The sequence below is a fragment of the Podarcis erhardii genome (genome assembly GCF_964252035.2).
Source record: "Podarcis erhardii genome assembly, chromosome: 9".
Classification (NCBI taxonomy): domain Eukaryota; kingdom Metazoa; phylum Chordata; class Lepidosauria; order Squamata; family Lacertidae; genus Podarcis; species Podarcis erhardii.
The window spans coordinates 3,750,520-3,892,665 of NC_138512.1; the positions used below are offsets into that span (position 1 = coordinate 3,750,520).

Here is a 142,146-nt window from a genome sequence, read left to right on the forward strand (position 1 = left end):
CGGACGCTTGTGGCGACGGCACATAGACCAGCTTAGGTGCAGGGTTGGGGACTTGGACACTACCGAGGTGCCCCCAACTGCGCCTGCGGCTCCAGAAGAGACACGTACAGATGGCGAGGCCCCACCTACACCTCCCTTGCAAACTGCCAGCGTGGAGCCGAACCGAGCCGCTTCAGAGGGTCTGCCAGACTTACCACAGACTCAGACCACTCCACTTGCGGAGGCTCCACCCACAGCAGCGGATCCAGGGGAGTTGGTTCCAACGCCATCTAGGGTCGCACCACAGCCTCAGCAAGAACTGTGTGGCCCTCCGGACTTGGCTACCAGTCCCCGGCGGTCTGGCAGAGTTTCCAAGCGCCCAACTTATTTAAAGGACTATGTTGTTGGACAGGTATCACTGTTGGTCTAAGTATGGGAAATGTAACCGATATGCTTTTGTGCCTAATTGAACCATTACGCGTAGTGCTGTATATAAGGAAACCATTACGATTGTAACTAACGCCTTATCTCGGTGGGGAGGGGTGTTATGTAGTGAAGTTTCACCCTGGGCCAGCAGGGGGATACTGTATATAGTTTTCACTCAGGTCTGTCGTTTTCACTCAGGTCCGCATCAGTTATTATAGGCGGGAACTCTGGGCTGTTGTTGCTACAATGTTGACAGCCGGCTGCCTATAAAAGCAGGCCGGCTGAGCTGTTTGCAGTCAGTTCTATTCCAGCTTACGAAATAAAGAGCTACTTGGAGAAATCGCTGTGTCGTCTGCTATGTCAACCCACAACTTAACACTAAGAATAACCAATTATTATACTAATAAACCCACATAACCCAGGAAGCCTCCCAGAGACCTCGTCCTTTTCCTCCTTCCCTTGGAGGCACCTAGAAGGGCTTCCCCCTTTTCCCGACGTCCCGTGGCTCCGGCGCCCTGGACAACAGAGGCCAAAATGGCCTTGGCCACCCGCCAGTTGTTTGACCTGCAATTTAGAGCTCCCAAAATGCTTTAAATGCATGTTGTGGCTGTGATTTGGATAGTGCTTTTAATATTCTGTTGGGAGCCGCCCAGAGTGGCCAGGGAAAGCAATATTATTATTATTATTATTATTATTATTATTATTATTATTATTATTATCTCATCGCCTTGATTGCAATGAAACCTAAAGCAGACCCATTGAAATGCAATTATTAACTTGGTTTCGGGTTTACACCAACCATTCTTCTTTTCGCAGTTGAGATGTTATTTCTGACCATTCACTTTGTTCTGATTGGTACCTGATTGATAAACTCATTCTTTAACGTCATCTGAATCTCTTGCTATTGGTTTATAGATACAAATTCTGTTCTTAACCTGAAATTGTTCTTAACCTGAGGTACCATTTTAGCTAATGGGGCCTCCTGCTGCCGCCTCGCCGCTGCCACGTGATTTCTGTTCTCATCCTGAAGCAAAGTTCTTAACCCGAGGTACTATTTCTGGGTTAGGGGAGTCTGTAACCTGAAGCGTCTGTAACCCGAGGTACCACTGTATGTATATAAAGTCAGAACATTATTGTAAAGTTACAAGAAAGGAGATTCCAAACCAACATCAGGAAAAACTTTCCGATAACAATGACTCGCGAATCCAGCATAGAAGATGCAGAGAGAAGCCCCGAACAAGAGGGGCTCCTCCTTTGAACAAGTTTCTCCAGGTTACCCCCCACACCTTGTGGGAAGCATCACACACATGTCGTGAACATGTCATAGAACAGGTGTGGTACTGGGGTGAAAACGGATGCCGTGTCCATCCCAAATGTAAGGCATCTCTGACCCTCCAGACCTTTCTCTTTCCAATACACGGAGACCGGGAGGACATGGTTTCCGGGATGGGTTGGTGTCCGGCTGGAGGGCTTGACCCTTATGCCATAGGGCAGGTTCAGAGATGAGGGCAATGCCAGGCTCAGCCCCAAGCCCCTCCTCGGATGGCCACCTTCCCCCTGAAGAAGCAGCCTTGGCAGGATGCCAACCCGTCCCAGGAAGGATTTCTGCTGATTTCTTTCTCCAGATTCCTCCTCAATGGAGGGTCGCTCCAATGCAGCCCGTGGGTGTCCATGGCTTCTTCGCCCTTCCCTGCTTGGGCAGCTGCAGTACCAGCGCAGTCGTCGCTAGAGGGCGATGTTTCGCAACCTCTCCTGATCCCGCGCTTCGGATTGGCAAAGGAAAGAGGGCTCTGTCAGGAAGGGCGCTTGGGGATTGGTCAAGCACTTGATGAATGGGGGCAAGGAGGAAACGAAGGGGATCGCTGTACGCTGCGCTGCACGGGGTTGAGCTACAGACGTGCAGGTCTGCAACAGGTGCAAAGAGTCGGCGAAAGAATCCGAGACCAGGGAGAAGAGTCGGGGGAAGAAGATTGGAAGAAATTTAAAGACTACTTACATAAATACTGCCAAATTAATGAATGTTAGAATGATGTCGGAATGAAGTTAAGTGCTTTTAGCAGTAATGTTATAAAGGAATATGTAAAAATGGATTGTTACTAGGTGAGAATACAAAGCTATAATACATTAAGGTAAAGGATGAAGATAAAAATAAGGAAGGAAAGGATTTGCTGGATTAACTAACTGAATTGGAATACAAAAAAGGGAGGTGTGAGGAGGTCAAGGAAACAAGCAAATGAAAGACAAGACATGAAAAGATTGATTTGTTTTTAATTGTTTGTACTTTGTATTTTTTCTCTTTTTTCTCTTTTTTCCTTATTTTGTAACCTTTTTGAAACTTCAATAAATATCTTTAGAAAACAACAACAAAGAGTCGGCGAACAAAACACAGGATCAAAATTCAGGGCGCCACCGGCGAAGTCAGTCCTCTGTTCTTTTCTCCGGTTACAATCTCCCTGATTTCAGAATGGGGGGAGAGTCACATTTATAAGCCCCCCCCCCATGGATCAGCAAGGGCATCAGCCCCAATTTCAACCCAGAGGGGAGGGGAGGCCAGGAAGCAAGCCGCCCCCTCCCCTCAGCTGGAAGGGGCCGTTAAAATGGGGAGGGCTCAGAGCCACAGACTTTAAGTCCCCTAAGCTATTGGTCTGAAGCTCAACATCCAAAAAACGAAGATCCTGGCCACTGGTCCCCTCACCTCCTGGCAAATAGAAGGGGAAGAAATGGAGGCAGGGAGAGATTTCACTTGCTTGGGCTCCATGATCACTGCAGATGGTGACAGCAGCCACGAAATTTAGAGACGCCTGCTTCTTGGGAGAAAAGCAATGACAAACCTGGACAGCATCTTTAAAAGCAGAGACATCACCTTGCCAACAAGGGTCCATATAGTTAAAGCCGTGGTTTTCCCAGTTGAGATGGATGGAAGTGAGAGCTGGACCATCCAGAAGAATGGATGCTTTTGAATTCTGGTGCTGGAGGGGTTCTGTTTGTCTTTAAAAGGGGGGTCCAACTCTGTTACTCCCCCCCCCATTTCCCCCATGCGCCTCCCGCTGCCGACCACGCTGAGGACTCAGCCCCCCCCTTCAGCTGCCTCCTTCCTCCAGCTGCTTCTGGCGCCCTCGCTCCGCCTCCCTCTGCCAGGCCACGCCCCTTACAGGCCCCCCGTCTTGGCCAATCAGCGCGGGGCAAGGGCGAAGGGCGGGGCGGGCGAGGCAAGCGGGAAGGGAGGGGAGGGGAGGCTCCTGTGCTCGCGAGAGTGGCAGGCCGCCTACGCCAATCCGGGCGAGCCATTGTGAAAGGAGGCGGGGAGAGTGGAGCTGGGGAAGGCAAGAGGTGGGCGGGGCTTAGTGGGGAGTGGTCACGCCCACTGGGAGGGTCCAGGCAAAGCTGGGAGGAGCCTCTGGCCGGACTTATTTCATTATTATTACTAATATTAATGAGTAATGAAGTATGAATTTGGGGGGAGAGGAATACATTACATTAGTGTGCGATCACTGCATTACTAGGATATTTCATTTCAATCAATCAGATCTTTATTACCTTAGTAGACCAGCATCAGTAGGGTGAGGTACAATCATTTACAGTCTGTAAAACGTTTTGGACAGCTAAAAAGTATTAAACACAAAGTATATATAAAAGTCTAAAAGAAGCTAACAGAATCTAAAAGAAGGGTTTAGGAGCATTAAATGGATGTGGAAGAACATAAAATGTTAGTATATAAAGACTATGGCTATCAATTTACAATGTACTCTGATATGAGTGTTCATTAAATCTAGAATAATAATAATAATAATAATAATAATAATAATAATAATAGGTGTTGCAATGGAGGAGTGCAGGGAAAAGAAAACTCCTGGCACTCATTCTTTCTTGCTACAGAATTAAAAGATTTCTCTCCTTTTCTCCTTCTTTTTCTCTTGGGTGGTGTGTTCAGCGGTCACCCTCAGGGGAAGCAGGTCCCCCCCCCTTGGAGGAAATGGACTGATCGGAACCTGGCTGTGACATCGGCTCAGAATCCCAACCTCACTTGGCAGTTGAAGCCAACCCCTGCCTTGATCAGCAGCCTTTGGGTGCCTTATCTGCAACTGCAAAGTGAGAAGATTGACGCCTGGGAAAATGGTGAGGGGACCAGCAGGAAACTGCTAAGGGAGCTTGGAGTCCTTTTATTCTGTTGCAGTTGCAGAGAAAGGAGGGTGGGGGGTTGGGGGCCACCCCAGGTGTCATCACTGAGGGGGGTGGCAAAAGGACAAAAAGCCGAGTTTAAAATAAAAATAAAAATTGGGCTCACCAAACCTTTTAGTTGAGTCAAAAAATGCGGCTGGCACTGGGCGCCACACCGTGGGGGCTGGCACTTACCGGGGGGGGGGCTGTAGAGTGCCTGATCCTAGCGTCTCTCCTGGGAGTGACATGGTGGCGTGGGCCCCTGCAGGCTGGGCGCTGCCTGAAACACCAGCGTGGGGCTTGCGTCTGCCCTCTGCCTCTCCCTCAGCCGCCCTACAGCTGAGGGGGAGGCAGCAGATAGGCTCCAGGTAGCGCCCCCCACCTGCAGGACCCCCGCGTTGAACTGGGCACCCGAGCGGCTGGCTATGCCGCTGTTCTGTTGTTTCAATTATGGGTGCCTTGAGAGTTAATGTGCTGTGCTTGCTGCCCCACTCGTCCTGATGGACCAGCCCCCCATGGCACCAGGGCTGTAGGTCTTCCCTGGCTAGCTACTCAATGTGGGCAGGAGAGTTTGCCTTCTGGGTTCCTGTCTCATTTTGGGCTGCTCTCGGACTTCCGTGTTGGCGCCTCCGGCAATGGCTGAATTCCTCTGATCGGGAGGCATTTGCCTCATGGAAATCTGGGTCTGGCCGCCATGGCGAAGGCGGAGACCCACTAAAAATCACCGGCGGGTGAAGCCTGTGAACCTGGGATTCGGCTGGCACCTTTTGCGCCTCCCCCACTCGTGGGGAAACCCGGTTTCGGGGTTCCGGAGCAACGTGGGGTGAGTGTCACGGTGCTTCGAATTGACTTCTTCTTCCACGGAGCAAAGCCGCATAGCTGTTGCCGGAGAGCGCTGACGTTTTCCTGTGGACAATTTGATGTTAAAGCAACTACCCGTGAGTAGAGCGGAGAATTGGATTTTTAAACGTCTTAATTTGACACCGAAACGGGGAGGTTCCAAACAGGAAGTCCGCCTTCCCCTTTTGTAAATAGATCACAGCAAAGAGACTGTAAGCTAAAGTCTTGGAAAGCCTATTGTACAGGACTAAATTTCCATCGGTAGAAAACATCAAACCCCCCTTGGAAGCAGGAGAAGAGGGGGGAAGTTTTGGATTGTGTGTGCCTGCAGGAGAGAGTGAAGAAAGTCAAAATACCACCGCTCCGAACCTGGAAACGGGCTGCTAGTAAGACTGACGTTTTTGGATTGGTTGTTGACAGTGAATAGAACATTCGCTGACAGCTAGCTAAATAAGAGAGATACATTGTTTCTATTCTCTCCGTCTGCTCTTAAAAAGGAGTAAAAGTAACTGAAAATTGAAACTAACTTTATTGTTTGAACTGTGCTTAAAAGGATTGATACAAATAGAAACTGTTTCGCTCTAGAGGAAGCCTTTGAAACTATGACAAGAGCTGAGCTGGGGGAATTTCCAGCTGCAAGATAAGGCTGTGAGACTTTGGGAATGACCTTGAATCGGTTAAGAATGTCGACAGAAGAGGCCTTAGTGGCTGTATTATGTAAGATAAATGATTCATTGGAACAGCTTCACAAGAAGGTGGATTTTTTGGGACAAAAGGTGAATACCAATACAGAAACTATCCAGAAATTGACACAGGAATCTACTTTGACTTGGCAAACTGCGGAGAAGGCTAGGGAGAAAGCTGTTGCCGTTGAACCTAAAGTAACACAATTGGAGAGAGAAAGAGTCCCAGCCTCATACATGCAATTTGATGATCATAAGTTGATGCCTGTTATGATTGAATCTAAAGGAAAACAGACTTTGAGGATCAGAGCCCTGCCTGAACTGGAGAGGGAAGTTTTGATGGACTTTCTTACACAGGAATCTGCTGATTTTTGGGACCTGGAATTGGGCCAAGAAGAGACTAAAATTGTGAGGGTTTTCAGACTTTACCAGAAGAACTTAGAAGAACAACAGTCAAGAGTGGAAATTTTGAAAGACGTCCTGAAATACCTTTTGGATCTTAGGTTTAACTATGGAGATTTGGTTACCCTGTCGAGATGGAATAAAATTATCTTTAGGTGGGAGTTTCCCCAAGACCTACTCTTCAGCCTCAAAGGAAGGAAAACAAAAATAAGATCAGTAGAAGACAAAGTAAAGTTCTTGTATAAGTACGAAGAAGACCCGCAGAAGGGACTTGGAAAAGAGTTAAGAGCATCGGACAGAAGATCACCAGGTTGGTGGACTATATGGAATTGGCGGAATGGACTGGCAGAATCCGAGACCAGGGAGAAGAGACGGTGGAAGAAGATTGGAAAAAGTTTAAGGACTATTTATAGAAATAATGTAAAATTAATGAGTGTTTGAAAAATGTTGGAATGAAGTTATACGGCTTTAGTAGAAATGTTATAAGGAATTAAGTATAGATAGATTATTAGAGTATTAAAGGGAAAATAAGGTTAAAATATGTTAAGACAATTATATGACAGAAATAGAGGAAGATGGAAAGGATTTGCTGAAATAATTAACAGAAGTGGAATACAAAAAGGGAGGTGTGAGGAGGTCGATGAAACAAGGGAATGAAAGTTAAGATATTGGTATGGTAAGAAGTGTGTTTTAAAATGTTTTTGTTTGCTTATGTTTAGTTTATTGTGTTAGTGTTGTGTTGTGTATTGTTTATATATTGTATTGTATTGGGTTTTTTTTTCTTCTCTTCTTTTTCTTCTTCTTTGTAATGTTTAAAAGCAATAAACATTTTGGGCTGCTCTCTTTCTCCTTTCTGCCTGCCACCACCACTGGGTCTCTGCCAGCAGTCAGCCATCGAGGAGGACATTTTCCATGAAAAGGAGGATGAAGGAAAAGGCGAGGAGGAGTCCGCAAGACGGCTGGATCTCCTCAGTCCTGACTGGGTAGGTGGCCGTGGCCTAAGCGGTGATAGGCAGAAGGGGAGGGGGGCATATCAACCGCAGGATGAAACTGTTGTTTCAGTTAGGGGTGCCTTGAGTTTTAATGTTTGGTTTGGTTTTTTAATTGCTCGTTTTTTGCATCTTTCCTTGCAGGTTCCAAGTATGTCACCCTTTTCCAGTGTTTCCTCCCTGTCCTCCCTGGATTCCCTTTGGGACTCCCTCAATGAGGTACGTAGCAGACAGAGCAGGAGGGAAGCCCTGCTGAGCTGGGCAACCCTGAGGCTGGGGAGGAGGAGGAGGAGGAAGCCGGCCAGCCGGCCGGTCAGGCCACCTTCTGGACTGGTCAGGAGCAAGGGGGCAGGCAGGCAGGGGGCTGCTAAGGGTATGCTTGCTGCCCCACTTGTCCTGATGGACCAGCCCCCCATGGCGCCAGGGCTGTAGGGCTTCCCTGGCTAGCGACTTAGTGTGGGTTCCTGTCTCATTTTGGGCTGCTCTCTTTCTCCTTTCTCCCTGCCACCACCACTGGGTCTCTGCCAGCAGTCAGCCATCGAGGAGGACATTTCCCATGAAAAGGAGGATGAAGGAAACGGCGAGGAGGAGACCGCAAGACGGCTGGATCTCCTCAGTCCTGACTGGGTAAGTGGCCGTGGCCTAAGTGGCCGCAGGATGAAACTGTTGTTTCAGTTAGGGGTGCTTTGAGTTTTAATGTTTGGTTTGGTTTTTTAATTGCTCGTTTTTTGCATCTTTCCTTGCAGGTTCCAAGTATGTCACCCTTTTCGAGTGTTTCCTCCCTGTCCTCCCTGGATTCCCTTTGGGACTCCCTCAATGAGGTACGTAGCAGACAGAGCAGGAGGGAAGCCCTGCTGAGCTGGGCAACCCTGAGGCCGGGGAGGAGGAGGAGGAGGAAGCCGGCCGGCCGGTCAGGCCACCTTCTGGACTGGTCAGAAGCAAGGGGGCAGGCAGGCAGGCAGGGGGCTGCTAAGGGTATGCTTGCTGCCCCACTTGTCCTGATGGACCAGCCCCCCATGGTGCCAGGGCTGTAGGGCTTCCCTGGCTAGCGACTCAATGTGGGTTCCTCTCTCATTTTGGGCTGCTCTCTTTCTCCCCTCTCCCCACCACCACCTCTGGGGTCCTGTCTCTAGCAGCAGTCAGCCTCTGAAGTGGCTATCAAGGAGGAAGAGCCACAAGAAGAATCAGGGAGCCCCCCAGAGGAGGACGGGGAGGACAAAGAGGACAGGGAGGACCTTGATTTGGCGTGCCCCCCACCTGGAGAACACCTGGAGGCAAGCGTAATTGAGGTCAGACGAAACATTCATTCATGACATATGAAAAGCTTCCCTGAACAGGGCTGTCTTCAGATGTCTTCTAAAAGTCAGATAGTTGTTTATTTCTTTGACATCTGGCGGGAGAGCATTCCACTGGGCGGGTGTAACTTGGCTTATCGCAGTGGGGAACCGCCAGAAGGCCCTCAGCGCTGGATCTCAGTGTCCGGGCAGAACGATGGGGGTGGAGATAATTCTCCTGGGTTGCTTTTCGTTTGGTATTTGTTTTGTAAGATAACTCTTTTGAATGCGTTTCCAGGTGGCTCCTGCCAAATGAAGTTAGTAATTGCAAAGTGGGTTTGGCGATAATAAAACCATGTTGGCACTTTGCAAAGCCGGTTCTCTCTGGGGTTTTCCTGCCTCCTATACCTTCCCCCCATCCGCTTCTTCTTGGTTTTGTGTCTCGTTCAGATCTCTCCAAGGCCGGCCACATGAGAACTTGGGAGAGGAGTGTTCCCTCCTGACTACAACCCTTTCATATAACGCCTCGCCCCCAAACAGAAAAGGAGGGATTATGACAGCCTGCCACCACACAGGCCCTTCTTCGTGTGGCACCTTCACAAACGGTCTGGAGGGCAGCAACACAAGAAGGGGCTTTTTCTGTGGTGGCTCCCACTTGGGGAATGCTCTCTCCAGGGAGGCTCATCTGGCACCTTCATTATGTATCTTTAGGTACCAAGCAAAGACGTTTCTCTAGAACAGAGCTTTCCAAACTGTGTGTCGCAGAACCTTTGTGCTCCTCCCAGGGCTGGAAAAGGGCTAGTTGAACTGAATCCCTATGTTGCGAAATGAGGCATGTCTCCAAAGTGTGTCACCAACATGGAAAGTTCTGCTCTAGAACCAGCCTTTGGCTAATTGAACAATGCATGGCCTTTTCAACATGCTTGTGGATTGGGAGGTTGGCTTATGACTTCGTTTTTGTTTTTAATACATATGTTGTGTTTTTATTTTGTATTTTTATCCTGTAAGCCGCCCTGAGAGCTTCAGGGTTTAATTAATCAACCAATTGATTGATTGATTTATTAAAGATTGTGGCATTTTCCCAGAATCTGGAGGTGAATTGTTTACTTTTCTCACAGGACTGCGAGGAAGAGAGGCCCCCGAAGACCCCCAGTTGCCTGGCTTCCATCATCTCCCGGATTCACAAGATCTTCAGAAGAGCGCCGCCGCCAGCACCACCAGTGCCACCGGGGCAACCCAGTACAGGAGCCAGCAGCGGGGCGCAGGCAGAACGGAGGCCACTCTGCACGCGGCTCAGGCGCTGGATGCGGCAGCATCGCAGCTGTGTCCACCCCGAACCAAGGTGAGGAGGAGTTGGGAGACTTGCACCGATCCGCCCGGGGGGATTTTGTCAGCCCCCCCCAAGGGATGACACTCGGGGCAATACCCCCCCCGCACCCCACCTTCCTCCGCCAGTGGTGGCTGGGGAAGTAGCACCTGGAGGCGCGTGAGTCCCTAAGGGACATTTCCTTTTTGTTGTCCTTGCACAGGTCTTAATCCTTGTGGGCTGAACTGGAGAGGAAAGATCAGAACGCGGAGGAAAGCGGGGCGAGAAACCCAAACTCTCGTGGCCCTACGCCCGGGGGGATTTTGTCAGCCCTCCCCCCAAGGGATGACACTCGGGGCAATACCCCCCCCCGCACCCCACCTTCCTCCGCCAGTGGTGGCTGGGGAAGTAGCACCTGGAGGCGCGCGAGTCCCTAAGGGACATTTCCTTTTTGTTGTCCTTGCACAGGTCTTAATCTTACGCCGGCGTCCCACACGGCCAGCCCCAGTCCTAGAGCCTGTCACCTTTTGAGATTATGGAGCAGAACAGAGAAGACAGCGGGCAAAGGGTGGATGGCGAAGGAGAAGTGCGAGAGAACGACAGCGCCACGCTGCCCACGCCCAAAGGAGGAGGAAGGAAAGGAGGAAAGCAAGCGAGCAAGAAGGGACAGCTAAAGAAAGAACTGAGAAAAGAGACAGCGAGACCTTCTGGGGGTCAAAGAAACTACAATGAGAAGGAAACTGAGTTTCCTCCCCCCCCCCCCCAGCTTGCTGATGGTCCTGCAATGTTCTATTTACTTTTTATGTATAATTCTGTATTATATTGTTGAACTGTTTTCTTAGGTGATAAGCCTATAAAGGAGGGATTTAAGGGAGGGGGGAAGGTATTAAGGGAAGACTTTGAAAGGAAAGGCAGAAAATAAAAAGGGGTGGGAAGAAATAAGTGAGAGGGAACGTGTAAAGGGAAGATACAAAGCATTATATAATTTTTGATTATTGTTTAAAATAAAGAAATAAGTTGGGTTTTAAGCGATTCCAGTCTTTTAATAATTTCTTTTTGTTCCACCACTGGTAAATCTGCAAAGGAGGCAATGAGTTCGATCTCTTCTGGTGGTGTCAGGCCACTTTCCGGATGGTCATTGTCCTTTGCTAGGGGAGAGGAGGCTACATAGCTCTTCTCCTGGAGTAGAACACCCCCTCCGGTGACCACTGGTGGATCGGGTTTAGCAGATTTTGAGCCCTCTTTGGTTATTGCCTCCAACAGTAGGGGTTTAGGCGTAGAGTCTATAAAAGCTCTCGTTGGTACTATCCCACAGCGAAACAAAAATGCTTTCTTGCGTAGTATGATAGTGGGAATTTTTGTGGATTGGAACGCAAGCAGGACTCTCTGAGATTTATGATGATGGACAAGGGGGAGGACTGCACAGAGGTCAATTTGTGTTGCCTCCATATTTAAAAGCACCTTTAAGAGATCCTTGGCACCCCCCAGAGTTCTCCATCTTGGGTCCCCATTTTGTATAGTTAGGCTCACTTTCCTTGGTGTTAAGATCAAGGATTGATGACCTAATTGAAGGTTAAGGTTGTATTTAAATTTGTCAGTACGCTTGTTATTTAAGGACAAACTCCTCGTCCCCTTCCTCTCTTCAAGGGACTTAACACCGGCTGACGCTGGGGAAGTAGTAACTAGCTTTTGTTGGAGGCTGTGCAGCTGGGACGAAAGATCATCTAGTCTTTTGAATATACAGTGCAAGGTTTTGATTATTAAATGGGACTGTTCAAATGTCATATGATTGGCCGTGCCAAGGACCAGTTCCTCCTTCTGAGGAGAGACTACACTCTTACTGTTGGCCGCATCGCTTGTTGTTTGTGGAATTATTCGCTCTTCGTCTTTAAGTGCTGACGCGCAGTCAATCAGTGGGTTGAAACGGTTCTGCGTTTCTACCATGTAGGAACAATCCAGTAGATTACTCCCTTCTTTAAAGTGACATGGTTCGACCCTTATTTGCTTTGATCTCGGAAAGGGAGCGGGGACCATCTCCTCGGGATCTCTAAGACGTTTCCCATATCCCATGGTTCAGATATCGAGAAGAGGGGGGATAGTATTTCAACGTCAACTCAGGTGATAAATATTTCCTTCTAGCCAGCCAGCACTTGCAATGGGGGTATATTTCGCTGCCTGTTCATATGAAAGTCGGCGTCTTCACCCTCACCCTCACAGGCCGGCAATTTAGGTCTATTTAGATCTACAAGGAGACTACCAGTAAGCAACACAGACCATTCCTTTGAAGTCCTACTCCCACCAGGACTAAGACTAATATAAGATTCTTCTTCCAAGCTTCTCGCAGGGCCCACCGCAGTTCGGTCTCAGATGAAAGGGAAACTCTCAGATGAAAGGGAAACTCACAAAGGCCTCACCTTGAACAGGGGAGTTTCTCGTCATGCAGCTTCGAGCTTGGTCTGGATTCCGAACTCGGCTGCAGTAGAAGTTCACAGCAGGTTTCCTTCAGCTGTTAATCTTCCTTATCACTTAAAACAATTAGAGTAGAGAGCGGCGACACACGAACGGGAGTTCCCATAGGGCTTTCCGAGCAGTTTTTCTTAATATGTCTTTGGCTTAACTCAGCCTGCCTGTCACTGAAGTGTTTCCCAGCTGCTGCAGAGATCCTTTTTTTGTAAAAATAATAAAAATGCTGATGAAGGTAATAAAAAAGCTGATAAAACTAGTAAAAACTAATATAAACTAATAAAAACCGCACAACTAACACGGAGCTCAAATCAATGCTTCTTCTAACGACGCCATCTTGGGAGACTCGTATTAAATTTATCTTAATTAGTGGTTGAGAGATTATCAGAATCCTGAAATTTGGGAAATCGCATTTCAGACTCCATTGCCATTTTCTTTGAAGATTTATTAAGCAGGGAAGCAGGTAAACGGAGAAGAGGAAACAGAGTTCTGTGGTGCAAACCTCAGTTGTCCTGAACGAATTACGAAGAAAAAGATATTCTGGTCACCCCAATGGTCAGTGGGGGGTAGAAACTGTTACGATATGGATGCAATGCAGCTGCAAAGTGCTAGCTTGAAAAGTAAACATGATGGGAATGTTGGGACTGTCCGTGGGAAACAGAGGGACAGTCAACTCACAGTGCGAAGCACCGGAATTAGCTCAGAGTGTAATATGAGCTCTTCCGTTTATTCCTGTCCTGGAAGTACAGGAAGTGTTTTGTCTCTACACAGCTATAGTTTGAAGACAGCAGTCATGTTTTTTGTAACGCTGCAAAGACAGAAATAAAGGCATGTAAATACGTTTCTGTCTATCTCTTTCCCCTGCCAGGGGGCAGGAAAGAGGGGGGGGTGTTCTTCTCACGTTTGAGAAGAATCGCCGATCGAGACCTTGCCTGCGCCTGCTGGGGAATGCAGCCAGGGAGGTCAACAGGGAATCATGCCGGGTGCCTTGGAGAGTTGCCAGTTTCTCCTGATATGGGCTTGATTTCCCAACAGAAAGGACCCTGAAGAGGGATTCAAAGGCTGCATTCCAGAGATCCGTTTGAATTCATTCCATGAGTGCATCACATACCCACAAATACTCCTAACTGTTCCTCTTTGTTGCACCTTCCTCTTTGTTGCATCCTCCTCGTCTCCCTCCTGCTTTCCTTTTGGTCCTCCTTCCTCTTATCGGGCGCCCAAGGAAAGAGACCTGCCTTCTCCGACAAACGGCCTTCAGCATCATCTTCTCAGTTGCTGTTTCTTCTGTCTTGGCAAAGACCATCACGGTGGTGCTGGCCTTCCTGGCCACAAAGCCCGGGAACAGGCTGAGGAGATGGCTGGGCCAGAGTCTGGCCAACTCCATTGTCATCTCCTGTTCTGGGGGGCAAGTTCTCATCTGCACCATCTGGCTGGGCTCTTCTCCCCCATTCCCAGAGCCCGACATGCGCTCCCAGGTGGAAGAGATCATCCTGCAATGCAACGAAGGGTCTGTGGCCATGTTCTACGTTGCCCTCGGCTACCTGGGCTTCTTGGCTGCCACCTGCTTCACGGTGGCTTTCCTAGCCAGGAAGCTGCCTGGCTCCTTCAACGAAGCCAAGCTGATCACCTTCAGCATGCTGGTCTTCTGCAGTGTTTGGGTGTCTTTTGTGCCCACCTACCTGAGCACCAAGGGCAAGTACATGGTGGCCGTGCAGATCTTCTCTATGTTGGCCTCCAGCGCTGGGCTTCTGGGCTGCATCTTCCTTCCCAAGTGCTACATTATTGTGCTGAGGCCTGATCTGAACACAAAGGAGCACCTGACAACAAGGAATTAAGGGGACATCTGATTCCTAAAATAGTCCATGTTCATGATGTCCAGAAGTGCATAAAGGAAACTATCATTCATAAGCTCACTTCTCATCATTTCGTTCTCCTAAGCTTTGTATATCAATACACTGAGAAATTCATTTAAGACATCTTCCGTAGTCTGTTGGTTTAATTTCTGTATCGTGTAAGCTCTGCTCCCTGTTCCAAAGAGTAGCAACTGACCTTAGCCAAGCCGTGACTGGGATCCAGTGAATTTTATTGCACTGGCCAGGGTTAGGGATCGGGTTAGGGGCGGGCGAGGCAGGCGAGGCAGGCGCCAATCTGGGTGAGTCATTGTGAAAGGAGGCGGGGAGGGCGTTCCACAGGGCAGGCGCCAGCACCGAGAAGCCCCTCTGCCTGCTTCCCAGTTTGTGGCACAGGTCATCATCCCATGAATTTAGAGCTTCATTTATTTCTGTGTTTATATTTAAAGAAATTATGCATTTTAAAAGTATTGCACATTGATGGTAATATTAAGAATGCACTTAAAATTACTACGCACAACAATGAACAAGTGATTGCAATGCACACACAGTTAAGCAGCATAAATATTTGTTAACGAAGTCTATTCTTGTTGTGATTATTATTACTTTTATTGCTACTAATCCCAGTGGCTTACAAGACTGAGCTCTGTTCTGCCTTGGTCAGTCCCCACCTGGAATACTGTGTCCAGTTCTGGGCACCACTATTTAAGAAGGATGCTGACCAATGGGAAGAAACCCCTCACCCCCCAGAGAGATGCCGGCTCAAAGAGCCCCCTGAGCTTAGACTACGAAGCCTCTGAGGGCGTGCCGAGTGCAGATCCCCCCAGTGGCCCCTCTCTCTCTCTCCCGGGCTCACCTGGGGGCCCCGTCCCTGCCAACCTCTCCGGCCTCTGAGGGCGTGCAGAGTGCCGATCCCCCCAGGGGCCCCTCTCTCTCCCGGGCTCACCTGGGGGCCCCGTCCCTGCCAACCTCTCCGGCCTCTGAGGGCGTGCAGAGTGCAGATCCCCCAGGGGCTCCCTCTCTCTCTCCTGGGCTCACCTGGGGGCCCCGTCCCTGCCAGCCTCTCTGGCCTCTGAGGGTGTGCAGAGTGCAGATACCCCCAGGGGCCCCTCTCTCTCTCTCCTGGGCTCACGGGCTCACCTGGGGGCCCCGTCCCTGCCAGACTCTCCGGCCTCTGAGGGTGTGCAGAGTGCAGATCCCCCAGGGGCTCCCTCTCTCTCTCCTGGGCTCACCTGGGGGCCCCGTCCCTGCCAGCCTCTCTGGCCTCTGAGGGTGTGCAGAGTGCAGATACCCCCAGGGGCCCCTCTCTCTCTCTCCCGGGCTCACCTGGGGGCCCCGTCCCTGCCAGCCTCTCCGGCCTCTGAGGGCGTGCAGAGTGCCGATCCCCCCAGGGGCCCCTCTCTCTCCCGGGCTCACCTGGGGCCCCGTCCCTGCCAGCCTCTCCGGCCTCTGAGGGCGTGCAGAGTGCAGATCCCCCCAGGGGCTCCCTCTCTCTCTCTCCCGGGCTCACCTGGGGCCCCGTCCCTGCCAGCCTCTCTCGGCTCTGAGGGCGTGCAGAGTGCAGATCCCCCAGGGGCTCCTCTCTCTCTCTCCCGGGCTCACCTGGGGCCCCGTCCCTGCCAGCCTCTCCGGCCTCTGAGGGTGTGCAGAGTGCAGGATCCACCCCCCAGAGGCCCCTCTCTCTCCCGGGCTCACCTGGGGGCCCCGTCCCTGCCAGCCTCTCCGGCCTCTGAGGGCGTGCAGAGTGCAGATCCCCCAGGGGCTCCCTCTCTCTCTCCTGGGCTCACCTGGGGGCCCCGTCCCTGCCAGCCTCTCTGGCCTCTGAGGGTGTGCAGAGTGCAGATACCCCCAGGGGCCCCTCTCTCTCTCTCCCGGGCTCACCTGGGGGCCCCGTCCCTGCCAGCCTCTCCGGCCTCTGAGGGCGTGCAGAGTGCAGATCCCCCCAGGGGCCCCTCTCTCTCTCTCCCGGGCTCACCTGGGGGCCCCGTCCCTGCCAGCCTCTCCGGCCTCTGAGGGCGTGCAGAGTGCAGATCCCCCAGGGGCCCCTCTCTCTCTCTCCTGGGCTTACCTGGGGGCCCCGTCCCTGCCAGCCTCTCCGGCCTCCGAGGGTGTGCAGAGTGCAGATCCCCCCAGGGGCCCCTCTCTCTCCCGGGCTCACCTGGGGGCCCCGTCCCTGCCAGCCTCTCCGGCCTCTGAGGGCGTGCAGAGTGCAGATCCCCCCAGGGGCCCCTCTCTCTCTCTCCCGGGCTCACCTGGGGGCCCCGTCCCTACCAGCCTCGCTGGCCTCTGAGGGCGTGCAGAGTGCAGATCCCCCCAGGAGCCCCTCTCTCTTCTGGGCTCACCTGGGGGCCCCGTCCCTGCCAGCCTCTCCGGCCTCTGAGGTCGTGCAGAGTGCAGATCCCCCCAGGAGCCCCTCTCTCTTCTGGGCTCACCTGGGGGCCCCGTCCCTGCCAGCCTCTCCGGCCTCTGAGGACGTGCAGAGTGCAGGATCCACCCCCCAGGGGCCCCTCTCTCTCCCAGGCTCACCTGGCGCCCCGTCCCCGCCAGCCTCTCCGGCCTCTATGGGTGTGCAGAATGCAGATCCCCCAGGGGCCCCTCTCTCTCTCCTGGGCTCACCTGGGGGCCCCGTCCCTGCCAGCCTCTCTGGCCTCTGAGGGTGTGCAGAGTGCAGATACCCCCAGGGGCCCCTCTCTCTCTCTCCCGGGCTCACCTGGGGGCCCCGTCCCTGCCAGCCTCTCCGGCCTCTGAGGGCGTGCAGAGTGCAGATCCCCCCAGGAGCCCCTCTCTCTTCTGGGCTCACCTGGGGGCCCCGTCCCTGCCAGCCTCTCCGGCCTCTGAGGGCGTGCAGAGTGCAGATCCCCCCAGGAGCCCCTCTCTCTTCTGGGCTCACCTGGGGGCCCCGTCCCTGCCAGCCTCTCCGGCCTCTGAGGACGTGCAGAGTGCAGGATCCACCCCCCAGGGGCCCCTCTCTCTCCCAGGCTCACCTGGCGCCCCGTCCCCGCCAGCCTCTCCGGCCTCTATGGGTGTGCAGAATGCAGATCCCCCAGGGGCTCCCTCTCTCTCTCCTGGGCTCACCTGGGGGCCCCGTCCCTGCCAGCCTCTCTGGCCTCTGAGGGTGTGCAGAGTGCAGATACCCCCAGGGGCCCCTCTCTCTCTCTCCCGGGCTCACCTGGGGGCCCCGTCCCTGCCAGCCTCTCCGGCCTCTGAGGGCGTGCAGAGTGCAGATCCCCCCAGGGGCCCCTCTCTCTCTCTCCCGGGCTCACCTGGGGGCCCCGTCCCTGCCAGCCTCTCCGGCCTCTGAGGGCGTGCAGAGTGCAGATCCCCCAGGGGCCCCTCTCTCTCTCTCCTGGGCTTACCTGGGGGCCCCGTCCCTGCCAGCCTCTCCGGCCTCCGAGGGTGTGCAGAGTGCAGATCCCCCCAGGGGCCCCTCTCTCTCCCGGGCTCACCTGGGGGCCCCGTCCCTGCCAGCCTCTCCGGCCTCTGAGGGCGTGCAGAGTGCAGATCCCCCCAGGGGCCCCTCTCTCTCTCTCCCGGGCTCACCTGGGGGCCCCGTCCCTACCAGCCTCGCTGGCCTCTGAGGGCGTGCAGAGTGCAGATCCCCCCAGGAGCCCCTCTCTCTTCTGGGCTCACCTGGGGGCCCCGTCCCTGCCAGCCTCTCCGGCCTCTGAGGTCGTGCAGAGTGCAGATCCCCCCAGGAGCCCCTCTCTCTTCTGGGCTCACCTGGGGGCCCCGTCCCTGCCAGCCTCTCCGGCCTCTGAGGACGTGCAGAGTGCAGGATCCACCCCCCAGGGGCCCCTCTCTCTCCCAGGCTCACCTGGCGCCCCGTCCCCGCCAGCCTCTCCGGCCTCTATGGGTGTGCAGAATGCAGATCCCCCAGGGGCCCCTCTCTCTCCCGGGCTCACCTGGGGGCCCCGTCCCTGCCAGCCTCTCCGGCCTCTGAGGGTGTGCAGAGTGCAGATCCCCCCAGGGGCCCCTCTCTCTCCCGGGCTCACCTGGGGGCCCCGTCCCTGCCAGCCTCTCCGGCCTCTGAGGGCATGCAGAGTGCAGATCCCCCAGGGGCCCCTCTCTCTCCCGGGCTCACCTGGGGGCCGCGTCCCTGCCAGCCTCTCTGGCCTCTGAGGGCGTGCAGAGTGCAGATCCCCCAGGGGCCCCTCTCTCTCTCTCCTGGGCTCACCTGGGGCCCCGTCCCTGCCAGCCTCTCCGGCCTCTGAGGGTGTGCAGAGTGCAGGATCCACCCCCCAGAGGCCCCTCTCTCTCCCGGGCTCACCTGGGGGCCCCGTCCCTGCCAGCCTCTCTGGCCCTTGGGTGACTCTGGCCAGCTGGACGGGCTGCAGGCGCTGGTGTCCCTGGCGGACGAGGAGGGTCATGTGGCCCTCGGAGGGGAAGGGGCCACCTTCCAAAGGCCCTGCAACTCCCGCCAGCCTCCGCCGGCAGACTTCCCAGCATGCACTGCCAGCTCCATTAGGCCAATGGTTGAATCCCAGCATGAAGAAATTTGAAATTTATTCGTTTTTCCAGTGTATAAGCAAATAATTCAATCACAAGGAGTCTTATGTTTGGCTTCGCTTATTAGCTTCATGGATAAATTAACCTCTATTAGGTTTCATTTCATTTCCCTCAGGTCCTTCTTCCCAGCATGCTTTGCTGCCCCATCTTCTCACAAACAAGGATCCTGTGTCCTATAATTGAAATTTACCCATTTTCCAATGTATAACGGAATAAGTACATCTGAAAGTGTCTTTCGTTAGGTTTCACTTAATAGCTTTATTGATAAATTACCCTTTATTAGGTTTCATTTCCCTCACGTCCTTCTTCCCAGCATGCTTTGCTACCCCTTCTTCTCACAAACATGGATCCAGCTTCCTATACTTGAAATTTACCCATTTTCCAACATATAACTGAATAAATAAATCCCAAGGTGTCTTTTGTTAGGTTTCACTTATTAGCTTTATTGGTAAATTATCCTTTGTTAGGTTTGATTTCATTTCCCTCAGGTCCTTCTTCCCAGCATGCTTTGCTGCCCCTTCTTCTCCAAACAAGGATCCTGTTTCCTATCATTTTCTTTTTCTCTAGGCGTATTTGGATTCTTCCATTTAAACTTGATGGAGGGGCAGAGCGATGGAAAAAGAGAGGCGGCTTTTCCTCCCAGCCTTTCCCTCGCCCTTCCCAGGCTGCCCTGCGCAACCTTCCTCCTGGCCTGCTCATCAACTCAGAAGAACCAATTCTTCGACTACTCAACCCACCTAACCCAGGAAGCCTCCCAGAGACCTCGTCCTTTTCCTCCTTCCCTTGGAGGCACCTAGAAGGGCTTCCCCCTTTTCCCGACGTCCCGCGGCTCCGGCGCCCTGGACAACAGAGGCCAAAATGGCCTGGGCCACCCGCCAGGTGTTTGACCTGCAATTTAGAGCTCCCCAAATGCTTGAAATGCATGTTGTGGCTGTCATTTGGAGAGTGCTTTGAATATTCTGTTGGGAGCCGCCCAGAGTGGCCAGGGAAAGCAATATTATTATGATTATTATTATTATTATTATTATTATCATCATCTCATCGCCTTGATTGCAATGAAACCTAAAGCAGACCCATTGAAATGCAATTATTAACTTGGTTTCGGGTTTACACCAACCATTCTTCTTTTCCCAATAACCCTGAGATGTTTTTAATTGTTTTTAAACCGGGATCTTTCATGAGGAAGGGTGGCATATAAATCAAATAAAGGAGAAGAAATTTAGAGTATTGAGTAAATTTAGTTATAAAAATATTAATTTAGTACCGTATTGGCCCGAATATAAGCCGCACCTTTAAAATTCAAGGGGGAGGAAAGAAGACTATACCCAAATATAAGATGCTCCCTTCAAATTCGGCAGGCACTCACACCTGTTCCATTTTACCGTATGTCTGTTCCGGCAGCGATATTGTAAAAGCGAGCTTTTGTAAGGTCGTGAATTTAAAGTTTATCTTCAGAAACAATGTAAAATTAAGGAATGTTAGAAAGATGTTGGGGGAAAAAATTATGTGATTCTAGCAGAAAAGATATAAAGGATTAAGTAAAAATGAATTGCTGAAAGAAGAGATTGCAAAAATTATACTATATTAAGATAAATTATTAAGTTAAAAACAAAGTTGGAAAGGATTTGCTGAAATATTTAATTGAATTAGAATACAAAAATGGGAGGTGTGAGGAGGTCAAGGAAGTAAGTGAATGTAAATAAGTGATGTAAAGGTTTGACTTGTCTCTTTTTTTTATGATGTTTGCTTTTTTATGTATTGTTATCTATATTTTTCTCTTTTTGTTTTCTGTAACCTTTAAAATCTTAATAAAAATATATTTAAAAAAATACGGTAATGTACTATGACAAAGACTATGGCTTTCAGTTTACAAAGCACTCTGATATGAGTGTTCATTAAATCTAGTTTAATGATGATGATGATGATGATGATGATGAAGAAAAGGTGTTGCAATGGAGGAGTGCAGGGAGAAGAAAACTCCTGGCACGCATTCTTTCTTGCTACAGAATTAAAAGATTTCTCTCCTTTTCTCCTTCTTTTTCTCTTGGGTGGGGTGTTCAGCGGTCGCCCTCAGGGGAAACAGGGTCCCCCCCCCCCCGGAGGAAATGGACGGATCAGAACCTGGCTGGGACATCGGCTCAGAATCCCAACCTCACTTTGCAGTTGAGGCCATGGGTGCCTTATCTTGTATTAGACACCGAAAAGGCTGAAAAAGCAAAGTCTGAAGACTGATGTCTAGGGAAATGGTGAGGGGACCAGCAGGAAACTGCTAAGGGAGTTTGGATTCTGTTGCAGTTGCAGAGAAAGGAGGGTGGGGGATTGGGGGCCGCCCCAGGTGTCGTCACTGAGGGGGGTGGCAAAAGGACAAAAAGCCGAGTTTAAAATAAAAATAAAAATTGGGCTCACCAAACCTTTTAGTTGAGTCAAAAAACGCGGCTGGCACTGGGCGCCACACCGTGGGGCTGGCACTTACCGGGGGGGGGGGGCTGCAGAGTGCCTGATCCACGCATCTCTCCTGGGGGTGATATAGTGGCGTGGGCCCCTGCAGGCTGGGCGCTGCCTGAAACGGCAGCGTGGGTCTTGCGTCTGCCCCCTGCCTCTCCCTCAGCCGCCCTACAGCTGAGGGGGAGAGGGCAGAGAGGCTCCAGGTAGCGCCCCCCGCCTGCAGGACCCCCGCGTTGAACTGGGCACCCGAGCGGCTGGCTATGCCGCTGTTCTGTTGTTTCAATTATGGGTTCCTTGAGAGTTAATGTGCTGTGCTTGCTGCCCCACTCATCCTGATGGGCCAGCTCCCCATGGCGCCAGGGCTGTAGGGCTTCCCTGGCTAGCGACTTAGTGTGGGTTCCTGTCTCATTTTGGGCTGCTCTCTTTCTCCTTTCTCCCTGCCACCACCACTGGGTCTCTGCCAGCAGTCAGCCATCGAGGAGGACATTTTCCATGAAAAGGACAATGAAGGAAAAGGCGAGGAGGAGACCGCAAGACGGCTGGATCTCCTCAGTCCTGACTGGGTAAGTGGCCGTGGCCTAAGTGGCCGCAGGATGAAACTGTTGTTTCAGTTAGGGGTGCTTTGAGTTTTAATGTTTGGTTTGGTTTTTTAATTGCTCGTTTTTTGCATCTTTCCTTGCAGGTTCCAAGTATGTCACCATTTTCCAGTGTTTCCTCCCTGTCCTCCCTGGATTCCCTTTGGGACTCCCTCAATGAGGTACGTAGCAGACAGAGCAGGAGGGAAGCCCTGCTGAGCTGGGCAACCCTGAGGCCGGGGAGGAGGAGGAGGAGGAAGCCGGCCGGCCGGCTGGTCAGGCCACCTTCTGGACTGGTCAGGAGCAAGGGGGCAGGCAGGCAGGCAGGCAGGGGGCTGCTAAGGGTATGCTTGCTGCCCCACTTGTCCTGATGGACCAGCCCCCCCCCATGGCGCCAGGGCTGTAGGGCTTCCCTGGCTAGCGACTCAATGTGGGTTCCTCTCTCATTTTGGGCTGCTCTCTTTCTCCCCTCTCCCCACCACCACCTCTGGGGTCCTGTCTCTACCAGCAGTCAGCCTCTGAAGTGGCTATCAAGGAGGAAGAGCCACAAGAAGAATCAGGGAGCCCCCCAGAGGAGGACGGGGAGGACAAAGAGGACAGGGAGGACCTTGATTTGGCGTGCCCCCCACCTGGAGAACACCTGGAGGCAAGCGTAATTGAGGTCAGATGAAACATTCATTCATGACATATGAAAAGCTTCCCTGAACAGGGCTGTCTTCAGATGTCTTCTAAAAGTCAGATAGTTGTTTATTTCTTTGACATCTGGCGGGAGGGCATTCCACTGGGCGGGTGCCACTACCGAGAAGGCCCTCTGCCTGGTTCTCTGTAACTTCGCTTATCGCAGTGGGGAACCGCCAGAAGGCCCTCTTGGGTTGCTTTTGGTTTGGAATTGGTTTTGTTAAGATATCTCTTTTGAATGGGATTCCAGGTGGCTCCTGCCAAATGAAGTTATTAATTGCAAAGTGGGTTTGGCGATAATAAAACCATGTTGGCACTTTGCAAAGCCGGTTCTCTCTGGGGTTTTCCTGCCTCCTATACCTTCCCCCCATCCGCTTGTTCTTGGTTTTGTGTCTCGTTCAGATCTCTCCAAGGCCGGCCACATGAGAACTTGGGAGAGGAGTGTTCCCTCCTGACTACAACCCTTTCGTATAACGCCTCGCCTCCAAACAGAAAAGGAGGGATTCTGACAGCCTGCCACCACACAGGCCTTTCTTCGTGTGGCACCTTCACAAACGGTCTGGAGGGCAGCAACACAAGAAGGGGCTTTTTCTGTGGTGGCTCCCACTTGCGGAATGCTCATCTGGCGCTTTCATTATGTATCTTTAGGTACCAAGCAAAGACGTTTCTCTAGAACAGAGCTTTCCAAACTGTGTGCTCCTCCCAGGGCTGGAAAAGGGCTAGTTGAACTGAATCCCTGTCTTGCGAAATGAGGCATGTCTCCAAAGTGTGTCACCAACATGGAAAGTTCTGCGCTAGAACCAGCCTTTGGCTAACGGAACAATGCATGGCCTTTTCAACATGCTTGTGTATTGGGAGGTTGGCTTATGACTTCGTTTTTGTTTTTAATACATATGTTGTTTTTTTATTTTGTATTTTTATGCTGTAAGCAACCCTGAGAGCTTCAGATGAAGGACGGCATACGGATTTAATCAATCAACTGTTTGTTTGTTTGTTTGTTTGTTTGATTAATGATTGTGGCATTTTCCCAGAATCTGGAGGTGAATTGTTTACTTTTCTCACAGGACTGCGAGGAAGAGAGGCCCCCGAAGACCCCCAATTGCCTGGCTTCCATCATCTCCCGGATTCACAAGATCTTCAGAAGAGCGCCGCCGCCAGCACCACCAGTGCCACCGGGGCAACCCAGTACAGGAGCCAGCAGCGGGGCGCAGGCAGAACGGAGGCCACTCTGCACGCGGCTCAGGCGCTGGATGCGGCAGCATCGCAGCTGTGTCCACCCCGAACCATGGTGAGGAGGAGTTGGGAGACTTGCACCGATCCGCCCGGGGGGATTTTGCCACCCCCCTGGGATGACACTTGGGGCAATACCCCCCCCCACACACACCCCACCTTCCTCCGCCAGTGGTGGCAGGGGAAGTAGCACCTGGAGGAGCCCGAGTGCCTAAGGGACATTTTCTTTTTGTTGTCCTTGCACAGGTCTTAATCCTTGTAGTCCAAATTGGAGCCAGCCCCAATCCTAGAGCCTGTCACCTTTTGTGATGGTGGAGCAGAACAGAGAAGATAGCGGGCAAATAGTGGACGGGGAAGGAGAAGTGCGAGAGAACGACAGCGTCTGCGGTGGCGGAGGAGAAGGAGAAGGCAGGACTGAGAGGGGAACGATCCTGGAAAGTGGCTTGAAAAGAAAGGGCAATATGGTGTAGAAAAACTGCTAGCTCATGCTGCCCACGCCCAAGGGAGGAGGAGGAAGGAAAGGAGGAAAGAAAGCGAGCAAGAAGGGACAGCTAAAGAAAGAACTGAGAAAAGAGACAGTGAGACCTTCTGGGGGTCAAAGAAATTACAATAAGAAGGAAACTGAGAGTTTTTAGGTTGCGCTCCGCGGCAACCTGGAAGTAACAAAACGCATGACTTCCGGGTTTTGCCATTCGCGCACGCGCAAACGTTCAAAATGACGTCACACGCATGCGTGGAAGCAGTGAATCACGACCAGCACACGTGCAGACGTGGATTGCGTTCGCTTCAGGATGCGAACGGGGCTCTGGAACGGATCCTGTTCGCATCCAGAGGTACCACTGTATACTAATGGGAGACTTAAATGGAGTTACATCATTAGAGGTGGGAGTTATTTGCCCAGTCAAGTGGGGCATGGACTTTATGAAACAGATCAAACAAACAAATAAATAAATATTGATTAAAAAATAAATAAAACTGCTAGAATGCTAGCCTGGCTTGTGCGCAGACAATTTGCTTATGAGTAGAGAAGTTTCTGCTCAAAGACGGGGAGCAAGTTGGTTCCATGTACAACAGAAGCTCACCTTCCCCAAAACATGTCGAAGGGCAAAAGGTTTAAGGCTCAGAGCAACATTTCTCCCCTCCGCCAACCCCAGAGAGCTTCCCTCTGTTGGAGAAGCCTTTCAAAGATGGGGTGGAAATTCACTTGAAGTGGCTTCAAAGCCACCAATGCGCTACTTCCCTTCAGGGGGAGAACCAGAAGAGAGCGGCAGGAATCAAGCAGCCCAGACCCACCCAATGTGGCCTGAGGGTGGGCTTGAGAAAACCCTCCCCATCGCAGGCTCCACCAGTCTCTGTCTCTAGCAGCCTCCAGGAAACAAGATCTCACCATCATGTATCCCGTTCACAGTACTGTGGATGGTATTTCTCAACGTTCTCCATTTTTTTATTTTTTAAAATTTACTTTTGGCTCTATATAAAGCCCTATGCCTGGAGGTCTCAGGGCGGTTCAGAGAGCAAAATCAAAATATAAAACCACAATATATAGAATCAAAATAAAAACAACAACCCAATAACAGCCTCAGCCCTCCCCAAAAAACCCCACATTTTAAAAGGGCTTAGGATGCCTGGGATACAAGGCTGGGACTCCTTCATCTGGCTGTTGTCCATCCCTGACTTTCCCACCTCTTCTTAAAAACCTCCAATGAATCATAGAATGGGAGACTTGGAAAGGGACCCCAAGGTCCTCTGGTCCAACCCTCTGCAATGCAGGAATCTCAGCTGAAGAATCCCAACAGATGGCCACCCAACCTCTGCTTAAAAACCTCCAAGGAAGGAGCGTCCATGGTCGGATCCAGCTGCTTCTTTCGTGGTCTTGAACAAAGTTCAGGCCAAACTTCCAACTCCCAAACACACCCCTTGACTTCTGTTCAACATGTTTTTCTCCAGTTCTGCACCTGCCACTTGAGCCATTCAAGACTTCAGAAAGTTATTGTGGTGAAACTTATTCCACTTGGAATATTCAAAATTATAGTCATCTCATCTTCTGAAAGCTCAGGAGATATTTCTGGAGATTACATCAGCCTCAGAAAGTAGCATGACAATATTAATTGCGCTGTGTCTGGGAAAGAAAAAGTGCAGATAATATTTCCTGTGATGGAGACAGACTGAGTCAAGATGCAGAGCTGGCGAAAGAGGGGTGTGCCTGCCTTGGGCTTCCTAGCTCCGAAGGTATAGTTGAAAACCACCAAGCCTGGCAAAGCCCACCCAGTCTGGTCTTGCAAGAGTCTTTGGGTTCTTCTGCTTCGCCTCCTTGGCATGTAAGAGGAGGAGGAGGAGGCAGAGCCAGAATGAGATCCCTGCTCCTTCTGTTGCTGCTTCTGCTGCTCATGATGCCCTTTGGAGTCTGCAGGAACCACAAGGCGAAATGCCCCTTGAATCTGGTCAGGGATGAAACGGATGCTCGCAATTACTACCGGCCTGGACACTTTCTCATCAGTGGGATCATATCTCCCAAAAACTTTTATAAGGAAACTCCATACGTCTTTTCTCAGACACCCTTCGCCAGGATTGAAAAGTATGTACACAGTTTCATGGTCCTCCAGTCCTTCTAGTGGTTCCTATTTATCAAGGAAATAGCTTCTTTCTCAAGGCTGGGGAGCTAAGGGCTGATATTGGAGGACTACCCTGCCCTGCCCATTGGTCTTGCTGGTTGGGGGTGATGGGAGCTGGGGGGTCTAGTATAAGATTCCACACAAACCTCTCCTGTTTCCATGTTCTCTGGGTCTTCCTTAGTGAAACACTCTCCTACCTTTGATTCTGTGTTGCTTTTAGTAGAATGCAAGGATGCCAATGAATCTGGTCAGGGGTCAAAAGGATGCACTGAATTTCCCCACCTGCAGGATGCCATGAAACTCAGGCAATTTCCCAGGCTCAAAGGTTTCATTCAATATTATTCCATTTTGACAATTCATAAACTGTCATTAAGGAATGTTACAGTTTTACAAATGGAATTTTAAGATCCTCTAGGTGACCTTTGGTGGCTGAAGAGCAGGAAAGATGTACTTTTCCTGAAAATATGAATAAAATAATATGAATCAGGAGACTTCCTTGTTTGTGGAGTAAGGTTTCTAAAATGTGAAAAGGAATTATTCCTTTTTTCACATACACAAATGGCCTTATTTCTAAGTAGTGAGATGTTTCCTAACCCAGCGGGTGGCATGAAACTCAAGCAATTTCCAAGCTGCTAAGATTATTTTATATTTATTCTAACAGATCATTTGTGAACAACCTTAGCACTTTATACAATACCACAGGAGACCTACAGCCCACCATGGGGAAATCTGTCTCAGCTACATTAAAGGTTTCCTCCTCCAATCCCAGCACTTTCCCCTTTCTGTCATTTTTAAAAAAATGTTAGAAGCGTTTTAAGAAACCCTTACCCAACATCACCCTGGGCTACAGCATCTATGATACCTATAGTCTAGCCCCTTGGTAAAAGCAGTAAAATCAGCCTTTGCAGCAACTTCCCAGTATATCACAAATTTTGAGGGCTGCATTCATTTCTTACGCATAGAACACAGTAGAATAGAATCATAGAGTTGCAGACTTGGGAGGGACCTGGAGGAATCTCACCTGAAGCATCCATGACACACGGTCACCTTCGGAGGGAGTCTGTTCCACTGCTCAACAGCTCTGTGTGCTGTTTGCATCAAAGGTCCGGTCATGGAGCAGAGATTTCCAAATTTTTGTTCTATGCTAGACAGGAAAAGGTTTGATATTAATGCAATAGGATAAATAAATACTAATCTTTGTGGATAATATAACATCCCCACCCACATTCATATGAATATCAGTTTCACTCTTTTTAAAGGATTCATTTATTGCAGGGAGGGAACTAGGATCTACTGGTACATGTTGTCTTTCCTGTTCACCATCCAAGAGATCAACCAGGATCTCAGTCTCTTGCCCAACATCACCCTGGGCTACAATATCTATGAGAACTATTTCAATGCAAGGATGACTTCGGACGCCATGCTAGAGCTGCTTGCAGGCAGTGGATGCCATATTCCCAATTATCACTGTGGAGAACAGAATCACCTGCTGGCTGTTCTTGAAAGAGGCAATACTGTCATCTCAAGAGTGATTTCAGCCTTGTCAGGCATCTACAAAATCCCACAGGTAAGTAGTGGGAGAGCATGGAGGGAAAGAGAATTTCAGCTGCATAAGTTTCTATTTTCCCTTTGGAGGGGTCAAGTGGGGATATTTTTAAAAATGGGAAAATCCTGAGCTATGGATCCTACATCCCTTTTTCAAAACTGAGCCTTCACCAACTTGACACCTCCAGATGTTTCAGACTAAAACTCCCATCAGCCTCAGCCAGCAGAGATTTAGATATCAGTCATTTCAGATAATTAAATATCTGTTATGCCGAAATAACATAAAATTGCTGATCTTTTGCTTTCCTTCCTAGATCAATTATGGCTTCACTGCCCAGGTTCTCGAAGCTAAAACCCTGTTCCCTTTTGTCTACCGGATGACTCCCAAAGAGGAAAGTCAGTACCAGGGGATTGTTGAATTGCTCCTGCATTTTGGATGGACGTGGATTGGCCTCTGCACTCCAGACAATGACAGCGGAGAAAGATTTGTGAGTGCTGTGAAACCTCTGATGCTCAGCAAAGGGATCTGCATTGCTTTATCAAAAAGAATACCAGAAACCTTTAATCAAGAATTTATTACGTATGTGAAACCTTTTTTCCTATGGAGAGAAGTTGGGGTATTTGTTTGCTATATAACCAGTGGAGCGGGTATCATACCACTCATAGTAATACACACATTATATGTGAAGGAAATAGGGGCGAAAGTCTGGATCACAACAGCTTCGCTAGAAATCAGAATTGGCTTTTCCCTCCCTCCAAATCACTTCCAGCACTTCCATGGTTCTCTGTCCTTTGCAATTCAGACTGGAATAAGGAGCAGCAAAGGTGACAACTACAAATCACAGACCAATCCTCTTCCAGATTTTTTGGAAAAAGCTTTTCAGTGTTCATATTCAAAGCATCTGTTGTCCGTGAAAGGCAGGATAAGATGCAGAGAGGAGGAGAAACTGCAGCCATTGCCGCAAGAGAAGCGTGAGAGAGGCCTGTCTTATGACAGCTATGGCACTTACATCCATGTTCAAGCTGTGGCTCAGGCCTTGCATGCTTCGCTTTCATCGAGATCCCAGAGGAGGCTGATGGTGGAGGAAGGAGAGCAATGGGGACCCCAAAGGCTACAGCCGTGGCAGGTATTTCCTTCCCCTTTTTGCGACCTGCAGTCCACACAGATGTTGATCTTGACTGGGGATAGATCTGTAAAATACCATAGTTACTACAGTATCTTAATTCGTTCTGGATGTCCGTTCTTAACCTGAAACTGTTCTTAACCTGAAGCACCACTTTAGCTAATGGGGCCTCCTGCTGCCGGCGCGCTGCCAGAGCACAATTTCTGTTCTCATCCTGAAGCAAAGTTCTTAACCTGAAGCACTATTTCGGGGTTAACAGAGTCTGTAACCTGAAGCGTATGTAACCTGAGGTACCACTGTATTAGTATTAGTAATAGTAGCATACCGGCCAACATTTCTTTGATGAAAATAGAGACGGCCCATTCCATAACGATGATTTTACTGTTTATAGCCAGGGCTTTTTTTGAAGGGGCAACTCGCTGGAACTCAGTTTTGGCACCTCTCAGGTGGGTGCCATTGCCATTCTCAGAGGGAGGTGTTCATGGTGAGTTCTGGCACCTTCTTTTCTAGAAAAATAGCACTGTTTATACAACACACATCTTTTTGGATTCCCTCAGCACTCTGGGCAGCTCCCAACATAAAGAATCAGGGACATGCCTGGAAATTGGGGCCCTTGTAGGGTCTGTAGTAATAGAAATGGCTGAATAGGAATTCGTCTACATGAGATACATGCAGGCCCCAAATCAGAAGAGGTTGAAGTGAGTAGGACTGAAATATCCATCTTGGCTTCCAAGTTTCTCAGTGCTGGTGCTTTCCCTTGTCATTCCAGCTTCACCCTTTCTTAAGAGAAATCCGGTGTCTGAATACTTCCAGAGGCAGGCTGTGCTTGGATGAGAACTGGAAGCTGCCAGCGGACTTCGATATTTTGAACTGGGTAATGTCTCCCAATAAGTCTTGTGACCTTGTGAAAATAGGGAATATAAGGAGAGAGACGTCTGCTGGCATAAAGTTCACCATTAACCCAGAAGCCATTGAGTGGAACAAGGAATTCAATAAGGTAGGAGGAATCACAGAGGGAGAAGGCTAGGAGATGCTTATTATGTTTTTTCTTAAACATCCTCTGAAAAATGACCATATCAGGTTGACCAAAGGTGTCTTGACCATCAATAACAGCTGCAACCACCACTCCTTCTTTCCACAGCAGCTGAGATAGGAGGGGAATTTGGGGTGCTCAAAGAAAGGCTAGAGCCCAGAGGTCCTCAGAGAAGACATCTATTTCCGAGCCAGACTGAGAATTTAAGAATTCTGGACAGAATCTTTGAAAGAAAGGATTACGTAGATGAGAAGAAAAGGAAAAGCCCCAGTAAATTGAACCACTGGAAAGCAATTTATTTTATAAATTATTATTACTGATATACTGTGGATTTTTTTAATTTGTAAAGTAAGCTCACTTCTAGCTGTTGCAAATGTTAAACTATTGTATCTGCAGGAATTGAGAAGTGCACAGCTGTTGTTGAAGGAAGAGAAGTTAAAAAAAACCAAACCCTATTGTAAAGTAAGGTTAATGTTAAGGAATGGCATATGAACTAGAAATAACTAGGGAAATAGATCAGCGACCAGAGGAAACCTTGCATGCCTCAAGAACAGAGTGAGGGAAACCACTATTTGGAAAAGTCATATTAAATGTGTCTTAATTAGTGGTTGAGAGATTATTCGAATCCTGAACTTTGGGGAAATCACATTTCAGACTCCATTGCCATTTTCTGTGAAGATTTATTAAGCAGGTAAACAGAGAAGAGGAAACAGAGTTCTGTGGTGCAAACCTCAGTTGTCCTGAACTAATTATAAAGAACAAGATATTCTGGTCACCCCAATGGTCAGTGGGGGGTTGAAAGGACCCTGATGAGGGGGTCAAAGGCTGCATTCCAGAGATCCGTTTGAATTCACTCCATGAGTGAATTACATACAAACAAATACTCCTTTTTTTTAAAATAATTTTTATTAATTTTCATAAAACAAAAAACACACAAATAAACAACACATGACTTCCCCATGCCTCCCCTTCACTGCACCCCTGTTTCAAAAGTTTTTAGCAATCCTTCATTCCTTTTCAATATTCAATTTCCCTCAAAATTTTCTTAACTTAAATATTTACAGCTATAGTTCTTTATTTCTTAACCCTTAACATTTTATCAGTCCGAAATTTTGCAACAGTTCTTAAGATATAGTTTAAATTTTTTCCAGTCCTCTTCCACTGTCTCTCTCCTCTGATCACGGACTCCGCCGGTCATCTCTGCCAGTCCCATAAATTCAGTCACCCTCGTCTGCCATTCTTCCAGAGTAGGTAATTCTTGCATCTTCCAATACTTCGCCAGGAGAACTCTCGCTGCTGTGGTTGCGTACATAAAAAAGGTCCTATCTTTCCTTGGTACCAATTGGCCGACCATGCCCAAGAGAAAAGCCTCCGGTTTCTTTACAAATGTCCACTTAAGGACTTTCTTAATTTCATTATAGATCATTTCCAAAACAAATACTCCTAACTGTTCCTCTTTGTTGCACCTTCTTGTCTTTCTGGTTAGGCCGTACCTCGTTCCAGGTGTACAGAAAGATGTCGACCTGGATATGCCAAGGTGGTTCTAGAAGGAAAGCCCATTTGCTGCTATGCTTGTGCTCGGTGTGCGGAAGGGACCTTCTCCGCCCAGGAAGGTGGGTGACTCCAAGGGGGAAGGTATTTCTGGAGAGAGTAAACACAGGGCAGAAATTCAGTCTCGTACACTTTTTGTGAGAATTCTGCAGACATTGTGGAATGTGGCTCCTTCCTCAACTCCTTTAGGATTAATCACCTTCATTACATCCTGGAAGAGAGTTGAAAAGAATGATCATAAGGAAGAAATCTCTGGGATTGAAAGTGGGCAGCTATGAGAGAAATTCCCACAAACATTCCTTTTTGATTTTTTATATGAAGTCACACCAATAATAATAATAATAATAATAATAATAATAATAATAATAATAATAAAAAATTATTTATACCCTGCCCATTTAGCTGAGTTTCCCCAACCACTCTGGGTGGCTTCCAATCGAGTGTTAAAAACAATACAGCATTAAATATTAAAAACTTCCCTAAAAAGGGCTGCCTTCAGATGTCTTTTAAAAATAGGATAGCTGCTTAATTCCTTGACATTTGATGGAAGGGCGTTCCACAGGGCAAGCGCCACTACCAAGAAGGCCCTCTGCCTGGTTCCCTGTAACCTCATTTCTCGCAATGAGGGAACCGCCAGAAGGCCCTCGGCGCTGGATCTCAGTGTCCTGGCTGAACAATAGGGGTGTAGATGCTCCTTCAGGTATACTGGGCCGAGGCCATTTAGGGCTTTAAAGGTCAGCACCAACACTTCGAATTGTGCTTGGAAACGTACTGGGAGCCAATGCAGATCTCTCAGGACCGGTGTTATATGGTCCCAGTGGCCACTCCAAGTCACCAGTCTAGCTGCCACATTCTGGATCACCTCTAAAGGTAGCCCCATGTAGAGCTCATTGCAGTAGTCCAAGCGGGCAATAACTAGAGCATGCACCACTCTGGCGAGACAGTCCGCAGGCAGGTAGGGTCTCAGCCAGCATACCAGATGGAGTTGGTAGACAGCCACCCTGGACACAGAATTGACCTGTGCCTCCATGGACAGCTGTGAGTCCAAAATGACTCCCAGGCTGCGCACCTGGTCCTTCAGGGGCACAGTTACCCCATTCAGGACCAGGGAGTCCCCCTACCCCCGCCCACCCCCTGTCCCCCCAAAACAGTACTTCAATCTGTTAGCCGCCATCCATCCTCCAACCGCCTCCAGGCACTCACACAGGACCTTCACTGCCTTCACTGGTTCTGATTTAAAAGAGAGGCAGAGCTGGGTGTCATCTGCATACTGATGAACACCCAACGCGAACCCCCTGATCATTTCTCCCAGCGGCTTCATATACATATTAAAAAGCATGGGGGAGAGGACAGAACCCTGAGGCACCCCACAAGTGAGAGCCCAGGGGTCTGAACACTCATCCCCCAACACTACTTTCTGGACACGGCCTGGGAGAAAGGAGCGGAACCACTGTATAACAGTGCCCCCAGCTCCCAGCCCCTCCAGAAGGATGTTATGGTCAATGGTGTCAAAGCCTGCTGAGAGATCCAGCAGAACTAGGAAGCAGCTCTCACCTTTGTCCCTAGCCCACTGGAGATCATTGACCAGGTCGACCAAGGCAGTTTCAGTCCCATGGTGAGGCATTTCTCATAAATAATGGACAGATGTTGTAAAGTAGCAAATTTTTCACATTGCATGGAAGCAACAGAAAAGTGTTTGCATTTAAAAGGTTCAGACAAAGAGGTGTTTCTTCAGGATTAGGCAGGATCCAAACAATGCAGTTAACAGAAATGGAGTGGTCACTGCCTCTCAGTTTATCCTAGATCACAATGTTAATAGAGCACAGATCATGAGGGATGTAACTGATGCTGCAGCCACTCTTTTCCTCTTCCCCAGATGCAGAACATTGCACCAAATGCTCAGAAGATCACCATTCAAACAAGGACAGAGATCAATGTGTCCCCAAGATTACCACCTTCCTGACTTATGGAGAATATTTGGGAATGGTTTTAGCTTCCATTGCCCTCTTCTTGTCCTTAACAGCAGACACTGTGTTGGGAATCTTCATTAAATACAAGGAAACTCCCATTGTCAAAGCCAACAACCGGGACCTGTCCTACATCCTGCTCGTCTCCCTCCTGCTTTCCTTTTGGTCCTCCTTCCTCTTCATCGGGCGCCCAAGGAAAGAGACCTGCCTTCTCCGACAAACGGCCTTCAGCATCATCTTCTCAGTTGCTGTTTCTTCTGTCTTGGCAAAGACCATCACGGTGGTGCTGGCCTTCCTGGCCACAAAGCCCGGGAACAGGCTGAGGAGATGGCTGGGCCAGAGTCTGGCCAACTCCATTGTCATCTCCTGTTCTGGGGGGCAAGTTCTCATCTGCACCATCTGGCTGGGCTCTTCTCCCCCATTCCCAGAGCCCGACATGCGCTCCCAGGTGGAAGAGATCATCCTGCAATGCAACGAAGGGTCTGTGGCCATGTTTTACGTTGCCCTCGGCTACCTGGGCTTCTTGGCTGCCACCTGCTTCACAGTGGCTTTCCTAGCCAGGAAGCTGCCTGGCTCCTTCAACGAAGCCAAGCTGATCACCTTCAGCATGCTGGTCTTCTGCAGTGTTTGGGTGTCTTTTGTGCCCACCTACCTGAGCACCAAGGGCAAGTACATGGTGGCCGTGCAGATCTTCTCTATGTTGGCCTCCAGCGCTGGGCTTCTGGGCTGCATCTTCCTTCCCAAGTGCTACATTATTGTGCTGAGGCCTGATCTGAACACAAAGGAGCACCTGACAACAAGGAATTAAGGGGACATCTGATTCCTAAAATAGTCCATGTTCATGATGTCCAGAAGTGCATAAAGGAAACACAGCTACTCATCTATGTTGCTTATTCTCCATCTCTGAAAGAGATTGTGTTCATTCTTAGCCTGGGTTTTAGGAAGTCCTGTTCACATGAACAGTAAGATGGGTGGAAATCCTTTGTGTGCTGTATCATTTATAAGTGCACTTCACATCATTTCATTCTCCCAAGCTTAGTATATCAATAAACTGAGAAATTGATTTAAATTATCCTCCTTAGTCTGTTGATTTAATTTCTGTATCGTGTAAGCTCTGCTCCCTGTTCCAAAGAGTAGCCGCTGACCTTAAGCATAGCCTTGACTGGAGTAAAATGAATTCTCTTGATTTGGCCTGGATCTGACACGTTGTGCACTGATGTTGAGTGGATCACCAGAGTGAGTGAGCCAGCAACAAGTTCAGCATTGGAGGGAAGCAATGAGGCGATGCCAAATAGTTGTATTCCCTGCCTGCCAAACCTTATGCTCAGTCAAGAAGGAAGAGCGAGAGGCCTCCTCCTCCAACTCAGGTTCGTCCCATTCAGGCCCCCATTTATAGAGGAAAGCCAAGATCAGATGGGCAACTAAAAATAATTCACAGAACAGCCACTGATAAAGCATTTATATTAATTAGCCAAGATCGCATCCTGCTTCAACTTTCATGACTCAAAACTAGTGGAAAGCTTACCAAACTCTCAGTCTTATAGCAATTCAACCAGTAGCATTCCAATGAAGGGTGCTTTATAAATTTAATAAATAAAGGTCCTGAGAGAGCTGACTGTTTGTTTGTTGAATCTGGAGGTCTAAAGACCTAAAATATATTGGTCTATATCCCTATATCTATATACCTGGAGGTCTAAAACAACAACCCAATAACAAACCCCTGAAACCCCACATTTTAAAAGGGCATAAGATGTCCTTCCAATCAACCAAAGGCCTGGTTAAAAAGCAACATTTTTGCTTGGTGCCTAACTGTGCATAATGAAGGTGCCAGGTGAACTTCCCTGGGGAGAGCATTCCACAGACGGGGAGCCACTGCAGAGAAGTCAACAGACACTCAAGGAATAGTTTCGGAGAAAAAGCTTTATTTCTACCATCCATGAACTGGTAGAAGGAGCAAGTGTGATAGTTCACAAACAAGCACGGGTTCACAGTCATTTGCACAGAGCATATATTCCCCTTCCAGTTCCCTCCCCTTTCTCCTCCCCTTCAGAGTCCTGCCTCGAGTTCCCCTGAGCATGAACAGAAAGCTCCTGTCTTGGGACTCTTGGACTCTTGGCACCCTTCCCAGGAAAGGGAGTGAGAAGCCTTGCGTTCAGCATGTCCAAGATGTTGCAACTGAATGAGATAAAAGTCACTTCTCAGGCCTGAGTATTCTTGGCAATGACAGAGCCTATTCATTAGCCTTTTTTGAAGCTCTCTTGTACTGATAAAAGTCACGGTTTGCCTATGAGAAAACAGAGGAAAACTTTAGCTGTGGCTTTTTTAGGAGACAAAAAAGGAATTTTGGACAGTTTTGAGGCCTGGGGTGATTATTGGGGGGGGGTGACTTCAGCCTAGGCGGGGTCACCTGTCCTCACCTCCTTCATTCCCTCCTCTTAATTTTTGGACAGCTGCCAGGCTCGTCCCAAGCTAGGCCGTATAGGGCTTTAAAGGTTAAAACCAGCACCTTGAACCTGATCCTACATATTACTATTATTCAACTACCAGACTTTTAGAAGACATCTGAAGGCAGCCCTGTTTAGGGAAGCTTTTAATGTTTGGTGTATTACAGTATTTTAATGTTTTTTTGGAAGCCACCCAGGGTGGCTGGGGAAGCCCAGCCAGGTGGGCGGGATATAAATAATAAATCATTATTATTATTATCCTGTACTCCACTGGGAGCCAGTGCCCTGTGGATAGGATTGAGCCCTGTGGAACCCCACATTCAAGGCTCCCGGGAATGAAAAACATTCCCCAACTAACACCGTCTGGAAACGACGTCAGACCTAATCTGACGCGTAAATTAATAATGCAGAGTTTTCAATTGAAAGAATAAGAGCTTTACTGAGTTAAAATAAACTTCTTCCTAAACACCATGTTTCCAAACAGTTTGACTGAGATTGCACACTGCTCACAACTGAGGCAGACTGACTCTGACTGAAACCTAAGAGAGAAGACAGAGGGAAAATGGTTGCCAAGTCCCATGCCAGAGCGACTCAGCAGTGAGCAGTCCGGTCTGGAGAACTTGACTAGGCAGCCCCAATGACTGGCCAGTCCCAGCACTTCCCAGCCTGCTTGGCCTAAAGCCCACTTGAAAGGGATCCAGAAAACCAGTTTCTTTCAAAAGCGCCTGGATCTGGTCCAGAACCTTGCTCAGGAAAGGGAGATGAGAAACTGGCACCGGTGGTTAGTTAGGTTTTCTGAATGCAACCACAACAGCAGCTAGGACTTTATACACACGGAAGTGGAAAGAAGAATTCCCCACCAACGAGGAATGGCTTATGAAGCTGGTGGAAGAGGCTGAAATGGAGAAATTCCCTGCGAAACTAAGAGGACATAAGGAAGAATTGTTCAAGGAAGAATGGAGACCATTGTTATATTATCTGCCATACTAACATCCATACCTGAAGTCAAAGGCAGGATTTGAAATATAAGCAGAGGATTACTGATATACGACTTCGGGGCTTAGATAACTTAAACATGTTTTTAAAAACAGGTGATAAAAAGTAGTAATAAAACAAACATCAAAAAAGGAGGGGTGCGAAGTCAAGAAGCAATTATGTATTTAGTTGTTTTAAAAAACAACTCTAGTGTTTAGACAAGTGTTTTGGAATATCTTTGGAGAATTAATAAAAAATATTTTTTTTAAAATAAATTTAATAATATAGCATCCACCCAGATTCTTAGGAAGCTGATACAATTTTGTTATTTTACCTTTTTTTAATGTTCTGAAGTAAGTTTGTAAACTTTTTTCTGAATGTCCTGCCTTATCTTAAAATAAAGTGCTTTAGGGGTTATTGGCCTAATCAAGTGCTGCATGGATTTTATGAATCAGATTAAATAAATAAGAATAAATAAATTGATAAAGAATAATAAAGCTGCTAAAATGCTAGCCTGGCTTCTGCGCAGACAATTTGTTTATGAGTAGAGAAGTTTCTGCTCAAAGACGAGGAGCAAGTTGGCTCCATGTGCAACAGAAGCTCTCCTTCCCCAGAACATGTCGAAGGGGAAGGGAGAGCCTAAGGCTCAGAGCAACCTTTCTCCCCTCCACCAACCCCAGAGAGCTTCCCTCTGTTGGAGAAGCCTTTCAAAGATGGGGTGGAAATTCACTTGAAGTGGCTTCAAAGCCACCAAGGAGCTACTTCCCTTCCGGGGGAGAACCAGAAGGGATAGGCAGGAATCAAGCAGCCCAGACCCAGCCAAAGGGGCCAGAGGGTGGGCTTGAGAAAACCCTCCCCATCGCAGGCTCCACCAGTCTCTGTCTCTAGCAGCCTCCAGGAAACAAGATCTCACCATCATGTATCCCGTTCACAGTAGTGAGGATGGCATTTTTCAGCATTCTCCATTGATTGATTTTTATTTATTCATATTTATTCCTTTATTTATTGATGTACTGAATCTATATATCGCCCTATCCCTGGAGGTCTCAAGGCTGTTCACAGAACAAAATCAAAATATAAAACCACAACATATATAATCAAAATAAAAACAACAAGCCAATAATACCCCCAAAACCCCCACATTTTAAAAGGGCTTAGGATGCCTGGGATACAAGGCTAGGACTCCTACATCTGGCTGTTGTCCATCCCTGACTTTCCCACCTCTTCTTAAAAACCTCCAATGAATCATAGAATGGGAGACTTGAAAAGGGACCCCAAGGTCCTCTAGTCCAACCCTCTGCAATGCAGGAATCTCAGCTGAAGAATCCCAACAGATGGCCATCCAAACTCTGCATTAAAATCTCCAAGGAAGGAGAGTCCATGGTCGGAACCAGCTTCAGGGCTCTTCTTTGGTCCTTGGGAGCAAGGTTCAGGCCAAACTTCCACCTCCCAAACACACCCCTTGACTTCTGTTCAACATGTTTTTCTCCAGCTCTGCACCTGCCGCTTGAGCCATTCAAGACTCCAGAAAGTTATTGTGGTGAAACTTATTCCACTTAGAATAATCAAAATTATAGTCATCTCATCTTCTGAAAGCTCAGGAGATATTTCTGGGGGTAGCACAAGACTCGGAAAGCAACAACAGCATGGCAATGTTAATTGCACTGTGACTGGGAAAGAAAAAGTTGGTGCAGAGAATCTTTCCTGTGTTGGAGACAGACTGTGTCAAGATGCAGAGCTGGTGAAAGAGGGGTGTCCCTGCCTTGGGCTTCCGAGCTCTGAAGGTAGAGTTGAAAACCACCCAGATTGGGAAAGCCCACTCAGTCTGGCCTTGAAAGAGTCTTTGGGTTCTTCTGCTTTGCCTCCTTGGTAGGTAAGAGGAGGAGGAGGCAGAGCCAGAATGAGATCCCTGCTTCTGCTGCTCATGATGCCCTTTGGAGTCTGCGGGAACCACAAGGCGAAATGCCCCTTGAATCTGGTCAGGGATGAAACGGATGCTCGCAATTACTACCGGCCTGGACACTTTCTCATCAGTGGGATCATCTCTCCAAAACGCCTTATTGAGACAACTCCATACAACTTTACTCAGACACCCTTCGCCAGGAATGAAGTGTATGTAAGATCATATGCGGCTGGGTTTCATGGTCCTCCAGTCCTTGCAATGGTTGAAATAGGAAATAGCCCCTTTCTCAGGGCTGGGGAGCCAAGGGCTGATGTTGCAGGACTGCCCTGCCCTGACCATTGGTCTTGCTGGCTGGGGCTGATGGGAGCTGGGTCGTCCAGGAGAAGATTCCACACAAACCTCTCCAATTTCCTTGTTCCCTCTGTCTTCCTAAGTAAAACAATCCTGTACCTATTCCTCTGTGTTGCTTTTAGAAGAATGCAAGAAATCTGGTAAGGGTTCAAAAGGATGCACTGAATTTCCCCACCTGCGGGATGCCATGAAACTCAGACAATTTCCAAGGCTTAAAGGTTTTATGCAATATTATTCCATTTGGACCATTCATAAACTGTCATTAAGGAATGCTACAGTTTTGCACATGGAATTTTAAGAGCCTCTTGGGGACCTTTCATAGCTGAAGAGCAGGAAAGATGTGCTTTAATTGAAAGGATAAATAAAATAATATGTCAGGGGAGTTCCTTGTAAGTGGACTTAGATCTCTAAAATGTGAAAAGGAATTATTCCTTTTTTGACCACACACAACTGGCCTCATTTCAAAGTAGTGAGGTGTTTGAGGTTTCTTCCTAAGCCAGAGGGTGGCATGAAACTCAAGCAATTTCCAAGCTGCTATGATTATTTTATGTTTATTCTATTTGGGTCATTTGTGAACAACCTTAGCACAAATCTCTTTACACAATGCAACGGGAGACCTACAGCCCATCATGGGGAAATCTGTCTCAGCTACATTAAAGGTTTCCTCCTCCAATCCCAGCACTTTCCCCTTTCTGTCATTTTTTAAAAAAAATTAGAAGCGTTTTAAGAAACTCCTGAAAATGGCTGGATTTTTATGGGCGAAGAACAGGAATGATATGCTTCAAATAAAATGATTATGTAAAATAATACAGACCAGGGGGTGTCCTCATTGGTGGAGTCAGTGATGAAAAATATGAGCAAAATTATAAATTCTACTACACACTCAAACCTGAAAGCCACCAGGCCTCATTTCTAAGTAAAAGTGTACTGAAGTATTTGGTGCTTCCTCTCTTTCAATAAAATTGTCTCTTATCTACCTGTAGTCTAGCCCCTTGGAAGGCGCCAAAGACCACTGCAGGAAAAGCAACCTAGGGAGCAGCTTCCCAGTATATCTCAAATTTGGAGGGCCGCCTTAATTTCCTACTCATAGAAACACAGTAGAAAAGAATCATAGAGTTGTAGAGATGGAAGGGACCTGGAGGAATCTCACCTGGAGCATCCATGACACATGGTCACCTTCGGAGGGAGTCTGTTCCACTGTTGAACAGCTGTGTGCTGTTTGCATCAAAGCTCCGGTTATGGAGCAGAGATTTCCAAATTTTTATTTTATGCTAGACAGGAAAAGGTTTGATGTCGATGCAAAAGGATGGATAAACAAAGAAACAAACAAATATTAATCTTTGTGGATCATATAATGTCCCCAACCCCATTAATATGAATGCCAGTTTCACTCTTTTTAAAGAATTCATTTATTGCAGGGAGGCAGCTAGGTTCTACTGGCACATGTTGTCTTTCCTGTTCACCATCCAAGAGATCAACCAGGATCTCAGTCTCTTGCCCAACATCACCCTGGGCTACAACATCTATGAGAACTATTTCGATGCAAGGATGACTTCGGACGCCATGCTAGAGCTGCTTGCAGGCAGTGGATGCAATATTCCCAATTATCACTGTGGAGAACAGAATCACCTGCTGGCTGTTCTTGAAAGAGGCAATACTGTCATCTCAAGAGTGATTTCAGCCTTGTCAGGCATCTACAAAATCCCACAGGTAAGTAGTGGGAGAGCATGGAGGGAAAGAGAATTTCAGCTGCGTAAGATTCTACTTTCCCTTTGGAGGGGTCAAGTGGGGATATTTTTAAAAATGGGAAAATCCTGAGCTATGGATGCTACATCCCTTTTTCAAAACTGAGCCTTCACCAACTTGACACCTCCAGATGTTTCAGACTAAAACTCCCATCAGCCTCAGCCAGCAGAGATTTAGATATCAGTCATTTCATATAATTAAATTGAGGCATCTAATCATAAGCCTACATTTTTATCAAAGCTTCTATATATTTCAATCAAGGCTTGTATTTAAAAATGAGCTTAAAAAAAAAAAAGGATTTTCAAATGTTTCATGCCAGGCAAAAGACCAGCTGCCTAAAAGAACCTTGGCAAGATGTTTTTCCTCCTAAGATAAGAAGGGCCCCATTGATTTATAGTAGAAAAACAATTCTCAAAGTCATAAAAAGGGAGAATTACATATGCTGCCCCAAGGCTGAGAAAACACCATTAGGAATGGGGAAGATAATACCAATGTGCCTCCCAGTAAAATGAGCCAGATCTTCTTTCTAAGGTTAAAAGGCCAGGAGCAATGGGGAGAAACATTTAGCTGGAAAGAGAACATTTTTGGGGGAAGTCTTTTTCTAAAGCTGTTTCTTAAACTAAGAGAGTTAAAAAAAGGTTAAAATGTGTTAAATGTTGGAAAGGCAACTGGCTTGGCAGAAGAAGCAGCTTCTTCCTATTTTATTTTGAGGCTGGAGAGGAGGGGGAAAGGGGGAGGTGCAAACTGAAGAGGCTTCTTTTAAAAGCTGTGTTTTATTGAGTTCCTTCCTTTTCACTTTGAGAAGCTTTATTCTTTTAAGAGGCTACCTATGATAAATGTATGAAATATATTAGCTTAAATATATTGGCTTAAATGTAATTATGCAAAGGATTTAAGGAATGCTAGATTCTTATTTCATATGGTTGTAAGAGTTGTATTTATCCTGAAATTAAGTCAGCCACCAGCCTAGCCCCCCTGCCAGACAGAAGACGCCATCCGGGCAGTCTTGATATATAGTTGTCAGGCATTTTGTTTAGAAACATTAAATGAAGGAAATCTTTCAATGTTGATGTGAAACTCAAGATCCTTGACATCTGTTGAACATAAAAATGTAAGATTAAACATCTGTTTTAGAAGGCAATAGGGCAAGAAGGGCAAGAGGTGAGCTGGTAATTAAGATTCCATGTAAGATATATTATTACTTATTTGTCATTTATATATAGCTCTTTGTCTCCCATATAAGGGCAAGGAAATGGGTGTATCTTTTGTGGGTGTATCTTTTGTGATTGGCTCTAGCAAACAGCCAATAGGAATTTCAACCAGGCTGATTGGACAGAGGCAGCCACAGGAGGAGCAAAGGGGGCTGGATTAAGGGAATATAAGTGCTGGCCAGAATGGCAGGAGGCCAGGCCAGAGCTTGGTAACCACGTACCACTGAGCCTCTTATTTATTTGTCTGACAAATAAATTACTATTTTAATTTCTCTATTGCTGCGTTGAATATTTCATTCCAGCTAAGCGTTAACCACAAGCAGGGTGCTACATTTTATGGTGCCGCGACTCGGATAAGTGGTCTGCTGGAACGCAGCCCCTTCGCCCTACTGGGCAGGGTACAAGAGAGAGGACAACTGCTTACCCAAAGCGCGCACTGGTAATTTTTTCCAGGGGGAACGCAGAAGACTCGTCTGTCTGATACCCTGCTCACTGGCGGCGACGGACCGGGGGAAACAGGGAACCAACCAAGGGTAAGTGCACAAAGGGATTTTTGGCCCTCCAATTAATTAGGAGGAAGAGAAGTCTTGATCAAACTTCTGCGTCTCGGTAAGGGGAAACTGAGTACGCTAGGTGGTTGGGTACATCAGATGGTGATCTGGTGTAGGGAAAGGGAAGGATTGGGAGGTAGAGTGTGGTGAAGTATCCAGCGCATTGTATGTGTGAGAAAGTACAGAGCAATCTGTAGCTGACCTGAGTGTGGAGTGGGCAGTACTTCGATTCCTAGTGAGGCGACTCCATCTAGGCAAGGAAACCCACGAAGCGCGTCTGTGAGTGACTGAGTGGATACTTCACAGGGCCATACAATGGGAGTTGGGGGTTCAAAGGGGGAAAATACACCTCTTGAGTGTATGTTAAATAATTTTAAGAAAGCCTTCTCAGGGGCATATGGAGTCAAAATGACGCCAGAGCGCTTGAGAACGTTATGTGAACTAGAATGGCCAAAACAAATTACTGGATGGCCATCCCAGGGAACCTTTGATATAAATTTAGTAAGCAAACTTTGGACTGATATCGCCAAAGAAACTGGAGGGTGCCCAGAACAATTTCCATATATAGATTCCTGGCTGAGCACATTAAATAAAAATCCTCCATGGATAAGGGAATGCAAAGTCAAACGATGCAAATTATTGGCTGTAAAAGCCGAAGCTAGGAAAGGAATCTTGCCAAATAAACTCAAACCCATTTTTGAGGGGCCAGAGGAAGAGGTGCTTCCACCTCCACCCTATGCTCCACATCGAAGGGAGCTTAATCCAAACACTCCACCAGTTGTAACCCCAAGGCAAGAAACTGGAATGAATAATGGGAGTGGAGTCACAGAGCTTGATTCCTTGATAGATTATGATAAATATCTTCAGGAGGCATTGGAGTTCTATAATAAAGCCCAAGCAGAAGTGGTTATTCCACCTGTGACTCCTAATAGACCTCCATCTACAGTCTCCTTTAGTGGAACAACTGATTGCCCACCCCAAACCCCTGTACATCCAAGTCCCAGAGAAATGTTACAGAAGTTACAGGGAGACCTTGCTCGGTCAGCAAGCAATACAGCCAGGCGTATAAAGCTGCTAAAAGAACGCCTTGCGACAGATACCATCCCCTATGATTTGAGGCCCCTAGAGCAAAGTGAAGAGAAAGATCACGTAGTAGCCCCTCTTAGAAGAGTATTTGATGCACTTGAGGAGCCTGCGCTGGTTAATGGGCAACCCGGACCACGGCCACCTCGAACTTCGACCCTGCAATATATTCCATTCACAACTACAGATCTGATGAATTGGAAAACACACACCCCATCTTTTGCAGAAAAACCTCAGGCTATGATGGACTTGGTGACTTCAATAGTAAATACTCATAGCCCTACTTGGACAGATTGTCGCCAGCTCCTAAATACTCTGTTCACCACTGAGGAAAGGAGAGACATAATTGAAAAGGCACAGATATATTTGCGTGAGCAGGCCAGAGCGGGAAATATTTATAATATTGACCGTCATCTCCAAGATAACTTTCCCTTGGAAGATCCTAATTGGGATCCAAACAATGCAATTCACCTGGCCAGACTTACCACCTACCGCCAGACACTTGTGCAAGGTATCCGCAGGGCATGCCAGAAGCCCACTAATATGTCTAAAGTCTCAGAAGGGTAGATGTGTTACCCGTAACACTGTTTCGTGTTCGGTGTGCACCCACAAAAAGACTTAAGTTGTCACCTTTTGAGCTCCTGTATGGGAGACCACCCTCCTTTGTTCAGGATATTCCAGCTGACCTTAAACAAATAGGAGATCATGTGACACAGGAACAAGTGCAATCTCTCTCCCGTGTTTTTGTTTCTCTTAACAGGTGGGCCCTCGAGCGCACGCCGTGCAGCATTGCCGAGCCGATTCATCAGTTCCAGGCTGGCGATAGCGTATGGGTGAAAGAGTGGAAACGCGATCCACTTGCACCTAAGTGGCGTGGACCTTACACCGTCTTGCTCTATACTCCAACAGCGGTGAAGGTAGCTGAGGTGACCCCCTGGATTCATCACTCTCGTTTGAAGAAGTCTGAAGGCAGTTGGACGTGCAAAGGTGACCCCTCTAATCCTTTAAAACTAACTCTCTCCAAAAACCCCTGTATCTAGCCCTACCGGGAACGGGCTAGGTCACGGGCAACATTTGACGACCGGCCTGCTGCAGCCACAACCTGGAAGCTGGCTGACCTGCGCACGCCTGAAGCTTGAGGAGCGTCTGAACCAGCGACTGTGAACGGAAAGATTCTCTAATACAATTGATTGACTGCCCCCCCCCTTGTGGAACAATTATCAGAGATATTACTCATTGGGGATCCTCGGGATATATGTTTTGGTCTTGGTGGTTCCCCATTTCTGTCACTGGGGGAATTATATTGGGGCTAATAATTATTTGCTATCACAATAAGGTAATCTTTTGTGGAAGGAATGCATATACTAGACATCAACATGATTTTATTAATCCTGATCCCTTGGGAAGGGGAAGGGTCCTTGAATCTGACCAAATTGGCTAAATATGGATTCAGCCATGACCACAATATGTGGGTAGGTTTAGCTGAAATGGTAGCTAATGTTGCAAATAGGACCAATTGCCTTGTTTGCTCTCTTGGGCCAGATGATTCAGAGGGAGGTATGCCGTTATTACCGATACCATTAGATGCTATTGGTATGGTAAGCGAAATGCCACACCAAACTGAAATACAGAATTTCCCCGGATGGAACTCAACTAAACCATTACGAGTTATACCTGTACAAGGGGAATTCTGTGTACATAAATCATCAGATGCAGCTGATTCTCCCATGATAGGATCTTCTCATTGTCACTATACTTGGGATTATAAGAAGAATAGTCATACCTGGGCACACGGTACTACCTATCGAACTCGGAATGCCTTGCCCTGTGCACCTCCTTTTATTCATGCATGGAAAGTGGTGTGGAACATAACTGTGACAGAAGAAGGCAATCTAACATACTGCACTGTGAACTCTCTACCCCTTTTGGTATTTCGCCTTCTGTATTCCCCGTACCAAAAACCTCAGACCCGATGGTTGTGGTGGATATGTGGAGAATGGGCATACAAGAAACTCCCTTCCAAATGGAGTGGGACTTGTTTCTTGGGTTGGGTATTACCACCAATGTGGATTATGCCCACTAGTTCGGCCAGGCGAACACGAAGGAATGCTGATATTTCTCATATAGCAGGAGGAAGTACCCAAAGTTGGAGCGGTACTGATGATTGGCCACCAGAGCGCATTATAGCCTATTATGATCCTGCCTCCTGGAATCCTGGTGAGCTCATACAAGGGGCACGGGATCCTATTTATAATCTAAACAGAATAATTCGATTGCAAGCAGTAGTGGAACTTGTAACCAATGCAACGGCCCAGAGTTTGAGACTTATTGCACAACAGTTGGATGAAAGTAGAGCCGCCATTTTGCAGCTGAAAATGGGAATGGATTATGTACTTGCCAGGCAGGGAGGCCTATGTGGAGTCTTGAACTTGACAGGGAATGCCTGTTGCTTTAACATTTCTGATAATGGTGAGGCAATCCGTGTGTTGGCCACAAAGATGGAGAATATAGCACATGTCCCAGTACAAACATGGGAAGGATGGGATATGGGATGGCTCACCAATTGGTTACCTAATGTCACAGGACTCAAAGGGATACTATTGTCTTGCTTGTTTTTCTTGACAGTAGTAGTATTGGTTTTATGTATGATGCCATGTATCATTTCATGTTTTAGAAGTACAATTAGCAAGATGGTTTCAAATGAAACTCTACCTTATATCATGGCCCTATACAGAGCTTTACCTCAGGAATATGATGAAGGTCAAGCTATCAAGGACACTTGGGATGAAGGTCCTTGAGCTTGAAAGGGGGGAATGAGGCATCTAATCATAAGCCTACATTTTTATCAAAGCTTCTATATATTTCAATCAAGGCTTGTATTTAAAAATGAGCTTAAAAAAAAAAAAGGATTTTCAAATGTTTCATGCCAGGCAAAAGACCAGCTGCCTAAAAGAACCTTGGCAAGATGTTTTTCCTCCTAAGATAAGAAGGGCCCCATTGATTTATAGTAGAAAAACAATTCTCAAAGTCATAAAAAGGGAGAATTACATATGCTGCCCCAAGGCTGAGAAAACACCATTAGGAATGGGGAAGATAATACCAATGTGCCTCCCAGTAAAATGAGCCAGATCTTCTTTCTAAGGTTAAAAGGCCAGGAGCAATGGGGAGAAACATTTAGCTGGAAAGAGAACATTTTTGGGGGAAGTCTTTTTCTAAAGCTGTTTCTTAAACTAAGAGAGTTAAAAAAAGGTTAAAATGTGTTAAATGTTGGAAAGGCAACTGGCTTGGCAGAAGAAGCAGCTTCTTCCTATTTTATTTTGAGGCTGGAGAGGAGGGGGAAAGGGGGAGGTGCAAACTGAAGAGGCTTCTTTTAAAAGCTGTGTTTTATTGAGTTCCTTCCTTTTCACTTTGAGAAGCTTTATTCTTTTAAGAGGCTACCTATGATAAATGTATGAAATATATTAGCTTAAATATATTGGCTTAAATGTAATTATGCAAAGGATTTAAGGAATGCTAGATTCTTATTTCATATGGTTGTAAGAGTTGTATTTATCCTGAAATTAAGTCAGCCACCAGCCTAGCCCCCCTGCCAGACAGAAGACGCCATCCGGGCAGTCTTGATATATAGTTGTCAGGCATTTTGTTTAGAAACATTAAATGAAGGAAATCTTTCAATGTTGATGTGAAACTCAAGATCCTTGACATCTGTTGAACATAAAAATGTAAGATTAAACATCTGTTTTAGAAGGCAATAGGGCAAGAAGGGCAAGAGGTGAGCTGGTAATTAAGATTCCATGTAAGATATATTATTACTTATTTGTCATTTATATATAGCTCTTTGTCTCCCATATAAGGGCAAGGAAATGGGTGTATCTTTTGTGGGTGTATCTTTTGTGATTGGCTCTAGCAAACAGCCAATAGGAATTTCAACCAGGCTGATTGGACAGAGGCAGCCACAGGAGGAGCAAAGGGGGCTGGATTAAGGGAATATAAGTGCTGGCCAGAATGGCAGGAGGCCAGGCCAGAGCTTGGTAACCACGTACCACTGAGCCTCTTATTTATTTGTCTGACAAATAAATTACTATTTTAATTTCTCTATTGCTGCGTTGAATATTTCATTCCAGCTAAGCGTTAACCACAAGCAGGGTGCTACAAAATATCTGTTGTGCTGAAAGTAAAATAAATTGTTGATCTTTTGCTTTCCTTGCTAGATCAATCATGGCTTCACTGCCCAGGTTCTCGAAGGTAAAACCCTGTTCCCTTTTGTCTACCGGATGAGTCCCAAAGAGGAAAGTCAGTACCAGGGGATTGTTGAATTGTTCCTGTATTTTGGATGGACGTGGATTGGCCTCTTCACTCCAGACAATGACAGTGGAGAAAGATTTGTGAGCGCTGTGAAACCTCTGATGCTCAGCAGCGGAACCTGCATTGCTTTATCAAAAAGACTACCAGAACATAATATAGAACAATTTATCAGACCTGGGGAACCTTTTTTCCTATGGAGACAAGTTGGGGTATTTGTTTCCTATATAACCAATGCACATGTTATCATAATACTCATGGTAATACACGATATCTATGAGAAGGAAATAGGGGCGAAAGTCTGGATCACAACAGCTTCGCAAGAAATCAGATTTAGCTTTTACATCCCTACAAATTACTTCCAGCACCTCCATGGTTCTCTGTCCTTTGAAATTCAGACCGGAATAAGGAGCGACAAAGGTGAGAAATATAAATCGCAGTCCAATCTTCTTGGAGATTTTTTGGATGAAGCTTTTCAGTGTTCATATTCAAAGCATCTGTTGTCTGTGAAAGGCCGAATAAGATGCAGAGAGGAGGAGGAAATGGAGATGGTGTCCCAAGGGGTATGTGAGACAATCCTGTCTCTAGACAGCTATGGCACTTACATCCATGTTCAAGCTGTGGCTCAGGCCTTGCATGCTTCACTTTCCACTAGATCCCAGAGGAGGCTGATGGTGGAGGAAGGAGAGCAATGGGGACCCCAAAGGCTACAGCCGTGGCAGGTATTTCCTTCCCCTTTTTGCAACCTGCAGTCCACACAGATGCTGATCTGTCTAACTGTGGATAGACCTGCAAAATATCATAGTTACTTTTAGTATTACTAATAGTAGCTTACCTTCCAACATGTCTCCGATGAAAATAGGGATGTCCCATCCCATAACGATCATTTTGCTATTTATACCCAGGGCTTTCTTCAGGGGGAACTCGCTGGAACTCAGTTCCAGCACCTCTCAACTGGGTGCCATTTTGACCTTTGGAGGGTCTGTAGTAATAATATTAGTATTATTCTGTTTATATATCAACTTTCATCTGAAGATCACAGGGTGGTTTACAGAATAAAAATACAAAATGAGAATAGAAAAAGCAAATGAAAGAAACAAAACAAGCAAACCAAAAGCACATTAAAATGCCCAGAGATGGTTTTATCCACCCAAATCCTGGTTACAGAATAACTTTCTCGCCTGGCACCTAAAGATTTGTCACAAAGGCAAAGGACAGCATCCCCCAAGCGAGGAGCCACCACAGAAAAGTCCTGTTGTCGTGCTGCCACCCTCCAGATATCTCTCATTCATATATATATATATATATATATATATATATATATATAATTTAAGTTTTTCTTCATTTCTCTCCAAGCTCCTGTGTAGTTATTCTTAAAAATATTTATGTTCATAGCTGTTATCCATACTCCTAAATATTAAACTTTCTTCTCAATCATCAGTTCCGTTTTTTGTCTTTTTTATTTTGCTCTTTCACATTTTACACCAATACTTTCGTTCTACCTTTATTTAGTTTAAAACCTGCTACTTCTCCAATCTTGAGAATCTGTTCAAGACCCTTGGTTTACTAGCCATGGGGTCTTCTACAGTTACCACTTGGTCATCTGCAAATGCCTTGAGTTTATATGCTTTGTAACCTAATGTTGGGGTGCGGGTGGCGTTGTGGGTTAAACCACATAGCCTAGGACTTGCCAATCAGAAGGTCGGTGGTTCGAATCCCCGTGACGGGGTGAGCTCCCATTGCTCAGTCCCTGCTCCTGCCAACCTAGCAATTCGAAAGCATGTCAAAGTGCAAGTAGATAAATAGGTACCGCTCCGGAGGGAAGGTAAACGGCGTTTCCATGAGCTGCTCTGGTTCGCCAGAAGCGGCTTAGTCATGCTGGCCACACGACCCGGAAGATGTACGCCGGCTCCCTCTGCCAATAAAGCAAGATGAACGCCGCAACTCCAGAGTCAGTCAGGACTGGACCTAATGGTCAGGGGTCCCTTTACCTTTACCTTTAACCTACTGTTATCCCTTTTATTTCTTCATCTGATCTTCTACTTCTGACCAGGGTCTCTAAAACTAAAATAATAATGGTGACTGGGGATATCCCTGTCTTGTCCCTTTCATTATTTTGAGTTTTTCTCTTATTACATTATTTACTATCATCATAGCCTGTTAGTCAGAATAAATTGAGTCAATTCCTCTAAGTACAGTGGTACCTCAGGTTACAGACACTTCAGGTTACAGATGCTACAGGTTACAGACTCTGGCAACCCAGAAATAGTACCTCGGGTTAAGAACTTTGCTTCAGGATAAGAACAGAAATCGTGCGGCGGCAGCGGAAGACCTCATTAGCTAAAGTAGTACCTCAGGTTAAGAACAGTGTCAGGTTAAGAATGGACCTCCAGAACGAATTAAGTTCTTTACCTGAGGTACCACTGTAATGACTCTCTGAAATTCATCATCTCTATAGTCTTCTTTGTAGAAGTCCATGAAACATGGTCAAATGCCTTCTCTGCGTCTATAAAAATCAACACTGCTTGCCTATCATTTCTAACCTCCAGATCTTCTATTATATCAATTATATTCCTTATATTATCCTTCATCTGGCGGCCTGGTAAAAAACCAGCCTGGTCCTGATGAATTAAATCCATTAATAGCACTTTCATGTTGTTTGTCAATAGGTCTGCAAACAGCTTATAGTCATTATTTAATAGAGAAATCAGCCTATAATTTTTGACTGATAATAGATCTGTATCTTTTTTCAGAATCAGCGTAATGTAAGTATCTTAAATCTTTTAGTGGTTGTGCCAAATAATCTTGTAATTTCTTATAGTACTTTGCTGATAGACCACCTGGCCCCGGTGTTTTCCCCATTTTGGCTTGATTAATTGCCTGTTGTAGCTTCCCAGTTTCTTAATGCTGCTGCTTTCCCCTGGCATTCCAGCCTCACCCTTTCTTGAGAGAAATCCGGTGTCTGAATACTTCCAGGGGCAGACTGTGCTTGGATGAGAACTGGGAGCTACCAGCGGACTTCGATATTATGAACTGGGTGATGTCTCCCAATAAGTCTCGTGACCTTGTGAAAATTGGGAATATAAGGAGTGAGACGTCTGCTGGTATAAAGTTCACCATTAACCCAGAAGCCATTGAGTGGAACAAGAAATTCAATAAGGTAGAGGGAATAATTGGGGGAGGGGGGCTAGGAGATCCTGATTGTGGTGTTCCTTGAACAACCACTGCAGAATGACCATGTCAGGCTGACTGTCCAGTAACAGCTGGAACCACCACTCCTTCTTTCTCTTTTTTTTTTCATATTATTTTTTATTGTTTTGCTTCATAAAAAAGAAAAAGAAAATATATATATACACACATACAGACAGAAAAAAAAATAGAAGTACAGTACAATATAAAGAGACAAAGTAAAAGTGAAATAAATAAAAAAGAAAAAGATATATATATACATAAACTTAGTATTTACATCCACCACATAACCTGATCTTTGCTTTCTAGACTTCCTTTAGCTACTCCCAGAATCATTCGAAGTAATACTTTAAGTTACACATTTCTTAGTCTATATTGTCATTATATCTCTTCATATACATTTCTTAGTTTATATTATCCTCATAGATTATTTAGTCTCCTATTATCTTTCGGCAATAACTCTTATTTTTTCACAGTACGTCTCTGTATCCCTTTAGCGTTATTTTCCCTTGGTTAATGAATTCCAGATAATCTACATATTTTCCCCAATCCTTGGTGAACTTTTGGTTTTTTGTATATCTTACTTTACCTGTGAGTCTATCCAATTCCATGTAATCTAACAGCTTTGATCTCCACTCCTCCACCGTTGGAGTTTCCTGCTTTTTCCACATCTGGGCCAGCATTACTCTTGCCGCTGCAACTGCATAATATACTAATCGACAGTCTTCTTTTTTTATCTCATGACCTAATATACCTAATAAAAAGATTTCTGCTTTCTTTGAAAACGTATATTTTAGGATCTTCTTTAATTCCGTATAAATCTTTTCCCAGAACTGTTTCACTATTCCACACTCCCACCACATATGGTAGAAGGAGCCCACACTAACCTTACATTTCCAGCACTTGTTGTCCACCTTGTACATTTTCGATAGTTTCATAGGTGTTAAATACCACCTATAAAACATCTTCATTACGTTTTCTTTTATCGTTATACATGCCGTGAAACTAAGTCCTTCTTTCCAAAGTTTCTCCCAATCTTCAAATAGTATATTATGTCCTACATCCTTTGCCCAGCGGATCATCACACACTTCACTTCCTCATCTCCTAGATTCCAATCCAACAATATCCTATACATTTTCGATATAATTTTCTCTTCTTTATTTATAATCTCTATTTGAAACTTGGATTCTTTCTCTCCATAACCTCTTTCCTTAAAATCCTTTCTAAACATTTGGTTCACCTGGAGATGGTGTAGCCAATCATAAACATATTCTTTAACCTGATCGTATGGTCGTATCTTCCAATTCCCCTCCTCTTTAATTATTAACTGATTATATGTTGCCCAGTTACTTCTCATATTGGTAGTCTTCACACACATGACTTCCAGAGGCGAAAGCCAATGTGGTGTTTTCGGTTCCAGCAGATTTTTATATTTTTCCCATGTTTCAATTAATGGCCCTCTAAAGATGTGATTCCTAAAACCCTTATATATTTTCCATTTATCCCGCCATAAATAGGCGTGCCAGCCGAAGTTGTTATCGTGGCCCTCCAGGTCTAGTAGTTCCCTGTTCTCTAACTTTACCCAATCTTTGACCCAACATAGGCAAACCGCCTCGTAGTATAACTTTATATCCGGCAAGGCGAAACCCCCTCTTTCCTTTATATCTGTTAATAATTTAAACTGGATCCTAGGTTTCTTTCCCTGCCAGATATATCTCGAGAGCACTCGTTGCCATTCTTTGAAGATTCGGCTACCTTTAATTATAGGGATGGATTGAAACAAAAACATCACTCTTGGAAGCACATTCATCTTAATCGTGTTGATCCTTCCCCAGAATGATAAATTCAGCCTTCTCCAAATTTCCAGATCTCTTTTTATTTCCCTCCACGCCGGTTCATAATTGTTTTTAAATAAGTCTATATTCTTAGGTGTTATCCAGATACCTAGATATTTCACTTTTTTAACCACCTCTATTTGCGTTTGCTGTTGAATTGTTTCTATTGATTTCTGATCCAAGTTTTTACCTATTATTTTTGTTTTACACTTTTTTATTTTGAACCCTGCTACTTCTCCAAACTGGTCTAGTTCTTTTAGTATTTCTCCTGTCGCAATTGTTGGTTCTTCTGTCATTATTACTACGTCATCTGCGAAGGCTTTGATCTTATATTCGTTCTTTCCAATTTGTACTCCTTTTATTCTTTGGTTCTGTCTTATAGAATTTAATAAAACTTCTAGGGTCATTATAAACAGAAGCGGGGAGAGTGGACAACCCTGTCTTGTTCCTCTTTGTATCTTAATCTCTTCTGTTACTATATTATTGATAATCAACTTCGCTTTCTGATCTGTATATATGGCTTTCACTCCATTAAAGAAGTCATTTCCCACCTCCATATGTTCCATATTTTTCAGCATGAAGTCCCAAATAACATTATCAAATGCCTTCTCGGCATCTACAAACATCATTGTAACCTGTTTGTCAATCCTGGTAGATAGGTACTCTAACATGTCGATTATAATTCTTGTGCTGTCTCTCATCTGCCGACCTGGCAGGAATCCCGCTTGGTCCCTATGAATAATTTCTGATAACAACCTTTTCAACCTTTTTGCCAGGATCCCTGCGAATATTTTATAGTCTATATTCAACAGTGAGATTGGTCTATAATTTTTGACCTGGGTTAGATCTGCATCTTGCTTGGGGATGAATGTAATAAATGCCTCTTTCCAGGTCTCGGGGAGTTCTCCTTTCCTTAAAATATTATCTATAGTTTCTTTTAAGGGTCCCACCAAAATGGGTTTCATCTCTTTATAATAACCTGCAGTGAATCCATCGGGACCCGGGGCTTTTCCCCTCTTTAGGTCTTTAATTACATCTTCTATTTCATCACTTCCAATGGGAGTATTTAATCGTTGTCTATCCTCCATTGAGATTTTCTGCACTCCTTTATCCTTCAGAAATCTCTCTATTTTCCTTAAGCTAACTCTCTCTTTTTTGGAATATAAACTTCTGTAATAGTTAAGAAACTCTCTCCTAATCTCCCTAGGGTCAGTTTTCTCTTCGTCTCCCACTTTTATTTTGTTTATTGTAGTCTGTTCCTTTCTCTTTTTGATTTGCCATGCGAGCCACTTGCCGGATTTATTTGAAAACTCGAAATTTTTTTGTCTTAATCTTTTAATGTTCCACTCCACTTCTCTGTTAATTATTGTGGCAAATTGTGCTTGCAGGATTTTAATTCTTTCTTTTGCTTTTTGACAGTTAGGCTTCTGAGACAATTTTTGTTCATTTATCATTATCTGCTTCAGAATTTCCTCTCTTCCTTTCTCTCTATTCTTATTTTTAATTATGTTCTGCTCGATAAAGTAGCCTCTTATTACTGCCTTACTTGCATCCCACACTACATTGATCTTTGTTCCTTTACCACAATTTTCCATGAAATATTGCTTTAACTTTTCCTGCGCAGTTTCAACAATTTTTTGGTCTTCCAGAAGATAATCCTTTAATCTCCATCTAAAAGTTCTTGGCTCCAGGCTTTTTAATTCTAACTCTATCGGGTTATGGTCTGAAATTACACTTGGTCTTATTTCTATTAGTTTAGTTCTTGGGCATAGTTCGCTTGAGATCCATATCTGATCGATACGTGACATCGACTTATTAGGTTCGGAGTGGAAGGTGAATTGTTTATCTAGTGGGTGTTTCAAACGCCATATATCTATCAGATTACCATTTTCAACCATTGAGAAAAAAGATTTTGGTAGTTTCCCGTTCTTACTTCCTCCTTCCCTACACCTATCCGCTTCTAGTGAAACCACCCCGTTTAGATCACCCATTAGAACAATTTTTTGATCGGCGTACTCACATATTTTCTCTTCCAACTTTTTAAAAAATTCCGACTTATTGTCATTTGGGGCATATACCCCAATAACAACCAAATTTTCTCCTTGCCAATTAATACGGACCCCTATTATCCTGCCTTCTTCATCTTTAAATATTATTTTGGCTTCAATCTTATTTTTGATATATAATATCACCCCTCTTTTCTTCTCCTTATCCAAGGACTCAAATTCGTTCCCCAACCTCCTATTAATTAACACTTTCCTATGCCTTCTGGCTATATGCGTTTCTTGGAGACAAATGATATCCAAATTTTTCCTTTTCAGATATTGCTCAATTTTATTCCTTTTTTCCTTCCCATTCATCCCATTTACATTCCAGCTCCAAATTTTTAACCCCATAATATCTAATCCTTACTTTACAAATTCCCTGAGTCTTCCTCTTCTACCTCTTCCTCTATTTCTTCATCCGATCCACTCCCCCCTCCTCTTCTTCCTCTTTTGCCTCAGATTCTCCTGAAACTCTTCCTTCCGCTCCTCCCCCTCCATTCGTCTCCACCCTTAGCTCTTTATATTTCCTCAGAAATTTCCCAGTTTCCTCCTGATTTGATAACCTATGCTTCTTACCTCTGTATGTAAATGATAACCCCTCCGGGAATTCCCACCTAAATTCAACTTTATTTTTCTTCAGTGCTTGCACCAATAATTTATAAGAGTCTCTTCGTTTAAGTAACCTGATTGGAATATCTTTAAAGATGATAATATAATTCCCCTCTATATTCAACCTCTTTTCTCTGTTCCTTTGTAAAATCTTATTCCTCATTTCTTTGTCCTTAAACGTAATCAGGCAATCGCCTGTGAATTTCCTTGCTCTTATTGAGTTAACACGCATTCTAAATGCGCTCTGCACATTTTTGGCCATTTCCTCAACTGGTATTCCCATCCATTCCGCTATTTCCTTTATTAGTTTCTCCTTAATATTTTCGTTTTGTATCTCTGGTACCGCTCTCAGTCTTAAATTCACCTCCCTCTGCCTCAATTCATTCATTGCTATAATATCTTTCATCTCCTCCTGTGCCTTATTTAAATCCATCACTTCAGCTTTCACTTTTTCCTTCTCTCTTTTAATATCTTTCAATTCCAATCTGGTCCTTTTTAATCCTTCCTCATTGAGCTGTGTTCTCCTAAAAACTTCCTTTATCTGACCTTTGAGTTCATTCACCGTTTCGTCCATCTTTTTATCCATTCTTCCAATCCTATTATCTACTTGTTCTAGTTTGTATTCTACATTATTTTGACTCTGTTTGATCTCAGCAAGCGCCTTCAAAATGTCAGTCTTAAAGTCCACCTCCTGTTTCGATCCCCTTCTATCGCTAGGAGTTCCCCCGTTTGTTCCCTTCTTTCCTGTATGCGACATCTTACAAAATTTATATTCACACTCCTCCCCAACCGTACCTTTCCCTCCCTACTTCCTTCTTACTCTTTTGTTATTTGTATCCGTTCTTCGTAGCTTTCGCTATAACAGCTTTCCAACCTTCACACCCCTGGATTACCCAACCTTTATACATATATTTATATTTATATTATATTTCCTTTGCAGTCACTGTAGAAATCTGATCATGGTGTCCTGCAGGATTATCCCTCCAGTCCAAATACTCCTCAGCTGGCTGATCTTCTCGCCTCTAGTCAGACTAATCCACTTGGGCAAATAAAGGTTCAGGTGTAGTTAGTAGAAGAGGAAAAAAAAAAGTCGCATAACAGGGGAAGAGGAATGGGAGACACGCAGGAAAAACCAGGGAGATAATAGAAGGAGAGGGGGCCGTGGATCCGCCAAAGATTTAAGCAATCTCCATCCTACCACTAGGTGTCGTCAACTCCTTAAGTTGTTCCCACATATAGTTTATGAGTTCCGATTTATCACCAGTTCCTTAAATTGCTCTGACATATAGTTCATATAGTTCGTAAACTCCAATTTAATCCTCTCAGAAAAAATAGAAGTCCAAGTTTCTTTCTAAGAATGTCCCTGTATCTTAGTTCGTCAGGTTCTGGTTACTCATATAAGTCAACATACAGTAATTCCATTTCTCAAGACCTGCTCCAATAAGTAGAAAAAGGAAGTCAAATGCGTCAAAAATAGAAGAAAAGTCACCTACGGTGGAGTAGCCCCGCTACTCTGTATCGCTGTCTTTTTCTCCTCTCCCCTTTCCGCTCCTCTCCGTTGCCACGCTCAGATTTTTGTAATGGCGGCGGGGGTTTCTTTTCCGGTTTAAAGTTCTTTCGTTCTGCCCCACAGAGTAAAGAAGTGCCTCTTCTCCTCTTTTCCTCCTCCGTTCCCCAGGGACGTCTCGCTCCAAAAGTTTTCTCTGGCCCCTCTTTTCCTCCCTCTTCGTAACAAGGCACCCTCCTTTAAAATTTTCCGCTGTCCTGAGGGAGCGACTGAGGGGAAATATCTTATCTGCCAAGGCTACTTACTTTCACTTTCCTCCCGCACTGGCGTCGTGCTGCGTCTAAGTTGATTTTCGGCTTTTAGCTAAACTCCGTTCACCTCTCTTCGTTACTCCGAGACTTCCTTGTTGTTATTTTGGCTTTTTCCACCATCCAATTCAAATGTTTTCTTTTCGTTTCGGAGTTTTTGGTTTTGAGAGCGAACCGCTTTCACTGCAGGCTTAGGGCTTCGCTAATTGGAGGTAGGTAATGGCGTCCCTCGACCTGCAAGATCTCTCCGCCACTCTCTTCACCTCTTACGAGGCTACCTGGCGGCCGGGTCGATCTTTTTCTGGTCGTGCCGGGAACCAGCCCTTCTGGTCACCCTCCAGAAGTATTTTATGGGGGTCTCCGCGCCCTGGAGTTGCCCCCACCCTCCAAAATAGCTCAGGTTCTCCCTCCCGGTAAGAACCTTGCCTGCGTTGAGATCGCGGTGCACCGGAAGTCCCACTCCTTCTTTCTCTAGCTGCTGAGATAGGAGTGGAATTTGGGATGCTCAAATAAAGGATATTGACCTTTCACACATGCAGAAGGATGAAAAGTAATTTATTTTAGAAATGATAATTACTGATTTATTGTATATTTTTTTTAATTTGTGAGTAAGCTCACTTGTACTAAATTTGTCTTAATTTGTGGTTGATGTGGTGAAATTTGGAAAATCAATTAAAGCAATTTGGCAAAAAAACCCCCCAAAAACCCCAACTCTCCTTTCAGTTGGGCATTGAACAGCAAAGAGCTTTCTCTCTCTCTCTCTCTCTGACACACACAAACACAAACACGGGAATGAACCATGTGAGAGATTATTCGAATCCTGAAATTTGGGGGAATCACGTGTCAGACCCATTGTCATTTGCTTTGAAGTTTTTTTAAGAAGGGAAACAGGTAAATGGAGAAGATGAAACAAAGTTCTGTGGCTCAAACCTCAGTTGTACTGAACTAAATTTCAAGCACAAGATATTCTGGTCACCCCAATGGTCAGTGCAGGGTTGAAATTCCAGGCTGCATTCCAGAGATCATGTTCTGAAGCTAAAGAGAACTGACCGCATTAAGGGAATGGGGAGATGGCAGGCTACTGAGGTTCTTGGCTGCTGGAAACGGCAACTGGGATCTCTCAGGATTCCCTGCCAGACAGACCCCTCCCCAACCTTCTATGTGATGTGATGTAGAGCTGTGATGATTTCCTGAATGATTCATTGGGGGCCACAACTGCAAATCTTTGGGTAGATCAGGCTTTCCCAAACTTGGGTCCCCAGTCTTTGGACTACAGCTCCCATCATCCTGAGCCGGGAAGACCGGTTGTCAGGGATCACCACCATGCTATAGAGATCGCGTTACTCCTAACTGTTCCTCTTTGTTGCACCTTCTTGTCTTTCTGGTTAGACTGTACCTCGTTCCAGGTGTACAGAAAGATGTCGACCTGGATATGCCAAAGTGATTCTAGAAGGAAAGCCTGTTTGCTGCTACGCTTGTGCTCGGTGTGCGGAAGGGACCTTCTCCGCTTAGGAAGGTGGGTGACTCCATGGGGAAAGGAATTCCTGGAGAGAGTAAACACAGGGCAGAAATTCAGTCTCACACACTTTTTGTGAGAATTCTGCAGACATAGGGGAATAGGAATCCTTCCTCGACTTCCTTAGTATTAATCACCTTTATTACATCCAGGAAGTGAGTTGATAGGAATGACCATAAGGAAGAAATCTCTGGGGTGCAAACTGGGCAGCTCTGATAGGAATGCCCGCAAAGCATTCCTTTTTTATTTTTTAAAACAAGCCACACAAAAAGGAAATAATGTTGACACTTATCAAAAATAATGGATAGACGATGAAAAGCAGCAAATTACTAACAGCAAAAGCACACTAAAAAATAAACAATACTTTATTTGAAAATTATTACAATTATAATCTATGGACCGTTTTGATCTCACTGCTATGAACTTTGCATGTCTGCATTTTAAAGGTTCAGAGGAATAGTCAGGATCCAGTTAACAGAAGTGGAGTGGTCACTGCCTCTCAGTTTATCCTAGATCACAATGTTAATAGAGCACAGATCATTAGGGGTGTAAGTGATGCTGCAGCCATTTTTTTCCCTGCCCCAGATGCAGAACATTGCACCAAATGCTCAGAAGATCACCATTCAAACAAGGACAGAGATTAATGTGTCCCCAAGATTATCATCTTCCTGGCTTATGAAGAATATTTGGGAATAGTTTTAGCTTCCATTGCCCTCTTCTTGTCCTTAACAGCAGGCATTGTGATGGTAATCTTCATTAAATACAAGGAAACTCCCATTGTCAAAGCCAACAACCGGGACCTCTCCTACATCCTCCTCGTCTCCCTCCTGCTTTCCTTTCTGTCCTCCTTCCTCTTCATCGGGCGCCCAAGGAAAGAAACCTGCCTTCTCCGACAAACGGCCTTCAGCATCATCTTCTCAGTTGCTGTTTCTTCTGTCTTGGCAAAGACCATCACGGTGGTGCTGGCCTTCCTGGCCACAAAGCCCGGGAACAGGCTGAGGAGATGGCTGGGCAAGAGTCTGGCCAACTCCATTGTCATCTCCTGTTCTGGGGGGCAAGTTCTCATCTGCACCATCTGGCTGGGCTCTTCTCCCCCATTCCCAGAGCCCGACATGCGCTCCCAGGTGGAAGAGATCATCCTGCAATGCAACGAAGGGTCTGTGGCCATGTTCTACGTTGCCCTCGGCTACCTGGGCTTCTTGGCTGCCACCTGCTTCACGGTGGCTTTCCTAGCCAGGAAGCTGCCTGGCTCCTTCAACGAAGCCAAGCTGATCACCTTCAGCATGCTGGTCTTCTGCAGTGTTTGGGTGTCTTTTGTGCCCACCTACCTGAGCACCAAGGGCAAGTACATGGTGGCCATGCAGATCTTCTCTATGTTGGCCTCCAGTGCTGGGCTTCTGGGCTGCATCTTCCTTCCCAAGTGCTACATTTTTGTCCTGAGGCCTGAGCTGAACACAAAGGAGCACCTGACAACCAGAAATGAAGGGGACATATGATTCTTAAAATAGTCCATGTTCCCAGTGTCCAGAAGTGCCTAAAGAAAACACAGCTACTCATCTATTGGAGGGAAGCAATGAGACGAAGCCAGATAGTTGTATTCCCTGCCTGCCAAACCTTTTAAGAGGAGGCATCTTATGCTCAGTCCGGAAGGAAGAGCGAGAGGTCTCCTCCTCCTCCAACTCAGGTTCCTCCCATTCAGGTCCCCATTTATAGAGCAAAACCAAGATCAGATGGGAAGTGAAAATAATTGGCAGAACAGCCACTGATGAAGCATTTAGAATAGGTTAATAAGCCAAGATTGCATCCTACTTAAACTTTCAACACTTCAAATTGGTGGTAAGCTCACTAAGCTCTCAGTCTTTTAGCAATTCAACCTGTAGAATTCCAATGAAGGGTGCAATATAAAATTAATAAATAAAGGTCCAGAGAAAGCTGACTAGTTTATGTATGTCTACAACCACAGCAGCTTGAACTTTATATGCACAGAAATGGAAAGACTTCCCCACCAAAGAGGAATAATAATAATAATAATAATAATAATAATAAATTTTATTTATATCTCGCCCTCCCCAGCCGAAGCCGGGCTCAGGGCGGCTAACAACAATCAAACAATCAAACAATCAGATAATCACACATTCTAAAAATATTTCATTATAAAAATCAATTAAAATCAAATTAATGGCAACTGATTAAGCAAGATTCTGTGCAGGTTGCCAGAGGAGGGAGTCAGGCTGCGCCCTGACCAAAGGCCTGGTGGAACAACTCTGTCTTGCAGGCCCTGCGGAAGGATGTCAGGTCCCGCAGGGCCCTAGTCTCTTGTGACAGAGCATTCCACCAGATTGGAGCCGCAGCCGAGAAGGCCCTGGCTCTAGTTGAGGCCAGCCTAACCTCTCTGAGGACTGGGACCTTGAGGATGTTATTATTTGCAGACCGTAGGTTTCTCTGTGGGGCATACCAGGAGAGGCGGTCCCGTAGGTACGAGGGTCCTAGGCCGTATAGGGCTTTAAAGGTTAAAACCAGCACCTTAAACCTGATCCTGTACTTCACCGGGAGCCAGTGCAGCTGGTATAGTACCGGATGAATGTGATCTCGCAGCGAAGACCCCATAAGGAGTCTCGCCGCGGCATTCTGCACCCGCTGGAGTTTCTGGGTCAGTCTCAAGGGCAGCCCCACGTAGAGCGAGTTACAATAATTCAGTCTGGAGGTGACCGTCGCATGGATCACAGTGGCTAGGTCAGGGCGAGAGAGATAAGGGGCCAACTGCTTAGCTTGGCGGAGATGAAAAAATGCCGCCTTTGTTATAGCTGTAATCTGCGCCTCCATAGAGAGGGAGGTATCGAAGATTACACCCAGACTCTTAACGGACGGTGCTGGCACTAATTGCACCCCCGCAAGAGATGGGAGTTGCCCCCTCAATGGCTTATGAAACTGGGGGAATATGCTGAAATGGTGAAATTACCTGCTAAAATTACCATCCAAAATGACCATCCAAAATGATGGATTGTTTAAGGAAGAATGGAGACCCTGGATATATTATCTGTCAAACCATCATCCATACATGAAGTCAAAGGCAGAGGATTATTGAAATATGACATCAGGGCTTACATAATAAAAGCATATATATTTTAAAACATCTGATAAAAAGGAGTAATAAAAACAAACATCGAGAAAGGAGAGGTGAGGAGTCAAGAAGAAATTATGTATTTATTTTTACAAATTGTACAAGAAGAAAGGTGTTTTGGAATATCTATGGAGACTTTATTAAATTGTTATAAAAAATATATTTTCGTTAAGGATCCACCCAGATTCTTAGGAAGTTGAGGTAATTTGAGTCTGTTTTATTATTTTAACTTTTTGTATGTTCTGAAGTAAGTTTGTAAACTTTTTATGATTGTTACATAAAGTGCTTTGGGAGTTATTGGCCTAACCCTGTGGTACGTGGATTTTATGCAAGAGATGAAATGAGTAAGTAAGAAAGAAGTAAATATTAATAAATAAATTGATAAAGAATAATAAAACTGCTAGAATGCTAGCCTGGTGCAACGGGCTTGGCGCCTCAATGTGCCTGCTCTTTTTTACATATATTGCCCCCACCTCACTGAACCACCCTTAAAACCAATGCTAACTATCCCAGAGTATTCTGTAGGGGACCTGGGTGTGGGGGATAACCAGTGAGCTGGAGTCTCAAGCAGATGTTTTTAAAATAACAATAAAGATTTATTTTTAAACAAGGTAGTATAATACAAGTGGAGAAACTTAGGTTACTCCAATAATAATACGCTAGTTCAATTCATTTTCACAGGTTTCAGCTTTATAGTTTGGTTCCGTTCTAAGGCGGTACTTTCCTTCAGTTAAAGATAAAGGGAGCCCTAACAGTTAAGTCCAGTCGCGGAGCCAGCGTTTGTCCGCAGGTCATGTGGCCAGCATGTCTGGGTCATGTGGCCAGCATGACTAAGCCGCTTCTGGAGAACCAGAGCAGTGCACGGAAACATCGTTTACCTTCCCACTGGAGAAGTACCTATTTATCTACTTGTACTCTGATGTTCTTTCAAACTGCTAGGTTGGCAGGAGCATGGACCGAGCAACGGGAGCTCACCCCGTCGTGGGGATTTGAACCGCCGACCTAGGCAAGCCCTAGGCTCTGTGGTTTAGACCACAGCACCACCCGCATCCCTCTTTTCCTTCAGTTACCCACCCCTTTAACAAACTGAGGGCGGACTTTCAGTAACAGTCTTAAGGGTTCACCACACACACCCTTCCTTCACTGGGTTTTGGGAGTCTCTTCTTTCCTCAGAAGAGTCTCTCCCCTCCAGACTAGTTTGAGACCTAAGTAGACCTCAGCTCCTACTTCTGTCTCAGCCTCAGTCTCCCTGCAAGATCTGGTCCTATTACTCCCGCAGGACACTACACGCAGACACTACACTCAGTCCTTCACTGTACAGTGGAGTGGACCTTTTCTCCAGAACCATCTCTGCCTCCTCAACACTCTTTGTATTTCAACCTGACTCCTATCCTATCTCCCTATCTAACGCCCAACCTCCTTCCTCAACCAGCTCAACTCAACCAACCACACCACCCTCAACAGCCCAACTCCCTGTCTCCCTCCAACGTCTCTCTTTTTAAACTCTTCCTCCTGGAACCTCAGCCAATCAGAGGCTGTCGTTCTTTCACCATTTGCTGGCAGGAGATAAAAGTAAAAAAGAAATACTTATGGAACCAACTTTTCCATCACATCTGGCTTCTGCACACGCAATTGTTTACAAGTAGAGAAGTTTCTGCTCAAAGACCAGGAGAAAGTTGGCTCCATGTGCAACAGAAGCTCTCCTTCCCCAGAACATGTCGAAGGGGAAGGGAGAGTCGAAAGTTCAGAGCAACCTTTTTCCCCTCAACCAACCCCAGAGAGCTCCCCTCTGTTGGAGAAGCCTTTCAAAGATGGGGTGGAAATTCACTTGAAGTGGCTTTGAAGCCACCAAGGCGCTACTTCCCTTCAGGGAGAGAACCAGAAGAGAGCGGCAGGAATCAAGCAGCCCAGACCCACCCAAAGGGGCCAGAGACGGGCTTGAGAAAACCCTCCCCATCGCAGGCTCCACCAGTCTCTGTCTCTAGCAGCCTCCAGGAAGCAAGATCCCACCACCATGTATCCCGTTCACAGTACTGAGGATTCTCAGCATTCTCCATTTATTCCTTCATATTTATTTACTTGTTGAATCTATATACCGCCCTATGCCCGGAGGCCTCAGGGTGGTTCAGAGAGCAAAATCAAAATGTAAAACCACAATATATATAATCAAATAAAAACTACAACCCAATAACAGCCTCTGCCCTCCCAAAAATACTCTACATTTTAAAAGAGTTTGGATGCCTGGGATACGATGCTGGGACTTCTTCATCTGGCTGCTGTCCATCCCTGACTGTCCGAACTCTTCTTAAAAACCTCCAATGAATCATAGAATGGGAGACTTGGAAAGGGACCCCAAGGTCCTCTAGTCCAACCCTCTGCAATGCAGGAATCTCAGCTAAAGAATCCCAACAGATAGCCATCCAACCTCTGCTTCAAAACGTCCAAGGAAGGAGAGCCCATGGTCGGATCCAGCTCCTTCTTTGGTGCTTGTGAGCAAAGTTCAGGCCAAACTTCCAACTCCCAAACACACCGCTTGACTTCTGTCCAACATGTTTTTCTCCAGCTCTGCACCTGCTGCTTTAGCCATTCAAGACTCCAGAAAGTTATTGTGATGAAACTTATTCCACTTGGAATAATCAAAATTATGGTCTTCTCATCTTCTGAAAGCTCAGGAGATATTTCTGTAGATTGCATGAGGCTCGGAAAGCAACAGAAGCATGAGAATATTAATTGCACTGTGTCTAGGAGGAAAAAGTTGGTGCAGAGAATATTTCCTGTGCTGGAGACAGACTGAGTCAAGATGCAGAGCTGGCGAAAGAGGGGTGTGCCTGCCTTGGGCTTCCGAGCTCTGAAGGTAGAGTTGAAAACCACCCAGATTGGGAAAGCCCAGGCAGTCTGGCCTTGAAAGAGTCTTTGGGTTCTTCTGCTTTGCCTCCTTGGCAGGTAAGAGGAGGAGGAGGCAGAGCCAGAATGAGATCCCTGCTCCTTCTGTTGCTGCTTCTGCTGCTCATGATGCCCTTTGGAGTCTGCGGGAACCACAAGGCGAAATGCCCCTTGAATCTGGTCAGGGATGAAATGGATGCTCGCAATTACTACCGGCCTGGACACTTTCTCATCAGTGGGATCATCTCTCCAAAACGCTTTGTTGAGGAAACGCCATACAACTTTTCTCTTTTTTAAAAAAAAATAATTTTTATTGATTTTCATAAAACAAAAAACACACAAACAAACAAACAAACAAACAATACATGACTTCCCCATGCCTCCCCTTCACTGCACCCCTGTTTCAAAATTTTTTAGCAATCCTTCATTCCTTTTCAAGATTTGATTTCCCTCAAAGTTTTCTTAACTTAAATATTTACAACTATAATTCTCTATTTCTTAACCCTTGACATTTTATCAGTCCAAAACAGTTCTTAAGATATAATTTAAATTTTTTCCAGTCCTCTTCCATTGTCTCTCTCCTCTGATCACGGATTCTGCCGGTCATCTCTGCCAGTCCCATAAATTCAGTCACCTTCGTCTGCCATTCTTCCAGAGTAGGTAATTCTTGCATCTTCCAATACTTTGCTAGAAGTATTCTTGCTGCTGTAGTTGCATACATAAAAAAGATCTTATCTTTCTTTGGTACCAATTGGCCGACCATGCCCAAGAGAAAAGCCTCCGGTTTCTTTACAAATGTCCACTTAAGGACTTTCTTAATTTCATTATAGATCATTTCCCAGTAGGCTTTAACCTTTGGGCAGGTCCACCAAAGATGATAGAAAGTTCCTTCACATTCGTTACATTTCCAGCATTTGTTACTGGGCAAATGATATATCTTTGCAAGCTTGACTGGAGTCATGTACCATCTATAGATCATTTTCATTATGTTTTCTTTCAAGGCACTACATGCCGTAAATTTAAGGCCTGTGGTCCATAACTGTTCCCAGTCAGCAAACATAATATCATGACCTAAGTCTTGTGCCCATTTAATCATAGCTGATTTAACTGTTTCATCCTGTGTATTCCATTTCAGCAACAAGTTATACATTTTAGACAAATTCTTAGTATTGGTCTCTAGCAATTCTGTTTCCAATTTTGACCTCTCTTTCTGAAATCCTAGTTTCTTGTCCTGCTTAAAAGTCTCATTTATCTGATAGTAATGTAACCAGTCTCGAACTTTGGATTTTAATTTCTCAAAGCTCTGTAATTTAACTTTTTCACCATCATATTCTATAATTTCACTATATTTTGGCCAATTAGAATCCATATTAAGTTTTTTTACCGCTCTAGCTTCCATTGGTGACAACCATCTGGGTGTTTTGTTTTCCAACAAATCCTTATATCGATTCCAAACATTGTATAAAGCTTTCCTGACAATATGATTTTTAAAGCCTTTATAGATCTTTACCTTGTCATACCATAAATATGCATGCCAGCCAAAATTGTTATCATACCCTTCCAAGTCTAGAATATCTGTATCTTCAAGAAGTAGCCATTGCTTCAGCCAGCAAAATGCTGCTGCTTCATAATAAAGTCTTAAGTCCGGCAGCGCAAAACCCCCCCTATCTTTTGCGTCAGTTAAAATCTTAAATTTTATTCTGGGTTTTTTGCCCTGCCAGACAAATTTAGATATATCTTTCTGCCACTTCTTGAAACAATCCATCTTATCTATAATTTGCAGTGTCTGAAACAGAAACAACAATCTCGGCAATACATTCATCTTAATAACAGCAATTCGGCCTAACAAGGATAATCTCAATCTAGACCATGTGTCAAGATCTTTCTTCACTTCTAACCAGCATTTCTCATAATTGTCTTTAAACAGATTCATATTTTTAGATGTTAGATTCACCCCCAGATATTTCACCTTTTTTGTTATCTCCAAACCAGTTTCCCTTTGAAAACTGTCTTTTTCCCCCATCGTTAGATTTTTTTCCAGTACCTTTGTCTTTTGTTTATTTAGTTTAAAGCCAGCCACCTGACCAAATATTTCAATTAATTCTAAAACTCTTTTTGTACTGACTTCTGGCTGTTGTAATGTCAAAACTAGGTCGTCTGCAAATGCTCTTAACTTATATTGTTTAGCTCCGAGGTGTATTTCTTCAACCAGCTGGTCCCTTCTAATCATATTCAACAACACCTCCAGGACCGATATAAATAATAGAGGGGATATTGGGCAACCCTGTCGTGTCCCTTTTTCTATTGGGATTTCATCCATAACTACACCATTCACAATTAATTTAGCTTTTTGCTCTGAATATATTGCACCTATACCGTTTTCAAAGTTTTGGCCTACCCCCATCCCATGGAGATTCCTCTTCATAAAACTCCAAGAAATATTGTCAAAGGCTTTCTCCGCGTCCACAAAAATCAATACTGCTTTTCTATTTATATCAGTCTCCAATAGTTCCAAAATGTCTATGATATTCCTTACATTATCTGACATATGTCTCCCTGGGAGAAAGCCTGTTTGATCTTTCTGAATCTCCTCTACCAACACTTTTTTAAATCTTTTTGCTAAAATGTCTGCAAAAAATTTATAATCCACATTTAAGAGTGATATAGGGCGGTAGTTCTTAACTTGGTGTTTCTCAGTTTCTGTCTTCGGTATAAGTGAGATGAATGCTTCTTTCCACGATTCGGGAGCCTTTTTCCCCTCCAAAATTTGGTTACACACTTCTTTCAATGGTTGTATTAACCATTCCTTCATTGCTTTGTAATATCTCGCCGTCAGTCCATCTGGCCCTGGTGATTTTCCCAATTGCATATTCTGGATGGCACCCTCAATTTCCTGGTTCGTAATTTTTTCATTTAAAGTCCTTTTATTTTTTTCCGAGATCTTTGATAGTCCATATTTTTTAATAAATTCTTCTATCTCTTGTTCATCTTTCGGCCCTTGTGCGTATAATTTCTTAAAGAAACTTTGGAAGCAATTACTGATTTCATTTGGTTTATTTATAAATTTTCCCTCTACTTCAAGGGACGTCACAGTATTCAACTTTTGTCTCTTTTTCAATTGCCATGACAGCAATTTCCCACATTTATCAGCTGATTCAAAAGTTTTTTGCCTCATTTGTTTTATTTTCCATTCTATTTCTTGGTTCATCAATTCCATGTATTGGGTCTGGTAGTATTTTATTTCTCTTAAAATCTCCTGAGATTTTGGTTTTGACCTCAGTTTCTTCTCTCCTTCTTTCATCTGATTCCAAATTTTTTCTTTCTTCTCATTTTGTTGTTTCCTTTTTATCGAATTTTGTTGAATTAGAAAACCACGCATGACAGCCTTACTTGCGTCCCATATTATTCTTCTTTCCAGGTCTGTTCCTAGGTTTATTTCAAAGTAATCTTTCAGGGTTTCTTGGGCCTTTTTAAAAATTACTTCATCTCTAAAAAGGGTGTCATTCATTCTCCATCTGAAAGTTCCAGCTGTTGTCAATTTCATTTCCATCTTTACTGCATTATGATCAGAGCAGGTTTTTGGGCAGATTTCTGTATTTTTAACCCTTGGTGCCAGATTGCTAGAAATCCATATTTGGTCAATCCTGGTCCATGTCATTTTTGCTTCAGAGAAGAAGGTCCCCTCTCTTTCCAGAGGGTTCCTTGTTCTCCAAATGTCGATCAAGTCCATTGTGTCAGTCAGTTCAAAAAAGGTCTTTGGTAGTCTCCCATCCTTAGAGGTTACTTGTCTTTGAGCTTTGTCCATATTTGTGGAGACGACTCCATTCATATCGCCCATCATTATTATTTTATGGTCCATAAAATCCGTTAATGTCTCATGCAACTTCTTGAAGAATTCAGCCTTCCCCTCATTAGGTGCATAAATTCCTACAATCAAGATTTTTTCTCCTTGCATTTGAATTTCCACTGCCAGAAACCTTCCTTGTTCATCCTTAAAGATCATTTTTGGTTCCCATTTTTCCTTAACATAGATCACGACTCCTCTTTTCTTAACTTTATCTGAGGAAATAAATTCCAGTCCTAATCTTTTATTTGTCAAGAGTTTTCTATGTATTCTGGCAATATGAGTTTCTTGCAAACATATTATGTCTAATTGCTCTTTCTTTAATATATGAAAGACTTGGGTCCTTTTTCGGGGATGGTTAAGGCCATTGCAGTTCCAACTCAGAAGTTGCAGAGACATTTTTGTTACTGGGTGTCTTTTCCACCAACCGCTTCAAGTTCTTGTTCCTGATCGGTCGGTGCTGGAGTCAGTCCAAATGATAGATTTGCAATATCCGGTATTTCTCCCTCAGTCACAGTTCCTTTCTGAAAGTCCTCAAAATTTCTCTCCAGAAAGTGTTCCTTATCTTGGATTGTTTTTATTTTAATTTTCTTCCCTTTGAAGTTAAAGGACAACCCTTGTGGGAACTCCCATCTGAATGGAGTATTGTTTTTTTTCAGCAAATCCACTAAATCTTTAAATTGAGTCCTCACCTCCAAAAAATATTTAGGGATATCTTTGTAAATCTGTATTTGAGAATTCTTAATAATCAGTGCCTTCTGGAAATGTAGGTTCAATATTTTATCTCTTTCTTCCTTGGATCTTAAGGTGATTAGGCAATCCCTTGGTTTCTTGCCTTGCTTTCTGCCAATCCGGAAGGCTGTAGTTATTACAAATTCATCTTCTTCTCCTTCTAGTTCATCAGTCCAAAATTCTTGAAATTTGTCTGTGAGAAATTCCCCAAGGTTGCCCTCTTCCTCCTCTGGTACCAATCTCAATTTCAGATTTTTACCTTTCCTCTCCAATTCCATAAGAGCTAAAGTTGCATCATGTTCATGTACCTTCTTTGCAATAGGTACAAATTTTCCCTTGGCTTCCTCGGCAGTAATTTTAGCAGATTCAGCTATTTTCCTTGTTTCGGTGCTTTCTTGTATTAAACGATTTATAGACTCTGTGTTAGATGATATAGTCGTTGTGTTCAAATCAAGTCTTGTTGTTAATTCTGTCAATTTCTTGGAGTTCTCTGTAGATTGCTTAGTGAGTACTTCTAAAGATTGATTTATTTTGAGCAGTGCCTGTGTCATAGAATCCATTGATGCTGTTGTTACTCTCTCTTGTCCAGCTGCTGCTCCTGATATAGAGGTTCTTTTCTGAGCCTGCTTTTGAGCTTGCTTTGTTTTGCTTCTTGTTGATATTTCATCCAGTGGCGTGCTCATAACTCAAGGTCGTTCTCACAGGAAAGTTGCAAGTGGAAAATCCCAGTTCTTTACTTCAGTACTGCAGTCTCTCTTTTAATCCTCTAGAGGGGGAAATTGTATCCAAACAGGAATAACAAAGAAACAGTGAAGCAAGTAGCCATACAATGTCCCAAAGGAAATAAAATTCAACCCAAAGTCTTACTTTGTTGCAATTTAAAAATCTGGGTCTACTAAGTAAAGTCCCGTTATTGTGTTCCAGATATATTCTTACTTTGTATCCACAGTCCTCTCTTTTTGACAGTTCGTTTCAGGCGCTCACCGCTCAGGCAGCCTGATCAAAGGTATCGGCAGCGGAGAGTTTCCGTTCACAATTTACTTCTTCTAGCGGTTTAAATTGAGCCAATTTTTCCTTCCCCCCTACTCCCGTTTCGTGGGGGGAAGGTCCTTTCAATGTCGGGGTTTAGTAAAGTTCAAACAAGACGTTTCTTTTAAATACAGCAAGTTCTTTTCATTGCTGCGTTAATCGTGCAGTTCCGGGAGGCTGACTTCCTTAATTTTTGCCTTTCCCGTTTTCGGCCGAATCTTCTTAGAAATAGTCCCTTTTCAAATATTTTGTAATTCCTACTCACAGGTTTGTTGCCAATCGATAATTTCAGGAAGGAATCGGCGCTCTCCGTCAATGGCGACGCGGCTTCGCTCCACGAGCTGGGTTGCGATCCTCAGCACCGCACTCACTCCCGATGCCGCTCCGGAGCCTTTAAAAAGACTCCTTTGCGATACCGGGGGGTGCAAAGGTGCCCACCGAATCTCCTTGTTCACAGGCTTCTGCGCCTGTGATTTTAGGGGTCCCCCGCTCGCCGTAGCGGGTCAGACCCGAACTCGTGAAGCAGTCCTGCCTCGGAGCTCGAGGCAAAGACCGCCATTAAGACGCTGGCGCCGACCGGAAGTCCGCCATACAACTTTTCTCAGACACCCTTCGCCAGGACTGAAGTGTATCTACTTATATGCAGATGGTTTCATGGTCCTCCACTCCTTATAATGGTTCCTATTTATCAAGGAAATAGCCCCTTTCTCAGGGCTGGGGAGCCAAGGGCTGGTGTTGCAGGACTACCCTGCCCTGACTACTGGGCTTGCTGTTGGAGGAGCTGGGAGCTGGGAAGGGGTGTCTAGTAAAAGATTCTAGTAAAGGGGGGTGCTCATTCGTGTAGTTTCTGATCCAGAATATGGACAAAATTATAATTTTACCACACACTCAAACCTGCAAGCCACCAGGCCCCTTATGTAACTAAAAGGGGACTGAGGTATTTGGTGCTTCTCTTCCGTCAATAAAATTGTCTCTTATCTACCTATAGTCTAGCCCCTTGGAAGAAGCCAAAGACCACTGCAAAAAAAGCAGCCTTTGCAGCAACTTCCCAGTATATCTCAAATGTTGAGGGGCGCCTTCATTTCTTACTCATAGAACCACAGAAGAATAGAAACATAGAGTTGTAGAGATGGAAGGGACCTGGAGGAATCTCACCTGGAGCATCCATGACACATGGTCACCTTCGGAGGGAGTCTGTTCCACTGTTGAACAGCTGTGCGCTGTTTGCATCAAAGCTCCGGTTATGGAGCAGAGATTTCCAAATTTTTATTTTATGCTAGACAGGAAAAGGTTTGATGTTGATGCAAAAGGATGGATAAACAAAGAAACAAACAAATATTAATCTTTGTGGATCATATAATGTCCCCAACCCCATTAATATGAATGCCAGTTTCACTCTTTTTAAAGAATTCATTTATTGCAGGGAGGCAGCTAGGTTCTACTGGCACATGTTGTCTTTCCTGCTCACCATCCAAGAGATCAACCGGGATCTCAGGCTCTTACCCAACATCACCCTGGGCTACAACATCTATGAGAACTATTTCGATGCAAGGATGACTTCGGACGCCATGCTAGAGCTGCTTGCAGGCAGTGGATGCAATATTCCCAATTATCACTGTGGAGAACAGAATCACCTGCTGGCTGTTATGGAAAGAAGCAACACTTTCATCTCGAGAGTGATTTCAGCCTTGTCAGGCATCTACAAAATCCCACAGGTAAGTATTGGGAGAGCATGGAAGGACAGAGAATTTCAACTGTGTAAAATTCTATTTTCTCTTGGGAGGGGTCAAGCAGGGATATTTTTAAAAATGGGAAAATCCTGAGCTATGGATGCTACATCCCTTTTTCAAAACTGAGCCTTCACCAACTTGACACCTCCAGATGTTTCAGACTAAAACTCCCATCAGCCTCAGCCAGCAGAGATTTACATATCAGTCATTACAGATAATTAAATATCTGTTATGCTGAAATTAAAGTAAATTGCTGGTCTTTTGCTTTCCTTGCTAGATCAGTCATGGTTTTACTGTCCAGTTTCTCGAAGGTAAAACCCTGTTCCCTTTTGTCTACCGGATGAGTCCCAAAGAGGAAAGTCAGTACCAGGGGATTGTTGAATTGTTTCTGTATTTTGGATGGACGTGGATTGGCCTCTTCACTCCAGACAATGACAGTGGAGAAAGATTTGTGAGCGCTTTGAAACCTCTGATGCTCAGCAAAGGGATCTGCATTGCTTTATCAAAAAGAGTACCAGAAAATGATCCAGGTCAATTTATCAGGCCTGGGGAACCTTTTTTCCTATGGAGACAAGTTGGGATATTTGTTTCCTATATAACCAATGCAGTAGGTATCATAATACTCCTGTCAATAAACATGGTATATGAGAAGGAAATAGGGGCAAAAGTCTGGATCACAACAGCTTTGCTAGAAATCAGAAATGGCTTTTACATCCCTCCAAATTTATTCCAGCACCTCCATGGTTCTCTGTCCTTTGCAATTCAGATTGGAATAAGGAGCAGCAAAGGTGAGAAATTGCAGTTCAATCTTAGGGATTATTTCAATCAAGCATTTGAGTGTTCATATTCAAAGCATTTGTTGTCCGTGAAAGGCAGGATAAGATGCAAAGAGGAGGAGAACCTGCAGCCATTACCCCAAGAGGAGTATGAGAGAGCCCTGTCTTATGACAGCTATGGCACTTACATCAATGTTCAGGCTGTGGCTCAGGCCTTGCATGCTTCGCTTTCATCGAGATCCCAGAGGAGGCTGATGGTGGAGGAAGGAGAGCAATGGGGACCCCAAAGGCTACAGCCGTGGCAGGTATTTCCTTCCCCTTTTTGCAACCTGCAGTCCACACTGATGCTGATCTTGACTGGGGATAAACATGCAACATATCATAATTACTATTAGTATTAGTAATAGTAGCATACCACCCAACATTTCTCTGATGAAAATAGGGACATCCCATTCCATAATGAAAATTTTACTGTTGATACCTAGGGCTTTTTTTCTGGGGGGTCGGGATGCACTCAAACTCAGTTCTGGCACCTCTCAGGCGGGTACCATTGCCATTCTCAGAGAGAGGTGTTCATGGTGATTTCCGGCACCCTCTTTGCTAGAAATATATCACTGTTTATATCCCACACATCTTTTTGGCTTTCCTCAGCACTCTGGGCAGCTCCCAAAATAAAGAAATTCATACTAAAATATAAAACATATTAATATTCCCGATACAGGATTGGACGGCTTGTGGGTTGGACAACTCCACATTTGCCAACTTTTCTCCAATGAAGAAAAGGAAAAGTGGGACATTCCGGGATCAAATGAAAAACTGTCTCTAATCCAGGGACATCCCTGGAAAATTGGGGCACTTGCAGGGTCTGTAGTAATAATAATGGCTGAATAGGAATTCCAGTCTACATGAGATACACGCAGGCCCCAAATCATAAGAGGTTGAAGTGAGTAGGACTGAGATATCCATCTTGGCTTCAAGCTTTCTCAGTGCTGGTGTTTCCCCCTGTCATTCCAGCTTCACCCTTTCTTGAGAGAAATTCGGTGTCTGAATACTTCCAGAGGCAGGCTGTGCTTGGATGAGAACTGGGAGCTGCCAGGAGACTTCAATATTATGAACTGGGTGATCTCTCCCAATAAGTCTTGTGTCGTTATTGGGAATATAAGGAGAGAGACATCTGCTAGCATAAAGTTCACCATTAACCCAGAAGCCATTGAGTGGCCCAAGAAATTCAACAAGGTAGGGGGAATCACAGAGAGGGGAGGCTAGGAGATCGCAGCTTTCCTTGAACAACTGCTGCAAAATGGCTATATCAGGTTGACCAATGATGTCTTGACCGTCCAATAACAGCTGCAACGGCCACTCCTTCTTTCCACAGCAGCTGAGATAGGAGGGAAATTTGGGGTGCTCACAGAAAGCATAGAGCCCAGAGGTACTTAGAAAAGACACTATCTATTTCCGAGCCAGACTGAGAATTTAAGAATTCTGGATAGAATCTTTAACCAAATGGACTACATAGATAAGAAGAAAAGGGAAAGCCCCTAGTAAAAGGGAACTATTGGGTTTTCATACATGCAGAAGGATGGAAAGCGATTTATTTTAGAAATGATGATTACTGATTTATTGTGGATTTCTTAAATTTGTGGAGTAAGCTCACTTGTAGATGTTGCAAATGTTAAAGTATTGTATGTGCAGGAATAGAGAAGTGCACAGTTGTTGGTAAAAGATGATAATTTAAAAAAGCAACAACCCTATTGTAACATAAGGTTAACGTTAAGAAATGGCATGTAAACTAGAAATAACTAGGGAAATAGATCAGCGACAAGAGGAAACCTTGCATTCCTCAAGAACAGAGTGAGGGAAACCAATATTTGGAAAAGTCATATCAATTTTATCTGAATTAGTGGTTGAGAGATTATCAGAATCCTGAAATTTGGGGAAATCACATTTCAGACTCCATTGCTATCTTCTTTGAAGATTTTTTAGGCAGGGAAGCAGGTAAACGGAGAAGAGGAATCAGAGTTCTGTGGTGCAAACCTCAGTTGTCCTGAACGAATTATGAAGAACATGATATTCTGGTCACTCCAATGGTCAGTGGGGGGTTGAAAGGACCCTGATGAGGGGGTCAAAGACTGCAGTCCAGAGATCCGTTTCAATTCACTGTATGAGTGAATTACATACCCACAAATACTCCTAACTGTTCCTCTTTCTTGCACCTTCTTGTCTTTCTGGTTAGGGCGTACCTCGTTCCAGGTGTACAAAAAGATGTCAGCCTGGATATGCCAAGGTGGTTCTAGAAGGAAAGCCCATTTGCTGCTATGCTTGTGCTCGGTGTGCGGAAGGGACCTTCTCCGCCCAGGAAGGTGGGTGACTCCAAGGGGGAAGGAATTTCTGGAGAGAGTAAACACAGGGCAGAAATTCAGTCTCACCCACTTTTTGTGAGATTTCTGCAGACACTGGGGAATGTGGATTCTTCCTCGACATCCATAGGATTAATCAACTTTATTACATCCAGGAAGGGAGTTGAAAGGAGTGGCCATAAGGAAGAAATCTCTGGGGTTGAAAGTGAGCAGCTGTGAGAGGAATGCCCATAAAGGATTCCTTTTTTATTTTTTATACCAAGTCACACCAAAAAGGAAATAATTTTGATATTTATAAAAAATAATGGACAGGTGATGCAAACCAGCAATTTTTTAATAGCAAATGCACAATAAAAAATAATACTTCATATGAAAATTATTACAATATAATCAATGGACTGTTTTGATCTCACTACTATGAACATTGCATGGAAGCAACAGAAAACTGCATTTAAAATGTCAAGTTAAAGAGCTGTTTCTTCAGGACTAGGCAGGATCCAAACAATGCAGTTAACAGAAGTGGAGTGCTCATTGCTACTCAGTTTATCCTAGATCACAAGGTTGCTTGACCTATTTTAACATTCTTATTTCCTGAGGTCCACCACAGACTTTTTCAAAACGTAAAAGAGCACAGATCATGAGGGATGTAACTGATGCTGCAGCCACTCTTTGTCCTCTTTCCCAGATGCAGAACATTGCACCAAATGCTCAGAAGATCACCATTCAAACAAGGACAGAGATCAATGTGTCCCCAAGATTACCACCTTCCTGACTTATGGAGAATATTTGGGAATGGTGTTAGCTTCCATTGCCCTCTTCTTGTCCTTAACAGCAGACACTGTGTTGGGAATCTTCATTAAATACAAGGAAACTCCCATTGTCCAAGCCAACAACCGGGACCTCTCCTACAACCTGCTCGTCTCCCTCCTGCTTTCCTTTCTGTCCTCCTTCCTCTTCATCGGGCGCCCAAGGAAAGAGACCTGCCTTCTCCGACAAACGGCCTTCAGCATCATCTTCTCAGTTGCTGTTTCTTCTGTCTTGGCAAAGACCATCACGGTGGTGCTGGCCTTCCTGGCCACAAAGCCCGGGAACAGGCTGAGGAGATGGCTGGGCCAGAGTCTGGCCAACTCCATTGTCATCTCCTGTTCTGGGGGGCAAGTTCTCATCTGCACCATCTGGCTGGGCTCTTCTCCCCCATTCCCAGAGCCCGACATGCGCTCCCAGGTGGAAGAGATCATCCTGCAATGCAACGAAGGGTCTGTGGCCATGTTCTACGTTGCCCTCGGCTACCTGGGCTTCTTGGCTGCCACCTGCTTCACGGTGGCTTTCCTAGCCAGGAAGCTGCCTGGCTCCTTCAACGAAGCCAAGCTGATCACCTTCAGCATGCTGGTCTTCTGCAGTGTTTGGGTGTCTTTTGTGCCCACCTACCTGAGCACCAAGGGCAAGTACATGGTGGCCGTGCAGATCTTCTCTATGTTGGCCTACAGCGCTGGGCTTCTGGGCTGCATCTTCCTTCCCAAGTGCTACATTATTGTGCTGAGGCCTGATCTGAACACAAAGGAGCACCTGACAACAAGGAATTAAGGGGACATCTGATTCTTAAAATAGTCCATGTTCATGATGTCCAGAAGTGCATAAAGGAAACACAGCTACTCACCCATGCTGTTTATTCTCCATCTCTGAAAGAGATTGTGTTCCTTCTTAGCCTGGATTTTAGGAAGTCCTGTTGACATGAACACTAAGATGGGAGGAAATGTTTTGCTCCCTTGCTTTGCCAAGGACTACAATGAGTCCTGGTCTACTGCCCTTAGTTTGTAAACTATTATCTTTTAATAATTTTGTGTTTTGGAAACTTATATTTATCTCACAACAAGATAGTTTAGAGGGAGAGGAGTTAGGTTTTTGAGTCTGTTTGCTTTGTCATGACTACCTATTAACCATATCAATTCTAATATTCCACAATACTGTTTGGTTATGCCAGTTCTATGTATTCAATTTTCTATGCTCCATTTCCCGCATTTATGCACTATCATTCATAAGCTCACTTCACATCATTTCGTTCTCCTAAGCTTTGTATATCAATACACTGAGAAATTCATTTAAGACATCTTCCGTAGTCTGTTGTTTTAATTTCTGTATCGTGTAAGCTCTGCTCCCTGTTCCAAAGAGTAGCAGCTGACCTTAGCCAAGCCTTGACTGGGATCCAATGAACTTTATTGCATTGACCAGGGTTAGGGGCGGGCGAGGTAAGCGGGAAGAGAGGGGAGAAGGCACTCCGGTGCTCACGGGAGTGGCAGGCCGCCTACGCCAATCTGGGCAAGTCATTGTGAAAGGAGGTGGGGAGAGTAGAGCTGGGGAAGGCAATGGGTCACGAAAGGCAGCAGTGGAAAGCGGGGAGAGGCGGGGCGGCTCCCTCGGCCAATAAAGCGAGATGAGCGCCGCAACCCCAGAGTCGTCCACGACTGGACCTAATGGTCAGGGCTCCCTTAACCTTGACGTATTCTATTCTATTCTATTCTATTCTATTCTATTCTATTCTATTCTATTCTATTCTATTCTATTCCATATTACTTTATTTTCCCATGTAGAACATGCCCCCGTGTATAAGACACCCCCTATTTTGGGGGAATCAGAATTAAGAAGATGGGGGGATCCCATTTTACTCCTCTTATACACGGAAAAGTACGATATTATATTAGATTATATTATTATACAGGGTGATTCATAATGAAGTACACAGTTTCAACACACTATAAAAAAGAATATAATATATCTCATGTTACCTGTGACAGAATTGTAGGGCAATGTTTAAAGTATTTTAGAAACAGTCACAGATGTTCTATGTGTGCACCCTTTGCCACACAACACACATCACAATCGAAAATGCCGTTGCACAGCAAACTCCGTTTTGCTCAGTTCAAGAACACAAAACGCCTTCTCCACTGCAGACGCAGCCATTTTGCCTGATAGTCACGTGACACGCGCACTATCACCTCCATCACTTCCCTCAGTCGCGGGACACAAACTTTATGAGCACATCTACCTAACAGTTCGCAGCTGTTTTCCGTGTCGGCGCCTGTCTTACAGGATCTGGAAACTGTATATTTCATTATGAATTACCCTGTATTATATTATTTTGGTGTCCAATCACTGCTTTACTATAGGATACTTCATTTCAATCAATCAAATCTTTATTACGGTAGTAGACCAGCATTCAGTAGGGTGGGGTACAGTCTTTTCCAATCTGTAAAACGTTTTGGAAAGCTAAAAAGAATTAAAACACAAAGCATATATAAAAGTCTAAAATAAGTTAAAAGAAGCTAAAAGAAAAGTTTTGGAGCATTAAACGGATGTGGAAGAGCAGAAAAAGTTAGTATATAAAAGACTATGGCTATCAATTTACAGGGCACTCTGATAGGAATGTTCATTAAATCTAGTGTAACAACAACAACCATTTATTTATACCCCACCCATCTGGCTTGGTTTCCCCAGCCACTCTGGGTGGCTCCCAATAGAATATTCAAAACACGATAAATACATCAAACACTAAAAACATCCATAAACAGGGCTACCTTCAGATGTCTTCTAAAAGTCAGGTAGTTGTTTCCTTCCTTGACATCTGCTGGGAGGGCATTCCACAGGGAGGGCGCCACCACCAAGAAGGCCCTCTGCCTGGTTCCCGGTTTGTGGCACAGGTCATCATCCGATGAATTGGGAGCTTCATTTATTTCTGTGTTTATATTTAAAGAAAATATGCATTTTAACAGTATTGCTCCTTGATTGTAATATCAAGAATGCACTTAAAATTACTACGCACAACAGTGAATAAGTGATTGCAATGCACACACAGTTCAGCAACATACATATTTGTTAACAAAGTCTAATATTACTATCTTGTTGTGATTATTATTACTTTTATTGCTACTAATCCCAGTGGCTTACAAGAGTGAGCTCTGTTCTGCCTTGGTCAGTCCCCACCTGGAATCCTGTGTCCAGTTCTGGGCACCACAATTTAAGAAGGATGCTGACAAATGGGAAGAAACCCCTCACCCCCCAGAGAGATGCCGGCTCAAAGAGCCCCCTGAGCCTCTGAGGGCGTGCAGAGTGCAGATCCCCCCAGGGGCCCCTCTCTCTCTCTCCCGGGCTCACCTGGGGGCCCCGTCCCTGCCAGCCTCTCCGGCCTCTGAGGGCGTGCAGAGTGCAGATCCCCCCAAAGGCCCCTCTCTCTCCCGGGCTCACCTGGGGGCCCCGTCCCTGCCAGCCTCTCCGGCCTCTGAGGGCGTGCAGAGTGCAGATCCCCCCAGGGGCCCCTCTCTCTCTCTCCCGGGCTCACCTGGGGGCCCCGTCCCTGCCAGCCTCTCTGGCCTCTGAGGGCGTGCAGAGTGCAGATCCCCCAGGGGCCCCTCTCTCTCCCGGGCTCACCTGGGGGCCCTGCTCTGCCAGCCTCTCTGGCCTCTGAGGGCGTGCAGATTGCAGATCCCCCCAGGGGCCCCTCTCTTTCCCAGATTGACCTGGGGGCCCCGTCCCTGCCAGCCTCTCCGGCCTCTGAGGGTGTGCAGAGTGCAGATCCCCCCAAGGGCCCTTCTCTCTCCCAGGCTCACCTGGGGGCCCCGTCCCTGCCAGCCTCTCCGGCCTCTGAGGGCGTGCAGAGTGCAGATCCCCCCAGGGGCCCCTCACTCTCTCTCCCGGGCTCACCTGAAACCTAGGTTTGGTTTCATTTCCCTCAGGTCCTTCTTCCCAGCATGCTTTGCTGCCCCTTCTTCTCACAAACAAGGATCCAGCTTCCTATAATTGAGATTTACCCATTTTCCAATGTATAACTGAATAAATACATCTGAAAGTGTCTTTGGTTAGGTTTCACTTAATAGCTTTATTGATAAATTATCCTTTATTAGGTTTCATTTCCCTCACGTCCTTCTTCCCAGCATGCTTTGCTGCCCCTTCTTCTCACAAACATGGATCCAGCTTCCTATACTTGAAATTTACCCATTTTTCCAACGTATTACTGAATAAATAAATCTGAAGGTGTCTTTTGTTAGGTTTCATTTAATAGCTTTATTGGTAAATTATCCTTTATTAGGTTTCATTTCCCTCACGTCCTTCTTCCCAGCATGCTTTGCTGCCCCTTCTTCTCCAAACAAGGATCCTGTTTCCTATCATTTTCTTTTTCTCTAGGCGTATTTGGATTCTTCCATTTAAACTTGATGGAGGGGCAGAGCGATGGAAAAAGAGAGGCGGCTTTTCCTCCCAGCCTTTCCCTCGCCCTTCCCAGGCTGCCCTGCGCAACCTTCCTCCTGGCCTGCTCATCAACTCAGAAGAACCAATTCTTCGACTACTCAACCCACCTAACCCAGGAAGCCTCCCAGAGACCTCGTCCTTTTCCTCATTCCCTTGGAGGCACCTAGAAGGGCTTCCCCCTTTTCCCGACGTCCCGCGGCTCCGGCGCCCTGGACAACAGAGGCCAAAATGGCCTGGGCCACCCGCCAGGTGTTTGACCTGCAATTTAGAGCTCCCCAAATGCTTGAAATGCATGTTGTGGCTGTGATTTGGAGAGTGCTTTGAATATTCTGTTGGGAGCCGCCCAGAGTGGCCAGGGAAAGCAATATTATTATTATTATGATTATGATTATTATTATTATTATTATTATTATTATTATTATTATTATTATTATCATCTCATCGCCTTGATTGCAATGAAACCTAAAGCAGACCCATTGAAATGCAATTATTAACTTGGTTTCGGGTTTACACCAACCATTCTTCTTTTCGCAGTTGAGATGTTATTTCTGACCATTCACTTTGTTCTGATTGGTACCTGATTGATAAACTCATTCTTTAACGTCATCTGAATCTCTTGCTATTGGTTTATAGATACAAATTCTGTTCTTAACCTGAAATTGTTCTTAACCTGAGGTACCATTTTAGCTAATGGGGCCTCCTGCTGCCGCCTCGCCGCTGCCACGTGATTTCTGTTCTCATCCTGAAGCAAAGTTCTTAACCCGAGGTACTATTTCTGGGTTAGGGGAGTCTGTAACCTGAAGCGTCTGTAACCCGAGGTACCACTGTATGTATATAAAGTCAGAACATTATTGTAAAGTTACAAGAAAGGAGATTCCAAACCAACATCAGGAAAAACTTTCCGATAACAATGACTCGCGAATCCAGCATCGAAGATGCAGAGAGAAGCCCCGAACAAGGGGGGCTCCTCCTTTGAACAAGTTTCTCCAGGTTACCCCCCACACCTTGTGGGAAGCATCACACACATGTCGTGAACATGTCATAGAACAGGTGTGGTACTGGGGTGAAAACGGATGCCGTGTCCATCCCAAATGTAAGGCATCTCTGACCCTCCAGACCTTTCTCTTTCCAATACACGGAGACCGGGAGGACATGGTTTCCGGGATGGGTTGGTGTCCGGCTGGAGGGCTTGACCCTTATGCCATAGGGCAGGTTCAGAGATGAGGGCAATGCCAGGCTCAGCCCCAAGCCCCTCCTCGGATGGCCACCTTCCCCCTGAAGAAGCAGCCTTGGCAGGATGCCAACCCGTCCCAGGAAGGATTTCTGCTGATTTCTTTCTCCAGATTCCTCCTCAATGGAGGGTCGCTCCAATGCAGCCCGTGGGTGTCCATGGCTTCTTCGCCCTTCCCTGCTTGGGCAGCTGCAGTACCAGCGCAGGCATCGCTAGAGGGCGATGTTTCGCAACCTCTCCTGATCCCGCGCTTCGGATTGGCAAAGGAAAGAGGGCTCGGTCAGGAAGGGCGCTTGGGGATTGGTCAAGCCCTTGATGAATGGGGGAAAGGAGGAAACGAAGGGGATCGCTGTACGCTGCGCTGCACGGGGTTGAGCTACAGACGTGCAGGTCTGCAACACGTGCAAAGAGTCGACGAAAGAATCCGAGACCAGGGAGAAGAGTCGGGGGAAGAAGATTGGAAGAAATTTAAAGACTACTTACATAAATACTGCCAAATTAATGAATGTTAGAATGATGTCGGAATGAAGTTAAGTGCTTTTAGCAGTAATGTTATAAAGGAATATGTAAAAATGGATTGTTACTAGGTGAGAATACAAAGCTATAATACATTAAGGTAAAGGATGAAGATAAAAATAAGGAAGGAAAGGATTTGCTGGATTAACTAACTGAATTGGAATACAAAAAAGGGAGGTGTGAGGAGGTCAAGGAAACAAGCAAATGAAAGACAAGACATGAAAAGATTGATTTGTTTTTAATTGTTTGTACTTTGTATTTTTTCTCTTTTTTCTCTTTTTTCCTTATTTTGTAACCTTTTTGAAACTTCAATAAATATCTTTTAAAAACAACAACAAAGAGTCGGCGAACAAAACACAGGATCAAAATTCAGGGCGCCACCGGCGAAGTCAGTCCTCTGTTCTTTTCTCCGGTTACAACCTCCCTGATTTCAGAATGGGGGGAGAGTCACATTTATAAGCCCCCCCCCCCATGGATCAGCAAGGGCATCAGCCCCAATTTCAACCCAGAGGGGAGGGGAGGCCAGGAAGCAAGCCGCCCCCTCCCCTCAACTGGAAGGGGCCGTTAAAATGGGGAGGGCTCAGAGCCACAGACTTTAAGTCCCCTAAGCTATTGGTCTGAAGCTCAACATCCAAAAAACGAAGATCCTGGCCACTGGTCCCCTCACCTCCTGGCAAATAGAAGGGGAAGAAATGGAGGCAGGGAGAGATTTCACTTGCTTGGGCTCCATGATCACTGCAGATGGTGACAGCAGCCACGAAATTTAGAGACGCCTGCTTCTTGGGAGAAAAGCAATGACAAACCTGGACAGCATCTTAAAAAGCAGAGACATCACCTTGCCAACAAGGGTCCATATAGTTAAAGCCGTGGTTTCCCCAGGAGTGATGGATGGAAGTGAGAGCTGGACTATCCAGAAGAATGGATGCTTTTGAATTCTGGTGCTGGAGGGGTTCTGTTTGTCTTTAAAAGGGGGGTCCAACTCTGTTACTCCCCCCCCATTTCCCCCATGCGCCTCCCACTGCCGACCACGCTGAGGACTCAGCCCCCCCCTTCAGCTGCCTCCTTCCTCCAGCTGCTTCTGGCCCCCTCGCTCCGCCTCCCTCCGCCAGGCCACGCCCCTTACAGGACCCCCGTCTTGGCCAATCAGCGCGGGGCAAGGGCGAAGGGCGGGGCGGGCGAGGCAAGCGGGAAGGGAGGGGAGGGGAGGCTCCTGTGCTCGCGAGAGTGGCAGGCCGCCTACGCCAATCCGGGCGAGCCATTGTGAAAGGAGGCGGGGAGAGTGGAGCTGGGGAAGGCAAGAGGTGGGCGAGGCTTAGTGGGGAGTGGTCACGCCCACTGGGAGGGTCCAGGCAAAGCTGGGAGGAGCCTCTGGCCGGACTTATTTCATTATTATTACTAATATTAATGAGTAATGAAGTATGAATTTGGGGGGAGAGGAATACATTACATTAGTGTGCGATCACTGCATTACTAGGATATTTCATTTCAATCAATCAGATCTTTATTACCTTAGTAGACCAGCATCAGTAGGGTGAGGTACAATCATTTACAGTCTGTAAAACGTTTTGGACAGCTAAAAAGTATTAAACACAAAGTATATATAAAAGTCTAAAAGAAGCTAACAGAATCTAAAAGAAGGGTTTAGGAGCATTAAATGGATGTGGAAGAACATAAAATGTTAGTATATAAAGACTATGGCTATCAATTTACAATGTACTCTGATATGAGTGTTCATTAAATCTAGAATAATAATAATAATAATAATAATAATAATAATAATAATAGGTGTTGCAATGGAGGAGTGCAGGGAAAAGAAAACTCCTGGCACTCATTCTTTCTTGCTACAGAATTAAAAGATTTCTCTCCTTTTCTCCTTCTTTTTCTCTTGGGTGGTGTGTTCAGCGGTCACCCTCAGGGGAAACAGGGTCCCCCCCCCTTGGAGGAAATGGACTGATCGGAACCTGGCTATGACATCGGCTCAGAATCCCAACCTCACTTGGCAGTTGAAGCCAACCCCTGCCTTGATCAGCAGCCTTTGGGTGCCTTATCTGCAACTGCAAAGTGAGACGATTGACGCCTGGGAAAATGGTGAGGGGACCAGCAGGAAACTGCTAAGGGAGTTTGGAGTCCTTTTATTCTGTTGCAGCTGCAGAGAAAGGAGGGTGGGGGATTGGGGGCCACCCCAGGTGTCATCACTGAGGGGGGTGGCAAAAGGACAAAAAGCCGAGTTTAAAATAAAAATAAAAATTGGGCTCACCAAACCTTTTCGTTGAGTCAAAAAACATGGCTGGCACTGGGCGCCACACCGTGGGGGCTGGCACTTACCGGGGGGGGGGCTGTTGAGTGCCTGATCCTAGCGTCTCTCCTGGGAGTGACATGGTGGCGTGGGCCCCTGCAGGCTGGGCGCTGCCTGAAACACCAGCGTGGGGCTTGCGTCTGCCCTCTGCCTCTCCCTCAGCCGCCCTACAGCTGAGGGGGAGGCAGCAGATAGGCTCCAGGTAGCGCCCCCCACCTGCAGGACCCCCGCGTTGAACTGGGCACCCGAGCGGCTGGCTATGCCGCTGTTCTGTTGTTTCAATTATGGGTGCCTTGAGAGTTAATGTGCTGTGCTTGCTGCCCCACTCGTCCTGATGGACCAGTCCCCCATGGCGCCAGGGCTGTAGGTCTTCCCTGGCTAGCTACTCAATGTGGGCAGGAGAATTTGCCTTCTGGGTTCCTGTCTCATTTTGGGCTGCTCTCGGACTTCCGGGTTGGCGCCTCCGGCAATGGCTGAATTCCTCTGATCGGGAGGCATTTGCCTCGTGGAAATCTGGGTCTGGCCGCCATGGCGAAGGCGGAGACCCACTAAAAATCACAGGCGGGTGAAACCTGTGAACCTGGGATTCGGCTGGCACCTTTTGCGCCTCCCCCACTCGTGGGGAAACCCGGTTTCGGGGTTCCGGAGCAACGTGGGGTGAGTGTCACGGTGCTTCGAATTGACTGCTTCTTCCACGGAGCAAAGCCGCATAGCTGTTGCCGGAGAGCGCTGACATTTTCCTGTGGACAATTTGATGTTAAAGCAACTACCCGTGAGTAGAGCGGAGAATTGGATTTTTAAACGTCTTAATTTGACACCGAAACGGGGAGGTTCCAAACAGGAAGTCCGCCTTCCCCTTTTGTAAATAGATCACAGCAAAGAGACTGTAAGCTAAAGTCTTGGAAAGCCTATTGTACAGGACTAAATTTCCATCGGTAGAAAACATCAAACCCCCCTTGGAAGCAGGAGAAGAGGGGGGAATTTTTGGATTGTGTGTGCCTGCAGGAGAGAGTGAAGAAAGTCAAAATACCACCGCTCCGAACCTGGAAACGGGCTGCTAGTAAGACTGACGTTTTTGGATTGGTCGTTGACAGTGAATAGAACATTCGCTGACAGCTAGCTAAATAAGAGAGATACATTGTTTCTATTCTCTCCGTCTGCTCTTAAAAAGGAGTAAAAGTAACTGAAAATTGAAACTAACTTTATTGTTTGAACTGTGCTTAAAAGGATTGATACAAATAGAAACATTAAATAGGAAGAGGAAGCCTTTGAAACTATGACAAGAGCTGAGCTGGGGGAATTTCCAGCTGCAAGATAAGGCTGTGAGACTTTGGGAATGACCTTGAATCGGTTAAGAATGTCGACAGAAGAGGCCTTAGTGGCTGTATTATGTAAGATAAAGGATTCATTGGAACAGCTTCACAAGAAGGTGGATTTTTTGGGACAAAAGGTGAATACCAATACAGAAACTATCCAGAAATTGACACAGGAATCTACTTTGACTTGGCAAACTGCGGAGAAGGCTAGGGAGAAAGCTGTTGCCGTTGAACCTAAAGTAACACAATTGGAGAGAGAAAGAGTCCCAGCCTCATACATGCAATTTGATGATCATAAGTTGATGCCTGTTATGATTGAATCTAAAGGAAAACAGACTTTGAGGATCAGAGCCCTGCCTGAACTGGAGAGGGAAGTTTTGATGGACTTTCTTACACAGGAATCTGCTGATTTTTGGGACCTGGAATTGGGCCAAGAAGAGACTAAAATTGTGAGGGTTTTCAGACTTTACCAGAAGAACTTAGAAGAACAACAGTCAAGAGTGGAAATTTTGAAAGACGTCCTGAAATACCTTTTGGATCTTAGGTTTAACTATGGAGATTTGGTTACCCTGTCGAGATGGAATAAAATTATCTTTAGGTGGGAGTTTCCCCAAGACCTACTCTTCAGCCTCAAAGGAAGGAAAACAAAAATAAGATCAGTAGAAGACAAAGTAAAGTTCTTGTATAAGTACGAAGAAGACCCTCAGAAGGGACCTGGAAAAGAGTTAAGAGCATCGGACAGAAGATCACCAGGTTGGTGGACTATATGGAATTGGCGGAATGGACTGGCAGAATCCGAGACCAGGGAGAAGAGACGGTGGAAGAAGATTGGAAAAAGTTTAAAGACTATTTATAGAAATAATGTAAAATTAATGAGTGTTTGAAAAATGTTGGAATGAAGTTATACGGCTTTAGTAGAAATGTTATAAGGAATTAAGTATAGATAGATTATTAGAGTATTAAAGGGAAAATAAGGTTAAAATATGTTAAGACAATTATATGACAGAAATAGAGGAAGATGGAAAGGATTTGCTGAAATAATTAACAGAAGTGGAATACAAAAAGGGAGGTGTGAGGAGGTCGATGAAACAAGGGAATGAAAGTTAAGATACTGGTATGGTAAGAAGTGTGTTTTAAAATGTTTTTGTTTGGTTATGTTTAGTTTATTGTGTTAGTGTTGTGTTGTGTATTGTTTAAATATTGTATTGTATTGTTTTTTTTTCTTCTCTTCTTTTTCTTCTTCTTTGTAATGTTTAAAGCAATAAACATTTTGGGCTGCTCTCTTTCTCCTTTCTCCCTGCCACCACCACTGGGTCTCTGCCAGCAGTCAGCCATCAAGGAGGACATTTCCCATGAAAAGGACAATGAAGGAAAAGGCGAGGAGGAGTCCGCAAGACGGCTGGATCTCCTCAGTCCTGACTGGGTAGGTGGCCGTGGCCTAAGCGGTGAGAGGCAGAAGGGGAGGGGGGCATATCAACCGCAGGATGAAACTGTTGTTTCAGTTAGGGGTGCCTTGAGTTTTAATGTTTGGTTTGGTTTTTTAATTGCTCGTTTTTTGCATCTTTCCTTGCAGGTTCCAAGTATGTCACCCTTTTCCAGTGTTTCCTCCCTGTCCTCCCTGGATTCCCTTTGGGACTCCCTCAATGAGGTACGTAGCAGACAGAGCAGGAGGGAAGCCCTGCTGAGCTGGGCAACCCTGAGGCTGGGGAGGAGGAGGAGGAGGAAGCCGGCCGGCCGGCTGGTCAGGCCACCTTCTGGACTGGTCAGGAGCAAGGGGGCAGGCAGGCAGGGGGGTGCTAAGGGTATGCTTGCTGCCCCACTTGTCCTGATGGACCAGCCCCCCATGGCACCAGGGCTGTAGGGCTTCCCTGGCTAGCGACTTAGTGTGGGTTCCTGTCTCATTTTGGGCTGCTCTCTTTCTCCTTTCTCCCTGCCACCACCACTGGGTCTCTGCCAGCAGTCAGCCATCGAGGAGGACATTTCCCATGAAAAGGAGGATGAAGGAAAAGGCGAGGAGGAGACCGCAAGACGGCTGGATCTCCTCAGTCCTGACTGGGTAGGTGGCCGTGGCCTAAGCGGTGATAGGCAGAAGGGGAGGGGGGCATATCAACCGCAGGATGAAACTGTTGTTTCAGTTAGGGGTGCCTTGAGTTTTAATGTTTGGCTTGGTTTTTTAATTGCTCGTTTTTTGCATCTTTCCTTGCAGGTTCCAAGTATGTCACCCTTTTCCAGTGTTTCCTCCCTGTCCTCCCTGGATTCCCTTTGGGACTCCCTCAATGAGGTACGTAGCAGACAGAGCAGGAGGGAAGCCCTGCTGAGCTGGGCAACCCTGAGGCTGGGGAGGAGGAGGAGGAGGAAGCCGGCCGGCGGTCAGGCCACCTTCTGGACTGCTCAGGAGCAAGGGGGCAGGCAGGCAGGCAGGCAGGGGGCTGCTAAGGGTATGCTTGCTGCCCCACTCGTCCTGATGGACCAGCCCCCCATGGTGCCAGGGCTGTAGGGCTTCACTGGCTAGCGACTCAATGTGGGTTCCTCTCTCATTTTGGGCTGCTCTCTTTCTCCCCTCTCCCCACCACCACCTCTGGGGTCCTGTCTCTAGCAGCAGTCAGCCTCTGAAGTGGCTATCAAGGAGGAAGAGCCACAAGAAGAATCAGGGAGCCCCCCAGAGGAGGACGGGGAGGACAAAGAGGACAGGGAGGACCTTGATTTGGCGTGCCCCCCACCTGGAGAACACCTGGAGGCAAGCGTAATTGAGGTCAGACGAAACATTCATTCATGACATATGAAAAGCTTCCCTGAACAGGGCTGTCTTCAGATGTCTTCTAAAAGTCAGATAGTTGTTTATTTCTTTGACATCTGGCGGGAGGGCATTCCACTGGGCGGGTGCCACTACCGAGAAGGCCCTCTGCCTGGTTCCCTGTAACTTGGCTTATCGCAGTGGGGAACCGCCAGAAGGCCCTCAGCGCTGGATCTCAGTGTCCGGGCAGAACGATGGGGGTGGAGATAATTCTCCTGGGTTGCTTTTTGTTTGGTATTTGTTTTGTAAGATAACTCTTTTGAATGCGTTTCCAGGTGGCTCCTGCCAAATGAAGTTAGTAATTGCAAAGTGGGTTTGGCGATAATAAAACCATGTTGGCACTTTGCAAAGCCGGTTCTCTCTGGGGTTTTCCTGCCTCCTATACCTTCCCCCCATCCGCTTGTTCTTGGTTTTGTGTCTCGTTCAGATCTCTCCAAGGCCGGCCACATGAGAACTTGGGAGAGGAGTGTTCCCTCCTGACTACAACCCTTTCATATAATGCCTCGCCCCCAAACAGAAAAGGAGGGATTATGACAGCCTGCCACCACACAGGCCCTTCTTCGTGTGGCACTTTCACAAACGGTCTGGAGGGCAGCAACACAAGAAGGGGCCTTTTCTGTGGTGGCTCCCACTTGCGGAATGCTCTCTCCAGGGAGGCTCATCTGGCACCTTCATTATGTATCTTTAGGTACCAAGCAAAGACGTTTCTCTAGAACAGAGCTTTCCAAACTGTGTGTCGCAGAACCTTCGTGCTCCTCCCAGGGCTGGAAAAGGGCTAGTTGAACTGAATCCCTATGATGCGAAATGAGGCATGTCTCCAAAGTGTGTCACCAACATGAAAAGTTCTGCTCTAGAACCAGCCTTTGGCTAATTGAACAATGCATGGCCTTTTCAACATGCTTGTGGATTGGGAGGTTGGCTTATGACTTCGTTTTTGTTTTTAATACATATGTTGTGTTTTTATTTTGTATTTTTATCCTGTAAGCCGCCCTGAGAGCTTCAGGGTTTAATTAATCAACCAATTGATTGATTGATTTATTAAAGATTGTGGCATTTTCCCAGAATCTGGAGGTGAATTGTTTACTTTTCTCACAGGACTGCGAGGAAGAGAGGCCCCCGAAGACCCCCAGTTGCCTGGCTTCCATCATCTCCCGGATTCGCAAGATCTTCAGAAGAGCGCCGCCGCCAGCACCACCAGTGCCACCGGGGCAACCCAGTACAAGAGCCAGCAGCGGGGCGCAGGCAGAACGGAGGCCACTCTGCACGCGGCTCAGGCGCTGGATGCGGCAGCATCGCAGCTGTGTCCACCCCGAACCAAGGTGAGGAGGAGTTGGGAGACTTGCACTGATCCGCCCGGGGGGATTTTGTCAGCCCCCCCCCAAGGGATGACACTCGGGGCAATACCCCCCCCCGCACCCCACCTTCCCTCGCCAGTGGTGGCTGGGGAAGTAGCACCTGGAGGCGCACGAGTCCCTAAGGGACATTTCCTTTTTGTTGTCCTTGCACAGGTCTTAATCCTTGTGGGCTGAACTGGAGAGGAAAGATCAGAAAGATCAGAACGCGGAGGAAAGCGGGGCGAGAAACCCAAACTCTCGTGGCCCTACGCCCGGGGGGATTTTGTCAGCCCTCCCCCCAAGGGATGACACTCGGGGCAATACCCCCCCCCGCACCCCACCTTCCTCCGCCAGTGGTGGCTGGGGAAGTAACACCTGGAGTTGCGCGAGTCCCTAAGGGACATTTCCTTTTTCTTGTCCTTGCACAGGTCTTAATCTTACGCCGGCGTCCCACACGGCCAGCCCCAGTCCTAGAGCCTGTCACCTTTTGAGATTATGGAGCAGAACAGAGAAGACAGCGGGCAAAGGGTGGACGGTGAAGGAGAAGTGCGAGAGAACGACAGCGTCTGCGAGAAGTGCGAGAGAACGACAGCGCCACGCTGCCCACGCCCAAAGGAGGAGGAAGGAAAGGAGGAAAGCAAGCGAGCAAGAAGGGACAGCTAAAGAAAGAACTGAGAAAAGAGACAGCGAGACCTTCTGGGGGTCAAAGAAACTACAATGAGAAGGAAACTGAGTTTCCTCCCCCCCCCCCAGCTTGCTGATGGTCCTGCAATGTTCTATTTACTTTTTATGTATAATTCTGTATTATATTGTTGAACTGTTTTCTTAGGTGATAAGCCTATAAAGGAGGGATTTAAGGGAGGGGGGAAGGTATTAAGGGAAGACTTTGAAAAGAAAGGCAGAAAATAAAAAGGGGTGGGAAGAAATAAGTGAGAAGGAAAGTGTAAAGGGAAGATACAAAGCATTATATAATTTTTGATTATTGTTTAAAATAAAGAAATAAGTTGGTTTTAAGCGATTCCAGTCTTTTAATAATTTCTTTTTGTTCCACCACTGGTAAATCTGCAAAGGAGGCAATGAGTTCGATCTCTTCTGGTGGTGTCAGGCCACTTTCCGGATGGTCATTGTCCTTTGCTAGGGGAGAGGAGGCTACATAGCTCTTCTCCTGGAGTAGAACACCCCCTCCGGTGACCACTGGTGGATCGGGTTTAGCAGATTTTGAGCCCTCTTTGGTTATTGCCTCCAACAGTAGGGGTTTAGGCGTGGAGTCTATAAAAGCTCTCGTTGGTACAACATTTCTTGGATGTTCATGAAGAAAAATTTGGAAGGGATGGGAGTGGGGCGGGGGTTTGAAAATGGAATAGAGGCAATTTACTCAGAACAAAAAGCTAAACTGATAGTAAACAATGTGGTGACAGAGGAGTTTAAAATTGAAAAAGGGACACGACAGGGGTGCCCCCTATCCCCCCTATTGTTCATTTCAGTTCTGGAGGTGCTATTGAACATGATTAGAAAGGACCGGTCTGTACAAGGAATTGAGGTCGGAGTGAAACAATATAAACTGAAAGCTTTTGCAGATGACTTGGTATTAACATTACAGGAGCCAGTCTCTAGTACTAAAAGAGTGTTAGAATTAATTTCTGACTTTGGTCGGGTGGTGGGATTTAAGCTGAACAAGCAAAAAACTAAGGTTCTAGCAAAAAAATTGACAACTACAGAAACAGATGAGTTCCTGAAAGAAACAGAATTAAATGTGGTTAAAAAAGTAAAATACCTAGGGGTGTATCTGACCTCCAAAAATCTGAATTTGTTTAAAGATAATTATGAGAAATGTTGGTCAGAAATCAAAAGAGACTTGGAAATATGGTCAAGATTGAAACTTTCCTTGTTGGGCCGAATAGCAGCTATAAAGATGAATGTATTGCCAAAAATGCTATTTCTGTTCCAGGCCCTACAGATCGTGGACAAAGTGGAATGTTTTGGAAAGTGGCAGAAGGATATTTCCAAGTTTGTTTGGCAGGGCAAAAAGCCCCGAATAAAGTTTAAAATACTAACTGATGCGAAAGAAAGAGGGGGATTTGCCCTGCCAGACTTGAGGTTATATTATGAATCTGCAGCCTTCTGCTGGTTGAAAGATTGGATCTTACTGGAGAACACCGATGTCCTAGATCTGGAAGGGTTTGATAATGCTTTTGGGTGGCATGCATATTTGTAGTATGACAAGGTTTAAGTTCACAAATTGTTTAAAAACCATATTGTCAGAAGAGCAATTTTGATGGTCTGGACAAAATATAAGGACTTATTGGAGAGTAAGACTCCGAGGTGGCTCTCACCGGTGGAGGCCAAGGCACGTAAGAGACTTAACATGGAAGCCTACTGGCCTAAATATTGGGAAATAATTGAAAAAATCGGAGACAATTGGAGGTTACTGAGCTTGGAAAAATTAAAAAACAAGGTGCGAGATTGGTTGCACTATGCTCAAATCCAGGAGGTTTTTAAAGTGGACAAAAAGGTTGGATTCCAGGTGGAAAAATCGAAATTAGAGACAGAATTGTTAGAGCCAAAAAATAAATTACTTTCGAGAATGTATAACTTGCTGCTTAAATGGAATACACAGGATGAGACAGTCAAATCCGCCATGATAAAATGGGCGCAGGACTTGGGGCACAACATTATGTTTGAAGACTGGGAAAGGTTATGGAACACCGGAATGAAATTTACGGCATGTAGTGCCTTGAAGGAAAATATTATGAAAATGATATACCGGTGGTACATGACCCCAGTCAAACTTGCTAAGATATATCACCTGTCTGACAATAAATGTTGGAAATGTAAAGAGGCGGAAGGGACATTCTTTCACCTCTGGTGGACTTGCCCGAAAGTGAAGGCCTTTTGGGAGATGATTCATAATGAACTAAAAAAGGTACTTAGACTTACCTTACCTAAGAAACCGGAGGCCTTTCTTCTGGGCATTGTGGACCAGAGAGTACTTAAGAAAGATAGAACTTTTTTTATGTATGCTACCACAGCAGCAAGGATCCTGATTGCTAAGCATTGGAAGACACAAGATTTACCCACGCTGGAGGAATGGCAGACGCAGTTGATGGACTATATGGAACTGGCCGAAATGACTGGCAGAATCCAAGACTTGGGAGAAGAAACAATCGAGGAGGACTGGGAAAAATTTAAAGACTATTTGAAAAAACACTATAAGTTGTATGAATGTTAAAAAATGCACTTTTTAGGAAATTCTAGCTTCAGCAATTGTAAATTAATGAAATGGAAATTAAGGTACAAGAAGTCAGAGGTGGAACAATGAAATAACTTTATTATGTTTAAGCTAAAACGTATAAGACTTGGGTTATAACATTTTGGAAACTAGGTAACATGATAAAATGAAAGATGCAATAAGTTTTGAAATAAGTTAACAAATTGCTGATGTTTCGTATCACAGAGAACGCAGAGTTAGGAAGATGTGGGGAAGTCCATTAGATTGGCTGAAAAAAAAGATCATGGAAATTCGTAACTTTTCTATATTATTTCTTATATTTGTCTTTTATTCTTTTTTTTCTGTATCTTATAAACTCAATAAAAATATTATAAAAAAAAATAAATAAAAGCTCTCGTTGGTACTATCCCACAGCGAAACAAAAATGCTTTCTTGCGTAGTATGATAGTGGGAATTTTTGTGGATTGGAACGCAAGCAGGACTCTCTGAGATTTATGATGATGGACAAGGGGGAGGACTGCACAGAGGTCAATTTGTGTTGCCTCCATATTTAAAAGCACCTTTAAGAGATCCTTGGCACCCCCCAGAGTTCTCCATCTTGGGACCCCATTTTGTATAGTTAGGCTCACTTTCCTTGGTGTTAAGATCAAGGATTGATGACCTAATTGAAGGTTAAGGTTGTATTTAAATTTGTCAGTACGCTTGTTATTTAAGGACAAACTCCTCGTCCCCTTCCTCTCTTCAAGGGACTTAACACCGGCTGACGCTGGGGAAGTAGTAACTAGCTTTTGTTGGAGGCTGTGCAGCTGGGACGAAAGATCATCTAGTCTTTTGAATATACAGTGCAAGGTTTTGATTATTAAATGGGACTGTTCAAATGTCATATGATTGGCCGTGCCAAGGACCAGTTCCTCCTTCTGAGGAGAGACTACACTCTTACTGTTGGCCGCATCGCTTGTTGTTTGTGGAATTATTCGCTCTTCGTCTTTAAGTGCTGACGCGCAGTCAATCAGTGGGTTGAAACGGTTCTGCGTTTCTACCATGTAGGAACAATCCAGTAGATTACTCCCTTCTTTAAAGTGACATGGTTCGACCCTTATTTGCTTTGATCTCGGAAAGGGAGCGGGGACCATCTCCTCGGGATCTCTAAGACGTTTCCCATATCCCATGGTTCAGATATCGAGAAGAGGGGGGATAGTATTTCAACGTCAACTCAGGTGATAAATATTTCCTTCTAGCCAGCCAGCACTTGCAATGGGGGTATATTTCGCTGCCTGTTCATATGAAAGTCGGCGTCTTCACCCTCACCCTCACAGGCCGGCAATTTAGGTCTATTTAGATCTACAAGGAGACTACCAGTAAGCAACACAGACCATTCCTTTGAAGTCCTACTCCCACCAGGACTAAGACTAATATAAGATTCTTCTTCCAAGCTTATCACAGGGCCCACCGCAGTTCGGTCTCAGATGAAAGGGAAACTCTCAGATGAAAGGGAAACTCACAAAGGCCTCACCTTGAACAGGGGAGTTTCTCGTCATGCAGCTTCGAGCTTGGTCTGGATTCCGAACTCGGCTGCAGTAGAAGTTCACAGCAGGTTTCCTTCAGCTGTTAATCTTCCTTATCACTTAAAACAATTAGAGTAGAGAGCGGCGACACACGAACGGGAGTTCCCATAGGGCTTTCCGAGCGCAGTTTTTCTTAATATGTCTTTGGCTTAACTCAGCCTGCCTGCCAGTGAAGTGTTTCCCAGCAGCTGCAGAGATCCTTTTTTTGTAAAAATAATAAAAATGCTGATGAAGGTAATAAAAAAGCTGATAAAACTAGTAAAAACTAATATAAACTAATAAAAACCGCACAACTAACACGGAGCTCAAATCAATGCTTCTTCTAACGACGCCATCTTGGGAGACTCGTATTAAATTTATCTTAATTAGTGGTTGAGAGATTATCAGAATCCTGAAATTTGGGAAATCGCATTTCAGACTCCATTGCCATTTTCTTTGAAGATTTATTAAGCAGGGAAGCAGGTAAACGGAGAAGAGGAAACAGAGTTCTGTGGTGCAAACCTCAGTTGTCCTGACGAATTACGAAGAAAAAGATATTCTGGTCACCCCAATGGTCAGTGGGGGGTAGAAACTGTTACGATATGGATGCAATGCAGCTGCAAAGTGCTAGCTTGAAAAGTAAACATGATGGGAATGTTGGGACTGTCCGTGGGAAACAGAGGGACAGTCAACTCACAGTGCGAAGCACCGGAATTAGCTCAGAGTGTAATATGAGCTCTTCCGTTTATTCCTGTCCTGGAAGTACAGGAAGTGTTTTGTCTCTACACAGCTATAGTTTGAAGACAGCAGTCATGTTTTTTGTAACGCTGCAAAGACAGAAATAAAGGCATGTAAATACGTTTCTGTCTATCTCTTTCCCCTGCCAGGGGGCAGGAAACAGGGGGGGTGTTCTTCTCACATTTGAGAAGAATCGCCGATCGAGACCTTGCCTGCGCCTGCTGGGGAATGCAGCCAGGGAGGTCAACAGGGAATCATGCCGGGTGCCTTGGAGAGTTGCCAGTTTCTCCTGATATGGGCTTGATTTCCCGACAGAAAGGACCCTGAAGAGGGATTCAAAGGCTGCATTCCAGAGATCCGTTTGAATTCACTGTATGAGTGAATTACATACCCACAAATACTCCTAACTGTTCCTCTTTGTTGCACCTTCTTGTCTTTCTGGTTAGGCCGTACCTCGTTCCAGGTGTACAGAAAGATGTCAGCCTGGATATGCCAAGGTGGTTCTAGAAGGAAAGCCCATTTGCTGCTATGCTTGTGCTCGGTGTGCGGAAGGGACCTTCTCCGCCCAGGAAGGTGGGTGACTCCAAGGGGGAAGAAATTTCTGGAGAGAGTAAACACAGGGCAGAAATCCAGTCTCACCCACTTTTTGTGAGAATTCTGCAGACATTGTGGAATGTGGCTCCTTCCTCAACTTCTTTAGGATTAATCCCCTTCATTACATCCTGGAAGAGAGTTGAAAGGAATGATCATAAGGAAGAAATCTCTAGGATTTCTTCAAAACGTAATAAGCACCGATCATGAGGGATGTAAGTGATGCTACAGCCATTCTTTTTATCTTCCACAGATGCAGAACATTGCACCAAATGCTCAGAAGATCACCATTCAAATAAGGACAGAGATCAATGTGTCCCCAAGATTACCACCTTCCTGACTTATGGAGAATATTTGGGAATGGTTTTAGCTTCCATTGCCCTCTTCTTGTCCTTAACAGCAGACACTGTGTTGGGAATCTTCATTAAATACAAGGAAACTCCCATTGTCAAAGCCAACAACCGGGACCTCTCCTACATCCTGCTCGTCTCCCTCCTGCTTTCCTTTTGGTCCTCCTTCCTCTTATCGGGCGCCCAAGGAAAGAGACCTGCCTTCTCCGACAAACGGCCTTCAGCATCATCTTCTCAGTTGCTGTTTCTTCTGTCTTGGCAAAGACCATCACGGTGGTGCTGGCCTTCCTGGCCACAAAGCCCGGGAACAGGCTGAGGAGATGGCTGGGCCAGAGTCTGGCCAACTCCATTGTCATCTCCTGTTCTGGGGGGCAAGTTCTCATCTGCACCATCTGGCTGGGCTCTTCTCCCCCATTCCCAGAGCCCGACATGCGCTCCCAGGTGGAAGAGATCATCCTGCAATGCAACGAAGGGTCTGTGGCCATGTTCTACGTTGCCCTCGGCTACCTGGGCTTCTTGGCTGCCACCTGCTTCACGGTGGCTTTCTTAGCCAGGAAGCTGCCTGGCTCCTTCAACGAAGCCAAGCTGATCACCTTCAGCATGCTGGTCTTCTGCAGTGTTTGGGTGTCTTTTCTGCCCACCTACCTGAGCACCAAGGGCAAGTACATGGTGGCCGTGCAGATCTTCTCTATGTTGGCCTCCAGCGCTGGGCTTCTGGGCTGCATCTTCCTTCCCAAGTGCTACATTATTGTGCTGAGGCCTGATCTGAACACAAAGGAGCACCTGACAACAAGGAATTAAGGGGACATCTGATTCCTAAAATAGTCCATGTTCATGATGTCCAGAAGTGCATAAAGGAAACACAGCTACTCATCTATGTTGCTTATTCTCCATCTCTGAAAGAGATTGTGTTCCTTCTTAGCCTGGATTTTAGGAAGTCCTGTTGACATGAACACTAAGATGGGAGGAAATGTTTTGCTCCCTTGCTTTGCCAAGGACTACAATGAGTCCTGGTCTACTGCCCTTAGTTTGTAAACTATTATCTTATAATAATTTTGTGTTTTGGAAACTTATATTTATCTCACAACAAGATAGTTTAGAGGGAGAGGAGTTAGGTTTTTCAGTCTGTTTGCTTTGTCATGACTACCTATTAACCATATCAATTCTAATATTCCACAATACTGTTTGGTTACGCCAGTTCTATGTATTCAATTTTCTATGCGCCATTTCCCGCATTTATGCACTATCATTCATAAGCTCACTTCACATCATTTCGTTCTCCTAAGCTTTGTATATCAATAAACTGAGAAATTCATTTAAGACATCTTCCGTAGTCTGTTGGTTTAATTTCTGTATCGTGTAAGCTCTGCTCCCTGTTCCAAAGAGTAGCAACTGAGCTTAGCCAAGCCACCGAGAAGCCCCTCTGCTTGCTTCCCAGTTTGTGGCACAGGTCATCATACCATGAATTTAGAGCTTCATTTATTTCTGTGTTTATATTTAAAGAAATTATGCATTTTAAAAGTATTGCACATTGATGGTAATATTAAGAATGCACTTAAAATTACTATGCACAACAATGAACAAGTGATTGCAATGCACACACAGTTTTTTTTTTAAATAATTTTTATTAATTTTCACAAACAAAAACACACACACACACACACACAAAAAAAACATACACAAACAACACATGACTTCCCCATACCTCCCCTTCACTGCACCCTTGTTTCCAATTTTTTAGCAATCCTTCATTCCATTTTTATATTTAACTTCCCTCAGGTTTTCTTAACTTAAACATTTACAGCTGTAATTCCCTGTTTCTTATCCCTTGACATTTTATCAGTCTGAAATTTTACAACAGTTCTTAAGATATATTTTGAATTTTTCCCAGTCCTCTTCCATTGTCTCTCTCCTCTGATCACGGATTCTGCCGGTCATCTCTGCCAGTCCCATAAATTCAGTCACCTTCGTCTGCCATTCTTCCAGAGTAGGTAATTCTTGCATCTTCCAATACTTTGCCAAAAGAATTCTTGCTGCTGTAGTTGCATACATAAAAAATGTTCTATCTTTCTTTGGTACCAATTGGCCGACCATGCCCAAGAGAAAAGCCTCTGGTTTCTTTGCAAATGTCCACTTAAGGATTTTCTTAATTTCATTATAGATCATTTCCCAGTAGGCCTTAATCTTTGGGCAGGTCCACCAAAGGTGGTAGAAGGTTCCTTCACATTCGTTACATTTCCAGCATTTATTATTGGGCAAATGGTATATCTTTGCAAGCTTGACTGGGGTCATGTACCACCTATAGATCATTTTCATTATGTTTTCTTTCAAGGCACTACATGCCGTAAATTTAAGGCCTGTGGTCCATAACTGTTCCCAGTCAGCGAACATAATATCATGACCTAAGTCTTGTGCCCATTTGATCATAGCTGATTTAACCGTTTTCATCCATTCATTCCATTTCAGCAACAAGTTATACATTTTAGACAGATTCTTAGTATTGGTCTCTAACAATTCTGTTTCCAATTTTGACCTCTCCTTCTGAAATCCTAGTTTCCTGTCCTGCTTAAAAGTCTCATTTATCTGATAATAATGTAACCAGTCTCGAACCTTGGATTTTAGTTTCTCAAAGCTCTGTAATTTAACCTTTTCACCATCATATTCTATAATTTCACAATATTTTGGCCAATTAGAGTCCATGTTAAGTTTTTTCACCGCTCTAGCTTCCATTGGTGACAACCATCTGGGTGTTTTACTTTCCAACAAATCCTTATATCGATTCCAAACATTATACAAAGCTTTCCTGACAATATGATTTTTAAAGCCTTTATAAACCTTTGCCTTGTCATACCATAAATATGCATGCCAGCCAAAATTATTATCATACCCTTCCAGGTCTAGAATGTCTGTATCCTCAAGAAGTAGCCATTGCTTCAACCAGCAGAAAGCTGCTGCTTCATAGTAAAGTCTTAAGTCCGGCAGAGCAAAACCCCCCCTATCTTTTGCATCAGTCAAAATCTTAAATTTTATTCTGGGCTTTTTGCCCTGCCAGACAAATTTGGATATATCTTTCTGCCACTTCTTGAAACAGTCCATCCTATCCAGAATTTGTAATGTCTGAAATAAAAACAACAATCTCGGCAATACATTCATCTTAATAACAGCAATTCGGCCTAACAAGGAGAGTCTCAACCTAGACCATATGTCAAGATCTTTCTTAACTTCCAACCAACATTTCTCATAATTATCTTTAAATAAATTCACATTCTTAGATGTTAAATTCACCCCCAGATATTTCACTTTTTTTGTTATTTCCAAACCAGTTTCCCTTTGGAAACTATCTTTTTCCCCCATCGTTAAGTTTTTTTCCAGCACCTTTGTCTTCTGTTTATTTAATTTAAAACCTGCCAATTGACCAAATATTTCAATTATTTCTAAAACTCTTTTTGTACTGGCTTCTGGCCTTTGCAGAGTCAAAACCAGGTCATCTGCAAATGCTCTTAACTTATAATGTTTAGCTCCGAGCTGTATTCCTTCAACCAGCTGGTCCCTTCTAATCATATTCAATAACACCTCCAGGACCGATATAAACAATAGAGGGGATAATGGGCATCCCTGTCGTGTCCCTTTTTCTATTGGGATCTCATCCATAACTACACCATTCACGATTAGTTTAGCTTTTTGCTCAGAGTATATTACACCTATACCGTTTTCAAAGTTTTGGCCTACCCCCATCCCTTGGAGATTCCTCTTCATAAAGCTCCAAGAAATATTGTCAAAGGCTTTCTCCGCATCCACAAAAATCAAAACTGCTTTTCTATTTATGTCAGTCTCCAATAGTTCCAAAATGTCTATAATGTTCCTCACATTGTCTGACATATGTCTCCCTGGGAGAAAGCCTGTTTGGTCCTTATGAATCTCCTCTAGCAACACTTTTTTAAATCTTTTTGCTAAAATGTCTGCAAAAATTTTATAATCCACATTTAAGAGTGATATAGGGCGGTAGTTCTTAACTTGATGTTTCTCAGTTTCTGTCTTCGGTATAAGTGAGATGAATGCTTCTTTCCACGATTCGGGAGCCTTTTTCCTCTCCAAGATTTGGTTACAATCTTCTTTCAATGATTGTATTAGCCATTCCTTCATTGCTTTATAGTATCTCGCAGTCAGCCCGTCTGGTCCTGGTGATTTTCCCAGTTGCATATCCTGGATGGCACCCTCTATTTCCTGGTTCGTGATTTTCTCATTTAAAATCCTTTTGTTTTTTTCCAAAATCTTTGATAATCCATATTTTTTAATAAATTCTTCTATCTCTTGTTCATTTTTTGGCCTTGTGCATACAGTTTCTTAAAAAAACTTTGAAAGCAATTACTAATTTCATTTGGTTTATTAATAGATTTTCCATCTACCTCGAGAGATGCCTCTGAGGGCGTGCAGAGTGCAAGTCCCTCCCAGAAGGGCCAGAGCAGGATCCCCCCACCCCAAGGGCCCCTCTCTCTCCCGGGTACACCTGAGGGCCCAGTCCCTGCCAGCCTCTCTCGCCTCTGAGGGCGTGCAGAGTGCAAATCCCTCCCGGAAGTGCCAGAGCAGGATCTCCCCACCCCGAGGGCCCCTCTCTTTCCCAGGCTCACCTGGGGGCACACGTCCGTGCCAGCCTCTCCGGCCTCTGAGGGTGTGCAGAGTGCAGATCCCCCAGGGGCCCCTCTCTCTCTCGGGCTCACCTGGGGGCCCCGTCCGTGCCAGCCCCTCCGTCCTCTGAGGGCGTGCAGAGTGCAGATCCCCCCAGGGGCCCCACTCTCTCCCGGGCTCACCTGGGGGCCCCGTCCCTGCCAGCCTCTCCGGCCTCTGAGGGCGTGCAGATTGCAGATCCCCCAGGGGCCCCTCTCTCTCCCGGGCTCACCTGGGGGCCCCGTCCCTGCCAGCCTCTCTGGCCTCTGAGGGTGTGCAGAGTGCAGGATCGACCCCCAGGGGCCCCTCTCTCTCCCGGGCTCACCTGAGGGCCCCGTCCCTGCCAGCCTCTCCGGCCTCTGAGGGCGTGCAGAGTGCAGATCCCCCCAGGGGCCCCTCTCTCTCCCGGGCTCACCTTGGGGCCCCGTCCCTGCCAGCCTCTACGGCCTCTGAGGGCGTGCAGAATGCAGATCCCCCCAGGGGCCCCTCTCTCTCTCTCCCGGGCTCACCTGGGGGGCCCGTCCATGCCAGCCTCTCCGGCCTCTGAGGGCGTGCAGAGTGCAGATCCCCCCAGGGGCCCCTCTCTCTCCTGGGCTCAAGTGGGGGCCCCATCCCTGCCAGCCTCTCCAGCCTCTGAGGGTGTGCAGAGTGCAGATCCCCCCAGGGGCCCCCCTCTCTCTCTCCCGGGCTCACCTGGGGGCCCTGTCCCTGCCAGCCTCTCCGGCCTCTGAGGGTGTGCAGAGTGCAGATCCCCCCAGGGTCCCCTCTCTCTCTCTCCTGGGCTCACCTGGGGGCCCTGTCCCTGCCAGCCTCTCCGGCCTCTGAGGGTGTGCAGAGTGCAGATCCCCCCAGGGTCCCCTCTCTCTCTCTCCTGGGCTCACCTGAAGGCCCCGTCCCTGCCAGGCTCTCCGGCCTCTGAGGGTGTGCAGAGTGCAGGATCCACCCCCAGGGGCCCCTCTCTCTCCCGGGCTCACCTGGGGGCCCCATCCCTGCCAGCCCCTCCGGCCTCTGAGGGCGTGCAGAGTGCAGATCCACCCAGGGGCCCCACTCTCTCCCGGGCTCACCTTGGGGCCCCGTCCCTGCCAGCCTCTACGGCCTCTGAGAGCGTGCAGAGTGCAAATCCCCCAGGGGCCCCTCTCTCTCCCGGGCTCACCTGGGGCCCCCGTCCCTGCCAGCCTCTCCGGCCTCTGAGGGTGTGCAGAGTGCAGATCCCCCCAGGGGCCCCTCTCTCTCCTGGGCTCAAGTGGGGGCCCCATCCCTGCCAGCCTCTCCAGCCTCTGAGGGTGTGCAGAGTGCAGATCCCCCCAGGGGCCCCCCTCTCTCTCTCCCGGGCTCACCTGGGGGCCCTGCTCTGCCAGCCTCTCCGGCCTCTGAGGGCGTGCAGAGGGCAAATCCCCCAGGGGCCCCTCTCTCTCCCAGGCTCACCTGGGGGCCCCGTCCCTTCCAGCCTCTCCGGCCTCTGAGGGCGTGCAGAGTGCAGATCCCCCAAGTGGCCCCTCTCTTTCCCGGGCTCACCTGGAGCCCCGTCCCTGCCAGCCTCTCCAGCCTCTGAGGGCGGGCAGAGTGCAGGATCCACCCCCCAAGGGGACCCTCTCTCTCTCTCCCGGGCTCACCTGGGGGCCCCGTCCCTCCAGGGGCCCCTCTCTCTCGCGGGCTCACCTGGGGCCCCCGTCCCTGCCAGCCTCTCCGGCCTCTGAGGGCGTGCAGAGTGCAGATCCCCCCAGGGGCCCCTCTCTCTCCCGGGCTCACCTGAAGGCCCCGTCCCTGCCAGGCTCTCCGGCCTCTGAGGGTGTGCAGAGTGCAGGATCCACCCCCAGGGGCCCCTCTCCCTCCCGGGCTCAACAGGGGGCTCCGTCCCTGCCAGCCTCTCTGGCCTCTGAGGGCGTGCATAGTGCAGATCCCCCCAGGGGCCCCCCTCTCTCTCTCCCGGGCTCACCTGGGGGCCCTGTCCCTGCCAGCCTCTCCGGCCTCTGAGGGCGTGCCGAGTGCAGATCCCCCCAGGGGCCCCTCTCTCTCCCGGGCTCACCTGGGGGCCCCATCCCTGCCAGCCCCTCCGGCCTCTGAGGGCGTGCAGAGTGCAGATCCCCCCAGGGGCCCCACTCTCTCCCGGGCTCACCTGGCGGCCCCGTCCCTGCCAGCCTCTCCGGCCTCTGAGGGCGTGCAGATTGCAGATCCCCCAGGGGCCCCTCTCTCTCTCGCGCTCACCTGGGGGCCCCGTCCCTGCCAGCCTCTCTGGCCTCTGAGGGTGTGCAGAGTGCAGGATCGACCCCCAGGGGCCCCTCTCTCTCCCGGGCTCACCTGAGGGCCCCGTCCCTGCCAGCCTCTCCGGCCTCTGAGGGCGTGCAGAGTGCAGATCCCCCCAGGGGCCCCTCTCTCTCCCGGGCACACCTGGGGGACCCGTCCCTGCCAGCCTCTCTGGCCTCTGAGGGCGTGCAGAATGCAGATCCCCCCAGGGGCCCCTCTCTCTCTCTCCCGGGCTCACCTGGGGGGCCCGTCCATGCCAGCCTCTCCGGCCTCTGAGGGTGTGCAGAGTGCAGATCCCCCCAGGGGCCCCTCTCTCTCCCGGGCTCACCTGGGGGCCCCATCCCTGCCAGCCTCTCCGGCCTCTGAGGGTGTGCAGAGTGCAGATCCCCCCAGGGTCCCCTCTCTCTCTCTCCTGGGCTCACCTGGGGCCCTGTCCCTGCCAGCCTCTCCGGCCTCTGAGGGTGTGCAGAGTGCAGATCCCCCCAGGGTCCCCTCTCTCTCTCTCCTGGGCTCACCTGGGGGCCCTGTCCCTGCCAGCCTCTCCGGCCTCTGAGGGTGTGCAGAGTGCAGGATCCACCCTCAGGGGCCCCTCTCTCTCCCGGGCTCACCTGAAGGCCCCGTCCCTGCCAGGCTCTCCGGCCTCTGAGGGTGTGCAGAGTGCAGGATCCACCCCCAGGGGCCCCTCTCCCTCCCGGGCTCACCAGGGGGCCCCGTCCCTGCCAGCCTCTCTGGCCTCTAAGGGCGTGCATAGTGCAGATCCCCCCAGGGGTCCCCCTCTCTCTCTCCCGGGCTCACCTGGGGGCCCTGTCCCTGCCAGCCTCTCTGGCCTCTGAGGGTGTGCAGAGTGCAGGATCGACCCCCAGGGGCCCCTCTCTCTCCCGGGCTCACCTGGGGGCCCCGTCCCTGCCAGCCTCTCTGGCCTCTGAGGGTGTGCAGAGTGCAGGATCGACCCCCAGGGGCCCCTCTCTCTCCCGGGCTCACCTGAGGGCCCCGTCCCTGCCAGCCTCTCCGGCCTCTGAGGGCGTGCAGAGTGCAGATCCCCCCAGGGGCCCCTCTCTCTCCGGCGCACACCTAGGGGACCCGTCCCTGCCAGCCTCTCTGGCCTCTGAGGGCGTGCAGAGTGCCGATCCCCCCAGGGGCCCCTCTCTCTCTCTCCCGGGCTCACCTGGGGGGCCCGTCCCTGCCAGCCTCTCCGGCATCTGAGGGTGTGCAGAGTGCCGATCCCCCCAGGGGCCCCTCTCTCTCCCGGGCTCACCTGGGGGCCCCGTCCCTGCCAGCCTCTCCGGCCTCTGAGGGTGTGCAGAGTGCAGATCCCCCCAGGGGCCCCTCTCTCTCCCGGGCTCACCTGAGGGCCCCATCCCTGCCAGCCTCTCCGGCCTCTGAGGGTGTGCAGAGTGCAGATCCCCCCAGGGGCCCCTCTCTCTCCCGGGCTCACCTGGGGGCCCCGTCCGTGCCAGCCTCTCCGGCCTCTGAGGGCGTGCAGAGTGCAGATCCCCCCAGGGGCCCCTCTCTCTCCCGGGCTCACCTTGGGGCCCCGTCCCTGCCAGCCTCTACGGCCTCTGAGAGCGTGCAGAGTGCAAATCCCCCAGGGGCCCCTCTCTCTCCCGGGCTCACCTGGGGCCCCCGTCCCTGCCAGCCTCTCCGGCCTCTGAGGGCGTGCAGAGTGCAGATCCCCCCAGGGGCCCCTCTCTCTCCTGGGCTCAAGTGGGGGCCCCATCCCTGCCAGCCTCTCCAGCCTCTGAGGGTGTGCAGAGTGCAGATCCCCCCAGGGGCCCCCCTCTCTCTCTCCCGGGCTCACCTGGGGGCCCTGCTCTGCCAGCCTCTCCGGCCTCTGAGGGCGTGCAGAGGGCAAATCCCCCAGGGGCCCCTCTCTCTCCCAGGCTCACCTGGGGGCCCCGTCCCTTCCAGCCTCTCCGGCCTCTGAGGGCGTGCAGAGTGCAGATCCCCCAAGTGGCCCCTCTCTTTCCCGGGCTCACCTGGAGCCCCGTCCCTGCCAGCCTCTCCAGCCTCTGAGGGCGGGCAGAGTGCAGATCCCCCCAGGGGCCCCTCTCTCTCCCGGGCTCACCTGGAGCCCCGTCCCTGCCAGCCTCTCCGGCCTCTGAGAGCGTGCAGAGTGCAGATCCCCCCAGGGGCCCCTCTCTCTCCCGGGCTCACCTGGGGGCCCCATCCCTGCCAGCCTCTCCGGCCTCTGAGAGCGTGCAGAGTGCAGATCCCCCCAGGGGCCCCTCTCTCTCCCGGGCTCACCTGGGGGCCCCATCCCTGCCAGCCTCTCCGGCCTCTGAGGGTGTGCAGAGTGCAGAAACCCCCAGGGGCCCCTCTCTCTCCCGGGCTCACCTGAAGGCCCCGTCCCTGCCAGGCTCTCCGGCCTCTGAGGGTGTGCAGAGTGCAGGATCCACCCCCAGGGGCCCCTCTCCCTCCCGGGCTCACCAGGGGGCCCCGTCCCTGCCAGCCTCTCTGGCCTCTGAGGGCGTGCATAGTGCAGATCCCCCCAGGGGCCCCCCTCTCTCTCTCCCGGGCTCACCTGGGGGCCCTGTCCCTGCCAGCCTCTCCGGCCTCTGAGGGGGTGCCGAGTGCAGATCCCCCCAGGGGCCCCTCTCTCTCCCGGGCTCACCTGGGGGCCCCATCCCTGCCAGCCCCTCCGGCCTCTGAGGGCGTGCAGAGTGCAGATCCCCCCAGGGGCCCCACTCTCTCCCGGGCTCACCTGGGGGCCCCGTCCCTGCCAGCCTCTCCGGCCTCTGAGGGCGTGCAGATTGCAGATCCCCCAGGGGCCCCTCTCTCTCTCGGGCTCACCTGGGGGCCCCGTCCCTGCCAGCCTCTCTGGCCTCTGAGGGTGTTCAGAGTGCAGGATCGACCCCCAGGGGCCCCTCTCTCTCCCGGGCTCACCTGAGGGCCCCGTCCCTGCCAGCCTCTCCGGCCTCTGAGGGCGTGCAGAGTGCAGATCCCCCCAGGGGCCCCTCTCTCTCCCGGGCACACCTGGGGGACCCGTCACTGCCAGCCTCTCCGGCCTCTGAGGGCGTGCAGAATGCAGATCCCCCCAGGGGCCCCTCTCTCTCTCTCCCGGGCTCACCTGGGGGGCCCGTCCATGCCAGCCTCTCCGGCCTCTGAGGGTGTGCAGAGTGCAAATCCCCCAGGGGCCCCTCTCTCTCCCGGGCTCACCTGGGGGCCCCATCCCTGCCAGCCTCTCCGGCCTCTGAGGGTGTGCAGAGTGCAGATCCCCCCAGGGTCCCCTCTCTCTCTCTCCTGGGCTCACCTGGGGGCCCTGTCCCTGCCAGCCTCTCCGGCCTCTGAGGGTGTGCAGAGTGCAGATCCCCCCAGGGGCCCCTCTCTCTCCTGGGCTCACCTGGGGGCCCTGCTCTGCCAGCCTCTCCGGCCTCTGAGGGCGTGCAGAGTGCAGATCCCCCCAGGGGCCCCTCTCTCTCCTGGGCTCAAGTGGGGGCCCCGTCCCTGCCAGCCTCTCCAGCCTCTGAGGGTGTGCAGAGTGCAGATCCCCCCAGGGGCCCCCCTCTCTCTCTCCCGGGCTCACCTGGGGGCCCTGCTCTGCCAGCCTCTCCGGCCTCTGAGGGCGTGCAGAGGGCAAATCCCCCAGGGGCCCCTCTCTCTCCCAGGCTCACCTGGGGGCCCCGTCCCTTCCAGCCTCTCCGGCCTCTGAGGGCGTGCAGAGTGCAGATCCCCCAAGTGGCCCCTCTCTTTCCCGGGCTCACCTGGAGCCCCGTCCCTGCCAGCCTCTCCAGCCTCTGAGGGCGGGCAGAGTGCAGGATCCACCCCCCAAGGGGACCCTCTCTCTCTCTCCCGGGCTCACCTAGGGGCCCCGTCCCTCCAGGGGCCCCTCTCTCTCGCGGACTCAACTGGGGCCCCCGTCCCTGCCAGCCTCTCCGGCCTCTGAGAGCGTGCAGAGTGCAGATCCCCCCAGGGGCCCCTCTCTCTCCCGGGCTCACCTGGGGGCCCCATCCCTGCCAGCCTCTCCGGCCTCTGAGGGTGTGCAGAGTGCAGGATACACCCCCAGGGGCCCTTCTCTCTCCCGGGCTCACCTGAAGGCCCCATCCCTGCCAGGCTCTCCGGCCTCTGAGGGTGTGCAGAGTGCAGGATCCACCCCCAGGGGCCCCTCTCACTCCCGGGCTCACCTGGGGGCCCCGTCCCTGCCAGCCTCTCTGGCCTCTGAGGGCGTGCATAGTGCAGATCCCCCCAGGGGCCCCTCTCTCTCTCTCCCGGGCTCACCTGGGGGCCCTGTCCCTGCCAGCCTCTCCGGCCTCTGAGGGCGTTTAGAGTGCAGATCCCCCCAGGGGCCCCTCTCTCTCCCGGGCTCACCTGGGGGCCCCGTCCCTGCCTGCCTCTCCGGCCCCTGAGGGCGTGCAGAGTGCAGGATCCACCCCCCAGGGGCCCCTCTCTCTCCCGGGCTCACCTGGGGGCCCCGTCCCTGCCAGCTTCTCTCGCCTCTGAGGGCGTGCAGAGTGCAGACCCCCCAGGGGCCCCTCTCTCTCCCGGGGTCACCTGGGTTCCCTGCCCCTGCCAGCCTCTCCGGCCTCTGAGGGTGTGCAGAGTGCAGATCCCCCCCAGGGGCCCCTCTCTCTCCCGGGCTCAACTGGGGGCCACGTCCCTGCCAGCCTCTCTGGCCTCTGAGGGCGTGCAGAGTGCAGATCCCCCCAGGGGCCCCTCTCTCTCCCGGGCTCACCTGGGGGCCCCGTCCCTGCCAGCCTCTCTGGCCTCTGAGGGCGTGCAGAGTGCAGATCCCCCCAGGGGCCCCTCTCTCTCGCGGGCTCACCTGGGGGCCCCATCCCTGCCAGCCTCTCTGGCCTCTGAGGGCGTGCAGAGTGCAGATCCCCCCCAGGGGCCCCTCTCTCTCCCGGTCTCACCTGGGGGCCCCGTCCCTGCCAGTCTCTCCGGCCTCTGAGGGCGTGCAGAGTGCAAATCCCCCCAGGGGCCCCTCTCTCTCCCGGGCTCACCTGGGGGCCCCGTCCCTGCCAGCCTCTCTGGCTTCTGAGGGCGTGCAGAGTGCAGGATCCACCCCCCAGGGGCCCCTCTCTCTCCCGGGCTCACCTGGGGGCCCCGTCCCTGCCAGCCTCTCTGGCTTCTGAGGGCGTGCAGAGTGCCAATCCCCCCAGGGGCCCCTCTCTCTCCCGGGCGCACCTGTGGGCCCTCCCCCTGCCAGCCTCTCCGGCCTCTGAGGGCGTGCAGAGTGCAGATCCCCCCAGGGGCCCCTCTCTCTCCCGGGCTCACCTGGGGGCCCCGTCCCTGCCAGCCTCTCTGGCTTCTGAGGGCGTGCAGAGTGCAGGATCCACCCCCCAGGGGCCCCTCTCTCTCTCTCCCGGGCTCACCTGAGGGCACAGTGCCTGCCAGCCTCTCCGGCCTCTGAGGGTGTGCAGAGTGCAGATCCCCCCCAGGGACCCCTCTCTCTCTCTCCCGGGCTCAACTGGGGGCCCCGTCCCTGCCAGCCTCTCCAGCCTCTGAGGGCGTGCAGAGTGCAGATCCCCCCAGGGGCCCCTCTCTCTCCCGGGCTCACCTGAAGGCCCCGTCCCTGCCAGGCTCTCCGGCCTCTGAGGGTGTGCAGAGTGCAGGATCCACCCCCAGGGGCCCCTCTCTCTCCCGGGCTCACCTGGGGGCCCCATCCCTGCCAGCCCCTCCGGCCTCTGAGGGCGTGCAGAGTGCAGATCCACCCAGGGGCCCCACTCTCTCCCGGGCTCACCTTGGGGCCCCGTCCCTGCCAGCCTCTACGGCCTCTGAGAGCGTGCAGAGTGCAAATCCCCCAGGGGCCCCTCTCTCTCCCGGGCTCACCTGGGGCCCCCGTCCCTGCCAGCCTCTCCGGCCTCTGAGGGTGTGCAGAGTGCAGATCCCCCCAGGGGCCCCTCTCTCTCCTGGGCTCAAGTGGGGGCCCCATCCCTGCCAGCCTCTCCAGCCTCTGAGGGTGTGCAGAGTGCAGATCCCCCCAGGGGCCCCCCTCTCTCTCTCCCGGGCTCACCTGGGGGCCCTGCTCTGCCAGCCTCTCCGGCCTCTGAGGGCGTGCAGAGGGCAAATCCCCCAGGGGCCCCTCTCTCTCCCAGGCTCACCTGGGGGCCCCGTCCCTTCCAGCCTCTCCGGCCTCTGAGGGCGTGCAGAGTGCAGATCCCCCAAGTGGCCCCTCTCTTTCCCGGGATCACCTGGAGCCCCGTCCCTGCCAGCCTCTCCAGCCTCTGAGGGCGGGCAGAGTGCAGGATCCACCCCCCAAGGGGACCCTCTCTCTCTCTCCCGGGCTCACCTGGGGGCCCCGTCCCTCCAGGGGCCCCTCTATCTCGCGGGCTCACCTGGGGGCCCCGTCCCTGCCAGCCTCTCCGGCCTCTGAGGGCGTGCAGAGTGCAGATCCCCCCAGGGGCCCCTCTCTCTCCCGGGCTCACCTGAAGGCCCCGTCCCTGCCAGGCTCTCCGGCCTCTGAGGGTGTGCAGAGTGCAGGATCCACCCCCAGGGGCCCCTCTCCCTCCCGGGCTCACCAGGGGGCTCCGTCCCTGCCAGCCTCTCTGGCCTCTGAGGGCGTGCATAGTGCAGATCCCCCCAGGGGCCCCCCTCTCTCTCTCCCGGGCTCACCTGGGGGCCCTGTCCCTGCCAGCCTCTCCGGCCTCTGAGGGCGTGCCGAGTGCAGATCCCCCCAGGGGCCCCTCTCTCTCCCGGGCTCACCTGGGGGCCCCATCCCTGCCAGCCCCTCCGGCCTCTGAGGGCGTGCAGAGTGCAGATCCCCCCAGGGGCCCCACTCTCTCCCGGGCTCACCTGGCGGCCCCGTCCCTGCCAGCCTCTCCGGCCTCTGAGGGCGTGCAGATTGCAGATCCCCCAGGGGCCCCTCTCTCTCTCGGGCTCACCTGGGGGCCCCGTCCCTGCCAGCCTCTCTGGCCTCTGAGGGTGTGCAGAGTGCAGGATCGACCCCCAGGGGCCCCTCTCTCTCCCGGGCTCACCTGAGGGCCCCGTCCCTGCCAGCCTCTCCGGCCTCTGAGGGCGTGCAGAGTGCAGATCCCCCCAGGAGCCCCTCTCTCTCCCGGGCACACCTGGGGGACCCGTCCCTGCCAGCCTCTCTGGCCTCTGAGGGCGTGCAGAATGCAGATCCCCCCAGGGGCCCCTCTCTCTCTCTCCCGGGCTCACCTGGGGGGCCCTTCCATGCCAGCCTCTCCGGCCTCTGAGGGTGTGCAGAGTGCAGATCCCCCCAGGGGCCCCTCTCTCTCCCGGGCTCACCTGGGGGCCCCATCCCTGCCAGCCTCTCCGGCCTCTGAGGGTGTGCAGAGTGCAGATCCCCCCAGGGTCCCCTCTCTCTCTCTCCTGGGCTCACCTGGGGGCCCTGTCCCTGCCAGCCTCTCCGGCCTCTGAGGGTGTGCAGAGTGCAGATCCCCCCAGGGTCCCCTCTCTCTCTCTCCTGGGCTCACCTGGGGGCCCTGTCCCTGCCAGCCTCTCCGGCCTCTGAGGGTGTGCAGAGTGCAGGATCCACCCCCAGGGGCCCCTCTCTCTCCCGGGCTCACCTGAAGGCCCCGTCCCTGCCAGGCTCTCCGGCCTCTGAGGGTGTGCAGAGTGCAGGATCCACCCCCAGGGGCCCCTCTCCCTCCCGGGCTCACCAGGGGGCCCCGTCCCTGCCAGCCTCTCTGGCCTCTAAGGGCGTGCATAGTGCAGATCCCCCCAGGGGTCCCCCTCTCTCTCTCCCGGGCTCACCTGGGGGCCCTGTCCCTGCCAGCCTCTCTGGCCTCTGAGGGTGTGCAGAGTGCAGGATCGACCCCCAGGGGCCCCTCTCTCTCCCGGGCTCACCTGAGGGCCCCGTCCCTGCCAGCCTCTCCGGCCTCTGAGGGCGTGCAGAGTGCAGATCCCCCCAGGGGCCCCTCTCTCTCCGGCGCACACCTAGGGGACCCGTCCCTGCCAGCCTCTCTGGCCTCTGAGGGCGTGCAGAATGCAGATCCCCCCAGGGGCCCCTCTCTCTCTCTCCCGGGCTCACCTGGGGGGCCCGTCCCTGCCAGCCTCTCCGGCCTCTGAGGGTGTGCAGAGTGCCGATCCCCCCAGGGGCCCCTCTCTCTCCCGGGCTCACCTGGGGGCCCCGTCCCTGCCAGCCTCTCCGGCCTCTGAGGGTGTGCAGAGTGCAGATCCCCCCAGGGGCCCCTCTCTCTCCCGGGCTCACCTGAGGGCCCCATCCCTGCCAGCCTCTCCGGCCTCTGAGGGTGTGCAGAGTGCAGATCCCCCCAGGGTCCCCTCTCTCTCTCTCCTGGGCTCACCTGGGGGCCCTGTCCCTGCCAGCCTCTCCGGCCTCTGAGGGCGTGCAGAGTGCAGATCCCCCCAGGGGCCCCTCTCTCTCCCGGGCTCACCTGGGGGCCCCGTCCGTGCCAGCCTCTCCGGCCTCTGAGGGCGTGCAGAGTGCAGATCCCCCCAGGGGCCCCTCTCTCTCCCGGGCTCACCTTGGGGCCCCGTCCCTGCCAGCCTCTACGGCCTCTGAGAGCGTGCAGAGTGCAAATCCCCCAGGGGCCCCTCTCTCTCCCGGGCTCACCTGGGGCCCCCGTCCCTGCCAGCCTCTCCGGCCTCTGAGGGCGTGCAGAGTGCAGATCCCCCCAGGGGCCCCTCTCTCTCCTGGGCTCAAGTGGGGGCCCCATCCCTGCCAGCCTCTCCAGCCTCTGAGGGTGTGCAGAGTGCAGATCCCCCCAGGGGCCCCCCTCTCTCTCTCCCGGGCTCACCTGGGGGCCCTGCTCTGCCAGCCTCTCCGGCCTCTGAGGGCGTGCAGAGGGCAAATCCCCCAGGGGCCCCTCTCTCTCCCAGGCTCACCTGGGGGCCCCGTCCCTTCCAGCCTCTCCGGCCTCTGAGGGCGTGCAGAGTGCAGATCCCCCAAGTGGCCCCTCTCTTTCCCGGGCTCACCTGGAGCCCCGTCCCTGCCAGCCTCTCCAGCCTCTGAGGGCGGGCAGAGTGCAGGATCCACCCCCCAAGGGGACCCTCTCTCTCTCTCCCGGGCTCACCAGGGGGCCCCGTCCCTCCAGGGGCCCCTCTCTCTCGCGGGCTCACCTGGGGGCCCCGTCCCTGCCAGCCTCTCCGGCCTCTGAGGGCGTGCAGAGTGCAGAAACCCCCAGGGGCCCCTCTCTCTCCCGGGCTCACCTGAAGGCCCCGTCCCTGCCAGGCTCTCCGGCCTCTGAGGGTGTGCAGAGTGCAGGATCCACCCCCAGGGGCCCCTCTCCCTCCCGGGCTCACCAGGGGGCCCCGTCCCTGCCAGCCTCTCTGGCCTCTGAGGGCGTGCATAGTGCAGATCCCCCCAGGGGCCCCCCTCTCTCTCTCCCGGGCTCACCTGGGGGCCCTGTCCCTGCCAGCCTCTCCGGCCTCTGTGTGGGTGCCGAGTGCAGATCCCCCCAGGGGCCCCTCTCTCTCCCGGGCTCACCTGGGGGCCCCATCCCTGCCAGCCCCTCCGGCCTCTGAGGGCGTGCAGAGTGCAGATCCCCCCAGGGGCCCCACTCTCTCCCGGGCTCACCTGGGGGCCCCGTCCCTGCCAGCCTCTCCGGCCTCTGAGGGCGTGCAGATTGCAGATCCCCCAGGGGCCCCTCTCTCTCTCGGGCTCACCTGGGGGCCCCGTCCCTGCCAGCCTCTCTGGCCTCTGAGGGTGTGCAGAGTGCAGGATCGACCCCCAGGGGCCCCTCTCTCTCCCGGGCTCACCTGAGGGCCCCGTCCCTGCCAGCCTCTCCGGCCTCTGAGGGCGTGCAGAGTGCACATCCCCCCAGGGGCCCCTCTCTCTCCCGGGCACACCTGGGGGACCCGTCACTGCCAGCCTCTCCGGCCTCTGAGGGCGTGCAGAATGCAGATCCCCCAGGGGCCCCTCTCTCTCTCTCCCGGGCTCACCTGGGGGGCCCGTCCATGCCAGCCTCTCCGGCCTCTGAGGGTGTGCAGAGTGCAAATCCCCCAGGGGCCCCTCTCTCTCCCGGGCTCACCTGGGGGCCCCATCCCTGCCAGCCTCTCCGGCCTCTGAGGGTGTGCAGAGTGCAGATCCCCCCAGGGTCCCCTCTCTCTCTCTCCTGGGCTCACCTGGGGGCCCTGTCCCTGCCAGCCTCTCCGGCCTCTGAGGGTGTGCAGAGTGCAGATCCCCCCAGGGGCCCCTCTCTCTCCTGGGCTCACCTGGGGGCCCTGCTCTGCCAGCCTCTCCGGCCTCTGAGGGCGTGCAGAGTGCAGATCCCCCCAGGGGCCCCTCTCTCTCCTGGGCTCAAGTGGGGGCCCCGTCCCTGCCAGCCTCTCCAGCCTCTGAGGGTGTGCAGAGTGCAGATCCCCCCAGGGGCCCCCCTCTCTCTCTCCCGGGCTCACCTGGGGGCCCTGCTCTGCCAGCCTCTCCGGCCTCTGAGGGCGTGCAGAGGGCAAATCCCCCAGGGGCCCCTCTCTCTCCCAGGCTCACCTGGGGGCCCCGTCCCTTCCAGCCTCTCCGGCCTCTGAGGGCGTGCAGAGTGCAGATCCCCCAAGTGGCCCCTCTCTTTCCCGGGCTCACCTGGAGCCCCGTCCCTGCCAGCCTCTCCAGCCTCTGAGGGCGGGCAGAGTGCAAGATCCACCCCCCAAGGGGACCTTCTCTCTCTCTCCCGGGCTCACCTGGGGGCCCCATCCCTGCCAGCCTCTCCAGCCTCTGAGGGCGGGCAGAGTGCAGATCCCCCCAGGGGCCCCTCTCTCTCCCGGGCTCACCTGGAGCCCCGTCCCTGCCAGCCTCTCCAGCCTCTGAGGGCGGGCAGAGTGCAGGATCCACCCCCCAAGGGGACCCTCTCTCTCTCTCCCGGGCTCACCTAGGGGCCCCGTCCCTCCAGGGGCCCCTCTCTCTCGCGGACTCAACTGGGGGCCCCGTCCCTGCCAGCCTCTCCGGCCTCTGAGAGCGTGCAGAGTGCAGATCCCCCCAGGGGCCCCTCTCTCTCCCGGGCTCACCTGGGGGCCCCATCCCTGCCAGCCTCTCCGGCCTCTGAGGGTGTGCAGAGTGCAGGATACACCCCCAGGGGCCCTTCTCTCTCCCGGGCTCACCTGAAGGCCCCATCCCTGCCAGGCTCTCCGGCCTCTGAGGGTGTGCAGAGTGCAGGATCCACCCCCAGGGGCCCCTCTCACTCCCGGGCTCACCTGGGGGCCCCGTCCCTGCCAGCCTCTCTGGCCTCTGAGGGCGTGCATAGTGCAGATCCCCCCAGGGGCCCCTCTCTCTCTCTCCCGGGCTCACCTGGGGGCCCTGTCCCTGCCAGCCTCTCCGGCCTCTGAGGGCGTTTAGAGTGCAGATCCCCCCAGGGGCCCCTCTCTCTCCCGGGCTCACCTGGGGGCCCCGTCCCTGCCTGCCTCTCCGGCCCCTGAGGGCGTGCAGAGTGCAGGATCCACCCCCCAGGGGCCCCTCTCTCTCCCGTGCTCACCTGGGGGCCCCGTCCCTGCCAGCCTCTCTCGCCTCTGAGGGCGTGCAGAGTGCAGACCCCCCAGGGGCCCCTCTCTCTCCCGGGGTCACCTGGGTTCCCTGCCCCTGCCAGCCTCTCCGGCCTCTGAGGGTGTGCAGAGTGCAGATCCCCCCCAGGGGCCCCTCTCTCTCCCGGGCTCAACTGGGGGCCACGTCCCTGCCAGCCTGTCTGGCCTCTGAGGGCGTGCAGAGTGCAGATCCCCCCAGGGGCCCCTCTCTCTCCCGGGCTCACCTGGGGGCCCCGTCCCTGCCAGCCTCTCTGGCCTCTGAGGGCGTGCAGAGTGCAGATCCCCCCAGGGGCCCCTCTCTCTCGCGGGCTCACCTGGGGGCCCCATCCCTGCCAGCCTCTCTGGCCTCTGAGGGCGTGCAGAGTGCAGATCCCCCCCAGGGGCCCCTCTCTCTCCCGGTCTCACCTGGGGGCCCCGTCCCTGCCAGTCTCTCCGGCCTCTGAGGGCGTGCAGAGTGCAAATCCCCCCAGGGGCCCCTCTCTCTCCCGGGCTCACCTGGGGGCCCCGTCCCTGCCAGCCTCTCTGGCTTCTGAGGGCGTGCAGAGTGCAGGATCCACCCCCCAGGGGCCCCTCTCTCTCCCGGGCTCACCTGGGGGCCCCGTCCCTGCCAGCCTCTCTGGCTTCTGAGGGCGTGCAGAGTGCCAATCCCCCCAGGGGCCCCTCTCTCTCCCGGGCGCACCTGTGGGCCCTCCCCCTGCCAGCCTCTCCGGCCTCTGAGGGCGTGCAGAGTGCAGATCCCCCCAGGGGCCCCTCTCTCTCCCGGGCTCACCTGGGGGCCCCGTCCCTGCCAGCCTCTCTGGCTTCTGAGGGCGTGCAGAGTGTAGGATCCACCCCCCAGGGGCCCCTCTCTCTCTCTCCCGGGCTCACCTGAGGGCACAGTGCCTGCCAGCCTCTCCGGCCTCTGAGGGTGTGCAGAGTGCAGATCCCCCCCAGGGACCCCTCTCTCTCTCTCCCGGGCTCAACTGGGGGCCCCGTCCCTGCCAGCCTCTCCGGCCTCTGAGGGCGTGCAGAGTGCAAATAACCCAGGGGCCCCTCTCTCTCCCGGGCTCACCTGGGGGCCCCGTCCCTGCCAGCCTCTCCAGCCTCTGAGGGCGTGCAGAGTGCAGATCCCCCCAGGGGCCCCTCTCTCTCCCGGGCTCACCTGGGGGCCCCATCCCTGCCAGCCTCTCTGGCCTCTGAGGGCGTGCAGAGTGCAGATCCCCCCAGGGGCCCCTCTCTCTCCCGGGCTCACCTGGGGGCCCCGTCCCTGCCAGCCTCTCTGGCCTCTGAGGGCGTGCAGAGTGCAGATCCCCCAAGGGGCCCCTCTCTCTCCAGGGCTCACCTGGGAGCCCCGTCCCTGCCAGCCTCTCCGGCCTCTGAGGGCGTGCAGAGTGCAGATCCCCCAAGGGGCCCCTCTCTCTCCAGGGCTCACCTGGGAGCCCCGTCCCTGCCAGCCTCTCCGGCCTCTGAGGGCGTGCAGAGTGCAGGATCCACCCCCCAGGGGCCCCTCTCTTTCCCAGACTCACCTGAGGGCCCCGTCCCTGCCAGCCTCTCCGGCCTCTGAGGGCGTGCAGAGTGCAGGATCCACCCCACAGGGGCCCCTCTCTCTCCTGGGCTCACCTGGGGCCCCGTCCCTGCCAGCCTCTCCGGCCTCTGAGGGCGTGCAGAGTGCAGATCCCCCCAGGGGCCCCTCTCTCTCCTGGGCTCACCTGGGGCCCCGTCCCTGCCAGCCTCTCCGGCCTCTGAGGGCGTGCAGAGTGCAGGATCCACTCCCCAGGGGCCCCTCTCTTTCCCAGGCTCTCCTGGGGGCCCCGTCCCTGCCAGCCTCTCTGGCCTCTGAGGGCATGCAGAGTGCAAATCCCCCCAGGCGCCCCTCTCTCTCCCGGGCTCACCTGAAACCTAGGTTTGGTTTCATTTCCCCCAGGTCCTTCTTCCCAGCATGCTTTGCTCCCCCTTCTTCTCACAAACAAGGATCCAGCTTCCTATAATTGAGATTTACGCATTTTCTAACGTATAATTGAATAAATACATCTGAAAGTGTCTTTCGTTAGGTTTCACTTAATAACTTTATTGATAAATTATCCTTTATTAGGTTTCATTTCCCTCAGGTCCTTCTTCCCAGCATGCTTTGCTGCCCCTTCTTCTCCAAACAAGGATCCTGTTTCCTATCATTTTCTTTTTCTCTAGGCGTATTTGGATTCTTCCCTTTAAACTTGATGGAGGGGCAGAGCGATGGAAAAAGAGAGGCGGCTTTTCCTCCCAGCCTTTCCCTCGCCCTTCCCAGGCTGCCCTGCGCAACCTTCCTCCTGGCCTGCTCATCAACTCAGAAGAACCAATTCTTCGACTACTCAACCCCCATAACCCAGGAAGCCTCCCAGAGACCTCGTCCTTTTCCTCATTCCCTTGGAGGCACCTAGAAGGGCTTCCCCCTTTTCCCGACGTCCCGCGGCTCCGGCGCCCTGGACAACAGAGGCCAAAATGGCCTGGGCCACCCGCCAGTTGTTTGACCTGCAATTTAGAGCTCCCAAAATGCTTAAAATGCATGTTGTGGCTGTGATTTGGAGAGTGCTTTTAATATTCTGTTGGGAGCCGCCCAGAGTGGCCAGGGAAAGCAATATTATTATGATTATTATTGTTATTATTATTATTATTATTATTATTATTATTATCATCATCATCTCATCGCCTTGATTGCAATGAAACCTAAAGCAGACCCATTGAAATGCAATTATTAACTTGGTTTCGGGTTTACACCAACCATTCTTCTTTTCGCAGTTGAGATGTTATTTCTGACCATTCACTTTGTTCTGATTGGTACCTGATTGATAAACTCATTCTTTAACGTCATCTGAATCTCTTGCTATTGGTTTATAGATACAAATTCTGTTCTTAACCTGAAATTGTTCTTAACCTGAGGTACCATTTTAGCTAATGGGGCCTCCTGCTGCCGCCTCGCCGCTGCCACGTGATTTCTGTTCTCATCCTGAAGCAAAGTTCTTAACCCGAGGTACTATTTCTGGGTTAGGGGAGTCTGTAACCTGAAGCGTCTGTAACCCGAGGTACCACTGTATGTATATAAAGTCAGAACATTATTGTAAAGTTACAAGAAAGGAGATTCCAAACCAACATCAGGAAAAACTTTCCGATAACAATGACTCGCGAATACAGCATCGAAGATGCAGAGAGAAGCCCCGAACAAGGGGGGCTCCTCCTTTGAACAAGTTTCTCCAGGTTACCCCCCACACCTTGTGGGAAGCATCACACACATGTCGTGAACATGTCATAGAACAGGTGTGGTACTGGGGTGAAAACGGATGCCGTGTCCATCCCAAATGTAAGGCATCTCTGACCCTCCAGACCTTTCTCTTTCCAATACACGGAGACCGGGAGGACATGGTTTCCGGGATGGGTTGGTGTCCGGCTGGAGGGCTTGACCCTTATGCCATAGGGCAGGTTCAGAGATGAGGGCAATGCCAGGCTCAGCCCCAAGCCCCTCCTCGGATGGCCACCTTCCCCCTGAAGAAGCAGCCTTGGCAGGATGCCAACCCGTCCCAGGAAGGATTTCTGCTGATTTCTTTCTCCAGATTCCTCCTCAATGGAGGGTCGCTCCAATGCAGCCCGTGGGTGTCCATGGCTTCTTCGCCCTTCCCTGCTTGGGCAGCTGCAGTACCAGCGCAGTCGTCGCTAGAGGGCGATGTTTCGCAACCTCTCCTGATCCCGCGCTTCGGATTGGCAAAGGAAAGAGGGCTCTGTCAGGAAGGGCGCTTGGGGATTGGTCAAGCACTTGATGAATGGGGGCAAGGAGGAAACGAAGGGGATCGCTGTACGCTGCGCTGCACGGGGTTGAGCTACAGACGTGCAGGTCTGCAACACGTGCAAAGAGTCGGCGAAAGAATCCGAGACCAGGGAGAAGAGTCGGGGGAAGAAGATTGGAAGAAATTTAAAGACTACTTACATAAATACTGCCAAATTAATGAATGTTAGAATGATGTCGGAATGAAGTTAAGTGCTTTTAGCAGTAATGTTATAAAGGAATATGTAAAAATGGATTGTTACTAGGTGAGAATACAAAGCTATAATACATTAAGGTAAAGGATGAAGATAAAAATAAGGAAGGAAAGGATTTGCTGGATTAACTAACTGAATTGGAATACAAAAAAGGGAGGTGTGAGGAGGTCAAGGAAACAAGCAAATGAAAGACAAGACATGAAAAGATTGATTTGTTTGTAATTGTTTGTACTTTGTATTTTTTCTCTTTTTTCTCTTTTTTCCTTATTTTGTAACCTTTTTGAAACTTCAATAAATATCTTTTAAAAACAACAACAAAGAGTCGGCGAACAAAACACAGGATCAAAATTCAGGGCGCCACCGGCGAAGTCAGTCCTCTGTTCTTTTCTCCGGTTACAACCTCCCTGATTTCAGAATGGGGGGAGAGTCACATTTATAACCCCCCCCCCCATGGATCAGCAAGGGCATCAGCCCCAATTTCAACCCAGAGGGGAGGGGAGGCCAGGAAGCAAGCCGCCCCCTCCCCTCAGCTGGAAGGGGCCGTTAAAATGGGGAGGGCTCAGAGCCACAGACTTTAAGTCCCCTAAGCTATTGGTCTGAAGCTCAACATCCAAAAAACGAAGATCCTGGCCACTGGTCCCCTCACCTCCTGGCAAATAGAAGGGGAAGAAATGGAGGCAGGGAGAGATTTCACTTGCTTGGGCTCCATGATCACTGCAGATGGTGACAGCAGCCACGAAATTAAAAGACACCTGCTTCTTGGGAGAAAAGCAATGACAAACCTGGACAGCATCTTAAAAAGCAGAGACATCACCTTGCCAACAAGGGTCCATATAGTTAAAGCCGTGGTTTCCCCAGTTGAGATGGATGGAAGTGAGAGCTGGACCATCCAGAAGAATGGATGCTTTTGAATTCTGGTGCTGGAGGGGTTCTGTTTGTCTTTAAAAGGGGGGTCCAACTCTGTTACTCCCCCCCCCATTTCCCCCATGCGCCTCCCGCTGCCGACCACGCTGAGGACTCAGCCCCCCCCTTCAGCTGCCTCCTTCCTCCAGCTGCTTCTGGCGCCCTCGCTCCGCCTCCCTCCGCCAGGCCACGCCCCTTACAGGACCCCCGTCTTGGCCAATCAGCGCGGGGCAAGGGCGAAGGGCGGGGCGGGCGAGGCAAGCGGGAAGGGAGGGGAGGGGAGGCTCCTGTGCTCGCGAGAGTGGCAGGCCGCCTACGCCAATCCGGGCGAGCCATTGTGAAAGGAGGCGGGGAGAGTGGAGCTGGGGAAGGCAAGAGGTGGGCGGGGCTTAGTGGGGAGTGGTCACGCCCACTGGGAGGGTCAAGGCAAAGCTGGGAGGAGCCTCTGGCCGGACTTATTTCATTATTATTACTAATATTAATGAGTAATGAAGTATGAATTTGGGGGGAGAGGAATACATTACATTAGTGTGCGATCACTGCATTACTAGGATATTTCATTTCAATCAATCAGATCTTTATTACCTTAGTAGACCAGCATCAGTAGGGTGAGGTACAATCATTTACAGTCTGTAAAACGTTTTGGACAGCTAAAAAGTATTAAACACAAAGTATATATAAAAGTCTAAAAGAAGCTAACAGAATCTAAAAGAAGGGTTTAGGAGCATTAAATGGATGTGGAAGAACATAAAATGTTAGTATATAAAGACTATGGCTATCAATTTACAATGTATTCTGATATGAGTGTTCATTAAATCTAGAATAATAATAATAATAATAATAATAATAATAATAATAATAGGTGTTGCAATGGAGGAGTGCAGGGAAAAGAAAACTCCTGGCACTCATTCTTTCTTGCTACAGAATTAAAAGATTTCTCTCCTTTTCTCCTTCTTTTTCTCTTGGGTGGTGTGTTCAGCGGTCACCCTCAGGGGAAACAGGGTCCCCCCCCCTTGGAGGAAATGGACTGATCGGAACCTGGCTGTGACATCGGCTCAGAATCCCAACCTCACTTGGCAGTTGAAGCCAACCCCTGCCTTGATCAGCAGCCTTTGGGTGCCTTATCTGCAACTGCAAAGTGAGAAGATTGACGCCTGGGAAAATGGTGAGGGGACCAGCAGGAAACTGCTAAGGGAGTTTGGAGTCCTTTTATTCTGTTGCAGTTGCAGAGAAAGGAGGGTGGGGGATTGGGGGCCGCCCCAGGTGTCATCACTGAGGGGGGTGGCAAAAGGACAAAAAGCCGAGTTTAAAATAAAAATAAAAATTGGGCTCACCAAACCTTTTAGTTGAGTCAAAAAACGCGGCTGGCACTGGGCGCCACACCGTGGGGGCTGGCATTTACCGGGGGGGGGGCTGTAGAGTGCCTGATCCTAGCGTCTCTCCTGGGAGTGACATGGTGGCGTGGGCCCCTGCAGGCTGGGCGCTGCCTGAAACACCAGCGTGGGGCTTGCGTCTGCCCTCTGCCTCTCCCTCAGCCGCCCTACAGCTGAGGGGGAGGCAGCAGATAGGCTCCAGGTAGCGCCCCCCACCTGCAGGACCCCCGCGTTGAACTGGGCACCCGAGCGGCTGGCTATGCCGCTGTTCTGTTGTTTCAATTATGGGTGCCTTGAGAGTTAATGTGCTGTGCTTGCTGCCCCACTCGTCCTGATGGACCAGCCCCCCATGGCACCAGGGCTGTAGGTCTTCCCTGGCTAGCTACTCAATGTGGGCAGGAGAGTTTGCCTTCTGGGTTCCTGTCTCATTTTGGGCTGCTCTCGGACTTCCTGGTTGGCGCCTCCGGCAATGGCTGAATTCCTCTGATCGGGAGGCATTTGCCTTGTGGAAATCTGGGTCTGGCCGCCATGGCGAAGGCGGAGACCCACTAAAAATCACCGGCGGGTGAAGCCTGTGAACCTGGGATTCGGCTGGCACCTTTTGCGCCTCCCCCACTCGTGGGGAAACCCAGTTTCGGTGTTCCGGAGCAACGTGGGGTGAGTGTCACGGTGCTTCGAATTGACTGCTTCTTCCACGGAGCAAAGCCGCATAGCTGTTGCCGGAGAGCGCTGACGTTTTCCTGTGGACAATTTGATGTTAAAGCAACTACCCGTGAGTAGAGCGGAGAATTGGATTTTTAAACGTCTTAATTTGACACCGAAACGGGGAGGTTCAAAACAGGAAGTCCGCCTTCCCCTTTTGTAAATAGATCACAGCAAAGAGACTGTAAGCTAAAGTCTTGGAAAGCCTATTGTACAGGACTAAATTTGCATCGGTAGAAAACATCAAACCCCCCTTGGAAGCAGGAGAAGAGGGGGGAAGTTTTGGATTGTGTGTGCCTGCAGGAGAGAGTGACGAAAGTCAAAATACCACCGCTCCGAACCTGGAAACGGGCTGCTAGTAAGACTGACGTTTTTGGATTGGTCGTTGACAGTGAATAGAACATTCGCTGACAGCTAGCTAAATAAGAGAGATACATTGTTTCTATTCTCTCCGTCTGCTCTTAAAAAGGAGTAAAAGTAACTGAAAATTGAAACTAACTTTATTGTTTGAACTGTGCTTAAAAGGATTGATACAAATAGAAACTGTTTCCCTCTAGAGGAAGCCTTTGAAACTATGACAAGAGCTGAGCTGGGGGAATTTCCAGCTGCAAGATAAGGCTGTGAGACTTTGGGAATGACCTTGAATCGGTTAAGAATGTCGACAGAAGAGGCCTTAGTGGCTGTATTATGTAAGATAAAGGATTCATTGGAACAGCTTCACAAGAAGGTGGATTTTTTGGGACAAAAGGTGAATACCAATACAGAAACTATCCAGAAATTGACACAGGAATCTACTTTGACTTGGCAAACTGCGGAGAAGGCTAGGGAGAAAGCTGTTGCCGTTGAACCTAAAGTAACACAATTGGAGAGAGAAAGAGTCCCAGCCTCATACATGCAATTTGATGATCATAAGTTGATGCCTGTTATGATTGAATCTAAAGGAAAACAGACTTTGAGGATCAGAGCCCTGCCTGAACTGGAGAGGGAAGTTTTGATGGACTTTCTTACACAGGAATCTGCTGATTTTGGGGACCTGGAATTGGGCCAAGAAGAGACTAAAATTGTGAGGGTTTTCAGACTTTACCAGAAGAACTTAGAAGAACAACAGTCAAGAGTGGAAATTTTGAAAGACGTCCTGAAATACCTTTTGGATCTTAGGTTTAACTATGGAGATTTGGTTACCCTGTCGAGATGGAATAAAATTATCTTTAGGTGGGAGTTTCCCCAAGACCTACTCTTCAGCCTCAAAGGAAGGAAAACAAAAATAAGATCAGTAGAAGACAAAGTAAAGTTCTTGTATAAGTACGAAGAAGACCCGCAGAAGGGACTTGGAAAAGAGTTAAGAGCATCGGACAGAAGATCACCAGGTTGGTGGACTATATGGAATTGGCGGAATGGACTGGCAGAATCCGAGACCAGGGAGAAGAGACGGTGGAAGAAGATTGGAAAAAGTTTAAAGACTATTTATAGAAATAATGTAAAATTAATGAGTGTTTGAAAAATGTTGGAATGAAGTTATACGGCTTTAGTAGAAATGTTATAAGGAATTAAGTATAGATAGATTATTAGAGTATTAAAGGGAAAATAAGGTTAAAATATGTTAAGACAATTATATGACAGAAATAGAGGAAGATGGAAAGGATTTGCTGAAATAATTAACAGAAGTGGAATACAAAAAGGGAGGTGTGAGGAGGTCGATGAAACAAGGGAATGAAAGTTAAGATATTGGTATGGTAAGAAGTGTGTTTTAAAATGTTTTTGTTTGGTTATGTTTAGTTTATTGTGTTAGTGTTGTGTTGTGTATTGTTTATATATTGTATTGTATTGGGGTTTTTTTTCTTCTCTTCTTTTTCTTCTTCTTTGTAATGTTTAAAAGCAATAAACATTTTGGGCTGCTCTCTTTCTCCTTTCTGCCTGCCACCACCACTGGGTCTCTGCCAGCAGTCAGCCATCGAGGAGGACATTTTCCATGAAAAGGAGGATGAAGGAAAAGGCGAGGAGGAGTCCGCAAGACGGCTGGATCTCCTCAGTCCTGACTGGGTAGGTGGCCGTGGCCTAAGCGGTGATAGGCAGAAGGGGAGGGGGGCATATCAACCGCAGGATGAAACTGTTGTTTCAGTTAGGGGTGCCTTGAGTTTTAATGTTTGGTTTGGTTTTTTAATTGCTCGTTTTTTGCATCTTTCCTTGCAGGTTCCAAGTATGTCACCCTTTTCCAGTGTTTCCTCCCTGTCCTCCCTGGATTCCCTTTGGGACTCCCTCAATGAGGTACGTAGCAGACAGAGCAGGAGGGAAGCCCTGCTGAGCTGGGCAACCCTGAGGCTGGGGAGGAGGAGGAGGAGGAAGCCGGCCAGCCGGCCGGTCAGGCCACCTTCTGGACTGGTCAGGAGCAAGGGGGCAGGCAGGCAGGGGGCTGCTAAGGGTATGCTTGCTGCCCCACTTGTCCTGATGGACCAGCCCCCCATGGCGCCAGGGCTGTAGGGCTTCCCTGGCTAGCGACTTAGTGTGGGTTCCTGTCTCATTTTGGGCTGCTCTCTTTCTCCTTTCTCCCTGCCACCACCACTGGGTCTCTGCCAGCAGTCAGCCATCGAGGAGGACATTTCCCATGAAAAGGAGGATGAAGGAAACGGCGAGGAGGAGACCGCAAGACGGCTGGATCTCCTCAGTCCTGACTGGGTAAGTGGCCGTGGCCTAAGTGGCCACAGGATGAAACTGTTGTTTCAGTTAGGGGTGCTTTGAGTTTTAATGTTTGGTTTGGTTTTTTAATTGCTCGTTTTTTGCATCTTTCCTTGCAGGTTCCAAGTATGTCACCATTTTCCAGTGTTTCCTCCCTGTCCTCCCTGGATTCCCTTTGGGACTCCCTCAATGAGGTACGTAGCAGACAGAGCAGGAGGGAAGCCCTGCTGAGCTGGGCAACCCTGAGGCCGGGGAGGAGGAGGAGGAGGAAGCCAGCCGGCTGGTCAGGCCACCTTCTGGACTGGTCAGGAGCAAGGGGGCAGGCAGGCAGGCAGGGGGCTGCTAAGGGTATGCTTGCTGCCCCACTCGTCCTGATGGACCAGCCCCCCCCCCCATGGCGCCAGGGCTGTAGGGCTTCCCTGGCTAGCGACTCAATGTGGGTTCCTCTCTCATTTTGGGCTGCTCTCTTTCTCCCCTCTCCCCACCACCACCTCTGGGGTCCTGTCTCTAGCAGCAGTCAGCCTCTGAAGTGGCTATCAAGGAGGAAGAGCCACAAGAAGAATCAGGGAGCCCCCCAGAGGAGGACGGGGAGGACAAAGAGGACAGGGAGGACCTTGATTTGGCGTGCCCCCCACCTGGAGAACACCTGGAGGCAAGCGTAATTGAGGTCAGACGAAACATTCATTCATGACATATGAAAAGCTTCCCTGAACAGGGCTGTCTTCAGATGTCTTCTAAAAGTCAGATAGTTGTTTATTTCTTTGACATCTGGCGGGAGGGCATTCCACTGGGCGGGTGCCACTACCGAGAAGGCCCTCTGCCTGGTTCCCTGTAACTTGGCTTATCGCAGTGGGGAACCGCCAGAAGGCCCTCAGCGCTGGATCTCAGTGTCCGGGCAGAACGATGGGGGTGGAGATAATTCTCCTGGGTTGCTTTTCGTTTGGTATTTGTTTTGTAAGATAACTCTTTTGAATGCGTTTCCAGGTGGCTCCTGCCAAATGAAGTTAGTAATTGCAAAGTGGGTTTGGCGATAATAAAACCATGTTGGCACTTTGCAAAGCCGGTTCTCTCTGGGGTTTTCCTGCCTCCTATACCTTCCCCCCATCCGCTTGTTCTTGGTTTTGTGTCTCGTTCAGATCTCTCCAAGGCCGGCCACATGAGAACTTGGGAGAGGAGTGTTCCCTCCTGACTACAACCCTTTCATATAACGCCTCGCCCCCAAACAGAAAAGGAGGGATTATGACAGCCTGCCACCACACAGGCCCTTCTTCGTGTGGCACCTTCACAAACGGTCTGGAGGGCAGCAACACAAGAAGGGGCCTTTTCTGTGGTGGCTCCCACTTGCGGAATGCTCTCTCCAGGGAGGCTCATCTGGCACCTTCATTATGTATCTTTAGGTACCAAGCAAAGACGTTTCTCTAGAACAGAGCTTTCCAAACTGTGTGTCGCAGAACCTTTGTGCTCCTCCCAGGGCTGGAAAAGGGCTAGTTGAACTGAATCCCTATGTTGCGAAATGAGGCATGTCTCCAAAGTGTGTCACCAACATGGAAAGTTCTGCTCTAGAACCAGCCTTTGGCTAATTGAACAATGCATGGCCTTTTCAACATGCTTGTGGATTGGGAGGTTGGCTTATGACTTCGTTTTTGTTTTTAATACATATGTTGTGTTTTTATTTTGTATTTTATCCTGTAAGCCGCCCTGAGAGCTTCAGGGTTTAATTAATCAACCAATTGATTGATTGATTGATTAAAGATTGTGGCATTTTCCCAGAATCTGGAGGTGAATTGTTTACTTTTCTCACAGGACTGCGAGGAAGAGAGGCCCCCGAAGACCCCCAGTTGCCTGGCTTCCATCATCTCCCGGATTCGCAAGATCTTCAGAAGAGCGCCGCCGCCAGCACCACCAGTGCCACCGGGGCAACCCAGTACAAGAGCCAGCAGCGGGGCGCAGGCAGAACGGAGGCCACTCTGCACGCGGCTCAGGCGCTGGATGCGGCAGCATCGCAGCTGTGTCCACCCCGAACCAAGGTGAGGAGGAGTTGGGAGACTTGCACTGATCCGCCCGGGGGGATTTTGTCAGCCCCCCCCCAAGGGATGACACTCGGGGCAATACCCCCCACCCGCACCCCACACCTTCCCTCGCCAGTGGTGGCTGGGGAAGTAGCACCTGGAGGCGCACGAGTCCCTAAGGGACATTTCCTTTTTGTTGTCCTTGCACAGGTCTTAATCCTTGTGGTCTGAACTGGAGAGGAAAGATCAGAAAGATCAGAACGCGGAGGAAAGCGGGGCGAGAAACCCAAACTCTCGTGGCCCTACGCCCGGGGGGATTTTGTCAGCCCTCCCCCCAAGGGATGACACTCGGGGCAATACCCCCCCCCGCACCCCACCTTCCTCGCCAGTGGTGGCTGGGGAAGTAACACCTGGAGTTGCGCGAGTCCCTAAGGGACATTTCCTTTTTGTTGTCCTTGCACAGGTCTTAATCTTACGCCAGCGTCCCACACGGCCAGCCCCAGTCCTAGAGCCTGTCACCTTTTGAGATTATGGAGCAGAACAGAGAAGACAGCGGGCAAAGGGTGGACGGCGAAGGAGAAGTGCGAGAGAACGACAGCGTCTGCGAGAAGTGCGAGAGAACGACAGCGCCACGCTGCCACGCCCAAAGGAGGAGGAAGGAAAGGAGGAAAGCAAGCGAGCAAGAAGGGACAGCTAAAGAAAGAACTGAGAAAAGAGACAGCGAGACCTTCTGGGGGTCAAAGAAACTACAATGAGAAGGAAACTGAGTTTCCTCCCCCCCCCCCCAGCTTGCTGATGGTCCTTCAATGTTCTATTTACTTTTTATGTATAATTCTGTATTATATTGTTGAACTGTTTTCTTAGGTGATAAGCCTATAAAGGAGGGATTTAAGGGAGGGGGGAAGGTATTAAGGGAAGACTTTGAAAAGAAAGGCAGAAAATAAAAAGGGGTGGGAAGAAATAAGTGAGAAGGAACGTGTAAAGGGAAAGATACAAAGCATTATATAATTTTTATTATTGTTTAAAATAAAGAAATAAGTTGGGTTTTAAGCGATTCCAGTCTTTTAATAATTTCTTTTTGTTCCACCACTGGTAAATCTGCAAAGGAGGCAATGAGTTCGATCTCTTCTGGTGGTGTCAGGCCACTTTCCGGATGGTCATTGTCCTTTGCTAGGGGAGAGGAGGCTACATAGCTCTTCTCCTGGAGTAGAACACCCCCTCCGGTGACCACTGGTGGATCGGGTTTAGCAGATTTGAGCCCTCTTTGGTTATTGCCTCCAACAGTAGGGGTTTAGGCGTAGAGTCTATAAAAGCTCTCGTTGGTACAACATTTCTTGGATGTTCATGAAGAAAAATTTGGAAGGGATGGGAGTGGGGCGGGGGTTTGAAAATGGAATAGAGGCAATTTACTCAGAACAAAAAGCTAAACTGATAGTAAGCAATGTGGTGACAGAGGAGTTTAAAATTGAAAAAGGGACACGACAGGGGTGCCCCCTATCCCCCCTATTGTTCATTTCAGTTCTGGAGGTGCTATTGAACATGATTAGAAAGGACCGGTCTGTACAAGGAATTGAGGTCGGAGTGAAACAATATAAACTGAAAGCTTTTGCAGATGACTTGGTATTAACATTACAGGAGCCAGTCTCTAGTACTAAAAGAGTGTTAGAATTAATTTCTGACTTTGGTCGGGTGGTGGGATTTAAGCTGAACAAGCAAAAAACTAAGGTTCTAGCAAAAAAATTGACAACTACAGAAACAGATGAGTTCCTGAAAGAAACAGAATTAAATGTGGTTAAAAAAGTAAAATACCTAGGGGTGTATCTGACCTCCAAAAATCTGAATTTGTTTAAAGATAATTATGAGAAATGTTGGTCAGAAATCAAAAGAGACTTGGAAATATGGTCAAGATTGAAACTTTCCTTGTTGGGCCGAATAGCAGCTATAAAGATGAATGTATTGCCAAAAATGCTATTTCTGTTCCAGGCCCTACAGATCGTGGACAAAGTGGAATGTTTTGGAAAGTGGCAGAAGGATATTTCCAAGTTTGTTTGGCAGGGCAAAAAGCCCCGAATAAAGTTTAAAATACTAACTGATGCGAAAGAAAGAGGGGGATTTGCCCTGCCAGACTTGAGGTTATATTTTGAATCTGCAGCCTTCTGCTGGTTGAAAGATTGGATCTTATTGGAGAACACCGATGTCCTAGATCTGGAAGGGTTTGATAATGCTTTTGGGTGGCATGCATATTTGTGGTATGACAAGGTTAAAGTTCACAAATTGTTTAAAAACCATATTGTCAGAAGAGCAATTTTGATGGTCTGGACAAAATATAAGGACTTATTGGAGAGTAAGACTCCGAGGTGGCTCTCACCGGTGGAGGCCAAGGCACGTAAGAGACTTAACATGGAAGCCTACTGGCCTAAATATTGGGAAATAATTGAAAAAATCGGAGACAATTGGAGGTTGCTGAGCTTGGAAAAATTAAAAAACAAGGTGCGAGATTGGTTGCACTATGCTCAAATCCAGGAGGTTTTTAAAGTGGACAAAAAGGTTGGATTCCAGGTGGAAAAATCGAAATTAGAGACAGAATTGTTAGAGCCAAAAAATAAATTACTTTCGAGAATGTATAACTTGCTGCTTAAATGGAATACACAGGATGAGACAGTCAAATCCGCCATGATAAAATGGGCGCAGGACTTGGGGCACAACATTATGTTTGAAGACTGGGAAAGGTTATGGAACACCGGAATGAAATTTACGGCATGTAGTGCCTTGAAGGAAAATATTATGAAAATGATATACCGGTGGTACATGACCCCAGTCAAACTTGCTAAGATATATCACCTGTCTGACAATAAATGTTGGAAATGTAAAGAGGCGGAAGGGACATTCTTTCACCTCTGGTGGACTTGCCCGAAAGTGAAGGCCTTTTGGGAGATGATTCATAATGAACTAAAAAAGGTACTTAGACTTACCTTACCTAAGAAACCGGAGGCCTTTCTTCTGGGCATTGTGGACCAGAGAGTACTTAAGAAAGATAGAACTTTTTTTATGTATGCTACCACAGCAGCAAGGATCCTGATTGCTAAGCATTGGAAGACACAAGATTTACCCACGCTGGAGGAATGGCAGATGCAGTTGATGGACTATATGGAACTGGCCGAAATGACTGGCAGAATCCAAGACTTGGGAGAAGAAACAATCGAGGAGGACTGGGAAAAATTTAAAGACTATTTGAAAAAACACTATAAGTTGTATGAATGTTAAAAAATGCACTTTTTAGGAAATTCTAGCTTCAGCAATTGTAAATTAATGAAATGGAAATTAAGGTACAAGAAGTCAGAGGTGGAACAATGAAATAACTTTATTATGTTTAAGCTAAAACGTATAAGACTTGGGTTATAACATTTTGGAAACTAGGTAACATGATAAAATGAAAGATGCAATAAGTTTTGAAATAAGTTAACAAATTGCTGATGTTTCGTATCACAGAGAACGCAGAGTTAGGAAGATGTGGGGAAGTCCATTAGATTGGCTGAAAAAAAAGATCATGGAAATTCGTAACTTTTCTATATTATTTCTTATATTTGTCTTTTATTCTTTTTTTTCTGTATCTTATAAACTCAATAAAAATATTATAAAAAAAAATAAATAAAAGCTCTCGTTGGTACTATCCCACAGCGAAACAAAAATGCTTTCTTGCGTAGTATGATAGTGGGAATTTTTGTGGATTGGAACGCAAGCAGGACTCTCTGAGATTTATGATGATGGACAAGGGGGAGGACTGCACAGAGGTCAATTTGTGTTGCCTCCATATTTAAAAGCACCTTTAAGAGATCCTTGGCACCCCCCAGAGTTCTCCATCTTGGGACCCCATTTTGTATAGTTAGGCTCACTTTCCTTGGTGTTAAGATCAAGGATTGATGACCTAATTGAAGGTTAAGGCTGTATTTAAATTTGTCAGTACGCTTGTTATTTAAGGACAAACTCCTCGTCCCCTTCCTCTCTTCAAGGGACTTAACACCGGCTGACGCTGGGGAAGTAGTAACTAGCTTTTGTTGGAGGCTGTGCAGCTGGGACGAAAGATCATCTAGTCTTTTGAATATACAGTGCAAGGTTTTGATTATTAAATGGGACTGTTCAAATGTCATATGATTGGCCGTGCCAAGGACCAGTTCCTCCTTCTGAGGAGAGACTACACTCTTACTGTTGGCCGCATCACTTGTTGTTTGTGGAATTATTCGCTCTTCGTCTTTAAGTGCTGACGCGCAGTCAATCAGTGGGTTGAAACGGTTCTGCGTTTCTACCATGTAGGAACAATCCAGTAGATTACTCCCTTCTTTAAAGTGACATGGTTCGACCCTTATTTGCTTTGATCTCGGAAAGGGAGCGGGGACCATCTCCTCGGGATCTCTAAGACGTTTCCCATATCCCATGGTTCAGATATCGAGAAGAGGGGGGACAGTATTTCAACGTCAACTCAGGTGATAAATATTTCCTTCTAGCCAGCCAGCACTTGCAATGGGGGTATATTTCGCTGCCTGTTCATATGAAAGTCGGCGTCTTCACCCTCACCCTCACAGGCCGGCAATTTAGGTCTATTTAGATCTACAAGGAGACTACCAGTAAGCAACACAGACCATTCCTTTGAAGTCCTACTCCCACCAGGACTAAGACTAATATAAGATTCTTCTTCAAAGCTTATCACAGGGCCCACCGCAGTTCGGTCTCAGATGAAAGGGAAACTCTCAGATGAAAGGGAAACTCACAAAGGCCTCACCTTGAACAGGGGAGTTTCTCGTCATGCAGCTTCGAGCTTGGTCTGGATTCCGAACTCGGCTGCAGTAGAAGTTCACAGCAGGTTTCCTTCAGCTGTTAATCTTCCTTATCACTTAAAACAATTAGAGTAGAGAGCGGCGACACACGAACGGGAGTTCCCATAGGGCTTTCCGAGCGCAGTTTTTCTTAATATGTCTTTGGCTTAACTCAGCCTGCCTGCCAGTGAAGTGTTTCCCAGCAGCTGCAGAGATCCTTTTTTTGTAAAAATAATAAAAATGCTGATGAAGGTAATAAAAAAGCTGATAAAACTAGTAAAAACTAATATAAACTAATAAAAACCGCACAACTAACACGGAGCTCAAATCAATGCTTCTTCTAACGACGCCATCTTGGGAGACTCGTATTAAATTTATCTTAATTAGTGGTTGAGAGATTATCAGAATCCTGAAATTTGGGAAATCGCATTTCGGACTCCATTGCCATTTTCTTTGAAGATTTATTAAGCAGGGAAGCAGGTAAACGGAGAAGAGGAAACAGAGTTCTGTGGCGCAAACCTCAGTTGTCCTGAACGAATTACGAAGAAAAAGATATTCTGGTCACCCCAATGGTCAGTGGGGGGTAGAAACTGTTACGATATGGATGCAATGCAGCTGCAAAGTGCTAGCTTGAAAAGTAAACATGATGGGAATGTTGGGACTGTCCGTGGGAAACAGAGGGACAGTCAACTCACAGTGCGAAGCACCGGAATTAGCTCAGAGTGTAATATGAGCTCTTCCGTTTATTCCTGTCCTGGAAGCACAGGAAGTGTTTTGTCTCTACACAGCTATAGTTTGAAGACAGCAGTCATGTTTTTTGTAACGCTGCAAAGACAGAAATAAAGGCATGTAAATACGTTTCTGTCTATCTCTTTCCCCTGCCAGGGGGCAGGAAAGAGGGGGGGTGTTCTTCTCACGTTTGAGAAGAATCGCCGATCGAGACCTTGCCTGCGCCTGCTGGGGAATGCAGCCAGGGAGGTCAACAGGGAATCATGCCGGGTGCCTTGGAGAGTTGCCAGTTTCTCCTGATATGGGCTTGATTTCCCGACAGAAAGGACCCTGAAGAGGGATTCAAAGGCTGCATTCCAGAGATCCGTTTGAATTCACTGTATGAGTGAATTACATACCCACAAATACTCCTAACTGTTCCTCTTTGTTGCACCTTCTTGTCTTTCTGGTTAGGCCGTACCTCGTTCCAGGTGTACAGAAAGATGTCAGCCTGGATATGCCAAGGTGGTTCTAGAAGGAAAGCCCATTTGCTGCTATGCTTGTGCTCGGTGTGCGGAAGGGACCTTCTCCGCCCAGGAAGGTGGGTGACTCCAAGGGGGAAGAAATTTCTGGAGAGAGTAAACACAGGGCAGAAATCCAGTCTCACCCACTTTTTGTGAGAATTCTGCAGACATTGTGGAATGTGGCTCCTTCCTCAACTTCTTTAGGATTAATCCCCTTCATTACATCCTGGAAGAGAGTTGAAAGGAATGATCATAAGGAAGAAATCTCTAGGATTTCTTCAAAACGTAATAAGCACCGATCATGAGGGATGTAAGTGATGCTACAGCCATTCTTTTTATCTTCCACAGATGCAGAACATTGCACCAAATGCTCAGAAGATCACCATTCAAATAAGGACAGAGATTAATGTGTCCCCAAGATTACCACCTTCCTGACTTATGGAGAATATTTGGGAATGGTTTTAGCTTCCATTGCCCTCTTCTTGTCCTTAACAGCAGACACTGTGTTGGGAATCTTCATTAAATACAAGGAAACTCCCATTGTCAAAGCCAACAACCGGGACCTCTCCTACATCCTGCTCGTCTCCCTCCTGCTTTCCTTTTGGTCCTCCTTCCTCTTATCGGGCGCCCAAGGAAAGAGACCTGCCTTCTCCGACAAACGGCCTTCAGCATCATCTTCTCAGTTGCTGTTTCTTCTGTCTTGGCAAAGACCATCACGGTGGTGCTGGCCTTCCTGGCCACAAAGCCCGGGAACAGAGTGAGGAGATGGCTGGGCCAGAGTCTGGCCAACTCCATTGTCATCTCCTGTTCTGGGGGGCAAGTTCTCATCTGCACCATCTGGCTGGGCTCTTCTCCCCCATTCCCAGAGCCCGACATGCGCTCCCAGGTGGAAGAGATCATCCTGCAATGCAACGAAGGGTCTGTGGCCATGTTCTACGTTGCCCTCGGCTACCTGGGCTTCTTGGCTGCCACCTGCTTCACGGTGGCTTTCCTAGCCAGGAAGCTGCCTGGCTCCTTCAACGAAGCCAAGCTGATCACCTTCAGCATGCTGGTCTTCTGCAGTGTTTGGGTGTCTTTTGTGCCCACCTACCTGAGCACCAAGGGCAAGTACATGGTGGCCGTGCAGATCTTCTCTATGTTGGCCTCCAGCGCTGGGCTTCTGGGCTGCATCTTCCTTCCCAAGTGCTACATTATTGTGCTGAGGCCTGATCTGAACACAAAGGAGCACCTGACAACAAGGAATTAAGGGGACATCTGATTCTTAAAATAGTCCATGTTCCTGATGTCCAGAAGTGCATAAAGGAAACACAGCTACTCATCCATGTTGCTTATTCTCCATCTCTGAAAGAGATTGTGTTCCTTCTTAGCCTGGATTTTAGGAAGTCCTGTTGACATGAACACTAAGATGGGAGGAAATGTTTTGCTCCCTTGCTTTGCCAAGGACTACAATGAGTCCTGGTCTACTGCCCTCAGTTTGTAAACTATTATCTTATAATAATTTTGTGTTTTGGAAACTTATATTTATCTCACAACAAGATAGTTTAGAGGGAGAGGAGTTAGGTTTTTCAGTCTGTTTGCTTTGTCATGACTACCTATTAACCATATCAATTCTAATATTCCACAATACTGTTTGGTTACGCCAGTTCTATGTATTCAATTTTCTATGCGCCATTTCCCGCATTTATGCACTATCATTCATAAGCTCACTTCACATCATTTCGTTCTCCTAAGCTTTGTATATCAATAAACTGAGAAATTCATTTAAGACATCTTCCGTAGTCTGTTGGTTTAATTTCTGTATCGTGTAAGCTCTGCTCCCTGTTCCAAAGAGTAGCAACTGAGCTTAGCCAAGCCACCGAGAAGCCCCTCTGCTTGCTTCCCAGTTTGTGGCACAGGTCATCATACCATGAATTTAGAGCTTCATTTATTTCTGTGTTTATATTTAAAGAAATTATGCATTTTAAAAGTATTGCACATTGATGGTAATATTAAGAATGCACTTAAAATTACTACGCACAACAATGAACAAGTGATTGCAATGCACACACAGTTTTTTTTTAAAATAATTTTTATTAATTTTCACAAACACACACACACACACACACACACAAAAAAAAAAACATACACAAACAACACATGACTTCCCCATACCTCCCTTTCACTGCACCCTTGTTTCCAATTTTTTAGCAATCCTTCATTCCATTTTTATATTTAACTTCCCTCAGGTTTTCTTAACTTAAACATTTACAGCTGTAATTCCCTGTTTCTTATCCCTTGACATTTTATCAGTCTGAAATTTTACAACAGTTCTTAAGATATATTTTGAATTTTTCCCAGTCCTCTTCCATTGTCTCTCTCCTCTGATCACGGATTCTGCCGGTCATCTCTGCCAGTCCCATAAATTCAGTCACCTTCGTCTGCCATTCTTCCAGAGTAGGTAATTCTTGCATCTTCCAATACTTTGCCAAAAGAATTCTTGCTGCTGTAGTTGCATACATAAAAAATGTTCTATCTTTCTTTGGTACCAATTGGCCGACCATGCCCAAGAGAAAAGCCTCTGGTTTCTTTGCAAATGTCCACTTAAGGATTTTCTTAATTTCATTATAGATCATTTCCCAGTAGGCCTTAATCTTTGGGCAGGTCCACCAAAGGTGGTAGAAGGTTCCTTCACATTCGTTACATTTCCAGCATTTATTATTGGGCAAATGGTATATCTTTGCAAGCTTGACTGGGGTCATGTACCACCTATAGATCATTTTCATTATGTTTTCTTTCAAGGCACTACATGCCGTAAATTTAAGGCCTGTGGTCCATAACTGTTCCCAGTCAGCGAACATAATATCATGACCTAAGTCTTGTGCCCATTTGATCATAGCTGATTTAACCGTTTCATCCTGTGTATTCCATTTCAGCAACAAGTTATACATTTTAGACAGATTCTTAGTATTGGTCTCTAACAATTCTGTTTCCAATTTTGACCTCTCCTTCTGAAATCCTAGTTTCCTGTCCTGCTTAAAAGTCTCATTTATCTGATAATAATGTAACCGGTCTCGAACCTTGGATTTTAGTTTCTCAAAGCTCTGTAATTTAACCTTTTCACCATCATATTCTATAATTTCACAATATTTTGGCCAATTAGAGTCCATGTTAAGTTTTTTCACCGCTCTAGCTTCCATTGGTGACAACCATCTGGGTGTTTTACTTTCCAACAAATCCTTATATCGATTCCAAACATTATACAAAGCTTTCCTGACAATATGATTTTTAAAGCCTTTATAAACCTTTGCCTTGTCATACCATAAATATGCATGCCAGCCAAAATTATTATCATACCCTTCCAGGTCTAGAATGTCTGTATCCTCAAGAAGTAGCCATTGCTTCAACCAGCAGAAAGCTGCTGCTTCATAGTAAAGTCTTAAGTCCGGCAGAGCAAAACCCCCCCTATCTTTTGCATCAGTCAAAATCTTAAATTTTATTCTGGGCTTTTTGCCCTGCCAGACAAATTTGGATATATCTTTCTGCCACTTCTTGAAACAGTCCATCCTATCCAGAATTTGTAATGTCTGAAATAAAAACAACAATCTCGGCAATACATTCATCTTAATAACAGCAGTTCGGCCTAACAAGGAGAATCTCAACCTAGACCATATGTCAAGATCTTTCTTAACTTCCAACCAACATTTCTCATAATTATCTTTAAATAAATTCACATTCTTAGATGTTAAATTCACCCCCAGATATTTCACTTTTTTTGTTATTTCCAAACCAGTTTCCCTTTGGAAACTATCTTTTTCCCCCATCGTTAAGTTTTTTTCCAGCACCTTTGTCTTCTGTTTATTTAATTTAAAACCTGCCAATTGACCAAATATTTCAATTATTTCTAAAACTCTTTTTGTACTGGCTTCTGGCCTTTGCAGAGTCAAAACCAGGTCATCTGCAAATGCTCTTAACTTATAATGTTTAGCTCCGAGCTGTATTCCTTCAACCAGCTGGTCCCTTCTAATCATATTCAATAACACCTCCAGGACCGATATAAACAATAGAGGGGATAATGGGCATCCCTGTCGTGTCCCTTTTTCTATTGGGATCTCATCCATAACTACACCATTCACGATTAGTTTAGCTTTTTGCTCAGAGTATATTACACCTATACCGTTTTCAAAGTTTTGGCCTACCCCCATCCCTTGGAGATTCCTCTTCATAAAGCTCCAAGAAATATTGTCAAAGGCTTTCTCCGCATCCACAAAAATCAAAACTGCTTTTCTATTTATGTCAGTCTCCAATAGTTCCAAAATGTCTATAATGTTCCTCACATTGTCTGACATATGTCTCCCTGGGAGAAAGCCTGTTTGGTCCTTATGAATCTCCTCTAGCAACACTTTTTTAAATCTTTTTGCTAAAATGTCTGCAAAAATTTTATAATCCACATTTAAGAGTGATATAGGGCGGTAGTTCTTAACTTGATGTTTCTCAGTTTCTGTCTTCGGTATAAGTGAGATGAATGCTTCTTTCCACGATTCGGGAGCCTTTTTCCCCTCCAAAATTTGGTTACAAACTTCTTTCAATGGTTGTGTTAGCCATTCCTTCATTGCTTTATAATATCTCGCCGTCAGTCCATCTGGCCCTGGTGATTTTCCCAGTTGCATATCCTGGATGGCACCCTCTATTTCCTGGTTCGTGATTTTCTCATTTAAAATCCTTCTGTTTTTTTCCGAAATCTTTGATAATCCATATTTTTTAATAAATTCTTCTATCTCTTGTTCATTTTTTGGCCTTGTGAATAGAGTTTCTTAAAAAAACTTTGAAAGCAATTACTAATTTCATTTGGTTTATTAATAGATTTTCCATCTACCTCGAGAGATGCCTCTGAGGGCGTGCAGAGTGCAAATCCCTCCCAGAAGGGCCAGAGCAGGATCCCCCCACCCGAAGGGCCCCTCTCTCTCCCGGGCTCACCTGGGGGCCCCGTCCCTGCCAGCCTCTCTGGCCTCTGAGGGTGTGCAGAGTGCAGGATCGACCCCCAGGGGCCCCCCTCTCTCTCGGGCTCACCTGGGGGCCCCGTCCGTGCCAGCCCCTCCGGCCTCTGAGGGCGTGCAGAGTGCAGATCCCCCCAGGGGCCCCTCTCTCTCCCGGGCTCACATGGGGGCCCCGTCCCTGCCAGCCTCTCCGGCCTCTGAGGGCGTGCAGAATGCAGATCCCCCCAGGGGCCCCTCTCTCTCCCGGGCTCACCTGGGGGCCCCGTCCCTGCCAGCCTCTCTGGCCTCTGAGGGTGTGCAGAGTGCAGGATCGACCCCCAGGGGCCCCTCTCTCTCTCGGGCTCACCTGGGGCCCCGTCCGTGCCAGCCCCTCCGGCCTCTGAGGGCGTGCTGAGTGCAGATCCCCCCAGGGGCCCCGCTCTCACCCGGGCTCACCTGAGGGCCCCATCCCTGCCAGCTTCTCCGGCCTCTGAGGGTGTGCAGAGTGTAGATCCCCCCAGGGGCCCCTCTCTCTCTCTCCTGGGCTCACCTGGGGGCCCTGTCCCTGCCAGCCTCTGCGGCCTCTGAGGGTGTGCAGAGTGCAGATCCCCCCAGGGGCTCCTCTCTCTCCCGGGCTCACCTGGGGGCCCCGTCCCTGCCAGCCTCTCCAGCCTCTGAGGGTGTGCAGAGTGCAGATCCCCCCAGGGGCCCCCCTCTCTCTCTCCCGGGCTCACCTGGGGGCCCTGCACTGCCAGCCTCTCCGGCCTCTGAGGGCCTGCAGAGTGCAGATCCCCCCAGAGGCCCCTCTCTCTCCTGGGCTCACCTGGGGCACCGTCCCTGCCAGCCTCTCTGGCCTCTGAGGGCGTGCAGAGGGCAAATCCCCCAGGGGCCCCTCTCTCTCCCAGGCTCACCTGGGGGCCCCGTCCCTGCCAGCCTCTCCGGCCTCTGAGGGCGTGCAGAGTGCAGATCCCCCAAGTGGCCCCTCTCTTTCCCGGGCTCACCTGGAGCCCCGTCCCTGCCAGCCTCTCCAGCCGCTGAGGGCGGGCAGAGTGCAGGATCCACGCCCCAAGGGGCCCCTCTCTCTCTCTCCCGGGCTCACCTGGGGGCCCCGTCCCTGCCAGCCTCTCCGGCCTCTGAGGGCGTGCAGAGTGCAGGATACACCCCCGGGGCCCCTCTCTCTCCCGGGCTCACCTGAGGGCCCCGTCCCTGCCAGGCTCTCCGGCCTCTGAGGGTGTGCAGAGTGCAGGATCCACCCCCAGGGGCCCCTCTCTCTCCCGGGCTCACCTGGGGGCCCCGTCCCTGCCAGCCTTTCTGGCCTCTGAGGGCGTGCAGAGTGCAGATCCCCCCAGGGGCCCCCCCCTCTCTCTCCCGGACTCACCTGAGGGCCCCGTCCCTGCCAGCCTCTCCGGCCTCTGAGGGCGTGCAGAGTGCAGATCCCCCCAGGGGCCCCTCTCTCTCTCGGGCTCACCTGGGGGCCCCGTCCCTGCCAGCCTCTCCGGCCTCTGAGGGCGTGCAGAGTGCAGATCCCCCCAGGGGCCCCTCTCTCTCTCTCCGGGGGTCACCTGGGGTCCCTGCCCCTGCCAGCCTCTCCAGACTCTGAGGGCGTGCAGAGTGCAGATCCCTCCACGGGCCCCTCTCTCTCTCTACCGGGCTCACCTGGGGGCCCCGTCCCTGCCTGCCTCTCCGGCCTCTGAGGGCGTGCAGAGTGCAGATCCCCCCAGGGGCCCCTCTCTCTCTCTCCGGGGGTCACCTGGGGTCCCTGCCCCTGCCAGCCTCTCCAGACTCTGAGGGCGTGCAGAGTGCAGATCCCCCAGTGGCCCCTTTCTCTCCTGGGCTCAAGTGGGGGCCCCGTCCCTGCCAGCCTCTCCGGCCTCTGAGGGCGTGCAGAGTGCAGATCCCCCCAGAGGCCCCTCTCTCTCCTGGACTCACCTGGGGGCCCCGTCCCTGCCAGCCTCTCCGGGCTCTGAGGGCGTGCAGAGTGCAGATCCCCCCAGGGGCCCCTCTCTCTCCCGGGCTCACCTGGGGCCCCCGTCCCTGCCAGCCTCTCTCGCCTCTGAGGGCGTGCAGAGTGCAGATCCCCCCAGGGGCCCCTCTCTCTCTCTCCCGGGCTCACCTGGGGCCCCCGTCCCTGCCAGCCTCTCCGGCCTCTGAGGGCGTGCAGAGTGCAGATCCCCCCAGGGGCCCCTCTCTCTCCCGGGCTCACCTGAGGGCCCCATCCGTGCCAGCCTCTCCGGCCTCTGAGGGCGTGCAGAGTGCAGATCCCCCCAGGGGCCCCTCTGTCTCCCGGGCTCACCTGAGGGCCCCATCCCTGCCAGCCTCTCCGGCCTCTGAGGGTGTGCAGAGTCCAAATCCCCCCAGGGCCCCTCTCTCTCCTGGGCTCACCTGGGGGCCCCGTCCCTGCCAGCCTCTCCGGCCTCTGAGGGCGTGCAGAGTGCAGATCCCCCCAGGGGCCCCTCTCTCTCCCGGGCTCACCTGGGGGGCCGGTCCCTGCCAGCCTCTCCGGCCTCTGAGGGTGTGCAGAGTGCAGGATCCACACCCCAGGAGCCCCTCTCTCTCCCAGATTCACCTGTGGTCCCTGCCCCTGCCAGCCTCTCCAGCCTCTGAGGGCGTGCAGAGTGCAGATCCCCCCAGGGGCCCCTCTCTCTCTCTCCCGGGCTCACCTGGGCGGCCCGTCCCTGCCAGCCTCTCCGGCCTCTGAGGGTGTGCAGAGTGCTGATCCCCCCAGGGGCCCCTCTCTCTCCCGTGCTCACCTAGGGGCCCCGTCCCTGCCAGCCTCTCCAGGCTCTGAGGGCGTGCAGAGTGCAAATCCCCCAGGGGCCCCACTCTCTCCCGGGCTCACCTTGGGGCCCCGTCTCTGCTAGCCTCTACGGCCTCTGAGAGCGTGCAGAGTGCAAATCCCCCAGGGGCCCCTCTCTCTCCCGGGCTCAACTGGGGGCCCCGTCCCTGCCAGCCTCTCCGGCCTCTGAGGGCGTGCAGAGTGCAAAACCCCCAGGGGCCCCTCTCTCTCCCGGGCTCACCTGGGGGCCCCGTCCCTGCCAGCCTCTCCGGCCTCTGAGGGCGTGCAGAGTGCAGATCCCCCCAGGGGCCCCTCTCTCTCCCGGGCTCACCTGGGGGCCCAGTCCGTGCCAGCCTCTCCGGCCTCTGAGGGTGTGCAGAGTGCAGATCCCCCAGGGGCCCCTCTCTCTCCTGAGCTCACCTGGGGGCCCCGTCCCTGACAGCCTCTCCGGCCTCTGAGGGTGTGCAGAGTGCAGATCCCCCCAGGGGCCACTCTCTCTCCCGGGCTCACCTGGGGGCCCGTCCATGCCAGCCTCTCCGGCCTCTTAGGGTGTGCAGAGTGCAACCCCCCGAGGGGCCCCTCTCTTTCCCAGACTCACCTGGGGTCCCTGCCCCTGCCAGCCTCTCCGGCCTCTGAGGGCGTGCAGAGTGCAAATCCCCCCAGGGGCCCCTCTCTCTCCCGGGCTCACCTGGGGGCCCCTTCCCTCCAGGGGCCCCCTCTCTCCCGGGCTCACCTGGGGGACCCGTCCCTGCCAGCCTCTCTGGCCTCTGAGGGCGTGCAGAGTGCAGATCCCCCCAGGGGCCCCTCTCTCTCTCTCCCGGGCTCACCTGAGGGCCCCGTCCCTGCCAGCCTCTCCGGCCTCTGAGGGTGTGCAGAGTGCAGATCACCCCAGGGGCCCCCCTCTCTCTCTCCCGGGCTCACCTGGGGGGCCCGTCCCTGCCAGCCTCTCCGGCCTCTGAGGGTGTGCAGAGTGCAAATCCCCCAGGGGCCCCTCTCTCTCCTGGGCTCACCTTGGGGCCCCGTCCCTGCCAGCCTCTCCGGCCTCTGAGGGTGTGCAGAGTGCAACCCCCCGAGGGGCCGCTCTCTTTCCCATACTCACCTGGGGGGCCCGTCCCTGCCAGCCTCTCCGGAATCTGAGGGCATGCAGAGTCCAAATCCCCCCAGGGGCCCCTCCCTCTCCCGGGCTCACCTGAGGGCCCCGTCCCTGCCAGCCTCTCTGGCCTCTGAGGGCGTGCAGAGTGCAGGATCCACCCTCCAGGGGCCCCTCTCTCTCCCGGGCTCACCTGAGGGCCCCGTCCCTGCCAGCCTCTCTGGCCTCTGAGGGCGTGCAGAGTGTAGATCCCCCCAGGGGCCCCTCTCTCTCCCGGGCTCACCTGGGGGCCCCGTCCCTGCCTGCCTCTCTGGCCTCTGAGGGCGTGCATAGTGCAGATCCCCCCAGGGGCCCCCCCCTCTCTCCCCGGCTCACCTGGGGGCCCCGTCCCTGCCAGCCTCTCCGGCCTCTGAGGGCGTGCAGAGTGCAGATCCCCCCAGGGGCCCCTCTCTTTCCCAGACTCACCTGGGGTCCCTGCCCCTGCCACCCTCTCCTGCC

At 49.1% G+C, this 142,146-nt stretch overlaps 2 protein-coding genes, 1 long non-coding RNA gene and 1 pseudogene across 4 annotated transcripts; 3 read left to right on the top strand and 1 right to left on the bottom strand.

The window, feature by feature from the left end:
* Positions 1-26,024: 26,024 nt before the first annotated feature.
* LOC309350550 (vomeronasal type-2 receptor 26-like) lies at positions 26,025-34,444 on the top strand (the record flags this gene model as incomplete). Its single annotated transcript, XM_081877517.1, has 6 exons — positions 26,025-26,379; positions 27,692-27,983; positions 28,276-29,088; positions 29,855-30,082; positions 31,605-31,731; positions 33,546-34,444. Exons 1-6 carry the CDS (start codon positions 26,153-26,155, stop codon positions 34,442-34,444), a joined length of 2,586 nt encoding a protein of 861 aa, XP_081733643.1. The 5' UTR covers positions 26,025-26,152.
* A 4,381-nt stretch (positions 34,445-38,825) lies between these two features.
* On the top strand, positions 38,826-61,167 carry LOC309349995 (vomeronasal type-2 receptor 26-like; annotated as a pseudogene). Its single transcript, XR_014161543.1, has 6 exons — positions 38,826-39,167; positions 40,728-41,019; positions 48,112-48,924; positions 51,135-51,362; positions 59,086-59,212; positions 59,798-61,167. The product of XR_014161543.1 is annotated as a vomeronasal type-2 receptor 26-like (transcript).
* LOC309350007 lies at positions 48,934-79,451 on the bottom strand. The gene is made up of 3 exons (XR_014160248.1): positions 79,257-79,451; positions 78,678-78,774; positions 48,934-48,991 (listed from the first exon to the last, which is right to left on the bottom strand). It is a non-coding gene; the product is annotated as an uncharacterized lncRNA (long non-coding RNA).
* Positions 64,647-77,268, top strand: LOC309349997 (vomeronasal type-2 receptor 26-like; the record flags this gene model as incomplete). The annotated part of the gene is made up of 7 exons (XM_081876517.1): positions 64,647-65,507; positions 71,427-71,449; positions 72,245-72,536; positions 72,829-73,632; positions 74,342-74,563; positions 75,561-75,687; positions 76,370-77,268. The coding sequence occupies exons 1-7, from the start codon at positions 65,304-65,306 to the stop codon at positions 77,266-77,268; spliced, it is 2,571 nt and encodes an 856-aa protein (XP_081732643.1). The 5' UTR covers positions 64,647-65,303.
* Positions 79,452-142,146: the final 62,695 nt, after the last annotated feature.